The sequence below is a fragment of the Podarcis cretensis genome, assembly GCF_951804945.1.
Source record: "Podarcis cretensis genome assembly, chromosome: 8".
NCBI lineage: Eukaryota > Metazoa > Chordata > Lepidosauria > Squamata > Lacertidae > Podarcis > Podarcis cretensis.
Window position 1 is genome coordinate 62501 of NC_137177.1, and position 122500 is coordinate 185000.

General features: G+C 51.4%; 8 protein-coding genes and 1 pseudogene across 13 annotated transcripts in view; 2 read left to right on the forward strand and 7 right to left on the reverse strand.

The window, feature by feature from the left end:
• Positions 1-6585: 6585 nt before the first annotated feature.
• On the reverse strand, positions 6586-15043 carry LOC307222953 (uncharacterized protein; the record flags this gene model as incomplete). The annotated part of the gene is made up of 5 exons (XM_079988564.1): positions 6586-8669; positions 9860-9986; positions 10305-10387; positions 14215-14296; positions 14870-15043. The coding sequence occupies 5 exons, from the start codon at positions 15041-15043 to the stop codon at positions 7000-7002; spliced, it is 2136 nt and encodes a 711-aa protein (XP_079844690.1). The 3' UTR covers positions 6586-6999.
• Positions 15044-15216: 173 nt separating this feature from the next.
• On the reverse strand, positions 15217-26877 carry LOC307222954 (uncharacterized protein). 2 transcript variants are annotated; one of them, XM_079988566.1, is made up of 3 exons: positions 26760-26877; positions 22269-24969; positions 15217-15328 (listed from the first exon to the last, which is right to left on the reverse strand). In XM_079988566.1, exon 2 carries the CDS (start codon positions 24944-24946, stop codon positions 23960-23962), a length of 987 nt encoding a protein of 328 aa, XP_079844692.1. In that variant the 5' UTR covers positions 24947-24969; positions 26760-26877; the 3' UTR covers positions 15217-15328; positions 22269-23959. The 2 variants fall into 2 exon arrangements, with proteins under 2 accessions (XP_079844692.1, XP_079844691.1); XM_079988565.1 differs by lacking the exon at positions 26760-26877 and having other exon boundaries at positions 22269-25590.
• LOC307222952 (uncharacterized protein) lies at positions 26746-35043 on the reverse strand. Of its 2 annotated transcripts, none has more exons than XM_079988563.1 (6): positions 34794-35043; positions 33206-33700; positions 32174-32255; positions 30422-30504; positions 29947-30073; positions 26746-28341 (listed from the first exon to the last, which is right to left on the reverse strand). In XM_079988563.1, exons 1-6 carry the CDS (start codon positions 34896-34898, stop codon positions 27056-27058), a joined length of 2178 nt encoding a protein of 725 aa, XP_079844689.1. In that variant the 5' UTR covers positions 34899-35043; the 3' UTR covers positions 26746-27055. The 2 variants fall into 2 exon arrangements, with proteins under 2 accessions (XP_079844689.1, XP_079844688.1); XM_079988562.1 differs by having other exon boundaries at positions 26746-28347.
• A 3276-nt stretch (positions 35044-38319) lies between these two features.
• PRX (periaxin) lies at positions 38320-70407 on the reverse strand. Of its 2 annotated transcripts, none has more exons than XM_079989219.1 (6): positions 70266-70407; positions 50281-50336; positions 49018-49110; positions 47726-48032; positions 46529-46722; positions 38320-45349 (listed from the first exon to the last, which is right to left on the reverse strand). In XM_079989219.1, exons 4-6 carry the CDS (start codon positions 47910-47912, stop codon positions 40331-40333), a joined length of 5400 nt encoding a protein of 1799 aa, XP_079845345.1. In that variant the 5' UTR covers positions 47913-48032; positions 49018-49110; positions 50281-50336; positions 70266-70407; the 3' UTR covers positions 38320-40330. The 2 variants fall into 2 exon arrangements, with proteins under 2 accessions (XP_079845345.1, XP_079845344.1); XM_079989218.1 differs by lacking the exon at positions 70266-70407 and adding an exon at positions 51179-51440.
• A 9584-nt stretch (positions 70408-79991) lies between these two features.
• SERTAD1 (SERTA domain containing 1) lies at positions 79992-83922 on the reverse strand. Its single transcript, XM_079988525.1, has 2 exons — positions 83768-83922; positions 79992-81809 (listed from the first exon to the last, which is right to left on the reverse strand). Exon 2 carries the CDS (start codon positions 81803-81805, stop codon positions 81077-81079), a length of 729 nt encoding a protein of 242 aa, XP_079844651.1. The 5' UTR covers positions 81806-81809; positions 83768-83922; the 3' UTR covers positions 79992-81076.
• A 449-nt stretch (positions 83923-84371) lies between these two features.
• LOC307223388 (large ribosomal subunit protein uL22 pseudogene) lies at positions 84372-84907 on the forward strand (annotated as a pseudogene). The gene has a single exon. The product of its transcript is annotated as a large ribosomal subunit protein uL22 pseudogene (transcript).
• A 7813-nt stretch (positions 84908-92720) lies between these two features.
• LOC307221279 (uncharacterized protein) lies at positions 92721-96194 on the reverse strand. Its single transcript, XM_079985705.1, has 2 exons — positions 95525-96194; positions 92721-93898 (listed from the first exon to the last, which is right to left on the reverse strand). The coding sequence occupies exon 2, from the start codon at positions 93889-93891 to the stop codon at positions 92947-92949; it is 945 nt and encodes a 314-aa protein (XP_079841831.1). The 5' UTR covers positions 93892-93898; positions 95525-96194; the 3' UTR covers positions 92721-92946.
• Positions 96195-101255: 5061 nt separating this feature from the next.
• Positions 101256-112423, reverse strand: BLVRB (biliverdin reductase B). The gene is made up of 5 exons (XM_079985849.1): positions 112268-112423; positions 105067-105228; positions 104866-104955; positions 102833-102964; positions 101256-102190 (listed from the first exon to the last, which is right to left on the reverse strand). The coding sequence occupies exons 1-5, from the start codon at positions 112350-112352 to the stop codon at positions 102027-102029; spliced, it is 633 nt and encodes a 210-aa protein (XP_079841975.1). The 5' UTR covers positions 112353-112423; the 3' UTR covers positions 101256-102026.
• Positions 112424-113537: 1114 nt separating this feature from the next.
• SPTBN4 (spectrin beta, non-erythrocytic 4) overlaps positions 113538-122500 on the forward strand; it is a 92122-nt gene continuing 83159 nt past the window's right edge. The window contains exons 1-2 of one of the 2 annotated variants that reach the window (XM_079985255.1): positions 113538-113612; positions 121089-121359. In XM_079985255.1, the coding sequence (XP_079841381.1) occupies positions 121173-121359 (187 nt within the window). In that variant the 5' untranslated portion in view covers positions 113538-113612; positions 121089-121172. Of the gene's footprint in view, positions 113613-121075; positions 121360-122500 lie in introns of those variants that run through there. The other variant, XM_079985256.1, reaches the window with a different exon arrangement.

Genomic DNA, 122500 nt, shown 5'->3' on the forward strand with positions numbered 1-122500 from the left:
GCGTCTTTTCGCTTCCGAGGAACAACTGCTGCATGTGAACCCCAGCAGACCCATGAGGGTGGAGACGGATGCCTCCGACAGAGCCGTGGGGGCAGTCCTGTTGCAGCAAGACCCACAAGGGGACTGGAGGCCGTGTGCTTTCTACTCCAGGAAACTCAGCAAGTCGGAGCAGAACTACACCATCTGGGACAGAGAGTTGCTGGCCATTCATGCAGCCTTCAAGGCGTGGCGGCACTTCCTCATCGGAGCTAAACACACGGTGCAAGTTCGCACGGACCATAAGAAGCTGGAGTACTGGCGCACGGCGCGGTTCCTGAACCAGAGACACATCCGCTGGGCGGAGTTCTTTGCGGATTTCGACTTCAGGATAGAATATATCCCCGGAGACAACAACATCATGGCTGATGCGCTATCCAGGAAGCCACAGTATCTAGAGGAAGCAGCACCGGTAGCGGCCAAACACATTTTCGCACCCAAGGCGTGGGCATGCGCTTCGGCCACCGTAGACCTGGAAGCAATACGGCGCGAGCTGCGAACAGATTCCTTCGCACGATCCAAGATGGAGGAGGTGCGCAGCGGCACGGCGAAGGACGACGAGTTCCAGATACGTGACGGACTGCTCCTCCGCAAGGGGGCCATCTACGTGCCGGGAGATGAACTCCGCGCGACAGTACTGCAACAGCTACACGATGCACTCAGCGCCGGACATTTCGGCAAGGACAAGACGGTGGAATTAGTAGCCAGAGACTTTTGGTGGCCCAAGATGCGGGGAGAAGTCGCGGATTACGTCACGAGGTGCGACACATGCCAAAGGGCCAAGCCAGTACACAGACCGCCGGCGGGACTGTTAGAACCGCTACAGACCCCGTCCGAACCGTGGGAGAGGGTGGCCTTGGACTTTGTCACTGACCTGCCCAGCTCGAGGGGCAAAACAGCAGTACTCGTGGTAGTCGACATGTTCACCAAGATGGCACACTTCATTCCTTGCGCGAAGGTGGCCACAGCGGAACAGACAGCCAAGCTGTTCATAGACCACGTGTTCAAGGTGCATGGCCTGCCACGGTCTATCCTGTCCGACCAGGGGCGCCAGTTCATCTCGAGTTTCTGGCAGAAGCTGATGGGCATCCTGAACGTCAAGGTCAACCTAGCGTCGGCAAGACACCCGCAGACCAACGGACAAGCGGAGAGGGTCAACGCCATCATGCAGCAGTACCTGAGATGCTACGCCAACCAGCAGCCCTCGACCTGGGTGGACTACCTGCCCCTGGCCGAGTTTGCCTACAACAACACACAACACGTGTCCACGGGGGTGACACCGTTTTTCGCCAACAACGGGCGACATCCCAGGACCTTCCCGGGCTTAGAGAAAGAGGGGGAGCCGCAGGGAGCAGAGGCATTGGCAGAGGAGTTACAGGAGGTCCATGAACAGCTCCGTAGGCAGTTAGACCTAACAAAACACGTATACAAGATGCAAGCAGACAAACACAGAAGAGTGGGGGAGGACATACGGGTAGGGGACTGGGTCTGGTTAGCGGCCCAGGCAGTGCCGGCCAGATCCTTAGCTAAGAAGAAGCTAGGACACAAGCAGCTAGGCCCTTACCCAGTCGAGGCACAGATCAACCCAGTGGCCTTCCGTTTGACACTACCGGAGGGTTCCAGAATGCACCCGGTCTTTCATAGATCGGTGCTAACGCCCTACAAGGCACCTCACAGGTTTCAGGAGCCAGAGACAGCTCCCAGTCCACTTAGAGACGCACCCATGACAGGGGGGTCGCCGAGGGCGGAGCCACTCAATGAGGTAATGGAGATTTTGGACTCAAGATGGGGGGAAGAGGGGGTCGAATATCTCATCGCAAGGGAAGGTGCCCCGGCCAGCGCCAACAGCTGGGTGCCGTACTATGCGGTGGAGGAGCACTACCTCAAAGACGAGTTCCACGCACTCTTCCCACACAGGCCCATGCCGGAGGATTATTTTGACGAATATCTTTTCACCCCCACACTCTCAGCGAGTACGTTTCAGGGGTTCTCCTCGGCTGAGGAGACGGCTCCAGAGACTACCTCGCCGGAGGGGTCGATCTCAGACTTGGGTGCGGAACGCTCTTATTGGTGGGACACTCAACCCGAGGAGGAGTGGCGCAGGAGACTGCTCAGAGGGCCCTGACACGCAGACTCCCCAGAGGAAATGGGGGAACAAGGGGGCATGGACAGGTTGGGGGAGGACCCTGGGTTCGAGCACACCGGCAACGAGATGGAAGCGGAGGAGAGCGACGTCGATGTACCCGTCACGGACTGGCAGCATGCCAGGGGGGAAGAACTGTATCCGGCATGCACCCCCACAGCATTGGAGCACCCGGAACCCACGCCAGAAGAGGGGGAGGGGGGAAGGGGGGGCTTCGAGGGGGGGATGGATGTCAGGGGCTCAGCGGGAGCGCAGGGAGGAGAGGAGATGGAGAGCGAGGGGGAGCAATCCGAGGGCAGCGTAGGAGAAGATGACAGCAGCCCGATAGATTCCATGAGCCTCTCCAGCGAATCAGAAGATTCACAGAAGGGGGCGCCGATGGGCAGGGCAAGGGGGGACCCAAGGGGGACACCCCAGAAGCAAGGGGCCAGCGGGGACTCCCAGAGCAGCAGTTGGAAATCAGGACCAGCTTCCCCACCAGAGCGTAGTGGGGGGAGGAGTCCCAGGTATCAGAGCCCACATATGCACCACCAGCGAGAGAAGATGAGTCAGGGTTGGCCACGCCTCCATCGGAGAGCGAGGGAACGGTCAAGAGGAAAGTTGCAGGCTGGGCGCGCGCGCCAAGTTCAAATGTACAGGTGAGCGGCACAGAAGGTAGCCCGGATAGGGAACCAGGTCCTAAAGCCCGCCGGAAGGAGGAGGAAGAATCACCAGGGTCAGCGTCAGAGGAGTCCAGGAAGGATGAAACCTTGGCGGGCAGGAGGGCCCAGAGGAGAAAGGAACTTAGGAAGAGGTGGAGCAAGGCGAGAGTCTTAAACTGGTGTGGAAGGGGAGGAGACTCAGACGGGACTTCGCCGGTCTAAGGTCGAGACGTAGAGCTGCACGCTGCGGCTTTAAAATGGAAACTGAACCTCAATAAAGACTTTTGTACATAACTACAGCCTAGCGTTGGTCCTCTGTGAGCTGGGACCTGGAGGCAGCTCTGACATCTGGAAATTGTGTCGCTAAACCCTTTCTTATTATCTTCCTTATGTAATTGTCTATAGTGTAGCCAACTCTGAAAATGGTCTTTAATTTCCTCATAATCTTTTAATTTGCATTTCCCTTCTTTGTCTTTCAGTAAATCTCTATATGTAGGCCACTTCCCCTTTTTGCCAAGCGGTTTGAGTAATGAAGCTTCAGTTGGTGATAGCCACCAAGGTGTTTTTTGTTCTATTAAATCTTTATACCACTCCCACACCCTCATTAGTGATCTCCTAATTATATGATTGTAGAATCCTTTATGCACTTTCCCTTTCCCATAACATAAATATGCATGCTGACATGCCCCTGACATGCATGCTGTCCAAATCTGTTATCATGACCTTCCAAATCTAATGCTTCTTCCTTTTCCAGTTTTATCCAGTCCCTAATCCACACCAAACATGCAGCCTCTTCTTGAACCAGATTCAGGTAGGTAGCCATGTTGGTCTGACACAGTGTTGTTGTTGTTTAGTCGTTTAGTCGTGTCCGACTCTTCGTGACCCCATGGACCAGAGCACGCCAGGCACTCCTGTCTTCCACTGCCTCCTGCAGATTGGTCAAACTCATGCTGGTAGCTTCGAGAACACTGTCCAACCATCTCGTCCTCTGCCGTCCCCTTCTCCTTGTGCCCTCCATCTTTCCTAACATCAGGGTCTTTTCCAGGTAGTCTTCTCTTCTCATGAGGTGGCCAAAGTCTTAGAGCCTCAGCTTCACGATCTGTCCTTCCAATGAGCACTCAGGGCTGATTTCCTTCAGAATGGATACATTTGATCTTCTTCCAGTCTATGGGACTCTCAAGAGTCTCCTCCAGCACCATAATTCAAAAGAATCAATTCTTAGGCGATCAGCCTTCTTTATGGTCCAGCTCTCACTTCCATACATCACTACTGGGAAAACCATGGCTTTAACTATACGGACCTTTGTTGGCAAGGTGATGTCTCTGCTTTTTAAGATGCTGTCTAGGTTTGCCATTGCCTTTCTCCCAAGGAGCAGGCTTTTAATGTCATGGCTGCTGTCACCATCTGCAGTGATCATGGAGCCCAAGAAAGTAAAATCTCTCACTGCCTCCATTTCTTCCCCTTCTCTTTGCCAGGAGGTGATGGGCCCAGTGGCCATGATTTTCGTTTTTTTGGTGTTGAGCTTCAGACCATATTTTGCGCTCTCCTCTTTCACCCTCATTAAAAGGCTCTTTAATTCCTCCTCACTTTCTGCCATCAATGTTGTGTCATCTGCATATCTGAGGTTGTTGATATTTCTTCCGGCGATCTTAATTCCGGCCTGGGATTCATCCAGCCCAGCCTTTCGCATGATGAATTCTGCATATAAGTTACATAAGCAGGGAGACAATATACAGCCTTGCCGTACTCCTTTCCCAATTTTGAACCAATCAGTTGTTCCATATCCAGTTCTAACTGTAGCTTATTGTCCCACATAGAGATTTCTCAGGAGACAGATGAGGTGATCAGTAGACACAGTAGAAATACATAATAAATAAATAGTCCAGTAGCACCTTAAAGGTAAAGGTAAAAGGACCCCTGACTGTTAGATCTAGTCATGGACGACTCTGGGGTTGTGGCGCTCATCTCGCTTTGCTGGCCAAGGGAGCCGGCATACAGTTTCCAGGTCATGTGGCCAGCATGACTAAGCCGCTTCTGGCGAACCAGAGCAGCGCACGGAAACGCTGTTTACCTTCCCGCCAGAGCGGTACCTATTTAGCTACTTGCACTTCGTGTTTTTGAACTGCAAGGTTGGCAGGAGCAGGGACCGAGCAACAGGAGCTCACCCCTTAGCAGGGATTTGAATCGCCGACCTTCTGACCGCCCACAGCACCACCCGCATTCCTTAGAGACCAACTAAGTTTGCTGTGGGTTAAACCACTGAGCCTAGGACTTGTCGATCAGAAGGTCGGCGGTTTGAATCCCTGCGATAGGGTATGCTGGCTCCCTCGGCCAATAAAGCGAGATGAGTGCCGCAACCTCAGAGTCGGTCACGACTGGACCTAATGGTCAGGGGTCCCTTTACCTTTAAGTTTGTTCTTGGTATGAGCTTTCGTGTGCATGCACACTTCTTCAGATACACTGAAACACAAGTCACCAGACCTTTATATATAGTGAGAGGGTGGGGAGGGGTATTACTCAGAAGGGTGGTGGGAATGGGTGATTGGCTGATAGGTGTGGTAAACCTGTTGACGACTGTTAATGACTGCAATTGGTCTTACAGGAAAAAGTAAGGGATGAGATGGCCAAAATAGCAATTTTTAAAATACTTCTTGAGCCAATTTGTCTGTTAGTAAGAAAGAATCACAAGCCCAGAAAAATGAAATTTGGCTTTGAGAGTCCATTGCTACAGAGGTTGAAATTGGGGCATAGTCCAAGACTGAGATGATTCCTATATTTGTTTTTGTCACTTTACACCAGAGATCTCTGGATATGAAGATATATTCCATATGGGGCATAGATCCATACCTATAGGAGTGAAATGTAAATTCCGTCAGTGGGGTGGCAGAGCCACCACAGGTCGCATAAATAAACACGCAAAAGTTTAATGAAGGCTTCGGGAATCTGGAAGAGGAGCCTTTACTATCAAGAACACGATTTAAACATTCATTCAGCTTTCCTCCTATGATGGTTTGACCTTCTTTAAATCCTCATAAAGTAGAAAGACAACTCTCCAAGAAACTGAAACGACCCATAAAGGGAGCATAAAAGCAGCATATAATTATGTTTTAATATGCGGTATCTGCCTTTTGGGCCCTCTATGGAGTCCTGAATAGTGAATGGGTATTTTTTTTGTAATGAGTATAGCCATGCCCCTTGCTGTGGAAGATCCCAGGGCATAATGTTTTGGCTTTTTTCTCATGGTGTGTCTTTTGTATCAAAATTATATCTGAATGCCTAAAAGCCATGGTTGTAATGTGGAGAGGCTGCTGCAGAAGTCTGTCTTTTCTTTTTCTTTGGGTGGACCATGAGGAGGAGGAGGAGGCCTAAGTTCTACCCCTTGCAGCCAGTTTGGGGATTGCAATTTTAAGTACATGGAGAACATTTCCCTCTTGCTGTGGAAAATATTGGGAGGCAGTAATGTATTTGCCATTGATTTGCACCAACAACTTAAATGGGAAACCCCATTGGGAGGAAGCCCCTGCAGCCTTCAGCACAGAGGTATAACATCTGAATCATTTCTCAATAGTTGCAATAGGGCACTAAATCAAAGTTTTAGTTTGGTAGCCTTCAAAGCAAACAACATTTCTTGGGACGTGTGTGTTTTTAGCTCAAAGCACACCCACTCTGTGTGCCCTTTCAATGTCATGGAGAGTGATGGGGGTGGATTCTATCTTCAAACTGTCAAACCAACTTAAAATAAATGCAATAATATCTCCCCCCCTCCTCTTTTTCCAGAATCCCAGATAGTTTATTTTTTCACCTTTTATTTTTATCCAATTGAGCTGCAAATTTTAAATCAAAACTTCCATTTGAAATTTTAAGATGCTTGCAGTTGTTTCGATGCTTAAGGTGTTGTTAAGTGTGTTTGCTGTTTCCATTACATTAACTATTTGATTAGATAACATCTCACTCTTGCTTTCAAGTGGATGCAAAGCAGCTGCCCAGTCTGTTCCAGAAAGCCCTTCTTATGTATGAATAAACTTGTCTGAGTATTTTTAACTGTCTAAGCTGTTTGGAGTTTTTGCGCCTTTTTGCTGGGAGGCCACAGGCACCATAGTTTCCTCACAAGCTCCCTCCAAGAATACCAAGTAATCAGAAGCTACAGCTTCCTACCAGACAAGCCTACACAAACACTTCTTATAGTTTTCCTCCACTGTGAGTTCTTTGATGGTAAGTAAGGCTGGCTCTCTGACTGAAGCTCTTTCCACACTCTTGGCACTGAAACGGTCTCTCCCCACTGTGAATTCTTTGGTGGGTTGTGAGGTTGGCCTTCTCACGGAAGCTCTTTCCGCACTCTTGGCACTGAAATGGTTTCTCTCCACTATGAATTCTTTGATGGATGGTGAGACATCTGCTTTGATTGAAGCTCTTTCCACATTCCAAACACTGATAGGGTTTCTCCCCTGTATGAATTCTTTGATGGACTGTGAGATTGAAGTTCTGACTGAAGCTCTTTCCGCACTCCAAGCAATGATAAGGTTTCTCCCTTGTATGAAGTTTTTGATGGACCATGAGACTGCCCTTCCTACTAAAACTCTTTCCACATTCTGAGCACAGATGAGGTTTCTCCCCTGTATGAATTTTTGTATGAGAAGTGAGGTGGTCACTTTTATTGAAGCTCTTTCCACATTCCAAGCACTTATAAGGTTTTCCCCCTGAATGAATTCTTTTATGGGAAGTGAGATAGCGGCTGTGACTGAAATTTTTTCCACATTCTAAGCACTGATATGGTTTTCCCCTGGTATGAATAGTTTGATGGGAAGTGAAACTTATTTTCCAAGTGAAGCTCTTTCCACATTCCAAACACTGATATGGTTTTTCTCCTGTATGAATTCTTTGATGCGAAGTGAGATTAGCTCTCTGACTGAAGAGCTTTCCACATTCCAGACACTGATAGGGTTTTTCCCCTGTATGAATTCTTTGATGGGAAGTGAGACTGATGCTGTGACTGAAGCTCTTTCCACATTCCAAGCACTGAAAGGGTTTTCCCCCTGTATGAATTCTTTGATGGAAAGTGAAACTTTTTTTCCAGGTGAAGCTCTTTCCACATTCCAAGCATTTATAGGGTTTCTCCCCTGTATGAAGTGTTTGATGGGCAGTGAGACTTTCTTTCCAGGTGAAGCTCATTCCACATTCCAAACAACAATATGGTTTCTCCCCTGTATGAATTCTTTGATGGGAAGTGAGATGGTTGCTGTGACTGAAGCTCTTTCCACATTCAAAGCACTGATACGGTTTCTCCCCTGTATGGATTCTTTGATGGGAAGTGAAACTCTCTTTTCGACTGAAGCACTTTCCACATTCCAAGCACTGATATGGTTTTTCCCTCATATGAATTTTGTGATGGGAATTGAGATAGGCCCTGTGACCGAAGCTCTTTCCACACTGCAAGCACTGATAGGGTTTCTCCCCTGTATGAATTCTTTGATGGGAAGAGAGATGGTTGCTGTGACTAAAGCTCTTTCCACACTCTTGGCATTGATACGGTTTCCCCCCTGTATGAATTCTTTGATGGAATGTAAAACTTTTTTTCCAGGTGAAGCTCTTTCCACATTCCACACACTTATATGGTTTCTCCCCTGTATGAATTTTTTGATGGGCAGTGAGATGGGCCCTGTGACTGAAGCTCTTTTCACATTCCAAGAACTGATAGCGCTTCTTCTCAAGGGGATTTCTTTGATGGGAAGGGGAATGGGAGCTCTGACTGAAGACCTCTCCACAGTCTGAATCCTGATATGGCTCCTCCACTGTGTGGAATTCTTTGTGGTCTCCCTTGTTTTTCATTTCCAATTCATCACAAGCTGAAACTAGGAGGCAAATGGATTAGAACCTCGGGAAGAAGTGCAGCCCCAAATTACGGAGTGATGCTAGTTAATGCTTATCACAGGGAAAGAACTCAAGGGAATTAGATGTTATAATATTCCTTTTGTTCTGTAAAAATGTCTAGCTTCATATACAAATCAAGTTGAATTTTCTCTCAATTAAATTTTTAAAAGATAACTGTACAGCTTAACTTGGTGTGTGCTTTTATTACTATTTAAATGGTGGCCAATGCAAGAAAGTTCCCGGTTCAAAATTAAGATATATTCAATATGCTAAGTTGTTGATATGCAATAATAAATCTAAACAAATTTTAAGAGCTGGTGAAATATTTGGGAACACTAACACTGGCCTTGTGGTAGGCTATGTAAGAGTAGGGGAATGAAAATGGCAAACATGAACTTCTGTGTGCTGAAAAACACTTTTTGTATGTTCAACAAATGTGTGTAGCAGCTGCCAAATTTAAACTTCTTCAGTGGCTAAAAAATATAATTATGATGTGCATCACTTTAAAGCAATTTGGATGTTTTCATAAATTCTTCACATCACAGCATGCAGCAGAAAGCATATCGGCATTATTATTACTCAAGTGCCCTTACTTAAATGTTACATTACTGCAAGAAGTTACAGGGGACGAGGCAGGGGGCCTTCTTGGTAGGGGCACCCACCCTGTGGAACGCCCCCCAATCGGATGTCAAGGAGATAACTATGAAACTTTTAGAGGACTTCTGAAGGCACCTCTGTATCGGGAATTTTTAAATGTTTGATGTTCAATGCCTGAGATTCAAAAAGCCTGGCTCTTTTCTGGGGTGGAATTTGTTTGGTCCAGTTGTGGAATCTGTGCCATCTCCAATGTCAGTTGACTCTTTGGTCAACCAAAGAGAGACAGAAGCAAGACTGAAGCTACTTCAACACCTCAAATCACTCTGAAGCCTACATTTAAGAAGGCCTGGGCAGTTCAGACAGCCTGATCGTGGTTTTAAACGGCAGAACTGGAGGAAGAATATTCACAGGGAAAACAATCAATAGCCATCCCTCCAAGGTTTGCTGTGGGAGTGTTAACATCCCAGGTGCTGCGGGTGGCGCTGTTGAGCCCCATCGAAATATCAGAGGTTCGTCACATAGAGAGATGTCTTGCATTACAAAACAGATAGGATGAGCCAAAAGGGAGCCTTACTGAGAGAGTCCAAGATCCCACGATTCTCCTCCATGACTTCCTTATGGAGAGCTCTCTGGTCAGGATCCAGCAACGCCCACTCCCCGTCTGTGAAATGGACAGCTACATCTTCAAAGCACACTGGACCCTAACAGAAAAGGAAAAAGGCTGTCCTCTTAGAGAACATTCACTTGGCTCTGTTGTTTTCTACAGCGGTCAGACCCTCTCTGCCTTCCTCATCCCTCTCTCCTGCTGCAGCTTCTGCCTCAGAGTCTGGGCTGCTCTCTGCCACAGACTCCCTCTGCTCCCTCAGCCCTCTTCCCTCTCCAGCTTCAGACACCTCCTCCTCCTCCTCCTCCCAGTCGGCTCCCTCTTCTCTGGCTCCTCCCACCATTCCTCTGCATCCAACTGTGTCCAGCCAGTCTGCATCCAAGCAGTCCTTTCCCACAAGGCTCCTTCCCCCTACCTGATCTGGGTCCACAGCTGCTGCCTCCCCTCCACCACCATGAAAAGATGAAGGAGCAGGTCTTGGTGACATCATTCCGTCACCTGGGAGAGACAAAGGTAAGTGGAAACCGTGAGCGTCTGCTTCTCTCAGAGGTAAAACAGTGCATCTCTAAGTACAGATGGGGCTTCCTCAAAGTCTCCCCTGCTAGCTTCCGGTTCCGCTCTGCCTTAATGGGGCAGCAGGAGATCATTGGCAAAGGAAAAACAAGGATGATTGAGGGTAATTCTCCTTACAGGTTCCCCCAGGGACAGGGCAAACGGGCTTCACTCCCAGTTTGTCTCAGTACCTGGCTCTCACTCCGGCATGAGTTGTGGGAGGCAGGGGGGCGCTGAGTGCGAAAGCCCTTTGCCTGCTGAAAACCCTCCTTCGTAGCCATTAAGGAGCAGAGGTTTTCCTGTCAATTGGAGCTCAGTTTGGACTAATGTACAGATGTTGCTGGAAGTGATGAGATCATAAACTGTGGGACTGAAACAGCTGCAAGGTCTTTAGGGGTTGAATTTGAGAGAAGACTTCATTTGGTGCAAAAGATGGGGGGGAGGGAAGCCTACGGATTCTTTATACAGTGGTGCCCCGCAAGACGAACGCCTCGCAAGACGGAAAACCTGCTAGACGAAAGGGTTTTCCGTTTTGGAGGCGCTTCGCAAAACGAATTTCCCTATGGGCTTGCTTCGCAAGACGAAATGTCTTGCGAGTTCCTGCGTTTCCCCCCCCTTTCCCTAAGCCGCTAATCAGCTGATCCGCTAAAAACCGCTAAACCGCTAATAGCGCTAATCCGCTAAGCTGTCAATGGGCTTGCTTCGCAAGACGAAAAAACCGCTATACGAAGAGCTTCACGGAACGGATTAATTTCGTCTTGCGAGGCACCACTGTATAAAGTTTTCTTCTCTACATTTATGATTTGGCAACCCACCATTGAATGCTAGTTCAAATTATATATGTACAGGTGAGCAGGGATGAAACTGGATTGCAGATATGGAATATAACATCAAATGGAACTTTGTGTGTAAAAAAAGGAAAAAGGGAGGGAAGCTCTATTTTACAAAATGTTTACGATGGAAAATTAGAGCTGACTCTTCCCTATCCTTTATTATTTATGGACTGAACTGAATAATGCTAAAAGGACTTGGAATTTAATTTAATTGGATAACTGTGCTGTCAGGGACTCAGCGGGAGTGCAGGGAGGAGAGGAGATGGAGAGCGAGGGGGAGCAATCCGAGGGCAGCGTAGGAGAGGATGACAGCAGCCCGATAGATTCCGTGAGCCTCTCCAGCGAATCAGAAGATTCACAGAAGGGGGCACCGATGGGCAGGGCAAGGGGGGACCCAAGGGGGACACCCCAGAAACAAGGGGCCAGCGGGGACTCCCAGAGCAGCAGTTGGAAATCGGGACCAGCTTCCCCACCAGAGCGTAGTGGGGGGGAGGAGTCCCAGGTATCAGAGCCCACATATTCACCACCAGCGAGAGAAGATGAGTCAGGGGTGGCCATGCCTCCATCGGAGAGCGAGGGAACGGTCAAGAGGAAAGTTGCAGGCTGGGCGCGCGCGCCAAGTTCAAATGTACAGGCGAGCGGCACAGAAGGTAGCCCGGATAGGGAACCAGGTCCTAAAGCCCGCCGGAAGGAGGGGGAAGAATCATCAGGGTCAGCGTCAGAGGAGTCCAGAAAGGATGAAACCCTAGCGGGCAGGAGGGCCCAGAGGAGAAAGGAACTTAGGAAGAGGTGGAGCAAAGCGAGAGTCTTAAACTGGTGTGGAAGGGGCGGAGACTCAGACGGGACTTCGCTGGTCTAGGGTCGAGACGTAGAGCTGCGCGCTGCGGCTTTAAAATGGAAACTGAACCTCAATAAAGACTTTTGTACATAACTACAGCCTAGCGTTGGTCCTCTGTGAGCTGGGACCTAGAGGCAGCTCTGACATGTGCGTTTATATTCGGCCAGCTAGAGGGATGTAAGCAATCTGCAAGTTGTGAAGGAGCTGATAAAATTCATTACTGAATCATTTGCAGTTTGACAGATCCCTCTCCTTCCCAGGCGGAGAAAAGTGGCAAAAACAGGTTATTTATTGGGACCGTGTGATTTCTGCAGCTGCTGTTAAAGTTGCCAAACAACGAAGCAGGGGGACTGAGTGCAAAAGCCATTTGCCTGCTGAAAACCCTCCTTTGTAGCCATTAAGGAGCAGAGGTTTTCCTGTCAATTGGAGCTCAGTTTGGACTAATGTACAGATGTTGCTGGAAGGGATGAGATCATAAACTGTGGGACTGAAACAGCTGCAAGGTCTTTAGGGGTTGAATTTGACCCTAACCCTAACCCTAACCAACGGAGCGATGGAGAATTTCTGAAACCACAGTGGGATATTAGCTCTGCCCAAGGAATGATGGAGAACAGCTACAACCAGGAAAAGATAGACAGAACATTTTACAAGGACAGGAAAAACATCATGAACAGAAAGATTGCCACACACAGGAAGAATAAGGATATAGCTGGAGTGCCTCACTTGTAGTTTTATATATTATTTAATGTGTCAAAATGAATGGAAATCATTAATATTGCAGTTGTTGTATAAATGATTGTTATCTTGACTGGAGTGTAATTGAAATTAATAAGATTTTGGAATGCAGAAATAAAGAAAATCATCAAACCATCGTGGGGGGGGGCACCTAAATTATATAATTTGGGTTGGTATTAGTAATTGTATTGTAATTTGGCATTGTTATAATGAGGCTATTATAGGACTGTAATTGAAAACTAATAAAAATTACTATTGTGGACACATTATAATGATGGAAGATTGGGAAAGGTTGTGGAAGAAAGGAGTTAAGTTTACTGAATGTATTGTATTCAAAGAAAACATTATGAAAATGATGTATAGATGGTACTTAACCCCGGTAACGCTAGCAAAGATTTACCACACGAATGACAATTTATGTTGGAAATGCAAAGAAAAAGAAGGCACCTTTTATCATATGTGGTGGATGTGTCCCAAGGTGAAAGACTTCTGGGAAAAGATTTATAATGAGTTGAAAAAAATGTTGAAAAATACATTTACTAAGAAACCAGAAGCCTTTCTACTTGGAATAATAGGATTGGAATTGCCCAAAAAAGATGTTAGATTGTTTTTGTATGCCACTACAGCGGCAAGACTGCTATTAGCTAAAAATTGGAAATCTCAAGAAATACCAACAATAGAAGAATGGCAGGTGAAGATGTTGGACTTTTTGGAGCTGGCCGACCTGACTAGAAGAATCCGTGACCAGAAAGAAGAGGCGTATCAAGAAGACCGGAAGAAATTTAAAGAATATTTAGCCAAATATTGTAACATAAGATAATTAGAAGTTACTTGGAAATATCAAATAGGTTTAGATTAAGAATGAATTGTAAAGAATTAAGGATAAGAATATCAATAAAAGAGAGAGGATAGTAAATAGAAGGAGTTAATTTTATTAGAAATATGATTTTGGAGAATTGTTACAAGGTGATACAATGAAATTCAGTTAGGGGAGATTTGAAGTCATTTAACAATGAAAGCTAAATTAGGATAGAAGTAATAAGTGATTTTATTTGTTTTTTATTGTTTTCTTTAGTACTGTAATGTGTTTTCTTTTGTGTGTTTTGTATGTTATTTTTGTTATAAATGTGGAAAATTAATTTGAAAAATTGAAAAATAAAAATTACTATTGTAAAAGTCTCCCCTGCCGAGTACATTTAGACATTTGTACTCATTTCATATATTGGTTGTGCAAAAATACATCTCCCCCCACCCCTGAGCTCTGGACTCCAAGTGTCTTCACCTAAAAGATGCAAAGAACTCACAGATTAGTTTCGAAACCAAGAGAATGTGACAAAACGGGGGAGAAAACACTCCTTCCTCCTTACCCAGAGGCCTCACTCTGGTGTCCAACGGAGTCTTCTCTGCCTCCGAAGAATCAACACCCATTTCTGCAAAAAGATTCTTCCCCTGAAAGAGAAACATGGATTCAAAACAGAGAATGGGGAGAAGGAGTAGAAAAGTTTATTTAGTATTTTTATTAAATCTACTACTTCCTTACATTTGAAGGCCCTCCACTGCCGCAGGGAACCTTGTCAAGGCCCTCATCTGCTGCGGGGAAAGGCAGCACACCCTCTGCCACTGTGAGGAGGTAGGGTGGGACCCTCTGCTCCCATGGGGAGGCCCAGCAAGGCCCTCCACCACGGCAGATATATATCATGATATACTGAGATATCGTGATACTTAACTGCTTGAAAACCAGATATCGCTCATCCCTACCGGGAGGACTCCCAAGGAGAGGGGAGAGGAGGCTGAGGGAACATTCCACAAAGGAGGGTGTTTGAAAAGGGGTGAGGCAGCAGGCACAGGGTGACATAACTGGATTTCTAAGGCTCAAAGAGCATTTCCCCATGCAGAAAGGATGTACTTGATCAAGGGAACCATGGACTCAGAAAAGGTGAAAACCTCTGTACTAGAGCATTTGGGGATATTCTCCCTCCGCTTTGGAGCCCCTTGGGAGTTTCCAGAGGAAGTCTCTCTCACCTGCTGCTCTGCCTGCTTCCTCTCCTCTGCCTGACTTAGGAGGAAACCTTCGGCTAGGGCCACCGCCTGGGAACTGGTCTCCGCTCTGCATTCCCTCACCCAGCTCTCCATCTCTGGAGGAAGGACAGCCAGGAACTGCTCCAAGATCACCAGGTCCAACACCTGAGCTTTCATGTGCCTTTCTGGCTTCAGCCACTGGTGGCAAAAGTGGTAGAGTTGGCTGCAAATCTCTCGGGGTCCTTTGGCCTCCTGTCTGAGTTGCTGGCTCTGCACATCTGAGTAGAGGGTGTTCTCCTCATCCAGGATCTTCTGCAAATAGCTTCCCCAGAATCCACCATTGCTCCCAGTTTTGATGGCAAGGCCTATTCCTGCTTCAGGGCCAGCTGAATATTATCACGTCACCTCTAAGAGATTGGAAGAAACCCCTTGGTCTTTCCTAATGAGAGGTGCTAGAAAATCCTACAAAACAAATGCATTGTTCTGTTATAAAACTGATACACAACCAGGAGAGGAAAAATGTTCCATGGGCAAGCATGGATGAGTCTTGCTAGGAATCACAGCCCGGATTCTTTTGAAAATAATTAGAAGGAATGAAATCAGAATGGTGATTGACAAGTGAAACATTTGTAATAGGTATAATTTGGACCCAGGACGGGGGTGGCACTGTGGGGTAACCCACTGAGTCTCTGGGCTTGGTGGTTCGAATCCCTGCGATGGGGTGAGCTCCCATTGTTTGGTTCCACCTCCTACCAACCTAGCAGTTCGAAAGCACATCAAAGGGTAAGTAGATACATAGGTACCGGTGGGAAGGTAAACGGCGTTTCTGTGTGCTGCTCTGGTTTTGCCAGAAGCGGCTTAGTCATGCTGGCCACATGACCCGGGAAAACTGTCTGCGGACAAAAGTTGGCTCCCTTGGCCAGTAAAACGAGATGAGCGCCACAACCCCAGAGTTGTTCGTGACTGGACCTAACAGCCAGGAGTCCCTTTACCTTTTTAAAAATTTGGACCCAAGGCAATATTCTTCTTCTTCATTGAATTTATATACCGCCCTATACCCTCAGGTCTCAAGGCCGTTTACAGAATAAAATAAAAAAATAAAACAACATCCATAATCAAAATAAAAACAACCAAATAATACCCCCCCAAAAAAAACATTTTAAAAGGGCATAGGTTGCCAATCAAATCAACCAAAGGCCTGGTTAAAAAGGAACTTTTTTGCCTGGCGCCTAAAGGTGTATAATGAAGGCACCAGGAGACCTTCCCCAGGGAGGGTGCTGGGGAGAACATTCCACAGACTGGAAGCCATGGCAGAGAAGGCCCCGTTCTGGTGTTGCCACCCTCTGGATCTCTCAAGGAGAAGGCACATGAAGGAGGGCCTTAGAAGGTGATCTCAGGATCTGGGTAGGATCAAATGGGGAGAGGCAGTCCTTGAGGTATTACAGTCCTGAGCCATTTATAATAATAATAATATAATAATAATTTATTATTTATACCCCGCCCATCTGGCTGGGTTTCCTCAGCCACTCTGGGCGGCTTCCTACAAAACACTAAAATACAAAAATCTATTAAACATTAAAAGCTTCCCTAAACAGGGCTGCTTTATAGGTCAAAACCTGCACTTCGAATTGTGCCTAGAAGCACTGGCAGAGGAAGAGGGGTTTGGGGGGGAGTGCACCACCCCCAGCGGCATGATTCCAGCAGGGTGCCATTGCAGCTGCCCCCCCCCTGCACTGGGTGCCACGCCCCCACAGACGGTGACCACGCCCCCAGGAAGGCGTGCCACGCCCCCAGGATGCACGCACGCCCCGGGACACACACCATGCCTCCAGGACATGCGCCAGCCACGTCCCTGGGACACGTGCCAGCCACGCCCCCGCCTGCCCTCCACCCCACCCCCTGCCAGAGCTGAAGCCCCGCCACTGCCTGGAAGCTAATTGGTAGCCAGTGCAGTTGGACCAGGATTGGTGTTGTCAGAGCTGCCCGAGGTCCCAGCTCACAAAGGACCAACGCCAGTCCGTTGTTATGTACAAAAGTCTATATTGAAACGCAGTTTCGATTTCAAAGCCGCGGCGTGCAGCCCTACATCTTAAACCCTAGACCGCTGAAGCTCCGTCTGAATCTCCTCCCCCCAGACACCAGTTTAAGACTCTAGCCTTGCTCCACCTCTTCCTTTGCTCTTTCCTCCTCTGGGTCCTCCTGTCCGCTGGGGTCTTGCCCTTTCTAGACTCTTCTGACGCTGAGTCCCCTGAGTCTTCCCCCTGCCTCCGGCGGGCTTTAGGACCTGGTTCCCAATCCGGGTTACCTGCTGTGCCGCGCGCCTGTACATTCGAACTTGGCGCGTGCGCCCAGCCGGCAACCTTCCTCCTGACCGTTACACTGCTCCTGTCACTGCTTCCCCCTTCGGAGAGGCTAGCTGGACCTGACCTCCCCTCCGTTCCCTCACTCTGCGATGGAGGCGTGGCCAGCCCTGATTCATCTTCTCTCCCTGCTGGAGGAGAAGCTGGTCCTGATACATGGGACTCTTCCCCCCCACTACGCTCTGGTGGAGGAGCTGGTCCTGATCTCTCGCTGCTGCTTTGGGAGTCCCCGCTGGCCCCTTGCTTCTGGTGTGTCCCCCCTGGGACCCCCCTTGCCCTGGCCGTCGGCGCCCCCCTCTGGGAATCTTCTGATTCTCTGGAGAAGCTCATGGAATCTCTTGGGCCACTCTCATACTCCCCTACGCTGCCCTCAGATTCTTCCCCTTCGCTCTCCATTTCCTCTCTCCCCTGTGCCTCTGCTCCTGAGACCCTGACAGGTGTAATATGCTCAAACCGTCTTGTCCCAGTGAGCAACCTGGCTGCTGAATTCTGCACTAGCTGAAGTTTCCGAACCGCCTTCAGAGGCGGCCGCACATATAACGCATTGCAGTAATCTAACCTTGAGCTTACCAGAGGATTCTCTGTTAGGATTCTTGCGCCGTGTTGCAGTCATGGGATTGTTTTATCACATGACGGTGTATGTTTTCATTCCACATAGTGGGAAGTGATGGAGACAGGATGTTTATATTACTGTGTTCTGTGTTCTGTGTTACTGTAATGTGGGACTATTGTCCTTTGCTCTCTCTCTCTTTGATGTCGGATGAGAAAGAGGAAGGAGCTGACTCAGAATGCTCCCACTGTATATATGTAAATAAACGTAGTTTAGCCAAAAAGTTGTGCTGCTGAGTCTGCCACACGAACTGCCAACACACTGTTGATCCTAAAATGTGCTGATGCCTCTTGGAATCAGTCGCTGTGATGTTCAGGCTGGAGAAAGACTTTGAGTCTCCCAACTGACCAGGAGGGAGAGAACATGCCAGCCAGGCATGTGTCTCTGCCAGGTTCCCACCCGTGCATAGGACGCTCCTGACCCACCCCTAGTTCAGAACAGTCACTCCAAAAGGATACCATGGTCAATGATACCGAAAGCCGCTGAGAGGTCAAGGAGAATTAACAAGACATGTTTCCCTTGTTTCTCTCTCAACAGAGGTCATCCTACAGGGTGATCAAAGCAGTTTATGTGCCAAAACCAGGCGTAAACCGCTGTCAGGGGCTCAGGAGCAGAGGCACAGGGAAGAGAGGAGATGGAGAGCGAAGGGGAAGAATCCGAGGGGAGCGTAGGAGAAGAGGACAGTGGACCGAGGGATTCCATGAGCCTCTCCAGCGAATCGGAAGATTCACAGAAGGGGGCGCCAGTGGCCAGGGGTAGGGGGTTCCCAAGGGGAACGCCCCAGGAGCAAGGGGGCAGCAGGGACTCCCAGAGCACTAGCTGGAAATCAGGACCAGCTTCCCCACCAGAGCAGAGTGGGGGGGGGAAGAGTCCCAAGGATCAGGGCCAGTGCATTCCCCACCAGGGAGAGAAGATAAGGCAGGGCTGACCATGCCTCCATCAGAAAGTCGGACAACGGAGGAGAGGTCAGATCTGGCCAGTGTCCCGGAAGAGGGAAGCAGTGACCGAAGTAGTGTAACGGTTAGGAGAAAGGTCACTGGGCTGGCGCGAGAGGCAAGTTCAAATGTACAGGAGCGCGGGACAGCAGAGAATGAGGATTGGGAACCGGGTCCTAAAGCCCGCCGGAGGGAGGGGGAGGAGCTAAGCGACTCAGCGTCGGAAGAGTCCAGAAAGGGCAATGCCCCAGCGGGCAGGAGGACCCAGAGGAGGAGAGAGCAGCGTAAAAGGTGGAGCAGGGCTAGGATCTTAAACTGGTGTCATAGGGGAGGAGACTCAGACGGGACTTCGCCGATCTAGGGTTTAAGACGTAGGGCTGCACGCTGTGGCTTTGAAATGGAAACTGAACTTCAATAAAGACTTTTGTACATTACTACAGCCTAGCGTTGGTCCTCTGTGAGCTGGGACCTAGAGGCAGCTCTGACAACCGCGACTGAAGTTGATCCAGAAAATCAGTTTCTCCCAAAAGCGCCTGGATCTGGTTTGCAACCACTCACTCCAGAACCTTGCTCAGGAAAGGGAGATTAGCAACTGGCCAGTACTTAGGTTTTCCAAATCCAGGGGAGGTTTATTAAAGTTTGGTTTTACCATTGCCTCCTTCAAACAGACAGAGACCACCCCCTCTCGTAAAGAGGCACTGATCACCTCCCTGGCCCAGCCAAGGTCTAGAGGGTCTAGAGTGCAACCGGTCTCCCTGACTGATCTGAGCACCTTGCTCACATTCTTGAGCCTTACCAGCTGAAACTCATCCAACACAACAGGACTAGACTGTGCTCTGTGCACCCCATGAGATTCATCTGCTGTAACAGCAGAGTCAAGGTCTTGGTGGATGCATGCGATTTTATCCTCAAAATACCTTGCGAACAAGTCACAGGGAGCTACCATTGGTTCTATTACCTCCTTTGAGCTAGCCTGTAAAAGGCCCCATGCAACCCGGAAAACTCTGCCAGACGACATAATGAGGATGCAAAGGAGGCAGCAAAGTATGCCTTCTTTGCTGCCTTCACTGCCACTAGGTAGGCTCGATAATGATCCCTTACTGGTGTTCGGCTGCATTCAGTCAGATCTTTCCTCCACTTCATTCATCTCCCAGCTTGTTTTCTTGCCCTAAGCTCTGGAGTATACCAGGGAGCCAAACAGGCTCCACAAAGTGGGAGAGGGCGCTCAGGGGTGATCATGTCAATAGCCCAAGCCATTCGTGTTCCAGAGGTTGGCCAGGGCTTAGAGAGGGGCACCAGTCAATCCCCCAGAGCCGTTGGGAATCCCACTGGATCCATCAGCCTCCGAGGGCAGACCTTTCTAATAGGTCCCCTGCCTCTGCAGAGGGGAAAAGGTGCTGACAGCCTAAATCTTAACAGGAAGTGATCCAACCATGACAAGGGACTGATGTCAATGTCCCCCACTTTCAAATCATCCTCTTCCTGCCCAGTTGAGAAAACAAGGTCCACTGTGGCCTGCCATGTGCATGGGGCCAGTGACATGTTGGGACAACCCCATGGTTGTCATGGTGACCACGAAGTCGCCCCAGAGCCAGCTGCATCTGCGTGGATGGTGAAGTCTCCCAGAACCAACAGTCTGGGAGACCTAAACACTGCCTCCAAGACCAATTCTGTCAGCTCAGGCAGGGAGACTGCTGGGTAGCAAGGTGGGTGGTAAACCAGCAGAATCCCTAATCTGTCCCGATTGCCCAACATCAGGAACACACACAGTAGACACCCCCCACTGAACAGAGAGCCTGAAGATAGAGAATCTCTATAGACCACAGCAGCTCCCCCTCCCCGACCCTCGAATCTGGCCTGATGCAGCACTGAGTACCCAGGTGGGCACAGCTGGGTGAGACCAACTCTACCCTGTTCACCCTCTAGGTGGAACTGCCCTGGAAGACAACTCAGAATCTGGTCCAAAATGCAGTGGCCAAATAATAAACTGGATTCCTTCTATTTTTAAAATAATGTTTCTATCCCACCTTTTTCTCCAAAGAGCTTCAGGTGGGATTCATGGGTCTATCCCTCCTCATTTAACGCATTTAAATCATACAAGGTGCTCACATGAGGGATTCACATAAGCCCCCAGGTATATGTAGAACCATCTTGCTTTGGAAACACCCCCCGCCCCCTGCCCCCCCGTTCATCAAAAGACCAACACTTTGTATTGTTTCATAGGTAATAGAAGAGGAAAAATGACCATTAATCTAAGGACAACCACAAGGGCTCTTGAATGTTGGCTATGCAATGTTGAATGTTCCAGTGGTTTTCTCAATTACAGCTGGCAGAGAGATTTAAGCTGGATAAAAGCATTTTAAAATAGAACAAAAAGAATTGGCCTCAACCTTTTTTTTAAGCCGCCTAGGTTGGTGACCATCCCTGCTTCCTGTGGGAGGGAGTACCATCGGTTTAACTACGCACTGCGTGATGAAAGGACTTTCTTCTATCTGGCATGACCTGTCCAGCATTTTTATTCGCTTATCCCATAGGCCAAGTATTATTTCTACGTCCAAATGTTGCCATCTGGCTATGACCTCTGTGAATCGCTGTGACCTCCGTTAATGAATGTGACTAACTCCGCAATCTAAATGGGGTTCATTTGCATTCCCATTTTTTCCTAACGCAAAGACGCCTCCCCAAAGGACCTCCTACAAACTCGCCCCCTCCCTGGCTTTGCAGAGAGGAAGGGGCAGAAGATCTGCTCCCTGGCTGGGGCCCCCCTGCATGAGCTGAGCAGCCCCCCATGCACCCTCCCCATCTCCCCGAAGCGCCCCATGGGGAGGAGAGAGGAGACTCACCAGAGCCCAGAAGGCATCGCCCGGCCACCTCTGGCAGAGACAGGAAGGATTTCTGCCCTCTCTAGGAATGCAGCTCAGCTCCTTTAACGCTTGCAAGGCGCAGCTGGCCAGCCTCTCAGGGCCGCATGCATTGCACTCCCCCCGCGATGTCATCTTGGGGGGACCCTCTGAGCTGGCCACCTGGGCTGCTTCCTCCCTTGGCCAGAAACGGGGGGACAGCCTGCCGTGCAAAAGGCTCTGCAAGGAGCAGGAAAGCCCATCCTAGAACCACAGAAGTGGAGCTGGGAGGAACCCCCACGGTCATCTAGCCCAGCCCCTTGCAAGGCAGGCATCTCATCGGAAGCATCCCTGCCAGGTGGGCATCCCGTCACGCCCCCCCCCCCACCACTCACCGGCTCTACCGCCCTTCTAGGTCCGAGGAAGGCGCTCGGCTAGCCAAGCAGGAGGAGAAGCGAGGGGCTCCCGACTCCTCCCCAAACACCTCCCCGCAAATCCCGGAGAAAGGCCAAAGCTGGAAGGACTCCCCTTCCTTGGCACGTGGGAACAGCAAGAGAGCCTGGATCGGGCGAGAGCCTGTCCCTCAGCTGGCAGTGCTAGATTTACTAGAAGCTAAATAATTATTTACTATAATAATAATAATAATTACAGCATTACCTTTCAGGGGGTGTACTGAGAAAGGTGATGAGGACTGATTTTTCAGTCGTTCAGGGGAGTTTCATTTCCGAGGGTGCTGGAGACTTGAAATCAAGCCACAATTCGACTCAGCAGCAAGCTACACCCCCACTGTACCGCATTACTTTTTTATTATTTTACTTTCCACAAAACAAGATTCCACAATTAACATTGAAAATACGTGCCCCCCCCCCCCACTTCATATGTATATCTTTATCCTTTCATCATTATCTCTACTGAGATTCTTAAAATCTTCAAGCTTCTCCCCATTCCCACTTCTGGTTCCTTATATACACCAAATTCTTCTGCATATCCATATCTACTATTAATCCATTATTATATCCTAAATTATCCAAATTTCTGGTAATTGCAAGCGTTTAGTCCAAAGCTGCTAATGTTTCAACTTGTTTAGTGTTCTTTGCACATATACAATAAATGTTTCCCACTCTTTTTTGAATTTCTCATTATCATAGTCTCTGAGCTTTGTTGCTAGTTTCACCATCTCTGCATAGTCCTTAAGTTTGATTTGCCATTCTTCAAAGTTTCTTCCTTCCTTCCAGGCCGCTGTTGTAGCATACATGAATATCTTCTGTTCTTTGGGTAGTTCAGCATCTACTGAACCTATTAAAAAAGCTTTTGGTTTTTAAACAAAGGTCATTTTAAACATTTTTTTCTGTTCATTATAAATCCTTTCCCAGAAATTTTTAATAATTCTCCAACTGAATAAGTGTGCATGCACACAAAATAATATACCCAGAACAAACTTAGTGCTACTGGACAATTTTTTATTTTTTTAAAATGAAACCAGACTTTCAAAAATCCCTCCGATCAAAGTGTGCCTTGCCAAACTCACAAGTATTTCCAGGTACTCACTCCACTTAATGGGTGTTCTCCTGCAGACATCGGGTTTCTTGGATGCAAGGTCATGTTCACAATTATAAATCCAATAAGAAATGAGAATGGGTTTGGGTTGCTTTTAATCCAACTTTCCCATCAGCAAGCTGCTGTCCATTTATATCAAATAAGCTGGTAACTTTTCCACTTACAAACTTTCCCAACGCAGTGGCTATTACCTAGGAGATGGGGACGAACCTCCTTTTTATTTCTCTGTCTGGTGCCGAATTTAGTCGAATACAATCTTTTATAAAATCATCTTTACCTTCCCATCGGCTGTAAGTAGTTTTGGGAAATCTCTGCTTCAGCCTAGAGTGGAGGCTTGTCTCCCATGGAGTTGCACTGCTGACAGGACCACTGGCCTCTGTCACTGCTCCCCACACCCACTCCCTGTGCCTTTCAGCAGAGGAATCGAGGGCAGCTGGAGAAGCTTTTGCGGGCTGCTGGACCCTCCACACCTGGAGAACCCTCTCAGGGTTTTTTGCGCACTCTGCCTTAGTGCTATTCCCTGTTGCTCCATGGGGCTCAAGTGCGTTAGAGCGATCAGACTCGCAGTCTGCAGAAACTCACACTCCGACCGCCATCTGCAGAAACCAGAAGTCTCCCACTGTACAGCATTTTAAATGTTTATGGGAGAAGTGGTGTTGCTGTTTTGTTTTTCTTTTACCTATTTATTCATGCTTTTACCTTGTATTTTATTTTGTGAACCACCCTGAGATTTTGTGATGAGAGGCAGTATGTAAATCTCAAAAATAATAATGCCTCCTAAAATTAAATCTCTACACAAACACTACTAGTTTTCCTCCACCGTGAGTTTTTTGATGGGAAGTGAGGCTGCTCTTATGTCTGAAGCTTTTTCCACACTCTTGGCACTGAAATGGTTTCTCCCCTGTATGAATTATTCGATGGGAAGCGAGATGGTAGCTGTGACTGAAGCTCTTTCCACATTCCAAGCACTGATAGGGTTTCTGCCCTGTATGAATTCTTTGATGGGCAGTGAGACCTTCTTTCCAGGTGAAGCTCTTTCCACATTCCAAGCACTGAAATGGTTTCTCCCCTGTATGAATTCTTTGATGGTAAGTGAAACTGTCCTTTCGACTGAAGCCCTTTCCACATTCCAAGCACTGATAGGGTTTCTCCCCTGTATGAATTCTTTGATGGGAAGTGAGATTTTCTTTCCTAGTGAAGCACTTTCCACATTCTAAACACTGATAGGGTTTCTCCCCTGTATGAATTCTTTGATGGGAAGTGAGATTTTCTTTCCAGGTGAAGCTCTTTCCACAATCCAAGCACTGATAGGGTTTTGCCCCTGTATGAACTCTTTGATGGGAAGTGAGATTGGTCCTCTGACTGAAGCTCTTTCCACATTCCCAACAACGATGTGGTTTCTCCCCTGTATGAATTCTTTGATGGGAAGCTAAAGTCTGTTTCCAGATGAAGCTCTTTCCACACTCCAAGCACTGATAAGGTTTCTCTCCTGTATGATGTGATTTGTGGGAAGCGAGACTGTCCTTTCGACTGAAGCTCTTTCCACATTCCAAACAACAATATGGTTTCTCTCCTGTATGAATTCTTTGATGGGAAGCGAAACTCTTTTTCCAGGTGAAGCTCTTTCCACATTCCAAGCACTGATAGGGCTTCTTCTCAAGGGGATTTCTTTGATGGGAAGAGGAATGGGAGCTCTGACTGAAGCTCTCTCCATAGTCTGAATACTGATATGGCTCCTCCACTGTATGGATTTCATTGTGGTCTCCCTTGTTCTTCATTTCCAATTCATCAATACCTGAAACTAAGAGGCAAATGTATTAGAGGTTTGGGAAGAACATTATGGAGGAATGCTAATTAAGGCTTGTGACAGGGAAAGAACTCAAGGGAGTTAGATGTTATAATGTTCATTTTGTTCTGTAAAAATGTCTAGTTTCATATACAAATCGAGTATTGGCTGTTTTCTCTCACTTAAGTTTTTAAAAGATTAACAAAGCTTAACAGTAACATCAATTTGTTCAAATTTAAATATGGATCTGTACTATGTTCATAAATAAAGTGTTCTTTTATTATTATTTAAATGATGGACAATGAAGGAATGTTCCCTGCCCAAAATTAAGATATATTCAATCTGCTCAATTGTTCAATATGCAGTAATAAAGCTAAACAAATTTTAAGAGCTGGTGAAATATTTGGGAACACTGACACTGGACAGGCATGGTCTTAGTCAGCTGCCTTGTAGTGAGCAATGTAAGAGTAGGGGAACAAAAATGGAAAGCATATGGACTTCTGTGTGCTGAAAAACACTTTGTGTATTGAACTAATGTGTGTAGCAGCTGCCAAATTAAACTTCTTCAGTGGCTAAAAAATATAATTATGATGTGCATCACGTTAAAGCAATTTGGACGTTTTCTTAAATTCTTGACATCACAGCATGCAGCAGAAACTTGTCATATTAGCATTATTATTATTCAAGTGTTCTTACTTAAATGTTACATTACTGCAAGAAGTTACAGGGGACGAGGCAGGGGGCCTTCTCGGTAGGGGCACTCACCCTGTGGAACGCCCTCCCATCAGATGTCAAGGAGATAACTATGAAACTTTTAGAGGACTTCTGAAGGCACCTCTGTATCGGGAATTTTTAAATGTTTGATGTTTTATTATGTTTTTATATTTTTTGGAAGCTGCCCAGAGTGGCTGGGGCATCCCAGGGAGATGGGCAGGGTAAAAATAACAAAATTATCATTATTGTTACTACAGGGTTCACTTTCTGAGATTCAAAAGGCCTGGCTCTCCTCCCTCCTCTCCGTCTCTGAGGCTGGGCTTTCTGTCTCATCTCAAAGACTGCCAAAGCGCCCAAAAAAGCCTCTTGAATTCCACCCAAACCGTCCACATCAATCCTAAGCATCTCCTGTTCTGATTTCCATTTTTTGGTCTCCCTTTCCAGCTTTTTAGATTTTTCCTCCCTTCCTTTCATGTCGACATCAAGTGCTTCTGTTTTCTTTGTCAGTGTCTCTACTTTAGCGGTCAAATTTGTCACCATTTCACTATTTCTATCAATTGGGGCTAATAGCTTCTCCAAATTTTCCTTCATCTCTTTAGTCCGGTATTTTTTTAAGTCAGCAAAAAGTTCCACCAATTCAGATGGGGACCTGTCCCCTGGGTCTTGCTCTGAAGATCTTCTACTCAGGCCTGGCGTTAACTGTTTTTTAACTGCCATAGTCAAAATCTCACTCTCCCTTTTCCAGCAACCCCTTATCAGTTTCTTAAGGCAGCCCTGTTCAGGGAAGTTTTTAATATGTAATGCTGTACTGTTTTTAACACTGATTGGGAGCCGCCCAGAGTGGCTGGGGAAACTCAGCCAGATGGGTGGGGTATAAATAATAAATTATTATTATTATTATTATTATTATTATTATTATTATTATTATTATTATTATCTCAAGGCCACAGAATAACTCTTTCCTAAGAGATCCTGTTTCCTGTATTTTTCCAGCCCTCCCTCTTCCATCCAGCCTGATACCCAGAACACATAAGCTGTTTAACATAAAATCCAATTTCTCAAATTAAGATTCAAATTAACCAAATAATTACTTTAAGAGAGGAACCACAAGAAAGAAAAAAGAAACAATGTGTCCAAGAGGACACAGCAATTTAGATGTCCAGAGAAGAGTGGTTGTGTTGCAGTAATCCAATTCTCTTTAACTGTCTCACAGTAGAAGACATATTTTCCTTCGAAGAGAAGCAAACTTGTCCAAACCTGTCCTGCTATTAGCTTTTTTAGCCAACTCTCAGTCCTTTAAAGAGCTCAAATGGTTTTTTAAAGAACTTTAAAAATGAGACCAGATTTTCAAAAATCCCTCCAATCGCTCTTGGCACTGAAATGGTTTCTACCCTGTGTGAATTCTCTGATGGGAAGTGAGATTGTTGCTTTGACTGAAGCGCTTTCCACATTCCACGCACTGATATGGTTTCTCCCCTGTATGGATTTTTTGATGGGCTGTGAGACTTTCTTTCCTGGTGAAGCTCTTTCCACATTCCAGGCACTGATAGGGGTTTTCCCCTGTATGAATTCTTTGATGGGAAGTGAAACTTATTTTCCAGGTGAAGCTCTTTCCACATTCCAAGCACTGATAGGGTTTCTCCCCTGTATGAATTATTTGATGGGAAGTGAGTTTGGCGCTGTTAATGAATCTCTTTCCACATTCCACACACTGATACGGTTTTTCCCCTGTATGGATTATTTTATGGGAAGCTAAACTCAGTTTCCAGTTGAAGCTCTTTCCACATTCCAAGCACTTAAAGGGTTTCTTCCTTGCATGAACTCTTTGATGGGAAGTGAGACTTTCTTTCCTGGTGAAGCTCTTTCCACATTCCAGGCACTGATAGGGGTTTTCCCCTGTATGAAATCTTTGATGGGAAGTGAAACTTATTTTCCAGGTGAAGCTCTTTCCACATTCCAAGCACTTAAAGGGTTTATCTCCTGTATGAATTCTTTGATGGGAAGTAAGATCTGAGTTCCTCCTGAAGCTCTTTCCACATTCCATGCACTGATATGGTTTCTCCCCTGTATGAATTCTTTGATGGGAAGTGAAACTTATTTTCCAGTTGAAGCTCTTTCCACATTCCAAGCACTGATAGGGTTTCTCCCCTTTATGAATTCTTTGATGGGAAGTGAGATATAATTTCCTGGTGAAGCTCTTTCCACATTCCAAGCACTGATGGGGTTTCTCCCCTGTATGAATTCTTTGATGGGAAGTGAGATTTTCTTTCCTGGTGAAGCTATTTCCACATTCCAAGCACTGAAATGGTTTCTCCCCTTTTCGACTGAAGCTCTTTCCACACACCACGCACTGATAGGGTTTCTCCCCTTTATGAATTCTTTGATGGGAAGTAAGATTTTCTTTCCTGGTGAAGCTATTTCCACATTCCAAGCACTGAAATGGTTTCTCCCCTGTATGAATTTTTTGATGAGAAGTGAGATGGGCCCTGTGACTTAAGCTCTTTACACATTGCAAGCACTGATAGGGCTTCTTCTCAAGCGGATTTCTTTGATGGGAAGAGGAATGGGAGCTCTGACTGAAGCCCTCTCCACAGTCTGAATCCTGATATGGCTCCTCCACTGTGTGAAATTCATTGTGCTCTCCCTTGTTCTTCATTTCCAATTTATCACCACCTGAAACTCAGAGGCAAACGGATTAGAGTCCAGGGAAGAAGTGCAGCTCAAAATCATGGGGCAATGCTCATTAAGGTTTGTGACAGGGAAAGAACTGAAGGGAGTTAGATGTTATAATGTTCATTTTGTTCTGTAAAAATGTCTACTTTCATAAACAAATCAAGTTGAATATTAGATGTTTTCTCTCTCTTAACTATTTTTAGCTTAACTTGGTAACATCTTTTTGTTCAAATTTAAATATGGATCTGTACTATCTTCATGAATAAAATGTACTTTTATTATTATTTAAATGGTGGCCAATGCTGGAAAGTTCCCTGTCCAAAATTAAGATATATTCAATATGCTAAGTTGTTCAATATGCAGTAATTATTTAAAAATATTTTTTATTGGTTTTCTTTTTCTCGTAACAAATATCCACTATCAATAACATTCATTTTCCAGTTTCTCCCCACCCTGTTGACTTCCCTCAGCTTCCATTTCTGGTTTATTACCTCATATATTACATTCTGCTATTTGTATAAAATAATATTTTGTCACATTGTAAAATTTCTTGTTCTCTATCAATAAAGCTGTAAACTGCCAACGAGTTGTTTTGTTTCTGTAGGAATGTTATAAATGGTTCCCATACTTTTTCAAAGTCACTACTGTCCTTTTCACGCAGTTCAATATGCAGTAATAAATCTAAACAAATTTTAAGAGCTGGTGAAATATTTGGGAACACTGACACTGGACAGGCATGGTCTAAGTCTGCTGCTTTGTAGTGAGCAATGTAAGAATAGGGGAACAAAAATGGAAAGCATATGGACTTCTGTGTGCTGAAAAACACTCTTTGTGTATTAAACAAATGTGTGTAGCAGCTGCCAAATTTAAACGTCTTCAGTGGCTAAAAAATATAATTATGATGTGCATCACCTTAAAGCAATTTGGATGTTTTCATAAATTCTTCACATCACAGCATGCAGCAGAAACTTGTCATATCGGCATTATTATTACTCAAGTGCCCTTACTTAAATGTTAATTACTGCAAGAAGTTACAGGGGACGAGGCAGGGGGCCTTCTTCGTAGGGGCACCCACCCTGTGGAACGCCCCCCAATCGGATGTCAAGGAGATAACTATGCAACTTTTAGAGGACTTCTGAAGGCACCTCTGTATCGGGAATTTTTAAATGTTTGATGTTCAATGCCTGAGATTCAAAAAGCCTGGCTCTTTTCTGGGATGGAGTTTGTTTGGTCCAGTTGTGGAATGTGTGCCATCTCCAATGTAGGTCAACTCTTTGGTCAACCAAAGAGAGACACAAAAGCAAGAACAGAAGCAAAAAACTTGACTGAAGCTACTTCAACACCTGAAATCACTCTGAAGCCTACATTTAAGAAGGCCTGGGCAGTTCAGACATCCTGGTCAGGGTTTTAAAAGGCAGAACTGGAGGAAGAATATTAACAGGGAAAACAATCAATAGCCATCCATCCAAGGTTTGCTGTGGGAGTGTTAACATCCCAGGTGCTGTGGGTGGCGCTGTTGAGCCCCATCGAAATATCAGAGGTTCATCACCTAGATATATATATTGAATTACAAAACAGATAGGATGACCGAATAGGGAGCCTTACTGAGAGAGTCCCACATCCCACGATTCTCCTCCATGACCTCCTGATGCAGAGCTCTCTGGTCAGGATCCAGCAACGCCCACTCCTCATCTGTGATATAGACAGCTACATCTTCAAAGCAAACTGTGTCCTAACAGAAAAGGAAAAAGGCTGTCCTCTTAGAGAACATTCATGTGATCCATTACACTTGGCTCTGTTGTTTTCTACAGCGGCCAGACCCCTCTCTGCCTTCCTCATCCCTCTCTCCTGCTGCAGCTTCTGCCTCGGAGTCTGGGCTGCTCTCTGCCACAGACTCCCTCTGCTCCCTGAGCCCTCTTCCCTCTCCAGCTTCAGACACCTCCTCCTCCTCCTCCTCCTCCTCCTCCTCCTCCCAGTCGGCTCCCTCTTCTCTGGCTCCTCCCACCATTCCTCTGCATCCAACTGTGTCCAGCCAGTCTGCATCCAAGCAGTCCTTTCCCACAAGGCTCCTTCCCCCTACCTGATCTGGGTCCACAGCTGCTGCCTCCCCTCCACCACCATGAAAAGATGAAGGAGCAGGTCTTGGTGACATCATTCCGTCACCTGGGAGAGACAAAGGTAAGTGGAAACCGTGAGCGTCTGCTTCTCTCAGAGGTGAAACAGTGCATCTCTAAGTACAGATGGGGCTTCCTCAAAGTCTCCCCTGCTAGCTTCCGGTTCCGCTCTGCCTTAATGGGGCAGCGGGAGATCGTTGGCAAAGGAAAAACAAGGATGACTGAGGGTAATTCTCCTTACAGGTTCCCCCAGGGACAGGGCAAACGGGCTTCACTCCCAGTTTGTTTCAGTACCTGGCTCTCACTCCGGCATGGGTTGTGGGAGGCAGGGAGGCGCTGAGTGCGAAAGCCCTTTGCCTGCTGAAAACCCTCCTTCGTAGCCATTAAGGAGCAGAAGTTTTCCTGTCCATTGGAGCTCAATTTGGACTAATGTACAGATGTTGCTGGAAGGGATGAGATCATAAACTGTGGGACTGAAACAGCTGCAAGGTCTTTAAGGGTTGAATTTGAGAGAAGACTTCATTTGGTGCAAAAGATGGTGGGGGGAGGGGAGCCAATGGCTTCTTTATATCAAGTTTTCTTCTCTACACTAATGAATTGGCCGCCCGCCATTGGATACTAGTTCAAAATATATATGTACAGGTGAGCAGGGATGAAACTGGATTGCAGATATGGAATATAACATCAAATGGAACTTTGTGTGTAAAAAAAGGAAAAAGGGAGGGAAGCTCTATTTTACAAAATGTTTACGATGGAAAATTAGAGCTGACTCTTCCCTATCCTTTATTATTTATGGACTGAACTGAATAATGCTAAAAGGACTTGGAATTTAATTTAATTGGATAACTGTGCGTTTATATTCGGCCAGATAGAGGGATGTAAGCAATCTGCAAGTTGTGAATGAGCTGATAAAATTCATTACTGAATCATTTGCAGTTCGACAGATCCCTCTCCTTCCCAGGCGGAGAAGAAAAGTGGCAAAAACAGGTTATTTACTGGGACCGTGTGATTTTTGCAGCTGCTGTTAAAGTTGCCAAACAACGAAGCACAGGACAGAGCGATGGAGAATTTCTGAAACCACAGTGGGATATTAGCTCTGCCCAAGGAATGATGGAGAACAGCAACAACCAGGAAAAGATAGACAGAACATTTTACAAGGACAGGAAGAAACATCATGAACAGAAAGATTGCCACACACAGGAAGAATAAGGATATAGCTGGAGTGCCTCACTTGTAGTTTTATATATTATTTAATGTGTCAAAATGAATGGAAGTCATTAATATTGCAGTTGTTGTATAAATGATTGTTATCTTGACTGGAGTGTAATTGAAATTAATAAGATTTTGGAATGCAGAAATAAAGAAAATCATCAAACCATCGGTATTAGCGGGGGGCGGGGGGTCCCACCTAAATTATATAACTTGGTATCTGAATGATTGGTATTAGTAATTGTATTGTAAGTTGGCATTGTTATAACGAGGCTATTATAGGACTGTAATTGAAAACTAATAAAAATTACTATTGTAAAAGTCTCCCCTGCTGAATACATTTGGACATTTGTACCCATTTCATATATTGGTTGTGCAAAAACACATCTCCCCCCCCCCCCGAGCTCTGGACTCCAAGTGTCTTCACCCAAAAGATGTAAAGAACTCACAGATAAGTTTCAAAACCAAGAGAATGTGACAAAACGCAGAAAACACTCCTTCCTCCTTACCCAGAGGCCTCACTCTGGTGTCCAACGGAGTCTTCTCTGCCTCAGAAGAATCAAGACCCATTTCTGCAAAAAGATCCTTCCCCTGAAAGAGGAACATGGATTCAAAACAAAGAATGGGGAGAAGGATTAGAAAAGGAATGGCAGAGGCAAGCGCCTTCAGGGGACAGAGGTGAAAGCTGTTTCTTGCTTCTGCTAGACTGGTATCTGGGACTGGCTGCCAGGACCATATAACATTGGTCCTCAAGGATCTTCCCTGGCTCCCAGAATGTTTCCAAGCACAATTCAAAGTGTTGGCGCTGAACTTCAATGCCCTAAATGGCCTCAAATGCCCAGTATACCCACAGGAGCGTCTCCACCCCCTTCGTTCAACCCGGACACTGAGGTCCAGCTCTGAGCGTCTTCTGCTGGTTCCCTCTCTGCAACAAGCAAAGTTACAGGGAACCAGGGAGGACCTTCTTGGTAGTGGTGCCTGCCCTGTGGAATGCCCTCCCATCAGATGTCAAGGCAATAAGCAACTACCTTACTTTTAAAAGACATATGAAAGCAGTCCTGTTTAGGGGTATTTTTAATGTTTAATGCTGTATTGTGTTTTTAATATTTGTTTAGAAGCCACCCAGAGTGGCTAGGGAAACCCAGCCAGATAGGCGGAATATAAATAAATTATCATCATCATCACCATCATCATTATTACAGGGAACAAGGCAGTGGACCTTCTCGACAGTGGCACCCACCCTGTGGAATACTCTCCCATCAAATGATAAGGAGATAAAGAACTGCATAACTTTTAGAAGACATCTGATGTCTTATTATGCTTTTCTATGTGCTTGAAGAAACCCAGCCACATGGGTGTGGTATTAAAATAACAACAACAACAACAACAACAACAACAACAACAACAACAACAACAACAACAATAGCAGTAGCAGTAGCAGTAGATTTCCAAAAAAAGGATGGGCCATTAGTAAATAATTTGGCATACTCTCCCTCCTCTTTGGAGCCCCTTGGAAGTATCCAGAGGAAAGTCTCTCTCACCTGCCGTTCTGCCTGCTTTTTCTCCTCTGTCTGACTCAGGAGGAAACCTTCGGCCAGGGCCACTGCCTGGGAACTGGTCTCCGCTCCACATTCCCTCACCCAGCTCTCCATCTCCGCTGGAAGGACAGCCAGGAACTGCTCCAAGATCACCAGGTCCAACACCTGAGCTTTCATGTGCCTTTCTGGCTTCAGCCACTGGTGGCAAAAATGGTAGAGTTGGCTGCAAACCTCTCGGGGTCCTTTGGCCTCCTGGTAGCAGAACTGCCTGAGCTGCTGGCTCTGCACAGCTGAGTGGAGGGTGTCCTCCTCACCCAGGATCTTCTGCACAGAGTTTTCACAGAATCCCCCACTGCTCCCCGTTTCCATGGCATGGCCTCTTCCTGCTTCAGCATCAGCTGAGTCTTGCTCATCCATCTGTGTTCCCAGGAAGTCTCCAAGAGATTGGAAGGAGCCCCTTGGTCCTCTGCCAAGTTCTAATGCAAGGTGCAACAAATCCTACGAATCAAACACACTATTCTATTATAATATCAAAGCACAGCCAAGAGAAGAAAATTTTCCCTGAGCAAGTGTGGGGAGAGGAGGAGGAGGAAGAAGTCATAACTGTGAATGACAAGTGAGTCATTTGTATCCCAACCCCACTTCATAGTCCAGAGCTTCACCCCAACCCAGCCATATCTGCTTGGGTGGCCTTGGTAAGCAGGAGGGCCCATGTCTAGCTCCAGCCACCGTCCCTTTGGCACAGACAGGATGTGGCCATGGGACTTCCTGCTCTGGATCCAATGGGATGGTTGCAAGTCCCTCTGGGTGGAACTGCCCTGAAAGACGCCTCGGAAACTGGCCCCAAATGCAGCAGTTGGGTTCTCAACTGGATTCCCTCTTTTACTAATGGCATTTCTATCCCACCTTTTCTCCAACAGGCTCCAGGTGGTGTCAGGGACTGGACCGAAGAGGAATGCTGGAGACCCCTTTCCCTCCTCCTGAACCTTCCCGAGAAGAGGAGGACAGTATAGATTTACAACACTGGTTTGCAGAAGGTCATAGTTCAGAGGCTGCAGAGGGGAGAAGCTGGGAAATATTGGGAGAGCAGCACGAGGAAGAAGAAGCAGCAGCACCACCAGGGGAGAGACAGCTGGCAGACTCTGTGTCTTCAGAAAGCATTCCTGACCCTCCTTCTCCCAGGACCAAGCATGCATTGAGAGAACAGGAAGCTCAGAGGCAGAAAGCACACATCAGCCGAGGCAGGGATGATGTAGAAGAGGAGAGACAGGTGGGACTTTACTCAGAACAACGCCATTACTGCAATGGAGAGGCGCTTTCCAAAGTCTCTCTCTGTAAATATTGAATAAAGGACTCAGTAGGAACTCTTCTTGGCTGGCCACTGGGGGAGGGATGGGATTCCCTGAAGCCTGACAGGTGGCATCTACCGCTCCTCATTGAAGACCCACGAAAATCCTTTGGCATACATGTAATTCCTGTTTTAAAATACCTGCATTGGTTGCCAGTTCATTTCTGGGCCTAAGTTCATCAACAGACCAACATTTTATATTATTTAATTGGCAATGGAAGAGGAGAAAGGCCCATGACTCACCCTTAATCTAAGCACAACCGCAAGGGCTTTGCCATGTGGAATGCTCTCTGCTCTCTGCTCACTATGTTCTATCCTGCATTTTTGGTTGTATTCAAACCAATTCATTAACCATCTGCCAAGCAAGATGGCTTCCTCCAAAGTCTTGGGAACCGTAGTTTGTTAAGGATGCTCAGAATTCTTAAGAGACACCATCCAGCTGCCCCACTAGATCCTAAAAAAAATATTGAAAAGCTTTGAAAACACACAATTAATTTAGGTTCTCTCCCCCCCACCCGCCAGCAGATGCTTTGGCTGCCCCCCCCCCCGGAAATCCTGGCTACGCCCATGGCCTCCATCCTCGTCAGCGGGTCCCCTAGCAACTCTCATCACTCAAGGGTGGGGGTTGCCTCTTTCGCGCCCACCCTCCGCTTGCTTCCTTTCCAGGAAGGCCTCTCCTGCCTTGGATTCCTGGGGCATTTAATGACCAGGTCCAGTCAGCATTCCCTAATGCAGAAGCAATTCTGAGAATGTTCATTTGTATGATGAATGCTAATTGCCATGGAGAAAGATCCTTTTCTCAGCTGAAGAGGATAAAAAATGAATTTAGAACAACAAAGTTTCAAGATAAATTATGTTACCTCAGCATCATGTGCACAGAAAATGACAAGCTATGCAGTTTATCGTTTGATGATATCATCAGTGATTTTGCTTTGGCAAAAGCAAGCAAAGTACTGTAATTTAGATCATGTTTGTGTACTGTTTGAATCCACAGTATACAATGAATCATGATAAAATTATACAGCTGAATGAGTATTGGGTAGATGCATTAATATAATTAGTCCTGTTTAATAATTTTTTGATGTACAGGCATATATAGTATCGGTATTGTCAGCTCTGACAGGTATGATTTATGAATGTGATATATTACTAGAAATACTGTCATTTACACTCAGTAAGTGTAACAGGGTACAAAAGTCTGCTGTCCCAATGAACAGTGTGGACTACTATGGTGATACTGCATTGATATTATATAAAAACACATTGTATTAACTACAATTGCATTGTACAGGTTATAACACTTAATTTCATATTAATAAAGCTATTTATAATTATTAGTAGTTTGCCTCATATATTTACACCTCTTATTATTTCATGTTATCACAAGTTTCTAGAGACTTGATTATGAGTCTCTGTAAATTGTGTTTCTGAAGGAACTTTTGTTATTGCCCAATGCCAATGTGTTTGCATTATGAAGAAAAATCATTTTAAGTTAGAGATTAATGATGATTTCACTATTAATATACTTCTTCATTGTATTTCACTATTAATATATTTCTTTATTGTATTTCAGCGCAACAATGACTTTGATAAAATACATATTTTGCTAAGTGCAAATGGCTTGAGATACCTATGAGCTCCGTAAATTACCATCTTGCAGATATTCAGTACAAAAAACAGCGACCACTTGCTGTGGCCCCAGCATAGCTGGGCCGAGAAAGGGCCCCATTACCTTCCTCCGACCTCAATCCGGCCCTGTTTGGGGGCCCCCTGGCTCCTGGGGGAGGGAGTTCCACAGGTTTCCCTGCGCCCCCCCCCCCCGGGCAGCCCCGGACCCCCCCCCCCCTTCTCCCCAAGGCGGAACAGAGAGGAGACCCACCAAAGGCCTGCAGGCGAGGGCGAGGCCGCTCTCCACGAGGAGACCCTCTTGCAGGAAGTGACGTAGAGGGGAGCTGTTCCCGCTTTCATTTCCTGTCCTCTCTAGGAAGCCAACTCGGTGCCACTTAACCCTTGGCGAGCGGGGCGCGGAGGAGCGCCGGGGGTTGCGCAGGCGCAGAGCTGCTCCCTCCCTGGCCCCGGAATGGGTGGGGGGTCCTTGGTGGGGCCTGGGAGGGTGCGGGGCCCCTGGGCCGAGAGGAGGGGCGCCTGGCGGGGAAGAAGCAGGACCCAGAAGCCGGGACTGGGCGCGTGTGCGTGGGAAAGGGGAACCCGTGTCCGGGAGGAGGAGCACTTCTGTCTGCCTGGGGCTCCGGGGCTGGGGAACGGGGAGCCTTCGAGGGGAGGGCTTATGGGGGGGCGAAGGGACCAGATCGGGGGACCCGGGGGTGTCTCTTCTCCGGGGGGGGGCGAGTCCCGCCTGGCTCTCTTGGGGACCCCTGGCCAGCTCTGGTGGGGGCTGCGGGGGTGGGAGGCGGGGGGCTGCAGGGCAGAGAGCCCTGTCCCAGCAAGAGGGGGTCCGCGGGGGCTGAAAGAGCAGCTGGAGGGGGGAGACATGCTTCAGAGACATTGCATACAAATGTATGTATTCCGCTTGCTTGTGTATTCTGTATTGTAGCATATGTTGCTTTGTTCCTATATTTCAGCAATAAATATCATATGTTCTTATCTGTTAGTGAAGTTGCCTTTGAAACAACACAGAAGCAGTCAAAGGGATTTTCCTAGGAAGCATTTGATTCCACCTCTGGTGACATTGTGTGTTCTGAACACACTGACATTCTTATAAGTTTGTGGGTGCCAAATGGCCCCAAATTCCTGGATTCCATAAGTGTTGACATTTGATTTAGAGTTGGGTTGCCAAAACTGGTTGCCAGACCCATGTTTATTAAACTGTGTGTTAGACACTTCCAATCCTCTGGAATCAGCATGTCTTCAAAGCTCATTCAACCAGGCAAGTTTGCCATGAAGTGAGAGGCTGGGGTCATGGGCTGTTCAGAGAACAAAGGGACTCGGTAGGAGAGGCAAAGGTGAGAGGGCCCTCTTCTTCCGCAGCTGAAGCAAGGTGAGCTGCAGAGCTTAGGAGTTATGGGATGGAGAAGCAGCTGGCAGAGCAGGATGTTTGAGGTTTGTTTGAATCCCCCAGCCGCCCCTGATCTCCTTTGCCCCAGACCTGGCCATGTCTGGGTAGTGAGAGGGAGAGAGAAGGGAGACTGCAGAGGGACAGGAGCCAGGGTGGGGCAGTGGTTAGAGTGTCGGACGGGGACCTGGGAGACAAGAGTTCACATCCCCCTTGGGGGGCCAGTAGCTGCCTCTCAGTGTCACCCACCACACAGGGCTGTTGTGGGGATTAAATGGGGAATGGGAGAACCATACATATGGCACCTGGAGCCCCCTGGAGAAAACAGTGGGATGTAACTGCCATGGAATCAGGGACACGGGTGTGGGTTAAACCACAGAGCCTAGGACTTGCTGATCAGAAGGCTGGCCGTTCAAATCCCCACAACGGGGTGAGCTCCCGTTGCTCGGTCCCTGCTCCTGCCAACCTAGCAGTTCGAAAGCACCTCAAAGTGCAAGTAGATGAATAGGTACCGCTCCGGCGGGAAGGTAAACGGCGTTTCCGTGCGCTGCTCTGGTTCGCCAGATATGGCTTAGTCATGCTGGCCACATGACCCGGAAGCTGTATGCCGGCTCCCTCGATCAGTAAAGCGAGATGAGCCGTCCACGACTGGACCTAATGGTCAGGGGTCCCTTTACCTTTACTAAATGCCATGGACAAACTAAGCGTCCGTTGTATATCAAGCAACAGGAAAAGACCACACAAAAAGCAATAACGTTAGTCCACAGATTAATTTTTATTCAAACCCAGAATAGAAAAAAGCAGCAGAAAGTACAGTGTCTCAAAGATACAGCGTAACATCTTTACCTTAAAAAAAGTAATTAAACATAACAATCGGCAAAGAGGCGGTTAAATGGAATTTTTTAGTGGCAAGGAAAAAAAGGAAGCCCATCACAGCAGGCCTGTGTTGTTAAAAGTTAGGAACAGATTTTTGTACATCTCAAGAGCAATAAGAAAGTATTCCTTCCCACCCTTTGCTTGAGAAGCTAAGACACCCCCCGCCACTGCCGTCCTGCCCCTTCCTGGCATGTAAACACCTGAACGAGGTCCCTGCACCCCCCACCCCCTTGCTCACTGACACACATGAAAGTGCCCCCCCTTGGGGGGAACTCAGGAGGTACTTTACATTTGTGGGCCTGGGACGAATTCATGGCTGTTTAAAATAAGGCAGAGGGTCAGTGGGTGGGTGGGTATAAGTCACAATTTAGCCCTTGTTCCTATCTCAGACCCTTTCCAAATTCAAGTAAAGTTGGGGATTGCTGGCGAAACACCCCCCCCCCCCATGAAGGAAATGCTGAGGAGTGGGAGAAGAAAGAGAAAACTCTGGAAGAGTTTGTCTCCAGGGTCCCTTGAGACAGAGTTTCTTCTAACTGAGCAAAGAGGAAGGAAAAGGGGGTCCTGCAAGAAGAAGACGAGGGGAAGACCCCATTTTACAGGGGTGAAGAAGAGGGATTGGGCTCCAGGTCAAGAGAGCACCCTGGATCCTGGCACTGAAAAGAGCCCCCCCCCACTTTGTGCCAAAAGTTAGTTCCAACTTGAAAACCACCTGAAACGCCCCCTAGTCCAGACCTCACAAGGGAACATTTTAGCTGCACTTCCTGCACTGCAGGGGGCGGGCCTAGATGACCCTTGGGGTCCCTTCAACTCGAGGATCTCAGACTCAGAAGAGTCACAGAAACACACAGGCCTGCTATCGGGGGAGGGGGGCTGGCCCAGGAGGCCTTGCCAGGCCGGGGAGCACAGCACAATGGCTTCAGCCGGCCCTCCAGAACCAGCCCCCTCAATGGGCTTTGGACTACAACTCCCAACCGGGCCTGCCAGCAGAAGGCAGGGGGGATGGAAACAGCCGGCCAAAAGGTCTGGCCAGCTCCAGAGGCGACCCAAGGCTGCTCTCCAACGGGGCGCTGCTCCAGGCATCTGAGGTGCCCAGTTCAAGGGAGCTGGCGGGACTAAGAACCGGGGTTCCTGGATTGCAGGGGTTGGACTAGATGAGCCTGGAGTGTCCTCTTCCAGGATTCCTCTTCTGGCTGCCAATGCCATGGCTGGAAATTTCCCATGAAGCTGCCCCCCCCTCTTTCACAAGAGGGGAGGAACTCTTTTTTTCCTGCGTCTTAAACTACCCTTTGACTGGCAACCATCTCCAATCTCCTTGCTGGACACTCCCAACCAAATATGCATTAGATTCTCCTTCCACCTTGTCCCCAATTCTTAAATTAGCTTTATTTCAAAACAGGGTGGGGGGTAGAGATGGCTTAGTCTTCCAAACAACCCTTTATCCATTAGATAGTAGACAAGCTTCCCAGTGTAAGGAGAGGAAAGCAGACCTCCGAGCCCAGCCTGGCCCCCCACCAAATTCTGCCCGCATGCCTTGAGGCCCCAAGATGGGCAGAGGAAGGCCTGGAGGGCAGCTGCTGGCTGGGACTTTGATTGGGGCAGGGTGGGGGCACAGGGAGAGAACCCTCTGAAGACAGGAAGACCGGCCAGGTGGCGGCACTGGGGGATTTATTCACATTGGTTTTTTACAAAAAGAAACCACCACCCCTAGCTGTGAGGAGGGTGGCGCCTTCATGGTAGACTTGCAAAAGCAGGTGGGAAGTCGCCAGTGACTGGGGGGCCTCTGATTGCTTCCCCCACTTCTTTGCCAAGGCTGGCGCCCCCTTGTGGTTAGTGCTAAGCATTACACAGGAAGTGGGGCGGGGTGCAGGAGGGCCCTAGGCAGCTGCCCCACTCACACAGTTGCCTCCCCTGCCTCTCCTCTGCCCTCCAAGACTTGCCCCTCGTGCTCCCCAGAGAAGCCCACTGAGGGCAGCTTGATCCTCAAACTCCCCTCGCCCTGCTCGGAGCCCCCCTCCAGGCCCCCTTGAGCTTTGGGGCTCAGGGCCACCTTGGGAAACCGGGACTTTGGGGACCTCTCCCCCTTGGCGCCCATCTCAGCCGCTTCCAGAGAAGACATCTCCACCCGGGCAGCCGAGGAGACCACGGCCCCAGCAGCCCCCTCCCCAGTGCGCTTCCTGAAGCCCGAGAAGGAGATCTTGGGCGACTTGAACTTGGCCGCCTTGAGGGCCGCCAAGGCTCCCCTGCTGGCCCCCAGGGCTTCGTCCTTGGCCTCCTCTGCCCGCACCAGCTCCAGGTTCAGCTCCAAGTCTGCTCCTGCCATCTTGGGCGGGGAGGAGAGCTCCACCTGCGGCAGGCGGATCTTGCCCAGCTTGGCCCCATTGTGCAGAGAGGCCCCTGCCTGCTCCCCATTGACTTGGGCACCCCCCTCGCCCTTGGAGAAGCCCAGCTTGGGCACCTTCATCTTCAGGGGAGAGCCGTCCTCCAGCTCCCCATTGACTTGGGCACCACCTCCCTTGGCCTTGGGTGAGAGGGAGAGCCCAAAGGTGGGGGGCTTCAGCTTCAGCTTGGCCATCACCCCCTTGCTGCCATCTGCCTCCTCCCCCTCCCCCTCTAGGAGCCCCTCCGCCCCTCTGCCCTTGGCCCTCCCCAGCCCAAACGTGGGCCTCTTGACCTTGGCCTCCCCCTCGTGCCCAGGGGCTCCTCCTTCCCCGCCTTCTGCTCCCCCTTTGGGTAGAGACAGCCCAAACTTCGGGATCTTCACCTTGTACCTCTTCCCTGACTCCGCCTCAGGGGCCTCCCCGCTTCGGGCCCCCCTCAGCTCTTGGGAGCTGCCGTGGCGGAGCTGGGCCCCCTCCACCTGGTACTCTGCATGCGCCTTGAGGCTGGGGGCCGAGAGCTCCACGCCGGGCACGTGGAAGGCCGCTCTCTTCCCCTCCAACTCGCCTCCGCCTGAGCCCCGCCGGCCTGGAGAGGGAGCGCCACCCCCCTGGGGGCCCAGCAGCTCCACAGCTGGCACCTTGATCTGGGGCACCTTCAGCCTAGCCTCGAACCCTCCCACTTCCACATCCAGATCTGGCAGCTTCCCTGCTTCCCGCCAGGCAGCTTCACTCTTCCCCTCCTGGTCCACCGAGAAGCCCACATCTGGCAGGGCAATCTGGGGCATCTTGAAGGAGAAGTCCGCCCCTTCAGGTGGGGGGCAGAGGGGCTGGGTGTCTGCACCCGCTTTGGAGAGGCCCAGGGACGGGAGCTTGATCTTGAACTTGCCCTCCTCGGGGAACCCCCGGGCCTCCACTTCCCCCTTGGCAAGGCCAAAGCCAATGGGCACAGAGGGCATCTTGATCTGGGCAGCTTCCTTGGCCTCAGGGCTCAGCGCCTCTGTGCTGCCTCTCAGTTTGGGGGCCTTCAGCTCAAGCTGTGGGACTCGGGGCAAATCCGCCTCAGCTTCCGCTTCCCTGTCCGAGGTGGAGCCCCCAAATTTGGCCAGCCTGATGACCGGGCCCCCAGCTTTGGCGCGTGTCCCCTTCCCTGCTTCCGAGCCCACATCCAGCTCCACCTCAGGGGCCTTCACTCGGGGGGCAGAGAACTTGGGCAGCCCCACTGAAGGCATCCGGAACTTGGCTTCTGACCCTTCAGGGACCACCTCTCCCCCCTCTGCCGTCAGGGGCAGCTCCGTATCCGACAGGCGGCCCTTGGGCAAGGAGAGGTCCACTCTGGGCAAGCGGATCTTGGTGCCCAGGAGGGAGGTGTCCACCGCCCCTTCCCCATCTTCCTCCCCGAAGCTGAGCCTGCGCCCCCCAAGCAGCTGCACCTCTGCCCCACCCTCCTCCGCTCTCCCAAACCTTGGCAACTCCACCTGCGGCAGTTTGATCTTGGCCTCTGCTGGCAGCATGGGCTCTTCCACCCCGGCTGTGGGTAAACTCACTTCCAGCTCTAGTTTGGGGGTGGAAATGCCAACTCTGGGGATCTTCAGCTCCCCCTCGTATCCGCGGAGGTCGGCCTCCGAGACGTCCACCACCGGCTTCTCCCCTTCACCTCTGCTGCTGGGCATGGAGATCTCCAGAGAGGGCACCTTCACCTTGAGGGGAGGGCTCTCTGCACCCACGGCCAGCCCCACCTCATCCCTGGCCCCGATCCTGGGCAGCTCCACCTGGGGAACCTTCACTTCCAGCTCGGGCAGGGCCTGGAGATGTGCCAGCTTCCCTGGGTCTGCTTCCACCTTGGGGGAGGAGAGCTTCAGCTTGGGCATCTTGGCAAAGGGGCCCCCCTTGGGCTTCTCCCTGGGGCTGCCAGGGGCTTTCTTGGCTTCTGCTTCCATGCCCGCTGTGTCCCTGCGCATGAGGCCGAACGAGGGCATCTTGAACATGGAGCCTTTGGCCTCCTTTTCAGGCCCCTTTGTGCCCAGGTCTCCTGCCAGGGCCTCCCTGCTCCCTCTCAACTTGCCCTCCTGGCTCTCAAATGCCAGGTCCCCTTCCTTGCCTTTGCCCCGGAATTTGGGCAGCGAAAACTTGGGTACTTTCAGCTTGATGTCGGGCACCTCAGTGCCAACCTCGGGCAAGGGGGTGCTGGAAGGCTCTTCACCGGGCCATGCGGGGAGGCCAAGGTCCACGTCCACCGCCGGCACTGTGACATCCACTGCTGGCAGCTCCACCCCCCCGTGAGCCTCAAGGGCTGCAGTTCCCCTTGCCTTGGGTGCCGTCCCTTCCACATCCACTTTCGATTTGGGAAAGGAAATCCCAAACTTTGGCACTTTCAGCTTGGCTTCCATGCCACCCTCCGCCTCAGGTGCTGAGGCCTCTGGGCTGGCCTTCCAGGCTTTGGGGCCAGGGATGCTGAACTTGGGGAGCGTAAATCTGGGCACCTTGAAGCTGGCCTCAGCCTCCAGGGCTTTGCCGCCCTCCAGGGTCACATCTGGGATCTTGACGGACGGGATTTCGACAGAGGGTAGCTTCACTTTGGCCCCCTCCACTTCCAGCAAAGGCTGGCCCTTCACAGCCAGGCTGCTCTCTGCTGCTCCTTCCTCTCCCGGCAGGGCCTTCCCCAGAGAAAGGTCCACTTTGGGGATCTTGGCCACCATCCCGCTGACATCAGGCCCCCCCAAGACCCTCTCCCTTGGCTCTGCCTCTGGCAGGCCCCCCTGGCATGTGGGGACACTGATCTCCACCTCCAAGTCTCTGGTCACGGCCTTGGGCGAGGGCACCCTGAGCTTGACCTCGTGGCCCCGGGGCAGCTGCTCGGAGGCCGCCAGCTCTCTCTCCACCTTTGGCAGATCCAGTTCAAGCCCAACTTTGGGCAAGTCAATGTCCAGTGCAGGCACGGCCGCCGACGGACAGCTCAGGCGAGCGGCAGGAACAGCCACCTCCACCCGCGGCTTCTCCACGGAGATATCCAACTCTGGCCTGGGCATGGGGGCCTTGGGCAGCTGCATGTCCGGCAGCCGCATTGCCGGCAAGGAGAGGTCCACCTTGGGGACACTGACCTTCACGCCGGCCTCACCTTCCAGCCTGGGCACCTGGGCATGCATCTGGGGCAGGGAGTCTGCCTTGGCAGAGAGGTCAAACTTTGGGAGAGACACCTGGGGCACCTGGAACTTGAACCCGGGCCCTTCAGCAACCTCTCCTGACTTCGGCCTCCCGGCGGGGGCTGCCACCTCCACCATGGGCCTGGGAAGCTGCACCTCCCCCACTTTGGGGAGAGCAATGTCCAGAGATGGAACCTTCACCTCGGGGAACACGGCCCCCTCTTTGCTTTCTAGCTTGCGTTCCGTCAAGGAAATCCCGAACCCTGGGAGCTGGATCTTGGGGCCTTTGGCTTTCGCCTTGGGGCTTTCATGCCTCCCCATGCTGAGCTCCACCTGGGGCAGCCTGCCGCCTTCTTCCCCTTTCTCCAGGGGGGCTCTGGAGCCCAGCTTGGGCAGGTTGAGCAAAGGCACCTTGACGGAGACGTCTGGCACCTCTGCTCTGGCCTTCGGAAGCTCCACTTCAGCCTTCCCCTTGGGCAGGGGCATCCCCAGCTCCACCGAGGGGATCCCCACCTCCAGGGAGGGCAGGGCCACCCCCGCCTTCAGCTTCTCCTCCCGCTCTTCCATTTTGCCCAGGGCCACTTCGATAGCCGGGACCTTGACGCTGGGTGCTTTTAGCTCCGCCTCCTCAGCAGAGACCCCAAACTTGGGGGCCCTGATCTTGAAGCCTTCCCCTTTAGGGGTCATCTCTGGGGCGGCTCTCTCCAGCCCAGGGAAGGACAGGTCAACGTCCACCTTGGGGGCTGCCACTTCGGCCACAGGCAGCTTCAGCCCGCCCTGGAGACCCCCTTCTGGGAGCTCCACCCCGCTGACTTTGGGCAAGGCGGCCTCCACCTTGGGCAGTCCAAACTGGGGGGCCTGGACTCTGCTTTTGGGGGACTCTCTGCCGGGCCCAGCTTTGGGCAGTGGCAGGTCGAGCTCCACCTGCGGGGCTTGGAACTCGCCTTCTGCCTTGGCCCCTGCCCTCTTGGCCTTGCCGAAGGGGGCGCTGAAGCGGGAGAGGCCGCCTGCTGCTTTCGCCTCCACCGCAGCCTTGGGCAGGCCCACCTCCAGCCAGCCCCCGGCCCCCTTGGCTCTCGCTGCCGCAGCCTCCTTAACCTTCAGCCTGGGGAACTTTAGCCTGCGCCGCTTGGTCTCCAGGGAGGACAGGCGAGGAGAGATGTCTGGGCTGGGCTCCGAAACGGCCACTTCTCCTGCGCTCTTGGCCTTGCGCAGCTTGGAGAACTTGGGCAGAGAGAACTCCACGTCGACGGGAGCCACGTCCAGCTTGCCACCAGCCAAGTCCCCGCTCCAGGACGCCCCCCCTGACGCCGCCTGCAGGTCCTTGGCCTTTGCAGCCACCGCCTTCTTCTTCTTCTTCTTTTTCTTCAGCGATGTCAGGCTCTGGATGTTCTGGGGAAAGAAGTGCAAGGGCTGCGTGAGTCTTAGCAAGAGGCGCCCAGAGAGAAGGTGTGGGAAAGTGGTGCGTGGAATGGAGAAAGGAGAAACAGGGGCTCTCTCATGGACATCCAGTGATGATTCAGGACAGGGGAAAGAGGTTCCTTCTCCCTGCAGCATAAACTGTGGAACAGGATTATTAACTAGGTAAAGGTAAAGGTACCCCTGCCCGTACGGGCCAGTCTTGACAGACTCTGGGGTTGTGCGCCCATCTCACTTAAGAGGCCAGGGGCCAGCGCTGTCCGGAGACACTTCCGGGTCACGTGGCCAGCGTGACATCGCTGCTCTGGCGAGCCAGAGCCGCACACGGAAACGCCGTTTACCTTCCCGCTGGTAAGCGGTCCCTATTTATCTACTTGCACCCGGAGGTGCTTTCGAACTGCTAGGTTGGCAGGCGCTGGGACCGAGCAGCGGGAGCGCACCCCGCCGCAGGGATTCGAACCGCCGACCTTTCGATCTGCAGGCCCTAGGCGCTGAGGCTTTAACCCACAGTGCCACCTCAAACCCCCAAATTTTGGATCTCCTCCAAACCTGTGCCAAAGTTCTGCAGTGAAAACCCTGCACCCCCAAACTGGATCCCATCCCACATTTTGGGGTACGTAGTTAATGAAGCCCTGTGGAACTCACTCCCAATTGGGATGGCTTTAAAAGAGAACATATGAGGAGATCTAGTCCAGTATCCTGTTCACACAGTGGCCAACCAGAGGCCCATTGTGGAAAAGTGGCAGGCAGGATCTGACCACAAGAGCAACTCCTGTGGCTTTCGGCAACTGGGATTCAAAAACAGGGCAGAGCCATTGTGGCTGTGAGCCACGGACAGCCCTCTCCTCCTCCTCCTCCTCCTCCTCCTCCTCCTCCATGAATTGGCCCATTCCTCTTTGAAAGTAATTTTTTAATTTGCCTCCTATGGATTAGACAAAGTCACGGTGGAGGAGAGGACTAGCAATGGCTACTAGCCAGGATGGCCAAGTGCAGCTTCCCCGTTTGGAGGCAGTGATGCCTCTCAGTACCAGTTCATAGAATATCTATGTCAAACTCTGGGTGCCACCCCAGGCACCCTCTCACCCCTGGAGACAGAGCGGGGTGCACCCTGTCCCTGGGCCAGCGCCACAGAGCAATACTAGGACCACCTACCAGTTTGGCCATCTTGGCTTTGGGGCCCCTCACTTCAAAGGTGGTGGCTCCAGGCTTGCGGGAGACGTCAGTGCTGGGTACGGTCCGTTTCAGGCAAAAGGAGATCTTGTACGGCTCAGCACACTTGAGGATCTGCAAGGCGTCTTCATACTTGATGTTGTCAAAATAGACTCTGGCACTCAGGAGCTGGTCGCCTACAAGGCGGGTGGACAGGGGAAGATGTCGAAGCTGAGCCACAGCCCTGCAATGTTACCCCTCCCGCTGCCCTTCATTCTGCAGGAAGGGGGCAGGCCAGAAAACAGGGCCAAGGCCTGAAACTCCAGAGACGCTGTCCGGGGCAACTTTACAGGAAGACAAACTTTGGCTCTGGAATTATTGACACAACTGGCAAGAGTGCCCCTGCTCACATGCAGAGACCATTCCCGTCCCTGTTCAGCAGCTGCACCCTTAACCCGTACCAAGGCTGAGCCCCGTCCAGCGCTGCCAAGGTCCTGAAGGGGTAGTCCACCAGCAGGGCACAGAGGCACCAGCTGCCTCCTTGCCTCTCCCTCCGTCAGGTCTCCTAGCAGCTGTGCGCAAGGAGAGAAACTCTCTGTAGAAGCTGCCCCCATCTCATAGAGGGCAAGGGAGGGGCTGTGGCAACCCAGTCAGATGGAAGGGGTATAAATGATAAAATTATTATTATGTTGCTTAAGGTGGTGCAGGCGCCCTCGCCAGAGCAGAGAATCATCTCTGTTCTTCAGCCCCCCCACCCTCCCTCCCTTCACTGGCAGTGTGGTGCAGTGGTTAGAGCATTGGACTGGGACCTAGGAATGACCAGTGTTGAGACTCCCTCGCAGACAGAGTTGTTGCTGTGGGCATTAGATGAGGACCAGGATTCAGGAGAGATCAGGGTTCCAGTCTCCCCACTCAGCCATGACGTTTGCTGGCTGAGACCTGGAGGGCCTAACCTACCTTGCAGGGCTGTTGTGAGCATTAAGTGAAGAGGGAAGAACCATGCAGGCCCCCTTGAGCTCCTTGGAGGAAAAAGGTGGGACATCAATGCAACAGAGACTCAATCTCCAGGGAGGTTTGGGAGCAGAAGCCCCAAACGGCCGCTGCTTCCAGCCTGTGCAGGCAACAGTGAGCTAGGAGGGAGCCAGACTCTGGCTTTGCACCAGGCGGCTGCTCTTTCCCTCCACCAACAGGGAGGCTCACCTTCGCGGAGGCTCAGCGCCCGAGCAGCAGGCGAGTCCTTCAGGACGTCCTTGACAAAGAGGCCGCTCTTTCCCCCTCCGGCCACGCTCATCCCGCTGACCCCGGCTTCTGCCTCCGTCTCCACGATGATCTCCAGCAGCTCAGAGGTCTCAATGGTTTTCTCCATGGAGCTCAGCTGCGCCTCCATCTTGGCTGGGGCCAGGGGCTCCCCCCTCTCCTCTTCCTCGGCCTCTTCGGAGCTGCGCTGGCTCTCGCCTTTCCTCTGCAGGACTCTCTTCAGCTCCGCATGCAGCTTCTCTTTCTGGGCCTGGGGGGGAAATGAGAGGGTGTCCACACAGCACACCAGACCAGGGGGGGACCAGTTCGCTGAACTGCCACAGCTTCCTCCCAGGGGCTCCTGCTTCTTTTGGGAAGACGATGGAGCTATTTTGCTAGTGGGAGTTTATTCCTCCCAGCCTCTTTGGAAGAACCATCCACTCACACCCCAACACCACCCAGCAATTCTCCTTTCGCCATCTGACTTAAACGTTGGCGGAGGCTTTGGTGGGAGCCAGGGAGCCAAGGCTCCTAAACTCCCCTCCCCTGCTGGCCAGTCCAGAGCCAGCTTCCCCCTCTCTCCCCTGCCTAATGGTGATCTCAGATAACCTAAGAGCATAAGACGAGCTACTGGATCAGGCCAAGAATCCATCCAGTCCAGCCTGCTCTTTTCACCTAAGAATCCAGATAGACTGCCTCTGGAGCGGGAGGTTCCAGAAGAATATACAAAGAGCCTGGCTGCTGGATCAGGCCAACTGGGGCCCATCTAGACCAGCATCCTGTTCTCCCAGCGGGCAACCAGATGCCCCAGTGGGAAGATCACAAGCAGGATCCGAGCGCAAGAGCCACTCTCTCCTCCTGCAGGTTCGAAACATGGGCATTCAGAAGCATTGCTGCCTCCCACTGTGGAGGGCATGGCATAGCCCTCGTGACTAGGGGGCCTCGATAGCCTTCTCCTCCAGGAATAGGCACAATCTGCCATCAAGGTTGGTGGCCACCACTGCCTCCACCTGTGGAAGGGAGTTCCATAGTTTAACTAGGCACTGCATGGAGATGTAAGAGGCGGCAGAGGCCACACTTTGGAGGGGCAACAGGCTCAGGGACCCGGCGTCACCCAAACTGCCTTCCACCCCACATCTTCAGATGTGTGACCTGCCCTCTCCTCCTTGGGGGGGGCACAGCCCTACCTGCCTCCTCCACCCTCAGAACGTGTCTTCTTGTCTGTCCCCCCCCCCCGCCCCCTCTTCCCGACTTACTGCTCGGTCTGCGTCACCAGCTTCCTCGGGGGGCAGGTGTGGGGGGCTGCCTGCGGGGGGCTGCAGCTGCTCATTCCCTTTGGAGCCGGTTGTCTGGAAGGCAGGAGAGAAGCAGGAGGTGGGGGAGGTGGCTCTGCCAGCTCTCAGGGACCCCAAAGGCCCAGCTGGGAATGGGGTGCAGCCGGGGGGGCTGGCCTCTGTAGTAGACAACGCCAGTGGTAACAGGGGCACAATCGGTCTGGGCTGGGGAGGTGCTGAAGGGACACAGGCGCAACTAGGGAACAGGCTCCCTCGGAAGGTAGTGGACTCTTCTTCGTTGGGTTTTTAAGCAGAGGTCTGGTGGGATTCTGCATTGCAGGGGGTTGGGCTCGATGACCCTTGGGGTGCCCTGCAAACTGCAGTTCTATGATTATAAGCAGATCTGCTGCTTTTACTGCGACAGAGCAACACAGCCACTTCTCGAAATAAACACACCTGAGTTACACTTAGAACCACAGAACTGTTGAGTTGGAAGGGACCCCCAAGAGTCATCTAGCCCAACCCCCTGCAATGCAGGAATCACAACTTAAACACACACAAACGGCTTTGTAAGACACCCACTCCCACCTATAGATCTGCCAGCAGGAGGAGTGGGAAAACAGCAAGAGCCCACCAGGGAGGGTGCTGACCTGCAAAATGTCCAGAGATGATCGCCAGGCCCAGAGAACCAGTGGGAGAACCCTGGGCCTGGGAGGACCGAGTTCAAGTCCTAACCCAGTGATGGGGCAGTGGCTGGAGTGTCGGACTGGGACCTGGGGGACCAGGGTTCAAATCCCCATTGGGCCATGCAGCTCACTGGGTGGCCTTGGGCCGGTCATTGCCTCTTAGCCTATCCTACATCACAGGGTTGTTGTGAGGATTAAATGAGGGGGAGAACTACGTCTGTTGCCTTGAGCTCCTTGGAGAACAAAGTGGGATATAAATGCAGTAGACCGGCAGCCAGGCAGCCAGGTACTGCAGGCAGGTAGATAGACTTGGGGGCAGGGCCATTGATTCACCTGCCACCTATCTGGAAAATGGGCACAGGGTTGTGTCTGCAGTCCAAAGAGCTGCACTGGAAGCGTCATTGGAGAGAGGAGGCCCACCTGCAGGAGTGCAATTCCCAGGCTTCCTTGAAGAGGGTTTCTGGTGGGGCTGACCCAGAATTCAGACAGGGGGGGCACAGCTTGAGGGTGGGGGCTACCATAGTGGAGATGGAGGAGGAGAAGGTGCCCAGGTACTTACAGCTGCTTGCTGCCTTGTCCTGAACACGTGGCTCTCTGGAACCTGGCCCTGTGCAGCTGTGGAGGGGGAAATGTTATTATTTTATTTGTTATTATTTATTATATTTGTATACTGAAGATCACAGGATATTCACAACATAAAAATACAAAATGATAACACAAAATACATAATAAAACAAACACAAACCAATAACCCCATTCCCACAACACGTTTAAAAGGGTATTGGATAATCAGCCAAAGGCTTGGTGCCTAAAGGTGTACAATGAAGGCGCCAAGAGAACCTCCCTGGGGAGAGGACTCCACAGATGGGGAGCCACTGCAGAGAAGGCCCCGTTCTAAGTGTTGCCACCCTCCAGACCTCTCGAGGAGGAGGCACATGAAGGAGGGCCTCAGAAAATGATCTCAGGGTCTGGGTAGGTTCATATGGAAAGGCATTCCTTGAGGTATTGCGGTCCTGAGCCATTTAAGGCTTCATAGGTCCAAACCAGCACTCTGAATTGGGCCGGGAAATTAATCAGTAGCCAGAGCAGTTGGACCAAGATCTGTGTCATATGCTCAAGCCGTCTTGTCCCAGTGAGCAGCCTAGCTGGCAAGTTCTGTGCCAGCTGAAGTTCAGAAACCGCTCTACGTAGAAGGCATTGCAGTAATCCAACCTGGAGGTTACCAAAGCATAGACAGCAGTAGCTAGGCTCTCCCTGTCCAGATGGGGGCACAGCTGGGCCACCAGCCAAAGCCGATGGAAGGCACTCTGGGTCACTGAGGCCACCTGAGCCTCAAGCAACAGCAGAGGATCCAGGACCACCAAGCAGTTTTTATGGAACCTCCAGGTCCAGAGGCAGTCTGTCTAGAGCCCTGGGTCCCTAGGGGTATTTGACCACAGTGAGAACAGGATGCTGACCCAGCAGCCAGGCTCTTCTGAGGTTCTTCTGCCTACCAACCCCACAGGCGTCAGCCTCTGGGATGGAGAGGAAAAAGCCACCTCTGGAGAGGGAGGCATGGCCCCCTAGGCTTCCACAGACGGCCCCCTCCTCCTCTCCCACTGTTCCTTCCTGCTGCCCTCCTTTCCCTGCCCAAGAAGACTCCAGCCGGCACTTGCTCCCTCCCTTGGTGAAATCCCAGGCTGCCACGGAGGGGTGGCATTTCATTCCCACGCCCAGACTCCGAGGACCCACGCCACACTGTTCCCCAAAAGGTCAAGACGCGATGCCGCACATTCCCAGGCCAGAGGACAAAGGGACGCAGCGTCTTGGCCAACCCCTCACGGGCATCGCTAGCATTCCTGGAGCTGTTCCCAAACACCTCCCCCTCCTCAGCAACTGCCCTCTGGAGCACTGGCTGGCATCTCCGTGGAGAAACCCAAGGCAGCAGGAGCCCCAGGGCCGAAAGCAAACTCTGAGCTTCTCCACACTGGCCTTTTGCCCTGTGCTGTCCAGACACAGGTTGCCACTTCAAATCTCCCTCTCTGAATGCTCTTTAAAGCTGAAGTGCTGGGTGGCATGCATATTTGTGGTATGATAAGGTCAAAGCACATAAAGCGTTTAAAAATCATATTGTCAGGAAAGCATTGTTTAATGTTTGGACAAGATATAAGGACTTACTTGAAAATAAAACCCCAAGGTGGTTGTCACCGATGGAAGCGAAGGCTCTGAAAAAGCTCAATATGGAGGCCAAATGGCCGAAATATTGGGAAATTTTGGAACAAGAGGGAGATAAATTGAAATTGCAGAGCTTTGAAAAACTAAAAGACAAAGTGCGAGACTGGCTTCACTATTATCAAATAATGGAGGCATACAAATTGGACAAGAAAATTGGCTTCCAGGTGGAAAAATCAAAATTGGAAACTGAACTGTTAGATCCCAAAACTAAGACTCTGTCGAGAATGTATAACTTGCTGTTGAAATGGAATACTCAGGACGAAATGGTGAAATCTGCTATGATAAAATGGGCACAAGATGTGGGACACAACATTATGCTGGCGGACTAGGAACAGTTATGGACCACAGGTATGAAGTTTACGGCATGTAATGCCTTAAGAGAGAATATTACGAAAATGATATACAGGTGGTACATGACACCAGTCAAGCTCGCAAAAATATATCATTTGCCCAATAATAAATGTTGGAAATGTAAAGAAACTGAAGGTACATTCTTTCACCTTTGGTGGACGTGCCCAAGGATCAAGGCTTTCTGGAAGATGATCTATAATGAAATGAAAAAGGTATTTAAGTATACCTTCCTGAAGAAACCAGAGGCCTTTCTCCTGGGCATGGTGGGCCAATTAGTGTTAAAGAAGGATAGAACTTTTTTCACGTATGCCACAACAGCAGCAAGAATACTCATCGCAAAGTATTGGAAGACACAAGATTTACCCACCCGGGAAGAATGGCAGATGAAGGTGATGGAGTTCATGGAGCTGGCGGAAATGATTGGCAGAATCCGAGACCAGGGAGAAGAGTCGGTAGAAGAAGATTGGAAGAAATTTAAAGACTATTTACAGAAATATTGTAAAATTAAGGAATGTTAGAAGGATGTTGGAATGAAGATATGTGGTTTTAGTAGTAATGTTATAAGGAGTATTTAAAGATGGATTATTAACAGATGAGAATGTAAAGTTATAATATAGTAAGATAAATTAGTAAGATAAAAGTAAAAATGGAAAGGATTTGCTGAAATAACTAATTGAACTAGAATACAAGAAGGGAGGTGTGAGGAGGTCAGGGAAACAAGCAAATGAAAGTTAAGGCATTGAAAGGTTGACTTGTTTTTAATTGTTTTTACTTTTTTGTACTTTGTATTTTTTGTTTTGTTTTTTACTTTTTCTGTTCTTATTCTTGTAACTTTTTTTTGGAAACTTTAATAAATATTATTATATATATAAAAAAAAGCTGAAGTGCAAACCCAACCAATTTGGGTTTCCCACAAACTGACGTTTGCTCTGATTCAGCAGTAAAGAGTGGATTTCCACAGGGGAAACTCCAGAGCACGAACAAGAACATTCAAACATGGAGATTTAAAGGGCAGACCTAGGCCTGGAAAGTTCAAAGAATTGTTAGTGTGAGTAAGTCCCCAGGCAGGTCCTCACACTCACAGCCAGCGTATTAAACGGGGGGGGGGGGGTGCTCTGGATTCACACCCCACAATGTGTGCTTCTGGTTGAAGAAGTGGGACTCGTAAGCATAAGATAAGAATTTGGGTGGCTTTCAAAGAGAATTAAACAAATTCATGGAGGAAAAGTCTATGGAGGTAAAGGTAAAAAGGTAAAGGACCCCTGGACGGTTAAGTCCAGACAAAGGAAACTATGGGGTTGCGGCGCTCATCTCGCTTTCAGGCCGAGGGAGCTGGCGTTTGTCCACAGAGGCTTTCCGAGTCATGTAGCCAACATGACTAAACCGCTTCTGGCACAACAGGACACCCTGACAGAAACCAGAGTGCACGGAAACGACGTTTACCTTCCCACTGCAGCGGTACCTATTGATCTACTTGCACTGGTGTGCTTTCGAACTGCTAGGTTGACAGGAGCTGGGACAGAGCAACAGGAGCTCACCTCATCGTGGGGATTCAAACCACTGACCTTCCGATCAGCAAGCCCAAGAGGCTCAGTGGATGAGACCACAGCGCCACCCAGGATGGAAATTTCAGAAGGGGAGAGGGCTGCTCTGGGGCTCAGACTCCGCTTGCTGGTTTCCACACAAACCTAGTTGGCCACTGTGAGAACAGGCTGCTGGACTAGATGGGCCACTGGCCTGATCCAGCAGGCTCTTCTTCTGTTCTGATGCTTCTTTCACTTCTTCCCACTTCCTTGATTGCTTTGGTGGCCCTTTTCTAAACCTCTTCCAACTCCACAATATCCCCTTTGAGGTGAGCTGACCAGAACTGTTCAGGTGCAAGCAGCAGGTGTTCTGCCGGGGGCCCCCTGGGGCCCCCTCCTTTCCTGCTCTGCTCCCTCCAACCTCTGAATGCAACTCAGTGGAGAGAGATCTGCTCCCACTCCGAGCCCAAGACAAAGAGGGGCCTGTTCAGGTCTCTCTCTCTCTCTCTCTCTCCCACCTCCCTCGCTGCAGCGTCACCAGCCGTGCATCGTGGCAGAGCGTGGGAGAATGCCAGGCATTCTGTAGGATCAGCAAAGCCAGAGTTGTGGCCAGCGAGGGGCAGTGGGGAGAGAGAGGCAGGCCAGGCCTGGGCCAGGAATGCTGCAAAGCAGCCAGGAGACAGGCCCCAGTGTCCCAGAGAGCTCTCCTCCCTGCTCTGGAGCCTGAGCCAGCCTGCAGGGTCAGACTAGATGACTCTGAAGGTCCCCTGCAGGAATGCAGAAAAGGTTTCCTGCAAATGACTGAGGCATTCCAGAAGGCCCACCTCAAAGCCAAAGTGAGGGAAGCCCATTCACACAACTCTTTCAAACCCCACTTGAGGCTACTTCTCAATGGCACTGCCTTCCTTCCTTCCTTCCTTCCTTCCTTATGTGCAAAGCTTGAGTCAAGCTCTCTGCCATTCCTTCTGTCTCTTCCCCCCAAGTCCTTGAGCCCCCCTCCCTGGCCAGCTTCACACATGCAAGCACATCACTTAACTCCCCAATGCTGGCAGAGGAGCACAGGAACCAGCAACTAGAGCCAAGCTCTTTCTGTGAACCTGAAACCAGAGCAAAGTTTCTCACACTCTGGGCCTTTACCCTTTGCCCCATCCCCACCTCCAAAAACACCTGAGCAGGCTGGCTTGTACTTTGGGGCCAAGGTGTGGGACAGAGGGACATTATATTTATTCCATTTAAAGGCCGCCCTTCGTCCACAGAAGCAGAGCCTGCTGGATCAGGCTAATGGCCCGTCTAGTTGAGCATCCTATTCTAACAGTGGCTGAGCAGTTGCCTGTGGGAAATCTCCAAGCAGGATCTGAGTGAGAGAACCACTCTCCCCTCTTGCGGTTTGCAGCAAATGGAATTCAGGAGCATTGCTGCCTCTGGCTGTGGAGGTCAGAGCAGAGCCAGTGATAGTCCTCTCCTGACAACCTTGGAGGTTTCTTAGCAGAGGTTGCATGGCCACCTCTCAGGGATGCTTGAGTTGAGATTCCTGCATTGCAAGAGGCGGTTGGACTAGAGGAACTTTGGGGCCCCTTCCAATTCTACAATTCTATTCCTCAAGGAATTTGTCCAATCCTCTTTTAAGGCCTTCCAGGTTGGAGGCGATCACTGCCTTCTGGGGGAGAGTTTGACAGAGGGAGAAAAATCTCCACTTTCTCCATGCCAGGCATAATTTTGTAAACTGCTATCATGCCACCTCTGACTTGACTTTTCTCTAAATTAAAAAGGCGCAAATGCTGCCTCCATTTCTCATAGGGGAGACATTCCACCCCCTGGAATAGCTGTGTTAATTTATTACCCCCCCCTTCACCCTAAGGTCCCAGAGGTGTCAGCGAAGGCTCAAAGAGTTAGCAGGAGGCCAAGCAGAGGCAGGAGCCAGCCCCTCCCTGAGGAGGGGGTGCTTCTGCCATCCACACAGGGAAGGAAACCCCCCTGCCTCTGGCCCCCCTCCCCCTCCCCAGGACAGAGAGAAGCTCCTTCTTGGAATGCACTTCCTCACTCTGTTATTCAGCACATTTCAGAAACAGAAGGAAGAATATGGGAGCAGGTGCGGGGGGTGGGGGGAGAGAGAACGCAAAAGGCAAAACCAGCAAGATCCACTTGACCATTGAATGGACTGTTGGCCGGTGGTGGACTCTCCTTCCCTGGAGGTTTTGAAGCAGAGGTTGGAAGGCCATCGGTCAGAGTTTTTTAGCCATGGCTCCTACATTGCAGGGCCCTTGGGGGTCCCTTCCAGCAGTTATATGGCAGTAAGCAGAGTTGCACAGAGAATGGGGGGTGGCGGGGGTGGAGGAAGGAAGGGACCCCCAAGGGCCCCTAGGTCAGGGAACAGCGCAGCCCTCACTGCAGGGAGAAGGCAATCATCCAGAAGGGGCAAATGGGGCAGGACCACCCTCAGCATAGGCACCACTTTGCCCCTCCATCACAAGCGTGGCGTAGTGGTTAGAGCATTGGACTAGGACCCGGAAGAGAGCAGGCTGGAAGAAATCCCAGCCCCCATGGCCATGAAGTTCCCTGTGTGTGACCTTGGGGCCAATCACTGCCCCCTCAGCATAGCCTACATTGCAGGGTTGCAGCGGGGATACAGTGAGAAGGGGAGGAACTCTGTCCAGGCCGCCTGGAGCTCCGTGGAGGAAAAGGTGGGATCTAAGTGCAACAAAGAAACAAACAAGGCCAAAGGGCTGTCTGCCCCTACGCTGGCTCATGGGCATCCCATGTGACTCTCCCCCATTCTCCCCCTGTCATCCCTTTCTAAACTGAGCACATGCCCTGAAAGTGCCTGGGCAGCCACAGGTTGAAGAATGTCTGCCCTTTCCTTCTCCGGACCAAGGGGCAGGCCAGGAGAAGGACTCCAGAGGAGGGCAACCAAAATGGTCAAAGGCCTGGAAACGATGCCTTATGAGGAATGGCTAAGGGAGCTGGGCATGTTTAGCCTGGAGAAGAGGAGATTAAGGGGTGATATGATAGCCATGTTCAAATATATAAAAGGATGTCACATAGAGGAGGGAGAAAGGTTGTTTTCTGCTGCTCCAGAGAAGCGGACACGGAGCAATGGCTCCAAACTACAAGAAAGAAGATTCCACCTAAACATTAGGAAGAACTTCCTGACAGTAAGAGCTATTCGACAGTGGGATTTGCTGCCAAGGAGTGTGGTGGAGTCTCCTTCTTTGGAGGTCTTTAAGCAGAGGCTTGACAACCATATGTCAGGAGTGCTCTGATGATGTTTCCTGCTTGGCAGGGGGTTGGACTCGATGGCCCTTGTTGTCTCTTCCAACTCTATGATTCTATGATTCTATGATTCTGGACACAGGTGGAAGGAAGAGCCTCAGTCAGGAGGAGGAGCTACAGCCAAACCATGGTGAAGTGGGGGAGCAGAGGCCCCTTCACCTTGGGAACCAGCAATGCCCAATTTCCTAATCTAGCAGCAGAAAAACTGCTGGAGCAAGAGGTAAACCAGAGGCAACCCCTGGCCCCAACCTCAGCTGTCACAAGAACCAAAGAAGAGCCTGCTGGATCAGGCCAGTCGCCCACCAAGTCCAGCATCCTGTTCTCGGGGGGGGGGGGGGCAGTCAGATGCCTCTTGGAAATGCACAAGCAGGATCCGCGCAACTCTCCCCTCCTGCAGTTCCCAGAGAATGTCAGAAACTCAGATATACGAGCTAGGTGCCCAATGGCTTCATGGACCAAGGCTGCAGTCGCCAAAATCGAATGTCTAGTTGCCATTTGGGGACAAGTCAGCTCTAAAGTCTTTGTTTTGAAATGATGGAGTGAGTGATTCTCAGTTAAACATCCGGCTAGTTCAAATGCTCTGACAACAACCTTGAGCTGAGAACTTCAAAGAAGAAAAGTCCCTTGATCCAGGGGTAGTCTGCATATATATTGGCCGATTCCTTTTTCTTAATGAGGACACAGACCATTCACAGAATATTCTTCCCAACTGTGAGCAGGGCAATGGGAGAAGGCAAGCAACAACAATTCACTATTACGTCGTTCAATGCTCCTGCTCAGGCTGCACAGAAAAAGCATTCTGGTGCCCAAAATTCATTCTGATTGTGCAGATAAAATATAACGGATAGCATTTTGCAGGAGGGGGTATTAGTGGGTGAAAACAATCCAGATCCAATGATCCCCAGATGGTGATGATGTCAGGTGCCATCCTGACAGCGCCCAGGCATCTTCACTTGGTCACAAGTGGCTGATAGCCGGGTGAAAATTGCACCTGGCCTCTGGCTAATTTCAAACACTGTCAGGGACTCAGCGGGAGCGCAGGGAGGGGAGGAGATGGAGAGCGAGGGGGAGCAATCCGAGGGCAGCGTAGGAGAAGATGACAGCAGCCTGAGAGATTCCATGAGCCTCTCCAGCGAATCGGAAGATTCTCAGAAGGGGGCGCCTATGGCCAGGGCAAGGGGGGACCCAAGGGGGACACCCCAGAAGCAAGGGGCCAGCGGGGACTCCCAGAGCAGCAGTTGGAAATCAGGACCAGCTTCCCCACCAGAGCGTAGTGGGGGGGAGGAGTCCCAGGTATCAGAGCCAACATATTCACCACCAGCGAGAGAAGATGAGTCAGGGTTGGCCACGCCTCCATCGGAGAGCGAGGGAACGGTCAAGAGGAAGGTTGCCGGCTGGGCGCGCGCGCCAAGTTCAAATGTACAGGCGAGCGGCACAGCAGGTAGCCCGGATAGGGAACCAGGTCCTAAAGCCCGCCGGAAGGAGGGGGAAGAATCAGGGGGGTCAGCGTCAGAAGAGTCCAGAAAGGATGAAACCCCAGCGGGCAGGAGGGCCCAGAGGAGAAAGGAACTCAGGAAGAGGTGGAGCAAGGCGAGAGTCTTAAACTGGTGTGGAAGGGGCGGAGACTCAGACGGGACTTCGCCGGTCTAGGATTTAAGACGTAGAGCTGCGCGCTGCGGCTTTGAAATGGAAACTAAACCTCAATAAAGACTTTTGTACATAACGACAGCCTGGCGTTGGTCCTCTGTGAGCTGGGACCTAGAGGCAGCTCTGACAAACACGGTTCCCAGCAACTGAAATTCAGCAGCATTGCCTCCTCCAGCTGTGGGGGCAGAGCAGAGCCTTGTGTCTAGCAGCCCTTGAGAGCTCCATCCTCTTTTAAAGCCATCCAAGTTGGGGCCACCACTGTCTCCACTAGGCACTGTGTGAAGAAGGACTTTCTTTTCTCTCTCCTGAAACTGTCCAGCATCCGGCTTCCAATTCTGGGCCTGGATGAGAATTTGGGGCCCTGGTCTGGATGCCCCATTTTCACCAGCTCCAGGCAAAGCCCCTCCTTCCTGGGGGAGAGCAGGTGCCCCTCTATTTTGTAAGGCAAGTGTGTCACTCTGGTCGCCCTGACTTTGGGGCAGGGAAACACAGATCCCACCTGAAACCTGAGGCTGTCAGTAATCCCTGAGAAAAGGGTCTGATAGGAGGAGGCAAAACGTAGTTTTGCTCCTTGGCTGCAAGTGACGCACTTTCAGGCACCATTCCAAGGCTGTATTCCTGGAAAGCCCCTCTGAAGCCCCTCCCGTGGGTCAGCGTTGGGGGCGGAAGGCAGATAACATCTCCACCAAAGGATTTCCTGCAGCAAATCCTGCTTCAGCAGCCGGACCTCAACCAGGCACCCTGCAAATGCCACAAAGGGGCGTGGGGGCTGAACTACTCAGAAGCCCCACCCTCATGGAAACTACAATTCCCAGGACTCTGCAGGCCAAGCCATGGAAGTTCAAGGCCGCTTCCAAGGCCAAAGCAAGAGAGTGTTTCTGCCTAGGAGTTATTCGTGCCTGAAAAGTACGATCTAAAGAGTTCAGGAACATAAGGAAATAAGAACAGCCTCCTGGATCAGGCCAAGGGCTAAGAAGGCGGGCTCGAAGGGTGTGTTTGTGTGTGTGTGTGTGTGTGTGTGTGAGAGAGAGAGAGAGAGAGAGAGAGAGAGAGAGAGAGAGAGAGAGAGAGAGAGAGGAGAGAATACCCCTTTCTAAATTGCACAGTTTTTCTTTCAGGTTTCCCAGTCAAGCCAGTAACAGCAGTGCTACTGCAACATGCACATTGCCAAAGAAGATGGCAAGTGAAAAAATCAGCAGAACCTCCCCTGAACCTCCCACCCAGCCCTCAGATCCTTGCGAAGGAGAAGGGGCCACTTACACTCCCCGTTAGCCCCTTCTTGTCTCAGCACCCCTTTTCTCAACCCCTTCCCTCGTCCCCTCAACCTGCCCTGCTGGATGATCCCCATTGCTGCTGCTGCTGCTCCTTCAGCTGCCTCTGGGCTCCCCGACCCTTTGGGATCTCTTCCAAGGTTACAAAAGAACATCAGAAGAACCTGCTGGATCAGGCCAAGCGTCCTGTTCTCACAGGGGCCAACCAGATGCCTCAAAGGGTTTCAAGCAAAAGAGGTTTCCAGCAGGTGAGATTCAGAAGCATTGCTGCCTCTGACCATCCTGGCTAGGAGTCATCAATAGCCCTCTTCTCTTAATCCTGCAGCCCAGCATGCGGCTCTCATGAGAAGGACAGCTTGCTGGATCTGCTCCCCCCCCCCGTAATAAGATCAGAAGAGCATGCTTAGAACCTGCCTGCACTTGGATCCTGCTTGCAGGTTCCCCGCAGGGCCTGATCCAGCAGCCAGGCTTTTCTTATAGAGGTGGATTTAGGGGGCACAGAGTCATGGGGGTACTGCAACTATTATTTAGGATGGAGAGCAAAAGGTGGGCAGGGAGCACCAAATTTTGTTGCTGCACAGGAGACTGTTGAAATTTGAGACTCCAAGGTCCACCGTGACTTCTTCTGTTCTTATGGACCTCGGGGTGCTTGGGGGTCCGTGTGGACCTCCCAGAGGAACAAGCAGCTCCCCTGACAGGAAGCAACGCCTCTCTGCAGCTCCCGTCCAGAGCTGAGCGGTTGCCCAAACAGCAAACGAGGCCAGGAGAGTCAGCGAGGGGGAAAACAAGGCCGCCACAGTCACCGTCCCTTTGGCTCCAGAGCTCCTGATCCAATTAAGGCAGGAAAGAGCCGCTTGCTCTTCTGGTAGCAGCCTTTAATTGGGAGCAGCTCTGCTTGGAACGAGGCCGGCCCCTGGCCCACGTGGGCCGCATCCTGCTGAGCTCAGGGGCAGGAAGGAGCTCTGGTGAGAGAAAGCTATCATCATCATCACCATGGCTGCTAGACAGACAGACAGACAGACGGCCTGTCCCAGCCCGCAATGGTCTCTGGCCAACAACGCAGGAAGGAAAACGATGGCCAGTGCTCTTGCTCTCTCCTCCGCCCCCAGGTTGGGGGGGAGGGCTGAAACAGCCAAGACCTGAGACTGTCCCTCCTCTGGCTCTAGCAGCTCTCCCTCTCAGGGGGCCGGGTAGCCTCCTTTGGGGCCACCCTTACGGCTGTGACACAGATACCCCAGAGCTGCTTGTTAAGGTTTTGGGCCTGGGAAATGCAATGTCAAGTGTGCCTCTGAGCATGTGCGCAGAGCGCCTTCCCTCCAGTCCCACTGCCAGCCAAAAGGACACCCACATCCCAGGTCGGCCATGGCTTTCAGGAAGGGTGGAGCCCCCAAACCTCTCTTTTTAGCAGATGTGGTGCAGCTGTTTGACGCCACGCCCCAGAAAGGAGATCTGGAGTCACAGGCAACGTGCCCTAAGCATCAAATCAGAAGTCTCCCTGCCAGGGGGAATTTTCTGCTGCTGCAGCAGCAACACTGTCAGCCTCTGAGCCAGAGCTCTTGGCTGAAGGGCAGTCGGAGGAACGGCTGGCTTTTCATCTGCCCTGCAGCCTCACCCGTTGCTGGACCACCATGGTGGAGGCAGAGGGCTAAATGTGGGCTTCCCCTTGGGGAATCTGGTTAGCCACTGGGAGCACGGTGCTGGGCTAATTTTGCCCCCCTTGCGCCTGATCCAGCCGCCGGGCTCTTCTTGTGCTCTTATGGAACCTCCAGCTCCAGAGGCAGTCTATTTAGATTCCCCGGTTCTTAGTGTTTGGCCACTGTGAGAACAGGAAGATGGACTGGATGAACCACTGGCCTCATCCAGGTGTTCCTTATGAGCTCAGGGCAGCTGCCAATTACCCCCACTTTATCCTCACAACCCCCCAATGAGGTAGGCTAGGGAGAAAGGGAGAGAAATGGGCCTAAAGGGTGAGGTGAATGGCTGAGGAAAGATTTGAACTCTGATCTTGCCAGCCAGAGCCCACCACTCTAACCATTAGGGCCAAAGTCCTCACTTCCCCTCCCCCTGGGCACAGCCAGATGCCCCCCAAGGCACACAGGGGCACTGAGAAGGTCTGAAGGCCAAGGGGGGCGGGTTTGCTCCAGGCTTCCTGTCCTGCTAGCTGAGGAAATGAACTGGGTTTCCTTTGAGTCAGGGCTCCGCTGAGGTCTTGCCAGGAACGCAGGAAGTCAGAAACAAAAAGAAGGTGGCACTTGTGCAGGCAGCATCCCACCTTGACCCGCCTGACCCCACCCAGAAGCCTCTTCTTCTTTGGCGATCCCTCGTAATCGAGTAAGATTGTCTTCCATGAACACGGCCTTAACAGTGAGTCCGTGACTGTGGAGGCCAATTCTGGATCCACATGTCCTTCCATGGTGGACACTGGTTTCCAGGCAGGAGTTGAACACGGTGTGATTTGCCAAGCATGCCTTCCTCATAGCACATTTCTCCCTTGCGTCCTGAGTTCGAGTGTCTTCAAAACCCATGACACCTTTGGTCAAGGCTGTTCTCCAACTGGAGCGCTCGCAGGCACCAGTGTTTCTCAGTTGTTGGTGTTTATACTTCTTCTTTTTTAGATTTGCCTTGAGAGAGTCTTTAAACCTCTTTTGTTGACCACCAGCATTACGCTTTCCATTTTAAAGTTTGGAATAGAGTAGTTGCTTTGGAAGACGATCATCAGGCATCCGCACAACATGACCAGTCCAACAAATGTTGAAGAATCATTGCTTTGACACTGGTGATCTTTGCTTCTTCCAGTACACTGGTATTAGTTCACCTGTCTTCCCAAGTGATGTGTAGAATTTTTGGAGACCCTGTTGATGGAATCTTTTGAGAAGTTGGAGACGGGGTTTAAAAGTGGCCCATGTTTCACAAGCATACAGTGAGGTTGGTAGTACAATAGCTTTGTAAACAAGCATTTTTATTTCCCTGTGAATGTCCCGGTCGTCAAACACTCTGCACTTCAGGTGGGAGGAAGCCAAACTCCCAGAGCTCAGGTGATGCTGGATTTTGGCATCAATGTTGGCCCTTGTGGAAAGATAATTGCCCAGGTAGGAGAAGTGATCAACACTTTCCAGTCTTACAGAACTGAATTAGATTTGTGGCACTGCAGAGGGGTTATTTTGTACTTGTTGGTGCAGCACTTTGGTTTTGGGGGTGTTGAGCAATAGACCTAAGCTTTTCATAAGCTTCTGTGACGATATTTAGGATGGTTTGGATGTCATCCTCTGAGTGTGCGCACACTACGTTGTCACCAGCATACTGAAGCTCTATGACGGAAGTTATGGTAACCTTACTCTTTGCTTTCAGCCTGCTCCGATTGAAGAGCTTTCCATCTGTTCAATATACGATTTCTACCCCGGTGGGGAGTTTCCCTTGAACAATGTGTAGGATCATGGCAATGAAAATAATAAATAGGCTTGGGCCAATAATACATCCCTGTTTCACACCTGATCCCACAGTGAATGGTTCACTTTGAGAGCCATTGTTATCTGCAATTTTTGCTGTCATATTATCACATATTATTTGATATTATCATATTATCACATATTTGCTGTCATATTATCATATTATTAGATCAAGGGAAGTAATAGTGCCACTGTATTCCGCTCTGGTCAGACCTCACCTGGAGTATTGTGTCCAGTTCTGGGCACCACAGTTCAAGAAGGACACTGACAAACTGGAACGAGTCCAGAGGAGGCCAACTAAAATGGTCAAAGGCCTGGAAACGATGCCTTATGAGGAACGGCTAAGGGAGCTGGGCATGTTTAGCCTGGAGAAGAGGAGGTTAAGGGGTGATATGATAGCCATGTTCAAATATATAAAAGGATGTCACATAGAGGAGGGAGAAAGGTTGTTTTCTGCTGCTCCAGAGAAGCGGACACGGAGCAGTGGTTCCAAACCACAAGAAAGAAGATTCCACCTAAACATTAGGAAGAACTTCCTGACAGTAAGAGCTGTTCGACAGTGGAATTTGCTGCCCAGGAGTGTGGTGGAGTCTCCTTCTTTGGAGGTCTTTAAGCAGAGGCCCTTGTGGTCTCTTCCAACTCTATGATTCTATGATTCTATGATCACGGAGGAGCTGAAGGATGTTCACAAATTTATCTGGGCCACCAGTTTTCAGAAGGACAGTCCACAGGGTATTACGATTTACAGCGTCGAATGCCTTAGCAGCACCCACACAGCCGTCCTGGGGGCCAGGCTCGAGGGTGGTCCATCTTCAGGCTCTTCAGACTGGGCAGCAGGCACAATTTGGGCTTTGGGGATCCACTAACCTGGCACAAAAGGTGCACCTTTAGAATTCTGAGTCCGGGAGCCTACAGTCCTGGCACGCAAAAATCCCAGCAAACCCAAAAACCTTCATCTCAGCCATATAATCTCTCTGTGTGTGTGTGTGTCTCATTTTGTTACTGCTGCTGTTCCACAGTGAAGAGACAGAGCTCCTTCTGCAAGCCACCCAGAGATCTATCAGATCCACCTTCTAACCCTCCTGCTGCTTTAGGCTACAAATGAAACCTCAAAGGGCTGTTGTGAAGATAAGAATGGGGTTGGCTGGGAGGACCTCATAGGCTCTCTTGAGCGCACTGTAGGAATGTGGGGTTTTAAAGGAGAAAAGTAGCTTAATAAAGCAGTAGCAGGGGTGACCCCAAAATTCACATTACTTTTGGCAGCCTGGCTCACCAGGTGGAGTGGAGGAGCTGCTGGAAACCACAGGAAGGGAGAATTGCTCTTGGGCTCGGATCCTGCTTGTGATCTCCTCATAACAGGCCTCCCATGAGCCACTGTGAGAACAGGATGCTGGATTAATGCCCCCTCCCCGGCCTGATCTAGGAGGAACTTCTTATGCTCTTGTGGAGCCTCCAGGCCCAAAGGCAGTCTAGCAAAGGCCTCCCCACCATGGCAGCAGCAGACTTGACTTGGAGGAGAAGCTGTGCTCTGCTGTCCCAGTGTGGAGGAGAGACAACTGTGCAGGTCAGCGAGGTTGAACCCAGGTCTGGACAGAGGGCAGGAAGAGGAGGACACTCCCCGTCCTCTGCCCCCCTCCAAGGCAATTTGGGGAGAGGGGGAAACAGCAGCTCACACCCCAGGAAATCCTGCTCAAACCCAAACGTCCCGTTGGCAGGGAGAGTTTGCTTCCATCAGAAACAGGAAGCTGGCTTAGGAGGAATTGTGCCTCAGAAAGACCTCAGAAAATGGAAACCTACTGGCCAGGTGGATCCACCCAGGCCAGACATGCTTTCAGAAAAGCTGTCCAGCTAGGAGGGCCAAAGCCCCATCCATTCACTGCAGCTGGCATTCGAGGGTAGGCTGCCTTTGGAACTGGAGGTTCCACGCGGCCATCATGACCACGAGCCACTGACGGACCTCTCCTCCTATGTGGCTTTGTCTAACACCTTTTTTTTTAAAAAAAAAAATCCTCCTGTGGCTCTTGTTGCAGGCAGTTCCGCAGGTCAGCCATGCATTATGTGAAGAAGTTTGGTTGGCATCTGTCTGTCTCAGGAGATAATGGAGTGCACCTTTGTGGGTGAGGTCAAACTTTCCTGTCCCGTCCATTGCCTTCCAGGTGTCAGAGCTCCATAGGGCCCTTGTCTGCCCACCAACTTACACACTGCCCCAACCACACACAGGGAGCAGGTGGGGGACTGCGCTGCCCTGGGATGTGCGTGGAAGGCAGACTTTACTGGCAAGAAGAGCTAAAAGACTAAAAGAGAAAGCCTCCCGCACCTTGGCCACAACACACAGACACAACACACAAGAAGCAAAGGCCTCTCACTGGCCATCTGCCAAGGATGCTTGAGCTGAGATTCCTGCATTGCAAGGGACTGGACTCTGCACTTCCAACTCTGCACTTCCATGATTCTATGAATTGTCGCATCTTAGGAGAGACCTTGGTCACCTGAAGGCCTTAGTCGTCTCTCCCTCACGTGGCCTTGCTGGCTCCCTTGACTGGTCTGGCCCAGGGACAAGGAGAAGGGGAAGGGGGGGGGTCCCGCCTGCCAGCCATTCCTTAGGCTTTTCTGCCATTTTTCTCTCTGCTTTGCATACAAAGAACATAAGAAAGATCAGGCCCAAGGGGTCTCATCTAGTTCTGCATCTTGTTCACACAACAGCCAAATACCCCCAAGAACCCAGGAATCTAGCTAGGCTGCTTCTGGAGCTGCAGGCTCCCTAAGTACAGAGGAAAAACCTGGCTGCTGGATCAGGCCCAAGGGAGGCCATCTAGCCCAGCATCTTCTTCTCACAGAGCCTGACCGGTTGCCCATCATGGGAAATCAGCAGGCAGGACCTGAGCCCCAAAACAACTCTCCCCTCTGTGGTTTCCAGCGCATGGTCTTCAGAAGCATTGCTGTCTCCCACTGTGGAGGGACAACATGGCCTTCCTGGCTTGGCAACAGCCCCCTCATCTTCCTCCTCCTCCTCCTCCTCCTCCTCCATGAATTTGTCCCGTCCTTTTTTAAAGCCATCCAGGTTGATGGCCACCCAGCCTCCTGCAGGAGGGAGTTCCACAGTTAACTCTGCGCTGAGGTCAGACAAGGGCACATACACGGAGCTCCTTCTCCTTTGTTGTCCCATCAACTCACTGCCAGGATGCTAAATTTAATGCTGGGGGGGCCGGGGAAGGAGGAGACCAGGGCTGGGAAGGGAGCTCTCCTTCTGTGCTGTATGCAGGGGAAATGCTCTGCAGCTCCTGGTTTCCAAGAAAATCCCAAAGCACAGACTTAGAAAGACAGAGAGGAACTCCAGATGAAGCAAAGCAGAGCAGAAAACAGCAGCGATTTGGGGAAGGGTCACAGAGCTGGGGGGGGGCCTGCTTTCCATGCAGAAGGCGCTCCCCCCCCCCCAGGTCAGACCTGAGTTTGAAACCCTGGCACGTTGCTGCCAGCCAGTGTAGATAACAGTGGGCTGAATGGACCAAGGCTCCTTCTTATGATGGTGTGGGAAAGAGCTTCACTTTCCATATTTAATTTTCATCTGCTCTCTCTGTTTATATCCACTACATAAAATGAATTTTTTTAAAGTTTAGCAAAAAAGAAAAGGTGAGCCAAGCCAGACTCCGCCAGGGAAGTCCCCACTCCTGTGACCCCCAAGGTGGCTGCACTCCCTGCTCCACATGCAACCCCCCCCCCCAAAGCAGGCCTCTTCTGCAAGGCCTCCATATGGGGACAGGGGCCTGCCCTGCCCGGGACCATCCTGGCATTTCCCAACCCCTTTATTTGTGGGTTGGCACAGGCACTGCAACGTGCAGGAGGAGAGATCTCTGGGCAGCCAGTCCCACTCACTCCCCCCCCCCCATTGGCCCAGGAGGCCTGCCAAGCCAGAAGGAAGACTGCTTCCCCACAAGCTGAGCAGGAAGGCTTAGCTAAACCCCGAGGGGCTGAGCCTGCAGCCGCCCAAACCCAGCCCAGTCTCCTAGGGTGCACAGGCATGCGCTGGGAATCTTAGAATGGTGGTGTTGGAAGTGACTCAAAGGGTCATCCAGTCCACCCCACCCACCCAGCAAGGGTCGTAGCTCAGCCGTGGAGCGTGCAAGTAAGGCTGATAACATACCCTGCCCGAAATCTCAGGGAACAGCTGCCAGTCAGAGTAGCCAATACTGAGTTGCATGGAGCAGCTGTCTGGCTCAGGATAAGTCCCAAACTAGAGCAAGGGCTGCCTGCTCTCCTTTCCTTCCAAAATTTCCCTGGGAAAGAATCACCTGGATGGCTGCAGGAAGCAGCAACCTCAAATAGCCACAAATTCACACAGCCTCCACACCCCAACAAACTGTTTGCATTTGAGACCAGGGCATCTGGACCCACAACCATGGGTCCGTACTGAAACAGCTTCGGTCACCCTGATGGAGGACCTGTGTTGCGAAAGGGGCAGGGAGAGGGAGACCAGCTCAGTGGGGTGGGTATTGGAGGGGCCATATGGCAGCACTTCTGTCTGTCTCCCCAGGGTCGTAGCCAGAGAGTAGCACTGAGTGAGGGGTCCTTGGCCCCCTGGCACCTGTGTCGTGGGGGTACTCTCCTCTCTGAAATCCAGCATCACCTGAGCTCTGCGAGTGCAGCTTTCTCCCAATTGAAGTGCAGAGTGATAGAGGACCGGGACATTTGCAGGGAAACCAAAATGCTTGTTTACAAAGCTATTGTACTACCAATTTTACTGTATGCTTGTGAAACATGGACCACTTCTAAACACCATCTCCAACTCCTCAAAAGATTCCATCAACAGGGTCTCCAAAAAATTCTACAAATCACTTGGGAAGACAGGTGAACTAATACCAGTATACTGGAAGAAGCAAAGATCACCAGTGTCAAAGCAATGATTCTTCAACATCAACTTTGTTGGACTGGTCATGTTGTGCGGATGCCTGATGATCGTCTTCCAAAGCAACTACTCTATTCCAAACTTAAAAATAGAAAGCATAATGCTGGCGGTCAACAAAAGAGGTTGTGTTACTTTTATTGTTGTTAGCCGCTCTGAGCACGGCTTCGGCTGGAGAGGGCGGGATATAAATAAATTATTATTATTATTATTATTATTATTATTATTATTATTATTATTATTATAAGACTGTCTCAAGGTGAATCTTTAAAAATGTAGTATAAACACCAACAATTGGGAAACACTGGCCTGCAAGCGCTCCAGTTGGAGAACAGCCTTGATCAAAGGTGTCACGGACTTTGAAGACACTCGAACTTAGGAAGCAAGGGAGAGACGTGCTAAGAGGAAGGCACGCTTGGCAAATCCACACCGTGATCAACTCTCGCCCAGAAACCAATGTCCCCACTGTGGAAGGACGTGTGGGTCCAGAACTGGCCTCCACAGTCACTTAAGGACTCATTGTTAAAACCGTGTTTATGGAAGACAATCTTACTCAGCTACAAGGAATTGCCAATTCCCTGGGGACTGGTTCAGAAGCTCCTGGTGCAGAATGCTGCAGCCAGATTGCTGACGGGAGCTTCTGGGCAAGGACATTGTTAAAACAGCTGCACTGGCTCCCCATCTCCTACTGAACCAAGTTCAAAGTCCTTCTATTAAGTTACGATGCCCTGAACAATTTAGGCCTAAATTGCTCAGGGACCAATCCTGGCTCCATCACTGAGATCATCTGCAGGAGCGCCATTGGTTATTCCCTGAGTTGGTGAGGAGCATTTGACAACAATGAAAAACTGAGCCTTTCAGCCCAATCCTGTGGAACACTCTGCCACTAGAGATTCAGAAGGCACCTTCGTTTGGATTTTGTAATGCTACTGAAAACAGTTCTATCTCACCAGGCAAACAGGAAAGCAGTTTTCCACAATAGCTAGCTGATCTCTGATTATAACATGTTTATATTGTTTTCTGTACAATGGTTGTAAATTGCTCTGATTTCTTTTTAGGAGTTTTTATTTAAAAAACAACACTAAATGAGCTTCAGTAGGAATCTAAGAGCCAGGCTTCAAATGGAGGTGAAAGCACACCCAGACCCCTCTCCATCCTTTCAAGGGGAGAGCAGAGAGCACCCCAATTATGGGGAGGATCAGACCAGGCCAAGCAACTCCCTGCCCCATCACAGGACAAGCTCCCCACTGCCGGAAGGACCCTCTCTGGGCTGTACTAGCCAGCCAGCCAAACTACTGTACCTCCTAGTCGGGCCGGCCAAGCCAGCGCCCCTATCTCTGACCGGTCCTTGCTGGGGGCCTTTGAGGGGCTCTGCCCTCTTGCCCAAGGAGAGCAACTGCTGCTTTAGAGAAGACCCTTCCTCCCCCCCCCCCCCCAGATCGCTGGGCAAACAAAAAGGCACTGCCTGAAACCAATCCTGCGCAAGACCAGCGTGTGGGGGGGGGGAGGACAGGACACGGAGCGGTACCCCCCAAGAGGTGACAGACCTCCTGCTCAGAGGGTACTAAGTCCCGGCCTGGGGGGGGGGGACGAAAAGTGTCCCTGCAGCTTGAGATGATTTAGAGAGGCGGGAGCGGAATAAGAGAAGGCTAGAAAGGGGCAGAGCAGGCGCAACACCCAGGATAGCCCCACCAAGAGAGTGGCTTCCGAGGGGTGAGATGTTAGGAACAGCAGCCCCGCCATCGCAGCCCCACCCCGGCCTCCCCGGACGTCCAGCCAGGCTCCTGGGGCTGCCGGTTCGAATCCCGCGCCGGGGCTGAGCCTGGAGGAAGCGGGGGCTCCGGGGCGCCCGCTTGGCGGAGAGGCTTCCCCACGAGAACGAAGGCGCGGCGGCGGCTGCTGCTGCTGCTGCTGCTGCTTACCCGCTCCGGCTCCGCTCCGGCTCCCGCTCCGGCTCCCGCTCCGGCGCTGCGCTCGCCTGGGCCGGTCTGGGCGGGCGCGGGCCGGGGCGCTGCCGGGCAGCAGGAAGGGGGCGGCTCCGGCCGGCCCTCCAGCCCGTGGGCGCCCAGCTGGGCCGCGGCCGGGCGGGAGGAGGGTCAAGGCAGTCCCGGCCCCGCCCGGGGAGGGGCCGCCGCCGCCGCCACCGCCCCCGAGAGCGCGGCCAGGCGGAGGGGCCGTCGCGGCGCTCTGCACGCGCTCAGAGGCGCCCTCTCCACGCGCCAGCCAGGAGCGGAGGCTCCAGAGGCAGGACAGAGGCAGCGGCGGGACGGGGGCGGCTGCAAACGGAACGACGGGCCGGGTCCCGGTTGCTCTTTGAAGGCGCTTTGCCCCCACCCACCGTGGAGAAATATGAAGGGGGCGCCCCTCCCCCCGAGTGGGCGGCTTCTCAGCGTGGAAGGTTCCCCCGCTTCGCCCTCTCATTTGCCCGTCTCCACGTGCGGCCGAGGGGTGCCTGAGCATGTGCAGAGAGCCCGCCCCCTTCCAACAGCCCTTTGGGGCTGGGCTCTGCCGGAGAGCGAGCCCTGCAGCAGGAGCCCATCCCCTCGCCCTTCAGGATGCCCCAAACCCCCTCCTCAAGCCCTGGGAGCAGCAGGGGGTTGCTCCCCCATTTGGCATGGCGACTGGAGGTGCCTTATGCCATGCCAGATAACACCCATCACTGACTGGCAGCAGCTGTCCAGGAGACCTCTCCAGCCAGCCCTTCGGAAACTGAACTCGGGACCTCCTAGGAGCCAGTCAGGCGCCCTGCCCTTGGGATCACCCTTTCCTGAGACCAGGAAGGAGGGTTGTTTCCAGCAGATTTTCCTCCCCCCACCCCCACCTGACAAGGAAGTTAAAGCTGTGATCGACACAGAAGAGTTGTTATAGCAGATAAGAAAAGAGGGACCGGGAGGGAGAAGGAAAAATGGAAAGTCTTGTAAGTTACAGTTCTTACTAGAACCAGCTGAGCTGGAAATAGTTTATGCAGCATAACCTGTTTTAACTGCTTTTAATTCTGAATTTTAAACTGCTGTAACCCACCCTGAGAGCTACTGGTGAAGAGCTGGTAATAAATGAAATAAATTATTATTATTTCAGCCCCACCCCATATACATTTCCTACAACAGCCACTTTGCAGGCTCCAAAAACTCCCAGCTCCTTTGTGGGTCAAGACACCTCCTTCATGTAAGTTGAATAGGAGTGGCTGGGGAAACCCAGCCAGATGGCTGGAGTATAAAGAATAAACTATTATTATTATTATTATTATTATTATTATTATTATATAGGAGACACCAAAATCCACCCCACCCAACACACACAAAGAGCCCCTCGCCTTCCTTTCAGGCCAGTTGTTGCCTCTGAGCCCAGCCTGAAGGAGGCATTCAGGGGCAGCAGGCAGGGGCAACTCCAGGGGAGCAGCCCCCCACTTTCCCTTCTCCCAAGTCTGCTACCTTCCCCCCCCCCCCCCCCCGCAATTCCACCTTACCATAACTGGCTGCTAGGGACCAGGAGACCCCAAACACCCGAGCAAAGCACTCGCACATCTCTGCCCTGCTCTCCAGATCCCCAAGCTTTGTCCCACAGGGAAGCACCCACAGCTCTGGGGCGGGGGGCAATGCCGTGCAGAGCTGCCAAGCACAGTGAAATGCCGCCCAGCCCCCCCAACACACACCGAGGCATGCAAAGGGAGCCAGCCAGCAGGATTAGCGCAAGGCCACCATCAGCAGTTTGGGCAGCATCTGAAAAGCATCCCCGCATTGTTGGACTCAGTGGACACCCGGCACAGACAAAAGGGAAGCCCCCCATGTCCCGTCTGCCCCTGGACGGGCCGCTCGGATGGGAGGGCAGTGAGCCAGAGGAAGCTGTCCGAGCGCCGGCCTCTTTGTCCCCTGCAAAGTCCAGCAGTTTTAGACCTCCCTGAGACCCAGACTCCTGGGCCACACAGTGGAACAACAGTCCAGTCCCAGAGGTTTGGGCAAGTTATTTATTTGATTTAGAAATGTAGACATTGCTTGACTGTAAGAAGAAACCTCAAAGAGCTTTGCAAAGAGACAAGAACATCAGGAGAGCCTGCTGGGTGATGGGCTCTCCTTCCTTGGAGGTTCTGAAGCAGATCTTGACAGATGCTTTGGCTGAGATTTCTGCATTGCAGGGGGCTGGACTAGATGCCCCCCCGGGACGCCTTCCAGTTCTACAATTCCATGATTCTGTGGACCAGGCCAGTGTTCTCACAGTGGCCAACCAGATACCCCGAATGGAGGCGTGTGCCTTTGGGGGTGAAGTCAAACCAGTGGAGAGTTGTGGCGCTTGCTGTGACTGTAGAGACCGGTAGGGGAGAGATGCTTTGTTGCAGCTGGGGCAGAGGAAGGCACCCGGTTCTGTTGCTGCAGATGCACCATGACCTTTCTTCTCTCTGCGCTCCTCCCAGCGTCATTCCTCCTCTGCTCACTGCTGTGGATACACGACCTGATTACTCCATGAATTTTTCTAAAAGCAAATTAACTTCTAATACTTTAAAAATTCAGAGATCACAAACATGCATCAGAAACTGAACTTTTGGTATTCAGTAAAGGAGAGAGTCTGTGTGGTGTTTAAAAAATGTAGTATAAACAGCAACAATTGGGAAACACTGGCCTGCGAGTGCTCCAATTGAAGAACAGCCTTGACCAAAGGTGTCCTGGGCTTTGAAGACGCTCGAACTCAGGACACAAGGGAGAAACGTGCTAAGAGGAAGCCACGCTTGGCAAACCCTCGCCGGGATCAACTCCCGCCCGGAAACCAATGTCCCCACTGTGGAAGGACGTGTGGATCCAGAATTGGCCTCCACAGTCACTTACGGACTCACTGTTAAAACCGTGTTTATGGAAGACAATCTTACTCAGCTATGAGGGATTGCCAAAGAAGAAGAAGAAGAAGAAGAAGAAGAAGAAGAAGAAGAAGAAGAAGAAGAAGAGTATGTCAGATGAGGTCCTGGGAGACCCGGCGTTAAATCCCCACTCAGCCATGAAGCTCACTGGGTGACCTTCGGCCAGTTGCTCACTCTTAGCCTGACCTACCTCGCAGGGGTGTTGTGAGGATAAAATGGGGAGGGGGAAATAATGTATGCTGTCCTTGGAGGAAAAGTGGGATATAAATGCAACATTTCATTCATTCACTCATGGAGGAAGGAGAAGGCTGCAGTGACGCTCCACTACCAGTTGCTGGCAATCCCAGGGGGGCAGGATTCTGCTTGTGGGCTTCTTCCCACTGGGGGGCTGCTGTGAGAAGAGGATGGTGGACTCCAGGGGCCCCCGGCCTGATCCAGCAGCCTCTGTTTCTGTTCTTGTGTAGCATTTTACAGCCCATCTCAATTGCCAGAAATGGACATTGGCAGAACTATGGACTAGCCACAGTGCAAGATTGGATTATTTGGAAAGGGGGGGCCACCGTACGCTAGGCACAGAATCTCTGTGACGCCAAGGGTCATCTAGGCCTTGCAATGCAGGAATCCCAGCTAGTCAGCAAGGGAATTCTGGAAACTGGCAGCAACCACAGAAAAAGATGCAAGCTGGAAGGAGGGGTTGGGCGTTCTGTGGAATGCAGGCCACCTTGCACCCCACGGGCTGGGCCTGTCCTCCCCACAGCAGTGATTTCTCCAGCACAAGGCACCCCCTGGACAGCTCCAGGACTTGGAGGGGGCTGAGTCTGTGTCCGCAGTTGGGAGCAGAGCGCAGGAAGAGGCCCCCGGACTCTCTGGGCCAAGGGTGAAAAGGGTGAAAAGTAAGCCTGTTCCCAAGATAGCACAGGGAGCCAGAGCTATATTTGAGCCCTGTTTGGACTAAGACTCTGGCGCTCCTTGCATCCGCCCGCCCCCCTTTCATGGCAGCAGGTCAAGCACCAGGAGGATCCAGAATAAACACCGGACGTCCTCATCAGAGAGGGGACTTCCTTGAGGTGACGGGGAGAGCCAGGGGCCACACCCACCCGCCCCGCAGGAGAACGCAAGAGGATCCTGCTGGATCAGGCTGATGGCCCTTCCAGTCCAGCCTCCTCTTCTCCCAGGGGCCAACCAGAAGCCTCTTTGGGAATGCAGCAAGCAGGATCCGAGCCTCCCCCGGTCTCCAGCCACTAGGATGCAGAAGCATGACAGAGCCAGTGCTTTTTTCCTAGATAAAGAGGCGTCAGTACTCAACATAAAGCCCTCAATGGCCCTCTCCTCCTCCTCCTCCTCCATGAATTTGTTTCATCCTCTTTTAAAGCCATTTGCCACGGCCTCCTCAGGCATTCATGTATATCCATTTGCGAGGGCATCCCAGGCGCTCTCAATGCTGGGAAGCAGCAGCAGTCATGGCTTTGTGGGGTAACTTTGACTCTCCCAACATGTCGCAGCAGAAAATAGTAACTGTCTTGCAACCTTCTCTCTTCTGGTCCCAAAAGGCCTAAATCCCGCCTGCCTCATCCTGGCAACAACCCCCAAGCACATGGGTGAAAGTTTTGATCCATTTACTCTGCTTGCGATGGACTGTCCTACACAGTTTCAGAAACCCAAGAGGCATTTGGTTCTTTCTGTTAGGAGTGTGCATGCACACAAAAGCTCATACCAATAACAAACTTAGTTGGTCTCGCAGGTGCTACTGGAAGGAATTTTTTTATTTTGTTTTAACTACGGTAGACCAGACACAGCTACCTACCTATATCTAGGAAAAGCATGACCGTCTCCCACAACGGGTGGTTATTAGCAGTGCTGGATTTATGTATAAGCTAAACAAGTTATAGCTTAGGGCCCCACTCTCTTGGGGGCCCCCAAAAAAATTAAGGAAAAAAACCTGGATGTATGTTTCCAAAATATATGATAAAAAACAAATAAAATAAAACCTACATCCAGCAACAGTGTTTTGTGTTGTGTAGATGCCTATGGTGTAAGTCATGGGCCCTGCCTGCTTGTCTGCCCCCTAAAATATCACTATCACTATTAATATACTTCAAGCCCCATGTTGGATAATAATAATAATAATAATAATAATTTTATTATTTATACCCCATCCATCTGGCTGGGCCTCCCCAGCCACTCTGGGCAGCTTCCAACGGATCATTGAAAACACAATAGAACATCAAACATTCAAATTTCCCTCAAGGCTGCCTTCAGATTCCTGCCCTGCAGGAGTTGGGCCAGCTCAGCAACCACTATGACGTGTGTTGGAGAGAGATGGATCATGTCCCCTTGCAGAGCCCTTTGAAGAGCTAAGAGCCTGCAGGATCAGGCCCCTGGCTGGCCCAGCTAGTCCCGCCTCCTGCTCTCACAGTGGCCAACCAGATGCCTCCCTGGGAAACCAGCGAGCTGGACCAGCTCTCAGCTGCTGCAATTCCAAGCAGGGCTGCCTCCGACTCCTGTGGAGTGAGTTCCGGGGTTTAACTCTGCACCGCATGAAGAAGGACTTTCTTTTATGGGCCCTGAAGATGTGAAGGAAGCGATGCTCCTTCTCAGGGCTTTTTTTTCCTGGGGGGGGGGGCGGGGGGGACGCAGACCCCTAAACATTTTGTGAATCTTTGTATTTTTGTCCAAAGTATTTATGTTTCCCGATTTGAACTATAAAATGGCGGTGTGGGTTTTTTTTAGTCAAAATGAGAGTACCCCTAAACATTTTAATTTTTTTTAGAAAAAAAGCCCTGCTCCTTCTAGTCCAGCTCGAGCGCAGGCGGCCAGGGAGGGCTCAGCCCTGACCCAGTACTGCCCTCTGGTGGCTGTTCCACAAACGCCGTTCCGGAGCTTGGCACCCCACCCCTCCGGTCTCTGCCTCTCTCTCTGGCTGCCCTTCTGTTATTACTCCTCCATTCCTCTACTCCCGAGGAGCTGTGGAAGAAACAGGGGCCCCTCTTGCTCCTGGAAGAGGCTCTGAGCTTTAAACAGGTCCATAGCACTGCCCTAGGAAAGCGTTTGCACGACCCACGAAAGAAGACCATCGGAATAATGCTACTGTAGAAACAAACTGATTTATTCAAAATCCAGTTAAACCTATTTACTTTAATTAATTCCACCAAACGAATTGTCTTGATCTGGTGATGCCATCTTTGCAAAGTATGAGAGGCTGGGCAGAGAGGGCTCCGTTTTTGTTTACAAATTGCTTTTATTTTTTATGTATGTCATTTTAAATTGTGATTGATATGAATGCTGTATTCTTAGTTTTAGATTTTAAAATTTATGTGGAATTTGTTTTCCATTTGGTTGTGTACTTTTTGGTGTGCTTTATTTATTGTTTGTGACTTTTGTTATGTTGGTAATTATGTAAATATTGGCAGGTTGTAAGCCGCCTTGAGCATTCTTTTAACTATGAAAAGGCGGCGTACAAATAAAATGATGAATGATGAATGAATGTACACCTCCAGCTCCCCCTCTGCCCCCCTTGCCTCTTAGCACCCCCCCAGGGAATCCCACCGCCCCCCAAGAGCCACTACCACTCACTTTGAGAACGCCTCCTATAGCACATTCATCTTTCAGGTGCCCCAAGGAGGGGGCGGGATGGAGCAGCAGGGGCACTGGAAAGGGGGTCTGGAAAGTTGGGCAGCCGCTGAGCCCGCTCTGCCAGGTGTATGAAGGCGCCTTCCTTTTCCTTGTTTCCAGGTCCCGCCTCCATCCCGACGCTCTGCCTGCCTGCCTGCCCCCAAACCAGCGGGCGATTAAGGCAGGCGGAATCTAGGGCAATGGGGCAGGACCCATGGGGTGGGGGGGCAGATGCCAAGGGACATGAGTCAGGCCAGCAGAGTCGACGCATCATTTCCTCCCTCCGCTTCCTGCTCAGCCCCAGACTTCAAAACACCTGCCCCAGGTACAGTGCTGAAGTCTCCACCTGCCAGACAATCTCGAAAGGACGGGGAGCCTCATCTTCACAAACAGGCAGCCCTGTTTAGGGAAGCTTTTAAAATTTGATAAATTATTGTATTTAATATTCTGTTGGAAGCCGCCCAGAGTGGCTGGGGTATAAATAATAAATTATTAGTATTATTACCCCTTGAGAAGTGGACACTCCCCGCCCGCCCGCCCCCCACACGCCAGGGCTCACCTGACTCCGTGCTAAAACCCCTTGCTCAGCACAGCAGTTATGGTCCCCTCCAACCCCCACCACGTCCTCTTTCAGTCCACAGAACTGGGAAGGGCAAAGAGGCTTCCTCGTTCCCTGGTCTCCCTCTCCCAGCGCCAGCGGGATGCGAAAGTGAGACCACCTTCAGCTGAAGCCCCATATATTGGGAGACCCCCCCCCCAGAGGCGCAGAGGATAAGTGCATGGTTAGAAAGCAAAGTCTGGAGCAGAAGGAGAATTTCCCTTTCTTTGCACACCGCAGGAGTCCCTCCCTCCCTGGGGGAACCCACCAAACCCATTGGAGGACTTCAGAAACTCCCTTATCCCCTGGCTTTTGATGGCTGATCATAATGGTTCTTAATTGCTGTGGTATTGTTTCCAGCTATGGAAGGAGGAGCCCTCATGGAGGAGAGCACTATCAGTGGTTACATGGCCATGCGCTGCCTCCTTGGTCAGAGGAGGCACTTCTGAACCCCAGTGGCTAGAGTCAGGAGAGCTGCTCTAGTGTTTGAATCCTGATTGCAAGTTTCCCATCATGGGAGTCTGGTCGGCCACTGTGAAAACAGGATGCTGGACTAGGTGGACCACTGACCTGATACCCCACCCATCTGGCTGGGTTTCCCCAGCTACTTTGGGCAGTTCCTAACAGAATAAAAACAGAATAAAACGTCAAACATTAAAAACTTCTCTAAACAGGGCTGCCTTCAGATGTTTTCTTATGGAACCTCCAGGCCCAGAGACAGTCTATCTGGATTCTTAGTAGTATTGAGCTGCCGAGAACAGCATGTGAGACTGGTGGTTTATGAAAGCCACCGGGGGGGGGGGATGCAATTTTGAATACAGGATAGGAATGATTAAAGAAAGAGTATGGCGTAATGGTCAGAGTGCCAGAGTAGCAGAACCTGGGAGACAAGGGTTTGAATCTCACTGGGTGACCTTGGGCCAGGTGCTGTGTCTCAGCCAAAGCTACCTCCCAGGGCTGTTCTGGGGGTTAAATGAGGAGGGGGAAAGCCACGTGTCCCCCCTTAAGTCCCTTGGAGAAAAAAGTGGGATAGAAATGCAACAGACACAATGATACACAAAACATAAAATGCTGACTGTGAATTCCAGCTGCCTGCATTACACCAGCCCAGGCAAAAGTGAAGAGTGCCCAGCAGGCTTGTGCTTGGCCCCATAAGGAGATTCCCTGGATGCAGAGAGCACAAGGAGGGGCTTCTCTGGGCTGAATCACGCATTTCCCCCTCACCTTGATGAGCAGACGGCGGTGGTTGTCTAACGAACCAGGACTTCCGTGCTCAACGTGGTCTCTGCCTGCTTGCAAGGCACTTTCTGTTGTGCCCAGATACAAATCAACGGTGTTGTGTGTGTTGCCTACAAATGGGCCAGGCATGTGCCCAGCCTTTGAATGGCCCCTTCCCCAAAACCGCTCAGGGCTCTTTTGGAAAAAGACATTTAGTATGATGGGAGAAGGAGCTAAAGTTTTCTTTACCCAACTTTTGCCTCACCCCCCATGCCAACTGAACAGAGCCTCCACATACAGGGGTGATATACCTGCAAGTGCCAGTTACAGATAGGTAGCCGTGTTGGTCTGCCATAGTCAAAACAAAATAAAAAAATTCCTTCCAGTAGCACCTTAAAGACCAACTAAGTTAGTTCATGGTATGGTGTATCTGAAGAAGCGTGCATGCACACGAAAGCTCATACCAAGAACTAACTTAGTTGGTCTTTAAGGTGCTACTGGAAGGAATTTTTTTATTTTGTTCTGCAAGTGCCAGACGTTGTGGGCAAATGCTGTGTTTGTAGCCTTGGTTGAGCGGGGGCTTCCTGGCGGCAGCTGGCTGGCAATGGTGCAAAAGACATATTTGGGGGGGGGGTGGCACTGAGCTTGGTCTGACCCAGCAGGGATTTTCTGACATTATTAAATTTAAATCAGTGTCAATGTGGTTTGAAATATGCCACCTACCTGCATCCTTCCACTGTGGTTTCCCGTCTGCTAGTTGCACCCTCCCCTTCAACCAGTGGCTTTTAGGCAATAGATCCAGTCTGAAAGATCCCTTTCTGGGAACTTTCGAGAATCACATGATAGTCAAGTGATTCTGGAGCAAACTTCCAATCAGCTGTTCCATCCCCCCTCCTCAAAGGATATCCCACAAGGAACACACACCCTCCCAATTTTCTTGCCAGACCACGAATGAAGGCAACCCCTTGGGATCTTCACTGCTCAGATATAGCACCTCTGCCCCTGAGCCAGGAAGGAGACAGCAAGCTGCGATTCATGCATTGCAGGGGCTTGGACTAGATGACCCTCGGACCCCTGCCAGCTGCACCATGGAAGACGGAGCCAGCTTGTTTTCTGCTGCCCCAGAGGGCGGACAGGAACCAACGGCTTCCAATTGCAATACAGGAGATTCCAGCTGAACCCTAGGAAGACCTTTCTGGAGGCCTCCCTTGGAAGGCACTGGCCTTTCCTTCATAGGAGTCTTTAAAGCAGAGGCTGGAGGACCACTGGTCAGGGACTGCAGGGGGTTAGACTGGATGACCCCCAGGGGTCCCTTCCTTCTATGGCTCTACCTCTTCAGGTCCCCCAAGTGAAACGCACACACACAGAGAAAGATAAATTTGGTCATTTAAAAAGTGATATGACACGTAAACAGTACATGGGATTGCCAAGCTCAAGTCCTCGGCACTCAGACAATAAATTACCCTCCCAGACTCACAACCGTTTGCCGCTGAGGGCAGCTCTCAATACACCAGACATCTGTGTGTGCCTGGTCCTGCCTTTCTTGCCCTTGCCACCCAGAGGAGTCAGCCGAGGGTGGAGGAGGAAATGGAGAAGGCGGGGCCAGCTCAGCAAACAGGCCCTTCAGGACGACCGAGACTCAGGTGCTGCTTCTTTGCAAACAAGTCAGTCAACACCTCAGTCAAAATCTGGCCCATTGGGGGGGGGTGTTGGGGGGAAGCCCCCCACAAATGGAAAATCCCACCCCCCCTGCCCCTGGGAAGCAGGAGAGACATTCCTGCCTTTAAAAGCTGTTGCAGAACCTTGTCGTATCAGATACAGTGGGACATCGGTTTCCGAACTTAATCCGTTCCGAAAGTCCGTTCTTAAACCAAAACCATTCTTAAATCGAGGCGCGCTTTCCCTAACGAGGCCTCCTGCCGCCGGTGCCCTTCCACTGTTCGGATTCCGTTCTTAGACCAAGGTAAAGTTCGCAATCCGGGACACTACTTCCAGTTTTGTGGAGTTTGTAAACCAAATCGTTCGTAAACAGGACTGTTCTTAAACCAAGGTACCACTGTAATCTGTTTGAGCCTCTCGGAGGTGCCCAGATTCTCACGGAAAGTCGGACTCTGACTTCCAGGAATGTCAAGGGGGCTGCAGAGCCCCTTCCTTTGTGGGATTATCTCATACAGGAAGCTGAGGAAACAGCTTCTCGGAAGATGTAAATGGGGCCGTTTTGCATCATCACGCAAGGCTCTGGCTATTTCAATGCAGTCAGCAGAGACGTACTGAAATTAACCGACAGTCGCTCTACTTGGAGAAAAACCCTTGAGCTGAATACAACCTGATGCTAACTGCAACTCCCCCATTTCCCTCCGTTGCCCACTTGCGACCCACCCACCAGAGGTGCCTCCACCCCAAGGTGAAACTCGGCTCCTACAGGAACGTCCACTCCCCCCCTTCCCCCCCTGCCCAGGTCACAGCTCCTGAGCCTCCACCAGCATGTCCATGAGATAATCGAGGTCCGCCAAGCCTGGCCGCTCGTCCTCCGAGCTGGGAAAGGCCTCCTTGAAGCTGGGGAGACTGGTGGGCGACCACAGCTCACAGTCATACATGGAGGTGTCAATGTCTTCAAAGATGCCCTCCAGGCCGTCCTCCAGGAGGTAGGTGCTGGGGCCCAGGGTGTCCAGCGGGGCGGAGGAGCACGGCTGCGAAGTCCGTTCCGGCTCCGAGCAGAGCGGGGCCCCCTCAGGTTGGGCGGCGGAGGGGTGCACGGCATCCCCAAACCCTTCCAGGCCGCTGAGGTCCTCCAAGATGGTAGAGAAGACCGAGAGGTCCATGCTGGAGAGGAGCAGCTCTTCCGCATGGGGGGCGAGAGAAGGCGGTGGCGGAGGCAGCCTCCTGCCAGGGTCCTGGAGGGCACAGGGCAGGGCGCCCCCAGAGCTCTCCCTGCAGGCGGAGCTGCCAGCGGGGGCCGCAGGAGGGTCCGGCTGCTGGAAGAGGGCCCCCGCGGCTGGCTGCATCTCGTCCTGGATGCGCCGCAGGGTGTTTGCCACGAGCACCAGGTGCCGCAGGTTGGGCTCAACGTGCTGGAGGCTCTGGTGCAGCTTGGAGACGGAGAGGCTGAAGAGGGAGCTGGTGGGGGCCGCGGAGGGGGCGCCCTCGTCCCCCTCGATCCGCTTCCGCTTTGTGCCCTTGGCCAGCATCTTTCTGGGGAAGGGAAGAGAAGAGGGGGTCAGGGGACTCTGTAGGTGAATACGCAAGGCCCAAGCAGCTCAAGGCAGCAGCTGGCACAGTCACCCCAGGGTGGCGGCAGCGGCGGCGGCAGCAGCAGCAGCAGCAGCCCCTCCCCTTGAAACCCTGCCGACCTCGGGAGGGAGGCCCTGTCCCTTCCGGTGCAAAGCTTCCCCCCCCCCCCCACACACACACCAGGCAAAAACTGGAGCAGGAGGAGCCTCGCTAGAGAGGCGCCCAGACTCTAGGTCAGTGGTTCCCAATTTTGTTTGGAGAGGGGTCCTGCCCCATTGGTTTCATAAACCCACCCCCAGTGCCCCCTACCCTGTCAGAAGCAGGACCCAGAAGAGAGGTTTGCACCAAGGAAGACAATAAATAACACAATAGAAGTCAAAGCAGTAACAATCAATTCCACGTCTATTTAGCATCAGCCTTTCTCAAGTTTGGGTCCCCAGCTGTTGCTGGACTACAACTCCCATCATTCCTAGCTATCAGGATCCATGGTCAGGGATGATTGGAGTTGTAGCCAAAAAACAGCTTGAGAAAGGCGGGTATAATGGATTCAGCAAAACTGGTGAACTGGGTCCAGCGATGCAAGAGTCCGTTACCCCTCCAGTGCCCCCCGCCACCCTCTTGCCTCTTAACTCCCCCCCCCCCGCTAAATCCCACCCGCAGGGGCCACTTTAAGAGCTTTCTCTAGATCAGCCTTTTCTAGCCCTGCCTTCCTGGTCTCTGGACTACAACTCCCATCAGCCCCACCAGCCCAGCAGCATGACAGAAGGGCTGATGGGTAGGGAAAGTATCTGGAGGATCCCAGGGCTCTGGGGAGAGTCCTGCATACCCGATATTCCAACTGTAGTCCATATTACTGCATTTTTTACAGGGCTGGTTTTTGGAAAACGTCATTTATTGTTTACGTATCTGTACCAATCTATAATTTTTAAAAATAAAAAGTCTGTGTGAGATGCTTCAAGAGGCCTGAAAAGCGGGGCTTAAATTAGGAAATGAAATAATTAAACACACACACACACACACACACACACACGCCCCAGCTGTGAGGCTATTTGGAAGCTGGTTGTTGATTTTGCCTCCCCCCCCCTCCAAAACAACAGCAGTGCAACACTATTTTTGGTTTCGGTGTGAAAATATCCAAGGCTCTGATCCAAAGAAGCGCCGCGCCCCGCCCCCTTCGCAGTTTATGGGGTGGATCCGATGCTAGCCCTACTCAGAGGAGACCCACTGACGTTTAATGAACACGGCCAAGTGAGGTCCGTTAACGTCAACGGGGCTACTCTGGAGTAAAGCTTACATACGACGCCCATTAAGAAGAAAGGTCTCTGAGTGAAGCTGTGAGCCGGGCAGGATCTCCAGCATGCGAGGAGGGTCGGATCCTTCCCCGCAGTTGCGGTGGGGGCGGGGTTGGCGGGGGGATCCTCCTCCCGCGGCCGGGATGGATGGGGGTCGCGGTGCCCAGGCCCCACCCGGCAGGGCTTCCGTTCTGGATCCGGCCGCTCTGCACGCTGCGCTCCGCCCAGCTGGGCTCCGGGATCCAGCTGCCCCGGAGGAGGGCGAGATCCGGAGCCCCTTCCCCCCGCTCTTGGGGATCGATCGGCTAAGAAGATCCCTCCTCCCAAGTAATCGCCCCCCCCCCAATTCTCTGGGGCGGGATCGGGCAAGTCTCGCCCGGCCCGGATCCCCGGCCCCCGCATTTTGGGAAGCCCCCGCGGGTGTCCGTCCGGGCGGGGGCGCGCGCAGCTTCCTCCCCGTCGCGGCAGCGGAGAGTGACTCATGGCGAGGCGGCGGCGGCGGCAGCCGGGCTGAGTCCCCGGGCGGGCGGGCGGGTGGGCGAGCGGGCGGCGCAGTCCCAGGATCCAGGCGGCATCCTCCGGCCCGGCGGCCCCCCGAGGGACCCCCCAGACCCCCGATTTACATACCCGGCTCTTCAGGGGCCAATCAGCGGGGTCTGGAACGCGGCGCGCAGCCAATCAGGCGCCGGCATGCTTCCCCTCCGCGCTCCGGGCTGGAATCCCGCCGCCGTCGCCGGGGGGGGAAGGAGACATTCGCCCTGCGGAGGCGGAGGGGGAGGCGCCGGCGCTGGCCAATGGCGGAGCACGCCAGGCCGCCTCATCTGCATACAAGGGGGCGGTGCCGGGACGACTCATCGTTGCGGGGAAGGAAGGGGGCGGGGCGGGATGGAACAAACAAGCCGGAGTCCCCGCCCCCCTGCGCTGATTGGCTGCGGCGCGGAGGAGCCGCTCCGCAGTCGCTCCGGACGCGAGGCGTCCAGACGAGCGCGGAGAGGAAGGGGCGGGAAGAAGCTTTTGAAACGGCAACCGAAATGTCCCCGCCTCATTTTTTCCTTAAAAGATAAAGCTATAAAATTATCACTTTGTAGACCCATATGAAGGATCTTGTTTTACAGTCAAGCCGTGAATAAATTTTATGAACTAAATATTTCCAATTAAAAAATAGCGCCTCCCCCCCCCCAGCCTTTTCCCCGGCGGCAGCTGTGGCTGTAAAGGAAAACCCCGCAAAATCATGCAAGTCAAAGGGGTCCAAACACGTGAGGCTGCCCAGGCTACCAGGGCGTGCAAGTACTTGAAGGATGTGACCCTCACAAAGCAGTGCGTTCCCTTCCGTCGTTACACTGGTGGCGTGGGCAGGTGTGCCGGGCCAAGCAGTGGGGCTGGACACGGGGGCGTGGGCCAAAAAAGAGTGCTGAGCTCCTCCTGCACATGCTTAAAAGAGCAATGCTGAACTCAAGGGTCTGGGAGCAGACTCTCCTGTAACTGAGCACATTCAGGTCAACAAAGCTCCCAAAATGCGCAGGCCAAGCTACAGGGCTCCTGGTCGCATTAACCCCACATTGAGATGATCCTCGCAGAGAAGGAGCAAATTGTCCCTAAGCCAGAAGAGGAAGTTGCTCTAAAGAAGAAGAAACTGAAGAAGCAGAAACTGATGGCTCAGGAATAAACATCTATTCAGTTCACAAAGAAAAAACAATTTTTAAGTTTAATAATAAAAATAGTGCCCCCAAACCAAGAATGAATTGGAACGCAAAGCAAAGTGAGGAGTTAGGGAAAGAAGCGCCAACTGTGCCCCGAAATCCCTTAAAAGCTCTAAACTGCAACTAAAAGCAACCCTGAACACACCTGGAAGAAACTCTGCACATGCCTCGAGGCACCCTAAAGGAAACCCAGACTGCGGAGCAGCGCCAAGACGCCAAGCCAAGGACACCTCTTGTCCTTGAACAAATCCAACCTTCTCTTCGATACGATATCTTTCTTGTCATTGTCCCTTGCGGAACAATGAAGCAGGGAGCCCCCAAGGTCCTCCAGACAGCCCTGCATCTGTGGCTCCACCTCCCATCAGCTCCTTAGGACCTACTGAAGATCAAGCGACCCAAAAGGGTTTGGTTATGACCTTTTTGTGGGTTTGAAAGAGCTCCGGGCGATACCGGCTGCCCACTTCCTTTTTAGTCTGGGGAGCTGGACTAGATGACTCTTGGGGGACCCCTTCCAACTCTACAATTCTGTGGCTGGGGCCAAGATCTGCCATGGGGTTTTCCAGCTGAGAAGGGGTGCCGCAGACTGAACTCCCACCTCCCAAACTTTCTAGCCCATTCCACCGTTTGCAGCAAAGAAGTAGCAGCCAGCTAAGAGGAAAGGAGCCCCCTTCAAAAGCCAAACATTGGGGGGGGGGGGAGAGCTTTTGTCACAGGGCTTTATAAAAACACACAGGCAGAGTTCCTGACATGATTAATGTCCATGTCACATTCTGCTAAACAAAAGTAAACAAGCAAATGTGACCTGAAGCATCTAAATCAGTGATTCCCAATTAACTAATTACTATTGTTTAGTCATGGGACGCAGGTGGCGCTGTGGGTTAAAGCCTCAGCGCCTAGGGCTTGCCGATCGAAAGGTCGGTGGTTCGAATCCCTGCGGCGGGGTGCGCTCCCGCTGCTCGGTCCCAGCGCCTGCCAACCTAGCAGTTCGAAAGCACCTCTGGGTGCAAGTAGATAAATAGGGACCGCTTACCAGCGGGAAGGTAAACGGCGTTTCCGTGTGCGGCTCTGGCTCTGGCTCTGGCCAGAGCAGCGATGTCACGCTGGCCACGTGACCCGGAAGTGTCTCCGGACAGCGCTGGCCCCTGGCCTCTTAAGTGAGATGGGCGCACAACCCCAGAGTCTGTCAAGACTGGCCCGTACGGGCAGGGGTACCTTTACCTTTACCTTTATTGTTTAGTCGTTTAGTCGTGTCCGCCTCTTGGTGACCCCCTGGACCAGAGCACGCCAGGCACTCTTGTCTTCCACTGCCTTCCGCAGTTTGGTCAAACTCATGCTGGTCGCTTTGAGAACACTGTCCAACCATTCCTTGCCATGGCAAAGGGGCTTGAATAACTCAGAGAAGCTATGAGCCATGCCGTGCAGGGCCACCAAAGATGGACAGGTCATAGTGGAGAGTTTTGACCAAACGTGATCCACCTGGAGCAGGAACCAGCAAGCCACTCCAGTATCCCTGCCAAGAAAACTCCATGGACAAAGACTAATTACTGAGGACCCCCTATTTTGCAAAAGCCAAGCAACAGACCCTCTACTTTTCAAAAATTTGATAACTCTATGGTAGTTACTTCTGCAAAGCAATGTGGGGCAGCCCTAATAAGCAAAGAATTTTAGGTAGGTACTAAAAAACAGACTAGGGCTGAGCGATATCTGGCTTTCAACATTGTGATATATCAGCAGCTAAACATCACAATGTTCCGATATATTACAATATCTGAAGTTAGAGACCAGGCGTGGGGCTGAAGGAAGCAGGAGCCGGGGAGATCAGGCAGGTGGGCGGAGGAGGAGAGAAAACGGAGTCACCTCCATGGTTTGGGAGGGGACGGGGGCCATCAAGCCACCTTCAGGGGGGCAGCCAGCAAAGATGCATGTCCTCTGGGGCTGCTGCTGCTGCTGCTGCTTTCCTGCTGACTAAGAAAAGCTGCTCTGCCTCCGTTCCTTGAAGGGAAGGCGGATGACAGTTAGTTGGGGGGGGGAGGCAAGGGATGGGGCCATGGACCCCCCTGGGTGCATTCTGCAGACCCCCAGGGGTGCCCGGACCCTTAATGGGGAACCACTGATCTAAATCATCCTCTCCTAACCTGTTTTCCCTCTCCCCCCCCAGCTTTGTTGGGCTACTTGCAGTCCCAGCTAGCATAAGTCATACAATGCTGAGACAGACAGACAGTGGGAGGCTGTACAGTGATACCTCCGTTCTCAAACTTAATCCGTTCCGGAAGTTTGTTCCAAAACCAAGGCGTGCTTTCCCATAGAAAGTAATGCAAAACGGATTAATCCCTTCCAGACTTCTAAAAACAACCCCTAAAACAGCAATTTAACATTAATTTTCCTCTCTAACGAGACCATAGATCCATAAAATGAAAGCAATAATCAATGTACTGTACTATAAAATAAAGAAGACGGTATTGTAGATGATGAAAATTTTTTAAAAAAATTCTTCCTTGCTCTGATGATAGCCATTGTTTGGAGGGGGGACTTTTATCCATTTCCACAGTCACACAATCAATCAATCAGCTGAACTGGGTTCCACACAGTCACAAAAGCAAATTAACCAAAAAAGCCTCAAAAACAAAATAGCAAAATAAATAGCAAAACCAAAAGCGCCAGATGCAGTGGTATCTTGGTTCTCAAGCTTAATCCGTTCCGGAAGTCTGTCTGACTTCCGAAATGTTCAAAAACCAAGGCGCGGCTTCTGATTGGTGCAGGCGCCTGGAAACAATAGCCAACAGCCGCATCGGACGTTTGGCTTTTGAAAAACGTTCGAAAACCAGAACACTTGCTTCTGGGTTTTGGGTGTTTGGGAACCAAGGCGTTTGAGAACCAAGTACCACTGTAGTCCAAATAATCCTGGAGGGCACCAGTTTGAAGAAGGCTGTTCTGAAAAATACACAAATAGGACTCTACGACAGATTGGAAACAGTGCTTTTGATACATTCTGTGGCGGATCCTTCAATGCCAAGAGAAGAAGAAGAGGAGGAGTTTGGATTTGATATCCCGCCTTTCACTCCCTTTAAGGAGTCTCAAAGCGGCTAACATTCTCCTTTCCCTTCCTCCCCCACAACAAACACTCTGTGAGGTGAGTGGGGCTGAGAGACTTCAGAGAAGTGTGACTGGCCCAAGGTCACCCAGCAGCTGCAGGTGGAGGAGCGGAGACGCAAACCCGGTTCCCCAGATGATGGTGAGGGGGCAGAAATAATTTATTTTGTGTTCATCAACGTGGCTTCTGTTCTGCCCCCTCTCCCTCTCACTTGGGACGTTCAGGAGCCGGCAATTTCTTCTCCTCTTGTTGCAGAGCTCTCAGGCTGGCCAGGAAGCTTTGGCAACACCCAGAGGATCACGAGCGGAAAAAAGCACGTGACGTAAAGGCAAGTTAAGAAATGAAACTGAATGGTTTGCTTGCCTAGGATCCAGGAAATGTCCTGGCAGCCAGCCAGCCTGCCTGCCTGCAAAAGCCCTTTTACCCACAAAACGTGCATGTGGCGGTTGGGTGACACCTCCAGAGTGAAAGGGGCATTCTGCAAGTGCTCAGAGGTACTGCTGTTGCTGCACATAATTCAGGGCTTGGCTGGCGGAGTCTGAGACCCCTTCTGTTCTCATTGAGCCTAGTTGATTTCATGGAATAAATGGAAAGTGTCGCTGTTAAGAAAGCCTGGTATATTGCAGCTGCCAGAGAAAACTCAGGTCCTCACCTTGAGCGGAGGCAGGAATTTCAGTCTCTCAAGACACAAGCTGCATTAATGTCAGCTACCTTCACCTCCTGTCAACCCAGCAGTTCAAAAGCATTCCACTGCAAGTAGATAAATAGGTACCGCTCCGACGGGAAGGTAAATGGCGTTTCCGTGCACTGCTCTGGTGTCAGTGTTCTGTTGTGCCAGAAGCGGCTTAGTCATGCTGGTCACATGACCCGGAAAAACTGTTTGCAGAGCGGACAAATGCCGGCTCCCTTGGCCTGTAAAGCAAGATGAACGCCACAACCCCAGAGTCGTTCGCGACTGGACTTAACTGTCAGGGGTACACAGCCCCTGTTTCTGTCCATAGCTGTCAACTTACAGATTTGAAAATAAGGGACCAGCAGCCTTGAAAATAAGGGACCAGCAGCCAAAATAAGGGACCTGCAGCCTCACCTGTTCCAGGCACTCCAGTCTTCCTGTCCTCCTGCAGTCTGGTCAAACTCATGCTGGTAGCTTCGAGAACACTGTCCAACCAACTTTGTAACCAGAGGTTCAACTGAATAGAATTTGAATCACATGCACCACAAGGCCTATGCAGCCTCAACTTAAGATGGCTCCCCGGCCTAGCTTTGCACTGCAAAGTTTGCAGCATCACGTGCAACAAAATGGCGTCCAGCATTCAAAAAACCTCTCAGCTTGCATTAACTAGCCACACACAAGGCTTGCAAGCTCCACCCCCAGTCGTTGGAGCCTCCCTCCTCCCTGGCCGGCAGGGAGGGAGGGAGAGGAGCTGCTTCCTTTGGAATTTAAGGGACATCATTTAAGGGACATCCACGAATAAGGGACAGCTGCGAGACATGGGGCTGGAATAAGGGACTGTCCCTTCAAATAAGGGACACTTGACAGCTATGTTTCTGTCCTCAGGTGTTTCCTCCCCCTCCAGCCTGTCCCACAGAAAAATGATGGAGTTAACAAGAAATCAATCAACAGACAAAGTTAAAAAAAGAATGGGAATGTTTTAATAATTACTTAACAAAACAAGGTTTCAATAATAAGACTTGGCTATGTCTTGAATAATTTCACAGGTAGTAAAATATTTTCCTCTTCATTCCAAGATGAGGATAAACAATTAAATACAGGGCAAAAAATAGGAATACTCGAACTGAAACTATAATGAGGTAGAAGGAAGTCAACAACATAATAAATTGAAAAGGGATTCAATCCAAATCGAAGGTTATAATGTACAAAAAACACTATTATTGGTTTGAATTATATTAAGTATTACTTTACAATACATAGGTATTTTCATTGTCTAAGTTGTCATTTTGACAGTTTTTTCTTTCTTTTTTCTTAGATATTGTATAACTACAAGAATATATAAATCTTAGATTTGTAAATTTCATTATATATAAGTCAAGATCTATATCAGTCTAAGAATAATCATTGTAAGATTGTTTTATTTTATTTTTTATGTATGCCTTTTTTGTTTCTTTGCTTTTATGTATGTTTTTGCGAATGAAAAAATAAATTTAAAAAAACAACCACTGTCCCACAGAAGGAGAGCTCTGCTCCTGCCCCACAGCCTGCGGGGTTTCTGAAAGATGAAGCCTCCAACCCCCAACTCTGAATCCCATCTGCTGGAAATGGCAGGAGGGGAGAGTCCCCACTGCTCCTCCACTTCCCATCATGGGCCTCTGGGAAAAGGGGATGCTGGACTTTGGCCTGAGCCAGCAGACTCCTCCCAGGTTCCTGTGCTGACTGGCTTTGGGCGAAGGTGCAGGGCAAGGTCCCGGAGGTGCTCAGTGGCAGCAAACACTCTGAGCTGCAGGCCAAGGCAGGCTCTCCTTGCCACACCCCCCCCCTTCCTTGGCTGGAGGCGCTTTTGGGGAGGAGGAAAGCAGCTGCTCTGCAGAAAGCCTTCTGCCACCCAGCCGCTCAAGGTCTCTCTCAAGGACTCCAGGAAAGAGAGCCACAACAAGATTACTGGGGGGAAAGCAATTTATTTGCAGACAAAAACAGGAACTTTCAAAAATGTTACTTGCATAGACCTTGGCTCTGGTGCCAGAACCTCTTTCAGTGCTAAAACATGCCAGGGACCACGAGGGTGAATGACGTCGAGTCTGGAGCTAGAGGAGATTTCTGGAGCCTGTATGCAGAATATCTCTCTCTTCCTGGCACATTCAGGGCACGAATTTAGGCACTAGGATAATCCAGAGGTGCCTTGTATTATACATATTGCACTTAAGAGAATTTCATATCACATTTTCCAAAGAACTAAGAGTATAAAGTCTTCTGGCACCATAGAAGTGAATGCATTTTAAAGCACTTTTGGCCCTCCAGATGTTGCTAAACCACCTCTTCCATCAACCCTAGCAAGCACAATGACTAGGGATTATGGGAGTTGTAGTCCTGCAATATCTAAAGCAGGCTTCTTCAATCACGGCCCTCCAGATGTTTTTGGCCTACAACTCCCATGATCCCTAGCTAGCAGGACCAGTGGTCAGGGATGATGGGAACTGTAGTCTCAAAACATCTGGAGGGCCAAGGCAGAGGAAGCCTGGTCTAGAGGGCCTACAGCTGATGCCAGAATGTGTTTGTCCTTAAGGCTGCTCCTCGTATTCACAGCTGGGGATGGGAGGAGAGGCATCTCACCCTGGAAGTTGCCCAGGAGCACACACCCCAGTCCTTTGCCCTCCCCTTTAACATATCAGGCAATAATTTATTACATTTATAAATAACTTGTTACAGACATCAACACTGACCTGAGAGCTTAACTTTTTTGGTTAGGTTTTAAAGAAGGAATGCAATATTGTGATATCTGCACTGCAGCGGGGTTGGGCTAGATGACCCTCGGGGTCCCTTCCAACCCGACAATTCTGTGATTCTATCAAAGCAACACTACTTGTCTTCTTCAAGTATTCATCGAAGGCAGGTATTCAGAAGTCTAGAAGGGACATTTGCAGCCTGATGTTGCCAGTTCACGTTGGGGCTCCCAATCCATGAGAGATTTTAATTTGCATCATGCTCATTGGAACAGGACTAGCAAGCCAAAGCTGTCCACTCACGGGCACCATCAGAGGGTGGCAAATGGTCCAAATGTCTGCCAAGGCAGGAATGAGGAATGTGGCCAAGAAGTTTCTTTCTGGGCTGGCCAGAGAAATGCAGAGATTCACAGGTCACTGATGCTCCCCAAATTCAAGATCCCAGGAAGAATGGCTCTGGCGAGAGGCTCTGCAACAGAGGAGCACCTGCCTTGGCACATCAGCAGTACATTTCCAGGGCAGATGACCACAATGCGCATGTGTTTGGGGAACCACCAAGCAGGTCTGGCCAATGTCAGAAAAAGGCGGCGGCGGCGGCAGCAGCCCCATTGCTGGGATGGAGAGCCAGCTTGAAGAGGTAGTCAAGATGCAATTCCAGGGCTGCTTCAGCCAACTGGCCACATGCTTGGAAGAGGTAGCAAAGGAGTCCCCGTCCCCCGAACTGAGCCGGCAAAAGGCAAGGCTGGCAAAGGATGCCCACCAGGGGTGGCAGCAGCAACTTTGCTTCAGGGAAAATGGGCTTGAATACAGAAAGAGAGTTGGACTCCAACTCCCATCAGCCACAGCTAGCACAGCTAATGGTCAGGGAATGCTGGGAGTTGGAGTCCAACAACATCTGGAGGGCCTGAGGTTCCCAGTCCCTGAACTAGGGAGAAGCCGCCCAGCCCACCTGAGCCACCACTTGCCCTGCTCCCTCCCGGCTACTGAGAGTCAACCTGCCAGGGCTCTGACAGTGTGGGGTGGAGGCAGGAGGCCAGGGCATCAACCCAGGAGAGGGGGCTGGCGATTTTGGGGGTTTGGCGGTGCCCATGAGGCAGGAGCCAGAGATGGGCAGGTCAGACGTGTCAGAGGAAGAGGCTGTTAAGGCGAGGGATGGGCTCAACGGATCCCCACCATCCCCCACCCCGTGGCCTCCTAGAACCAGGAGGGGCTTGAAGAGCAAGAACGCCTTCCATGTAGGAGACGCTTCCGGTTGTGCGCACGGTTGCTGCTACCACCTGGCAGGGCTCAGACCTGGGGGGTTGCTGAAAGGGCACACTTTTGTCCATAAAGAGTTAACTCTCAGGCCTGGGGTGCTGAGGACATTCCCAGAGCCAATGACACACATTTCCACTACTCTAATAGACAGGATTTATTGCACTTGCAGCAAATGAGAGTTTAGTCACTTGTTTGCACCCTTTCAAGTAGAATGAAAAATGCCGGTATTGCAAGGTTTAAAGCTAGTTGATTTAGTCCTGCAAAACCCACGGTCCCTTTTCTTTGGCAAATCATGGTCAATTGACCTGTAAACTTTGATGACGGCAGAACCTTGAAATCCAAGGGATCCGGAGTGCAGCATTTCAGGAGCGCAGAAGGAGCTCCACATAATGGTCGAGGCTCCCCATCCTGCTGCTTGCATCCTGACCGGGAAGAGGGGGTGCTTCAGCCTGGGGGGCATTCTCAGCGGCAGCCTGGCCTGCCATGCCGATAACTGTGGGCTGCCCGTTGCTTGGCGAACCCCACAGGACGCTCTCAAACTCTGACATGTCGATGTCTGCCAAGAAGTCCTCTGCAGGGACGTCGCTCGTGTAGCTGGAGGCCAAGACCTCAAAGCTGTCAAACAAGGGGTCGTGGGGCTGCTCCTCAGGGGAGAGGGTACCCCAGGCACCAGCCTCCTGCCCTGGGCTGGCAGCTGCACTTCCAGAGGGCCAGGGGGAATCGGTTCTGGGGCCAGCCAGGGACAGGCAGGGGCCATTGCCACCTTCCTGTTGCTGCAGACTCTCCCAAAAATACAGGACTTCACCAGCAGTGCAGAGGAAGGAATCCAGGAGTGGGTCAGGCAGGCTGTCTTCACTGGCCACCTGTCCTGCATCTTGGCAAGGGCTGGAGAAGGCAGGCAGTGCCCACATGCTGATGCCCATGTCAGCTGCCCTCGCCTGGCCATTGCCCACGGCACTCAGAGGCTCTTCTGCTGGCTGCATTGGCAGAGACACTGCACCTTCGCTCTCTGCTGGGGGACCCTGGCTTGTCTCTTGCCAAGGTGGGGCACCCTGGGGTGCTGCCAGCCCGAGGCCCGTTTCCTGGCTCCCTCGGCCGGGGTCTTGGAGGTGCAGGATGGTGTTCTTGAGGAGGACGCTCTTGTGCAAGTCTCGCACGTAGGGCGTGATCAGCGTGGCGTATTTCCCCTGTGCCGCACGCAGGAAAGAGCAGCGCTTGTGGTCTGGGATGCGGCAGCAGCGGCGCTGGCTCCTGGCAGAAGCCCCGTCTTGCTCGAGGCGCTGGCATCTCAAGCTGCTGGGAGCCATTGTCTCCCTGGAGAGAGGGAGGAAGAAGGCGGCACAGGTCAGGATGGAGCCAAGCAAGGTCAGGGCTCAGGAGACGGGGAGGCCAACCACACTGGCCACAGCACGGAGGTGGCGACTCTGGGCCAAGTGGTGGATCTCGTAGCCAGAGAGGGCCCTAAGCAGAAGGGGTGGCTCTCCCAGCACTGCTACCAGCCACAATGGAGGCAGCAATGCTTCTGAAGGCCAGCTGCTGGAAACTGCAGGAAGGCAGAACTGCTCTCATGCTCGGATCCGGCCTGCCAGTTTCCCAGAAAAGGCACCTGGTTGGCCACTGTGAGAACAGGATGCTGGGCTAGATGGGCCCTCCAGGCCCAGAGGCAGTCTATCTAGATGCCCAGGCTGTGAGAATGGGGTCCTGGGCTAGATGGCTGATCCAACAATCATGTTCTTTTCTTGTTCTCACAGTGGCCCCCCAGATGCCCAATGGAAAGCAGCCCATAAGCAGACCATAAGTGCAACAGTGACCCCCCCCCTTTGGATTTCCCCCAGCAAGTGGCACTCAAGAGGCATTTACGGCCTCCAGCAGTGGAGGGTATTGGCACACAGCCATCCTGGCTAGTAGCCCTCAGAAGCCCCCTCCTCCATGAGTTTGTCCAATCCTCTTTGAAAGCCATCTGAGTTGATGGCCATCCCTGCCTCCTGTGGCAGGGAGTTCCAAAGTTTAATTCTGGGCTATGTGAAGAAGCCCTTGCTTTTATCTGTCCTGAATCCTCCAACATTCAGCTTCACTGGAGGTCAACAAATTTCAACTTTTTACTGCAGTCCCCATTTTCTCCACAATCTTGCACCTTCCTGCCCCCACCAAGGAAGCTGGAGGCACAGACCAGGAGAGCCCAGTGTTCACCCCTCGCGTGCGGCTGGCACAGTGTTGAATGGATGTGATCCCTGGACGGGAAGGGTGTTTTCTTCTTCTTCTTTTTTTTAGGCTTAGGGGTCTGGTTTCTTATTTGGGGCTCAGACTGAGTGGAGACCTTGCCCTCAGTTTCTTGGCGAAACTCCTGTTTTTGTGACTAGGCAGGTCCCAAAAGGAGCAGAGGTTTCGAAGTGGTGTCTGGATGGTTTGCTCCGGTTCCTAAAGGAGCCCTGGACTCAAAAAGGGGGCCAATTCCTGCAGGCCTAAACTGTGCCCCCCCCCATTGCCAGGGTTCCCTCTCCATTGCAAAGTTGCTCCCTGGAGAATGCCCCTCCCCTGCCCGCTCCCGAGCCTCTGGCCATGACTCACCCCCGAGCCATTCAAGCGCCCAGGCCGGAGTTTTCGCCACCTCCCCCCTCCGCGGCCAGGAAATGGACGCGCAAACTCCAGATAGCAGGATGGGTGCAGAGCGCGCAAAGGACCCGCTGTTCTCCCTGCAGAGGGAAAATTGGGGAGCGGGAGGGGAGGGGGGCTGGCTGGGGAAACAAGTCAGCGAGCCTCACCGCGGACTAGAGAACTACCCCGGATTAAGTCCTGGAAAAACCACGGGCGCACTCCGGGGCTGCGAGGCGAGCCCTTTCGGGGGTCTCCTCGCCAAGGTCATCTTGCCCCGGAGTCAGCGAGCCAAAGGTTGCAGATCCCCCCGCTCTTTGCACAGGAGGAGAAGAAGGGGCTGCTCACCTGGCCGGGGCCGCCGAGAGGAGCCTTTGCGGAGCTGCGGGAGCGCCAATAGAAAACGCGGCACGTTTCTGGCTTCTGATCCCCGGAGATCGGCGTTCCCAGCAGCGGCGGGGGCCAGCTCCGCGCCCATTGGTGGGCTGGTCGGGAAGCAGACTCTCTCATTGGCCGGGGAGAGACCCTCACCTGGCAAGGTTCAGGTGCCGCCCCTTGCGCTCCAGCGGCGCTGCTTCGCTTTGGCCACCAGGTGGCACCGCAGCCTCCCTCCTAGGTCTCAAGTCCAGCGCCTACGCCACCCGGACGCCTGGGTTCTTTGGAGCCCTGTGAGCAGTGCCGGATTTACGTATAAGCTAAAGAAGCTCTAGCTTAGGGCCCCATTTTCTTGGGGACCCCAAAAAAATTGAAAGGGAGAAAAAAAACCTGGATGTACATTTCCAAAATAGAAGATAAAAACAAATAAAATAAAACCTACATACATCAACCTGTTTTGTGTTGTGTAGGCTCCTAGGATGTAAGTCATGGGCCCCGCCTGCTCGCCTGTTCCCTAAAATATCACTGCTTTGCTCCTTTCTATATACAGGGTGCCTACATTCTGCATGGACTGGTTGCAGGGCAACATGGGCAAATGGCTTGAGATACCCATGAGGTCCATCAATTACCATCTAGCATATATTCAACAGGGACGCAGGTGGCGCTGTGGGTTAAAGCCTCAGCGCCTAGGACTTGCCGATCGAAAGGTCGGCGGTTCGAATCCCTGCGGCGGGGTGCGCTCCCGCTGCTCGGTCCCAGCGCCTGCCAACCTAGCAGTTCGAAAGCACCTCCGGGTGCAAGTAGATAAATAGGGACCGCTTACCAGCGGGAAGGTAAACGGCGTTTCCGTGTGCGGCTCTGGCTCGCCAGAGCAGCGATGTCACGCTGGCCACGTGACCCGGAAGTGTCTCCGGACAGCGCTGGCCCCTGGCCTCTTAAGTGAGATGGGCGCACAACCCCAGAGTCTGTCAAGACTGGCCCGTACGGGCAGGGGTACCTTTACCTTTACCTTTATATATTCAACACCAAAACCAGCAACTTTGTCATTGGCAAAGGACAGCTGGGACATATAAAGGGCCCCATTCCCTTCAGTAGCTTAGGGCCTCAGCAAATCTAAATCGGGCCCTGCCTGTGAGGTCAGGGGGAATCTAGCAGCAGGGAGTTCCACAATTTTAATAGGCTGCTTGGAATTCCAGAGGGGCCGTGCGATAGGAATGACCATAATAAAAAGGGGAGACATCTTACCACAGTGCAAATTAAATTAAATCTCGACCATGAGAGGCGAATTGCAGTTGATCAAAAAGTCTGTGCATTTGGGGTTGAATAAAGACAATGGCCAAAACACGTACAGTGGTACCTCAGGTTAAGTACTTAATTCATTCTGGAGGTCCGTTCTTAACCTGAAACTGTTCTTAACCTGAAGCACCACTTTAGCTAATGGGGCCTCCTGCTGCTGCCGCACCGCCGGAGCTCAAATTCTGTTCTCATCCTGAAGCAAAGTTATTAACCCGAGGTACTATTACTGGGTTAGTGGAGTCTGTAAGGGCCCAAGGAGAAGGGGACGACAGAGGACGAGATGGTTGGACAGTGTTCTCGAAGCTACAAACATGAGTCTGACCAAACTGCGGGAGGCAGTGGAAGACAGGAGTGCCTGGCGTGCTCTGGTCCAGGGGGTCACAAAGAGTTGGACACGACTAAACGACTAAACAACAACACTATTTCTGGGTTAGCGGAGTCTGTAACCTGAAGCGTATGTAACCTGAAGCATATGTAACCCGAGGTACCACCGTATTTATCTTTTTTTTCTTTCTTTTTTTCAATATAATATTTATTACTTTTAAAAAGAAAAAAGACAGAAGAGAAAAAACAAAAGAGAAAAAGAAAGGAAAAAAAGACAATACAATATATAAACAATACAAAACACAACCTAAACACATTAAACTAAACACATTAAACTAAACTAAACCAAACCCACTCCCTTACCCTAACCCTAAATAAAACAAAACAAAAACTATTTAAAAAAAAATACATCCCCCCTTTTCGATACTCTTTCTTTCATTCCCTTGTTTCCTCGACCTCCTCTCACCTCCCTTTTTGTATTCCACTTCTACTAGTTATTTCAGCAAATCCTTTCCATCTTTCTCTATTCTCTATCATATTATAAATAACATATTTTTTAAACCTTATTTTAACATTAAAACTAAAATACCTATATATGCTTAGCTCCTTATAACATTTCTGCTAAATCCATAAAATATCAATCCACCATTTTTCTATCACTCATTAATTTTGCGATATTTCTATATATAAACTTTAAATTTTCCAATCTTCTTCCATCAACTCCTCTCCCTGGTTTCGGATTCTGCCAGTCCTTTCCGTCAATTCCATATAGTCCATCAACCTGGAGATCTTATGTCCGAGGCTCTTAACTCTTTTCCAGGTCCCTTCTGCAGATCTTCTTCATATTCTTTAATGCTAGAGAGCAAATCTCGAGAGAACTCCATCCTAACAATACTTTTATTCCTTCTGGACAGTTCAGCCAAATTTCCATAGTTGAAGCTAGGGTCTATACAGTGTTTCAGGACGTATTTCAAGATTCCTCCAAATCCAAAGGCCCCCAAAACTTCAATCTCCTTCAAATCCAAGTCCATGTCCCAAAAGTCAATTAATCCCTGGATAGAGGGATCTTTCCAACTTTCCTTCTTCAGTCCAAGCCGGGATCCAATCCTCAAAATCTGGCTTTTTCTAGATTCAATCATAAAAGGCCTCAATTTATAGTCCTCAATTTGCTTCTGTAAAACTAAGGATCCCGCTTGTGTTATTTTAGGTTCAAAAACAACGACTTTCTCCTTTTCCTCCACCATTTGTTCTGCCAAAGTAGGTTCCTGTGCCAGTTCCTGAATTATTTCTGTGTTGGTGCTCGCTTTTTGTCTCAAATTAGTCACTTTCTGTTCCAAATTATCAATTTTAAAAGTCATGTCATCCGTCTTTTTATGAAGCTCTTCCAGCAAATACTTTATCTTACATAATGCAGTCACAATAACTTCTCCTATCAACATTTTGAATGGTCCAAGGTCAATCTCTGGTTCTCAGAATCCTTATCTTGCAGCTGGAAACCTCCCAGTTACACTCCTATAACAATTTCAAAGGCTCCCTCTAGAGGGAAACAGTCTCCACTTGTATCAGTTCTTTCAAGCACAACTCAAGCAATAAACATAGTTTCGATTTTCAGTTACTTTTTCCTCCATTTTAAATGCAGAAGAGGACAATGGAAACAGTATCTTACTCTTATTTTAGCTAGCTGTCAAATCCGTTCTGTCAATAAACTTTCCCCAAACGTCATCTGGCAGCCCGTTCCCAGGTTCGGAGCTGTGGTAATTTGATTTTCCCCTCACTCCTGCAGGCTTACTAAGTTCAAAATTTCCCCCCTCTTCACCTGCTTCCAAGGAGGGTTTTGTATTTTTAACCTATGGAGATTTAATCCTTTGTCAAAAGCTTTCAAAGACTTTAGCTTGTAACGTCTTTGCTTCAGTCTATTTACAAAAGCGGAAGGCGGACTTCCTGTTTATGACCTTCCCGCTTTGGCGCCAAATTAAGGTATTTAAAGATCCAATTTTCCGTTCTACTCACGGGTAGTTGTTTAAAATCCAATTATCCACAGGAAAAAGTCAGCGCTCTCCAGCAACAGCAATGCTGCTTCACTCCGTGAAAGAAGCAGTCAATTCAAAGCACCGCGCCACTCACCCCACGTCACTCCGGATCCCCAAAACAGGGTTTCCCCGCGAGTAGGGGAGGCGCAAAAGGTGCTAGCCGAATCCCAGGTTCACAAGCTTCTCCCGCTTGTGATTTCAACGGGTCTCCGCCTTCGCCGTGGCGGTCAGACCCTGTTTTTCACGGAGTAAGTTCCTCCCGATCGGAGGAGCTCAGCCATTGCCGGAGGCACCAACTGTATTTAAACCCAACCTGCACACTTTCCCCCTTACACCTCTGTGTACTGCAGCAGGTTGGACCCTTCAGCTCTACAGTTGATTCTAGGCACCTGCTGGCAGAAACCAGCCCTTTCATGCATCGGATAAAGTGTCTCCTAGCTCAGGGACTCAGTTTAGCCTTCCCAGGTCTTCAGCCCAAACCCGTAAGAGGAAGGGATGCGGGCACAGCTAGGCTGTCCTTTCTTGGTCCTTGTGACAGCAGAGCATGAAAGTGCCAGGTGTAGAGATAGAGAGGAGAGGAAGGGAGGACAATGGCTGGGTCTAAATCACTCACCCCGCGGCCCAGGCAGGAAAGAAGGAAGTCTCCCTCCCCCCCCCTAAGCCCCAGTACTGGGACCTCAGGTGCCCCTGTGTGTACTTAGCACGTGGATCCAGTCGAAAGGCAGGGGATCCTCCGGGGCGGGCAGCCCACCCACCTCCCCGCCCCAGACTCTGCCCACCCCTCCTCTGGGTAATGGCCAAGAGACATGCTTGACCAGGAAGAAGAGGGTCAGATGGGGAGGAAGAATGGTAGGATTCTTGAGCTGGAAGAAACCCAAAGGGGCATCTAGCCCAGCTCCCTGCAATGCTAAGTTCATTCTCCCAAATACGTTCTACAGTGGCACCTTGGTTCTCAAACTTAATCCATTCTAGAAGTCCGTTCTAAAAACAAAGCGTTCCAAAACGCTTGGAACTGGGGGCGGCCACCAAGACCACATAACACCGGTCTTGAAAGACCTACATTGGCTCCCAGTACGTTTCTGAGCACAATTCAAAGTGCTGGTGTTGACCTTTAAAGCCCTAAACAGCCTCAAAGGCCCAGTATACCTGAAGGAGAGTCTCCGCCCCCATCGTTCTGCCCAGACGCTGAGGTCCAGCGCCAAGGGCCTTCTGGCGGTTCCCTCATTGCGAGAAGCAAAGCTACAGGGAACCAGGCAGAGGGCCTTCTTGGTAGTGGCGCCCGCCCTGTGGAACGCCCTCCCATCAGATGTCAAAGCGATAAATAACTACCTGACATTCAGAAGACATCTTAAGGCAGCCCTGTTCAGGGAAGTTTTTAATCTGTGATATTTTAGTGTATTTTTGGTTTCTATGGAAGCCGCCCAGAGTGGCTGGGGAAACCCAGCCAGAGGTGCGGGGTACAAATTATAAATTATTATTATTATTTATTATTATAAAACCAAGTCGTGCTTTCCCATAGAAAGTCATGCAAAACAGATTAATCTGTTCCAGACTTCTAAAAACCACCCTTAAAACAGAAATTTAACATGAATTTTACCATCTAACAAGACCATTGATCCACAAAATGAAAGCAATAAACAATGTACTGCAGTCACACAATCAATCAATCAGTCAATCAATCAATCAGTAGCTGACCTGGGTTCCACACAGTCACAAAAACAAAACAAAAAGAGCAGCAAATACAAAAACACAAAATAAATAGCAAAAACAGAGAGACCTCAGCATAACACTCAAGTCGGAAGCATAACACTCAAAATGGAGCACGTTTGGCTTCCAAAAAAAGTTCGCAAACCGGAACACTTACTTCCAAGTTTGCAGTGTTTGGGTTCCAAGTTGTTTGAGAACTAAGGTGTTTGAGAACCAAGGGACCCCTGTAGTTGCTGACAACTGCAGTAGGGAGAGCTGCCCTTGTGCCCCTGCGATGGGCATGGGGCCGGCCAGAGTTGCATCCAGACAACTCTCAAGTGGTGACATCAGGACCCGAAGGATTGAAATAGGTCAAAATATACTTTTTATTTGATTAACTTTTGTTAACAAGTATGTAAGCTTTCCCGTTACACAGAACTCTTCAGCAAGGAAGAGGGAAGGAGGTTCCACAGCCATAGAGAGAGAGCAAGTTTACCCATTAACATTAATGCAAATATTTTATGATTTAGCCACTCCCATTCTAGACCGCTCTGTAATGGCTAGTAATCTTACCATTTAATACATCTATCAATCCCTTTTCAGCTAAATAATGTCTTACAATACAAAAATCTCACTCCCTTCCGATGGGTCCCGGCCACTCAGGCTGCTATTCTGCCCAATAGTTCTGTGTACACCTGAAGCTGACACATTCCTGACCCCAATAAGAGACTTCTTGGACCAAGCAAGCAGTGCCTCATTCCCCAGGGACCCCCTCGCCTTGCTCCCTTCTCTTGGGATGTGGTGGGGAGAACACAGCGGCTTAAATCACTGCACAAGGACACTGGCGGGGGGAAAGCAGGACAAGCACAGCCGCTGTTGAACACAGGAAAACACAGGCATGCAGCAACACCAGTCAAGGTGCCTTTGTGGCACGGAGGGCACTGGGTGGGCAGCTCACCCCCCCATGGCTCATGTTAAGGGGAGAAAGGCACTCATTATAGCACACGAGGCAGAGAGGGGCAGATAGAGGGGGCGGCATCAGCGATGGAGAATTTCCCTTTTGTCAATGGGACGAGGCTTCATCATTGACCTCCGGAGAGACAGAGAGAGGCCGAGAGGGCGCTGGTGGCCGGCCGGCCTCATTCCTTGGGGTAGTGCCTGGAGAGGTAGACGTTCTTCCCGTCGTACTCGGAGGTGGCCAGGCACTTGAGGAAGAAATGTCCAAGGTCGTGCTTGGAGATGACTCTGGAGCCGCTGGACGTGTCCACGGTCACGGTGTAGTCGCCGGTGAGCGGCTGGTCACCTGGAGGAGGAGGAGGAGGAGGAAGAGAGCCCAGGTGAGCTGGCCCAGGGAATGGAGCCTGTGAGGGATCTCTCCTAAAAGACCCAACAGCTGAGGCAGAAATCCCCCCCCCCCAACACAAATTCTCCCTCCCCTCCTGCGCCTTCCTAGCTTCTTTGATGAATAAAAACAGGCGTGTAGTTTAAACGGTAATGGTGTTTGGGATTTCATCCATGTCCTGTGCTGCCATGGTTTTCAGGGTTTCCCTAGTTTTTAAAAACATTTGGGGATCAAGCTTCCTTGGTTGGGAACACAGAACCAGGGTGGTGAAGCGGTTAGAGTGCGGACCAGGACCTGGGAGAGGAGGGTTCAACTCCCCCCCCCCCCGGCCGTGAACAGAGCTCACTGGTTGACCCTGGGGGCCAGTGGCTGCATCTCTCAGCTGAGCCTGCCTCGCAGGGTTGTTGGGGGGATTGTGAGATGCAAACCACCTGGAGCTCCTTGGAGGGAAAAGGGTGGGATAGAAATGGAAGAAAGAAAATAAATGCCAGTGAGCAGAGGTGTGTCTTAGACAGACACCCGCCCACGCCAAGGAGGAAGATCTGCTCTCCCCCCACTGCAGAGCCATCCCTCCGACCCCCTCCCCACAGCCCAGAGACGCACCCGCGATATGGGGGGGCATGACGTAGACGCAGTCCAGCCCCGACTCCTTGAGGATCTGCTGCATCCGGATGTGGTCCTCGGTCACTGGGCGCAGCTTGGCAGGCACCTTGTCCAGGTCCCACATCAGGAAGGCTGCAAGCAAGGCCAGAAAAGGAGAGTGGAGAGCTGGGCGGCAGGATCAGACCCTGCAGCAGGCGCCCCACCCAGCTCTCTCCCAGGGTGGGGGCAGAGGCCAAGGGGGCTCCCCACCCCACACCCCCGGTCAAGGAAGGCTCAAGAGCTGCGGGGCAGAGACCTGATCTTGGGCACCTAAGTCCAAGCCCCACCTGGGCCAGAGTCCTCTGCCAAATGTGAAGAAGGGCAGAGGTGTGATGGTAAGAATTTGTAAGAGGCTTTGAAAATCTAAGTAATACTCTATGCTTTGGGAATCTTTATGGGGATCTTAAGAGACCCTAACCCAGCCGTTCCCAAACTGCAACATTGGTCTTGGTGAAGATTTTTCTGCCTCTTGCAGTGTTTGTAATGAGCTGTGCTAGATGCTGGTTAACTGTCTGTCTACAGACCACCTGGCCACTGTTAGGGAGCCCCAACCTTCAACACAGTCACCACATCATATTTTAATGTATTGCGACTAAACTGCTGGCCCTGCCTCCTGCCCCTTGCACCCCCATTCCCACTTCAGCTCTCACTGAAGAGTTGCAAGTTGCTGGCAACGGCGCCTCGCTCTAACTATTAGGCACACTTGGCTCATCTCGTCTCTATGGCCCACTAGATCCAAGTGTCACAGGAAGACCATGCCAAGCTGCCTTTGGGCATTTCCGCTGCAATGCTCCAGGGTCCAAGCGGAGAAAGGCGCCCCGAGATCTCCTCCTTATGCAGGCGTTGCGTTCCAGGCCCCCCCCCCATAAGCACCATGCACCTGCGTGGGGAGCCTCATCAGAGTGTGGGACGAGGGTGATTTAAGAGGTATCAGAAATACCTTTGCCTCCAGAGCACCGGAAAGGGCAAAGAGCAGCGCATCTGAGCCCACGGCAAGCCAGCTTCCCACCCAACAGCTGCTGAGTGAGGCAGTGAGACAGCAGCATCCCAGGGGCCATTTCGGAGCCCATTATTTCTTTTTTCTTTTAAACCTTTATTTCTGGACTTTGGGCTCACTGACGGCCTCTTTCCAGCTCTCTCCCACCATTTGATTTGATCAATTTCCTGTGCGGTCACATGCAAAAGTGGGAGGGGGTGGTTGCCTGTATTTTAAAATTTGGTTTTATAAATATTGCTTTAATTCCTTTTTAACAATTGCCTTTTATGCATGCTTAACTTCCTGTATCTCCTCTCTGTTGTTTTAATTTGCATAAACCACTAATCCAGGAAAAAGCCAGGAGATAAATAAACATCCTATTGGTATTTGTAATATTTTGGGCCCCATCTCCAACTCCTCAAAAGATTCCATCAACGGTGTCTCCAAAAAATTTTACACATCACTTGGGAAGACAGGCAAACTAATACCAGTGTACTGGAAGAAGCAAAGATCACCAGTGTTGAAGCAATGATACTTCAACATCAACTTTGTTGGACTGGTCTTGTTGTGCGGATGCCTGATGATCGTCTTCCAAAGCAACTCCTCTATTCCAAACTTAAGAATGGAAAGCGTAATGCTGGTGGTCAACAAAAGAGGTTCAAAGACTCTCTCAAGGCAAATCTTTAAAAATGTAGTATTAACACCGACAATTGGGAAACACTGGTGCCTGTGAGCGCTCCAGTTGGAGAACAGCCTTGACCAAAGGTGTCCTGGGCTTTAAAGACACTCGAACTCAGGACGCAAGGGAGAAACGTGCTAAGAGGAAGGCATGCTTGGCAAACCTTCACTGGGATCAACTCCCGCCCGGAAACCAATATCCCCACTGTGGAAGGATGTGGGGATCCAGAATTGGCCTCCACAGTCACTTACGGACTCACTGTTAAGAGCATGTTCATGGAAGACAACCTTACTCAGCTTACTCTACACAGAGAGAACAGCCCTGCCTGGAGCAGCTGACCTGAGAGACAAACCACGACTTTGCGGATGCCGTGGGATTTCATGGCCGCCACAATGTTCCGGGTGCCTTCAGACATCATGGTGGTAGGACCTGGCGGGAGGGAGAGAGAAGGAGGAGAAAGATCAGCCAAGGGTCGCGGGAGGGGGCAGGGCCGGCGGGGGGAGGGAGGGAGGGAGGGAGGGAGGGGGTAGCTTTGCCTACTGAGGTCATTGCGGGTGCCCAGGATGACAATCACGGCGTCCTGCCCCTTCACGGCTCGGTCGACGTCCGCCGGGTTCAAGACGTCCCCCACCACCACCTGCGCCGGGTGGGGCTCCGGCGGCAGCCGGACCGGGTCCCGCACCAGCACCGTCACATGGTAGCCTGGAAAGAGAGGCAGGATGAGGCCTGGGGGTCGGAGGCAGCCAGGACGTCGCCAGGAGAAGCCCAGGACTCCCGGCCTCCACTGTCAAGCTCTGGATGGGCAGCGGGAAGGAGGAACAGAAGGAAAGTCGTAGAATCAGAGAACTGCAGAGTCGGAGGAGACCCTGCGGAGCGACCAGTCCAGGCATGTCCAACTCTCTAGAGACTGTCATCTACTTTCAGTATAATAAAACTGGCAGTGATCTACCCATCGCCAAGGTTTTTGTGGGGAGTTGCTGAGCTTTTTTTGGGAAGGATTGGCAAACCCTGTTCAGCTTTTGAGGGAGGTTCATAAAATCGCTCATGCCCAACCGCCCTCCCCGATTCCCCCACTCTGACCCCGCCCCTGGGAATACAAGCTTTCTCAGCTGCAGCGGTGATATGACATAGGACAGTGATCCATCAGGAGAACCCAGGTGATCACTTTTTTAATTGCCGCAATCGACCTGGAACACACCCACAATCTACCTGTCAATTGCGGTCAACCAGCTGAACACGTCTGGGCTACTCTAATCCCCTGCTAAGCAGGAATATGCAGCAGCTCTCCCATACAAGGATCGAACCAGCAACCTTGGTCTTATCAGCACCACACTCAGTCCAAGGGGAGAGACTTCACCAGGCAAGGCCTTCTTCCACTTGCCTTGTCCCCCCTCCAGTCTCTGCTTCTCAATTTGTATTGCATTATTTTATGCACTGCAACTTGCCATTGTTTTTACTGATTATAGTTTAGAAATTCAGATAGGCAGCCGTGTTGGTCTGACGCAGTAGAAATATATATAAAAAATAATAAAATGTCCAGTAGCACCTTAGGTACCTGAAGAAGTGTGTGTGCGCACAAAAGCTCATATGAAGAACAAACTTAGTTGGTCTCTAAGGTGCTACTGGACAATTTTTTAGTTTAGAAATTATTTATTGTAACTGTTAAGAGTGAATTTCTGTTTAATTTTTATATGCTTATATACTAGCTTCTATACTATTCTAATGGATTGTTGAATATTACTTTTTTATATAAGTTGCTTAAAGTTATGTTTTATTATTGCATTTTTGTATTTGATTAGCTGGTTATAAGGTGTACATTCTTTGTTTCTGAAGTTTGTAAACCACCTTGGGTATTGTAAAATAGAAAGTCGGTATACAAATTAAAAGTGAAATGAAATGAAATCCAGTTCTGCAGAATCAGGCCAGTGCCCCCTCCCCCAGTCCTGCCTCCTGTTCTCACAGGGGGGGGGCAGGTGCCTCTGGAGCACCTGCAAGCAGGGCCGGGTTTAGGTTTGATGTGGCCCTCAGTTCCTGAAGGCAATGGAGCCCTTGATATGTCCAGCTGTCCTTTGTCAACAACAAATCGTCACTTTTGTGTGTGTTGAATACCATATTTTTTGCACCATAGGACGCACTTTTTCCCTCCTAAAAAGAAAGGGAAAATGTGTGTGCATCCTATGGAGCGAATGCAGGGGGGAGGCAGGCGGGGAAAGCCCCCAAGAGCCGCACACAAGCTCCGTGCGCTCTTGCAGGCTTTTCCACATGAGGGAGAAGGGACTGACTGGCCGCATCAGTCCCTTCTCCCACCTCCCAGAAAAGCCAGGACGGGGCTAAAGGGGAAGCCCCCAAACAGCGAGAGGGATCCATCCTGCTTGCTGCCTTGGCTTCTTCCATAGCTGCGCACAACCCCTCTGGCAAGGAGAGGCTGCACGGGGCTATGGATTCTTTAGCCCTGCGCAGCGTCTCCCGGCAAGGAGAGGCTGCACGGGGCTAAAGGGGAAGCCAAAACAGCGAGCGGGATCCATCCCGCTAGCTGCCTTGGCTTCTTCCATAGCTGTGCGCAACCCCTCCGGCAAGGAGAGGTTGCGCAGGGCTAAAGAGGAAGCCAAAACAGCGAGCGGGATCCATCCTGCTCGCTGCCTTGGCTTGTGCCACAGCCGCGCGCAACCCCTCCGGCAGGGAGAGGTTGTGCGCAGCCTGTACGCTGCTCTTTGGGGCTGGGGGGGAAAAGATTTTTTTTCCTTGATTTCCCCCCCCCCCTAAAAACTGGGTGCGCCCTATGGTACTAAAAATACTGTATATGCTATATGGTAATTGATGGACCTCATAGATATCTCAAGCCATTTGCCTATGTTGCCCTGCAACCAGTCCATGCAGAATGTGGGCACCCTATATATAGAAAGGAGCAAACCAGGGATATTTGAGGGAGCAGAGTAGCAGGCGGGGCCCATGACTTGCACCCTAGGAGCCGACACAACACACAGTTGCTGTTTGTAGGTTTTATTTGATTTGTTTTTTTAACTTATATTTTGGAAATCTACATCCAGCCCCCCCTCCTTAAATTTCTTGGGGGCTCCCAAGAGAGTGGGGCCCTAAGCTAGAGCTTGTTTAGCTTATATGCAAATCTGGCACTGCAAGATTTGAGCACCAGAGCCCTCTCTCCTTCCAGCAGCTGGGACTGAGCAGCACTGCAGCCTCCCTCTCTGGCAGGGAGCCCTGGCAAGGCAGCCTCCTCCACCTCTGCCTGCCCTCAGCTGATCCAGAGGCGATTCTCCTCTTTCTCCCTCTCATCTCCCTTTTTCTGCCTTCCAGGGACAGACTCTGCTTCTGAACTGCTCAGGCAGGAAGTTGCTCCGTCCAGGGGTGCAGCGTGGTTGGTTCTGCCCCCCCAACAAAAATCCTGGCTATGCGCATGCCCCCAATGGCCATGTTGGCAAGCCGAGCTCCCTGTACATGGCCTGGCAGGCAGTTCAGGGTGGCCCCATTTTGCTCCCATGGGGATGGGGTCACTCTGGCAGCAAGGGGTGGGCTGGTGCCTCCCCTGCCCTGCACACACACGCCCCCCCTGCTCGGCACCAGCCCCCCCACCCCAGGCACCAGAAACTGACGCTATGCCACTAGGTCCCTCCTCCATTTCGTTCCTTGTCCACTTTTCTTTTAAACGCCCCCAGGAGAGACTGAGCTATATCCTCTTTGAATCAGCAGAAGCATTTTCTCTGCCCCTCCCCTGCACTGCTCCTTTCGCCTTTTGGCACCTGGTGGCCCCCGTAGTCACACTAAAAGCAGGAAGGCAGCAGCCGGGGATTTAAACAGACAGTCAGAAAGAACCACAAGCCCCAACCTTTAAGCTATTCGCTCCTCAAATCCCTTCTTGCTTAGCTAGAAAACCTCTGGTTGGGAATTGGTCCATAGATTGTAAAACAAAAACAAATATTGCACCTATGCATCTAGTTTTAATATTGCTTGTGCTATTTTTAAAGTAGTATGTCCTTATTGCTCTGCTTGGTCCTACTTCCTTGACTTTGCTATTTAACCATGCTGGCATCTTCCCCCAGGCTTCCTTCGCCCCTTCGCACAATGCTCTTCAGACAGGTTTTCCCACTTGCATTTTTGCCCCTCTTTCCACACACCACCTCTCAACTTTCTTTCAGCTAATCCTCTTATTTATTATCTGAGAATTATCTCCTTTCGTAAGGCTGAATTCAACAGCGGTGTCACATCTCAGCTGGGCTCCCTTGAGTATTCAGTCGGGAGTCCCTGCCTTGCCTCTCCCTGGTCCCCAGGACTATTGATTGCAAAGAGCCATTGTTATTGGTGTGTCAGCATTTTGGAAAGCAGCCGAGGGCAAAGGCCGAATCCTGTGGCCTGTGCTGCGCCAGGCCAAAGAGGAAGGCCGGGGCCCTTGCCCCAGGGTGACCCCACAGGCTGTGCTGGTGGGGCAGAGCTTCCAAGGGGAAGTGGGAAAGGGAACAGGAAGGAGGGAGGTGAGGGAGGCAGGACGGGATCTGAACCAACGGAAGAACTTTCCGAGGGCTGGATGGCCCTCCGTCAAGGAATCCTGCACTTCTGGGGGTTGGACTGGATGATACTTGAGGTCCCTTTCAATGGCACCATGAGGGTAAGCAAGAGGATAAAGGGTTTGGAAAGTGGTGCTGGGGGATGAGTGTTCAGGCCTCTGGGCCCTCACTTGTGGGGTGCCTCAGGGTTCCGTTCCCCCCCCCAATGCTTTTTAATATCTATATGAAGCCACTGGGAGAGATCACCAGGGGGTTTGGGCTGGGTGTTCATCAGTATGCAGATGACACCCATTTCTACCTCTCTTTTAAATCAGAACCAGTGAAGGCGGTGAAGGTCCTGTGTGAGTGTCTGGAGGCGGTTGGAGGATGGATGGCGGCTAACAGATTGAGGTTGAATCCTGACAAGACAGAAGTACTGTTTTGGGGGGACAGGGGGCGGGCCGGTGTGGGGGACTCCCTGGTCCTGAATGGGGCAACTGTGTCCCTGAAGGACCAGGTGTGCAGCCTGGGAGTCATTTTGGACTCACAGCTGTCCATGGAGGCACAGATCAATTCTGTGTCCAGGGTGGCTGTCTACCAGCTCCATCTGGTACGCAGGCTAAGACCCTCCCTGCCCGCAGACTGTCTCGCCAGAGTGGTGCGTGCTCTAGTTATCTCCCGCTTGGACTACTGCAATGCGCTCTACGTGGGGCTACCTTTGAAGGTGACCCGGAAACTGCAATTAATCCAGAATGTGGCAGCTAGACTGGTGACTGGGAGCGGCCGCTGGGACAACATAACACCGGTCCTGAAAGATCTACATTGGCTCCCAGTACGTTTCTGAGCACAATTCAAAGTGTTGGTGCTGACCTTTAAAGCCCTAAAAGGCCTTGGTCCAGTATACCTGAAGGAGCATTTCCACCCCCATCGTTCAGCCCGGACACTGAGGTCCAGCTCCGAGGGCCTTCTGGTGGTTCCCTCATTGCGAGAATGAGGTTACAGTGGTACCTCGCAAGACAAATGCCTCGCTAGACGAAAAACACGCAAGACGAAAGGGTTTTTCGTTTCTTGAGTTGCTTTGCAAGACGAATTTCCCTATGGGCTTGCTTCGCAAGACAAAAATGTCTTGCGGGTTTGCTTCCTTTTTCTTAAAGCCGTTAATACCCAGGAAATCCGTGCTCCGCAAGACGAAAAAATCGCAAGACGAAGCAACTCGCGGAACGAATTAATTTTGTCTTGCGAGGCACCACTGTACAGGGAACCAGACAGAGGGCCTTCTTGGTGGTGGTGCCCGCCCAGTGGAACACCCTCCCTTCAGATGTAAAGGAAACAAGCAGCTATCCTATCTTTAAAAGACATCTGAAGGCAGCCCTGTTTAGGGAAGTTTTTAATACTTAATGCTGTATTGTTTTAGCACTTGATTGGGAGCCGCCCAGAGTGGCTGGGGAAACTCAGCCAGATGAGCGGGGTATAAATAATAAATTATTATTATTATTATTATTATTATTATTATTATTAGGAAACTAAGTCCTATTTGTGAGGAATAGTTGAGGGCTTGGGGATGGAGAGGAGCTTGTTTTCTCCAGCACTGGAGGGGAGGAGCGAAACCATTGACTCAAATGACAGGCAGGAAGATTCCAACCCAACATCAGGAAGAACTTTCTGACAGGAAATACTGTCAGCAGAAGAGACTCCCGGCAGAAGTTGTGGGCTCTCCTTCCTTGGAGGTTTTTAAGCAGAGGTTGGGTGGCCACATGTCACTGAGATTCCTGCACTGGACGGGGTTGGGCTAGATGACCCTGGGGCCCCTTCCGACTCTACCATTCTATGATTCTTGGGCCACCTGATCACCCTAAGCATTACCTTCTCGGAGATGCGTTCCTCCCCAAAATAGTTCCCACAAATGTGGCAACCCAGGCTGGCCAGAGGAGCTTCCCCCGGCTGTCCTGGCATGAGTGTTGGCACTGCGGCAGCTGGGCCTCTTGGCACCCACCCAGAGGATGAGAGTGAGACCTGCCTGAGGGTTTCTGTCAGGAGAATCTCAGGTGGAGCAAGAGCCGATCAAGTCTGGGCAAGGTCTCTCCACCCACCCACCCACCTGCTGCTGCTGTTTGGGCTGTTGTTGAGCCGCAAAGGGAGCTTCGGCAGAACCCCAAGTTCTTTTGGGTCCTTTTGGGCTGTGCGGCCCCTGAAGGCCAAAAGGAGCAAAACAGTGGCGGTGGCCCAGTTGGTCAGCCCAGGTGGCCAAAGGAAGGGACTTAAGCTGGACACTCTCCTGGCCCAGGACACAAGGCCTTCCCCTCCCGCTCAGCTCTGCAGGGTTGTCGTTGCTGCACAAAGGAGCTCAGCCTTGCCTGGACACAAAAGTTCGCCCACAAAGGCCCAGGCTCCTCTTGCGGCAGGGGCCGAATCTGCTCCTCCTCCCGGCCCTCCAGTAACACCAACAGCAGCAACCGTCTCCTGGCCACTTCTGATAACAACCCCACCTCTTTATCTCTCAGTGCACAAGGTGGGAGGGAACAGCTGGCTGGTTAAGCGGGCAGGGAGAGAAAAGAATTCTATTAAGAATACTGGGAAGCAGAGTGGCCTAGCGGTTAGTGTGTTAGAGGAGGACCTGGGAGATACCAGAGTTCAACTCCCTCCCACCTCCTGCTCCACTGGCATCCAGCCCCTGCCTCTCTCAGCCTTCGTCTACCTCACAGGCTTGTTGTGGGGATTAGATGAGGGCTGGGAGAATCCTGCACACCACACTGAGCTCCTTGGAGGAGTAAGCGGGGACATAAATGCAGCAAGGAAAGGATTAGACCCTGGGGTCTTTCTCCCAGTTGCGGGACCACGGAGGCACCTTGCCTTGCTTATTCCTGCACTGAAATGGGTCCAAGCCACCCAGCGGGTGCGCAAGGGGCAGCGACGGCCTCGCATCTCAGCCAGGAGCGAGCTTCTCTCTCTCTCTCTCTCTGACAAAGCCTTCCCTGCCGGGCTCTCGCCAGGAGGACGAAAGCGGCGCAGCAATTGGGAAATTATTAACAACAGGTTGGGGAGTTCGGAGGAGCCCCCGGCCAGGAAAGCCGCCCCGGCGCGAGGGGGCTGCAGCTGCGCTCCGAGCAGCGGGGGCCGTGGGCGGCAGGGTCCCCCACGGGCGCCCCGAGGGGCGGCAGCCGGGCCACGTCGCCAGGCGGGGGGGGGGCTGTGCAGGGACGCGGTTCCCTCTCTCCGCCGCCCTCCCCCCGCCTCCCGCCTCTCACCAGCCTCGACGGCTTGCGCCAGGGTGGCCAGGCCGGTCATGCCGGTGGCGCCGAAGATGGCGATCCTTTTGCAGGCTGCGGCCATGCCGGACTCCTTCCCTTCTCCGCCCGCCAGCGGCCAGCCCTTCCGCCCGGAGCTCCGCCCGGGAAGGCAGGACGGGAGAGGCCGGGGGCGGCGCGTCGCTCGCTCACGCGCTCAGCCGGGGCTCCCTCGACGGGCGCCACGGGAGGAAAAGGGGGCTCCCTCAAACAAGCCCCCGGCGCTGCTCCTGTGCCTTCAGACGGCTTTCATAAGGAATGCCCAGCAAGGCGGAGAAGCCCTCCTCCCTCTCCGGCGCGCACGAGCCGGAGCGCAAAGCACAGGAGCGCAGCTGGAGGGCGGAGGTTGGCGACCCTCTCCTGGCCCCCCAAATGCGGGGGTGAGGGGGGAGCGGGAGCCCCCGCGAGGGCTGCTGGGAGATCCGGCCCACCATGCAAAGCGAGCCTGGCGCCGGTGGGTGGGGCGCCTGTCGCCAGCTTGCGGGTTCCGCGCTCGTGTGAAGCGTGCCAGGCGGGGCTGGGCGCCGGCCTCTCGGCGGCGGGCGCGCCCTCCTCCGCTGTCCCCTGCTCGCCAAAGGGCCTCCCGGGCTCCCTGGTCGTAAACCACTCCGACAAAGACCCCCAGCAGCCGCCCCCTCCCATCGACGACCCTCCGGTACCTGCCTCTCCGCCAGCGCCGGGGCGAAGCAGCCCTGGACGAGGAGCATCCCCGGCGGAATCAGACACTCCGCCCTCCCCGCCGGCCCTCTCTCCATCCAAGACCCCCTTCTCCCCCCCCCCACTCCGGGAGGAGGGGCCGCGATGCGCGCCGGTGCCCGGCTGGAGGGAGCGGGAGCCGCTCGGCCGGCGAGCCGAAGGACGAGCCCAAGGTGACCGCTCGCCCGGGCGCGCCCTCCTCCTCGCCACCGCCGCCGCCCCTGGAGCCCCCAGCCCGGCGCGCCCTCCTTTGTGCCTTGCTCCTCCCGGGGCCGCGCGCGTCCCGCCAGCATCCTCGGCTCCGCGCCCGCGTGCGCGCCCGTCTCCCTGCCTGCCTGCCTGCCTGCCTGCCTGCCTTCCTGGAAAGCGCTCCGGGCAGCGGCGGGGCGAGGCGGGCGGGCGGGCGGGCGCGGGACCGGGACGGAGCGGAGCCCCGGGATTGGCTGCTGCGGCGGCAGGGGATGATGCTGCGGGGCTGCGCCGGGGGCCTCCGTCGCCGCCGGCCTCCGCTCGCCTCCCGCAGCCACTGAGCAGCGTCGCCGCCACCTCCGGGAACCGGGCGGGGCGAGGCCGTGGGACGCTTCTCCGCGCCGTCGGGGCACCTGGGGAGGTAAGTCGCGGGGGGTCCTGGTCATGCAAAGCGCTTCCATGCCAAGGGGATCCAGAAAAGGAGTTAGACACCCGACCCCGTCATCCCAAAATCGCTCTGTTTCGGTGGCTGGGGGGGGGGGGGTCTGGTCCTACGTTTGGGGCTGGAAAGGGTCTTGCTTAGGGAGCTGTCCATGGTGCGATGGTTTTGGTCTGCCCCAGGGAGGGCAGGGGCTGCAGGCTCTCCCCCCCCCATCCCACTCCCCAGTTTTCTGCTCCCGGCAGCGGAGGAGAGCCCCCCCCCCGCTGGACCAGCGCGTGCTTGGGGGCATATCCTCGCTCCTCGGAAAGGCACCTGGGTCCCCCAAAAGCTGTGGCCAGGAATGGTCAGCGGATGCCTCTCCATCCCTGCCCGGCAGAAGGGCAAGGCCGGAGGAGAAGGGCCTGCTCAGTCCTCTCCACCCCAGCAGGATCGGGGCCCAGCAGCACCTGCAGTCCTCGGGTCAGTGCCCAAAGATGGGGCCGGGATGGAGGCGTCTGCAGCGCTGCGGAAGGCAGGGGAGACAAGCTGTCCTTCCCTCTTGCCCCCCTTCTCTGTGGCTCTGCCCGCACTTTCTAGGGATTGTTCATGTGCCCCCCATCCTCCAAGAAGCCCAAGCCCCACTGGGGGGCTCCTCTGCTGCGATCCTGGGGGGCTCCCCAAGGGTCGTGCAAGGGGATCCTGGGCCAGCCCTCCCTCTTGGGCCCAAACAATTCTGAGACTTCAGCGTTTTAAAAAGATGAGCTTTAAGTTCCTGAAAAGAGCAGGGCTAAGAAGCTGGGCTTTCTATTATTCCGGAACTATGTGGGGTTTTTAAATAGCTAAATGGGTGAGCAGGCTGCCTCCTACCCGCCAATTTCCCACAGGGATCTGGTTGGCCACTGTGAGTACAGGATCCGGGAGTAATGGGCCTGATCCAGCAGGCAGGCTCTTCTCCTCATGGGCGGAGCCAGGATTTTTGTTGGGGGGCAGAACCAACATGATTGGTCAGTCAGTTTAAGTATTTCTATTGTTTTATTTGATGGGGAGAGCTGCCTCCCACTTGGCTATGCCAATACTTTCCCTGTTCTTACAATTATTTACTTGCATCAACTGTTTGGTTAGATAAGTTATTAACTGAAGTCAGCACCATTAGATCTGGACTTTGGTCAACCTGGGGAGGGGGGCCTCCAGATTCTTTGGACTACAATTCCCATCAGCCTCAGCCAGTGCAGGCCCTGCATGATGGGAGTTGTAGTCCAAAGCATATTGGGTCTGCTTGAAGACAGGCCAGGCCATTTCCCCTTCACCCAAGATGCCTGGAGCTGTTACAATTGGCTTTTCAATCAGCAATTGTAGTTTGTGTGTGTGTACAATACAATACAATACAATACAATACAATACAATACAATACAATATAGTATAATTTTTTTGGGGGGACAGCTTAATGTACAATCAAGCAGTATATAATGTAATGCACAATCAAACAGTACTGTATAGAAATTTTGCTAATTAATTGGCAGTATGACTGGGAGTCCTGGGACAAATTATGATTCTTTATGACTTTAGACCAGCTTCAGACTGTAGTGAAGGCCTCTCTCTGCCCTGCTCCTCACTTGCCAGGAGGGATCCCATTTCCTTCTCCTCCTGCCTCTGGATCCCAGTTGCTGGAAACTGTGGGAGGGGAGAGGGATCATGTGCTTGGATCTTGCTTGCAGGCTTCTGGCGGCCGCTGTGAGAAGAGGTTGCTGGACTAGGTGGGCCCCTGGGCAGTCATCACGGTTGCCTTTGCGGCTTCCCTTATGTCAGGCACAGTATTCATTCCAGGTGTGGTCTGGCTAAGGCAGAAGAGAGTGGGGCTCTGGCTTCCCTTCATCAGGACCCTCTACTTTTGTTGAGGCAGCCTAGAATAGCGCTAGCCTTTTTTCGCTGCTGCATCACACTGTTGACTAATAATAATAATAACAATAATAATATTTTATTATTTATACCCCGGCCATTTGGCTGGGTTTCCCCAGCTGCTCTGGGCGGCTTCCAACAAAGTATTAAAATACAGTGGTCTGTTAAACATTAAAAGCTTCCCTAAAGAGGGCTGCCTTCAGATGTCTTCTAAAAGTCTGGTAGTTGTTCTTCTCTTTGACAATTGGTGGGAGGGCGTTCCATAGGGTGGGTGCCACTACTGAGAAGGCCCTTAGAGCTGGACCTCAGTGTCTGGGCAGAACGATGGGGGTGGAGACGCTGCTTCAGGTATCCTGGACCGAGGCCGTTTAGGGCTTTAAAGGTCAGCACCAACACTTTGTGTTGTGCTCAGAAATGTACTGGGAACCAGTGTAGATCTTTCAAGACCGGTGTTATGTGGTCTCGGTGGCCACTCCCAGTCACCAGTCTAGCTGCCGCATTCTGGATTAGTTGTAGTTTCTGGGTCACCTTCAAAGGTAGCCCTACGTAGAGCATGTGGCAGTACTCCAAGCAGGAGATAACCAGAGCATGCACCACTCTGGCAAGACAGTCTGTGGCCAGATAGGGTCTCAGCCTGCATACAAGATGGAGCTGGTAAACAGCTGTCCTGTACACAGAATTGACCTGTGCCTCCATGGACAGCTGTGAGTCCAAAATGACTCCCAGGCTGTGCACCTGGTCCTTCAGGGGCAGTTACACCGTTCAGGACCAGGGAGTCCTCCACACCTGCCCTCCTCCTGTTCCCCCAAAATAGTACTTCTGTCTTGTCAGGATTCAACCTCAATCTGTTAGCCACCATCCATCCTCCAGCCGCCTCCAGGCACTCACACAGGACCTTCACCGCCTTCATTGATTCTGATTTGAAAGAGAGGTAGAGCTAGATATCATCTGCATACTGATGAACACCCAGCCCAAACCTCCTGATGATCTCTCCCAGTGGCTTCATGTAGATATTGAAAAGCATGGGGGAGAGGACAGAACCCTGAGGAATCCCACAAGTGAGAGCCCAGGGATCTGAACACTCATCCCCCCCCACCACTTTCTGGACACGGCCCAGGAGGAAAGAGCGGAACCACTATATAACAGTTCCCCCAGCTCCCCGCCCCTCTAGATGGTCCAGAAGGATGTTGTGCTTGTGGTCCACCAAGACCCAGAGATCCTTTCCACATGTCCTGCTAGTAAGTCTGGTGTCCCCCATCCTATATTGGTGCATCTGGTTCTTCCTGCCTGACTGCAGAACCTGACATTTGTCCCTATGGAAATTAATTTTGTTAGCTTGTACTCAGTTCTCCAATCTGTTTCAATGGGTTTCTTTTTTTAAAAAAATATTGCTTTTCCAGATTTATAACAAAAAGAATAACACTGCATAACAAACAACTAAAGAAAACACATTGCAATACAACAAAGAAAAACATAAAACAATTATTACTTCTATTACCTAATTTAACTTTCATTGTTAACTGACTTCCTCAAATCCCCCCAACTGAATTTCATTATATCACCTTGTAACAGTTCTCCAAGATCTTATTTCTAATAAAATTAACTCCTTTTATTTACTGTCTTCTTCTCTTTTATTAATTCTAGTCCTTAGTGTTTTACAACCCATTATTATTATAATCTTAAGCCTATTTGTAACTTCCAAGTGACTCCAGTTCTACAATCTGTTAAGGTCATTTTGAATTCTGATTCTGTCTTCCTCTTCATTAGCTACCCCTCCCAGTTTGGCGTCATCTGCAGATTTGATGGGCATCCCCTCAATTCCGTCATCCAAGTCATTTATAAAGGTGTTGAACAACAACAGGCCCAGGACAGAACCCTGCAGCCCTCACTGGCCTCTTTCCCCCAGGATGATGAGGAACCATTCTGGAGTCCTCTTTGGGTTCAGTCAGTCAACCAGCTACAAAGTCACCTAACAGTTGCCTCATTCAACCCACATTTTACCAGCTTCCTCACGAAAATATCATGGGAGACTTTGTCAAAAGTCTTACTGAAATCAAGATACACTATGTCCACAGCATTTCCCTGGTCCACCAAGTTTGTAATTCCATCCAAAAAATAATAATGAGATTCGTCTGGCATGACTTATTTTTGAGAAACCCATGATGAGTTTTAGTAATCACAGCATCCATTTCTAAACGCTCACAGACCAATCGTTGTATTATCTGTTCTCGGACCTTCCCTGGTATTGATGTCAAGCTCACTGGTCAGTAGTTACCTGGGTTTTCCTTGCCCCCCCTTTTTGAAGATGGGGACAACTTTTGCCCGCCTCTCGTCTGTGGGGACTGCACCTATTCTCCAAGAATTCTCAAAGATCACAGACAAAGGCTCTGAAATTCCATCCACAAGCTCCTTTAGTACGCTTGAATGCAGATCATCAGGCCCCGGAGTCTTGAATTCATTGGGGTCACGAAGAGTCGGACATGACTAAATGACTAAACAACAACAAACAAGTATCTAGGTGCTCCCTTACTATCTATTTTCCTGTCTTGGGCTGCAGCTCCCTCCTTACAACATTTATTCTGTCATGCCCAGGTTGGGTATCGCTTTCTTTTTGGATGGAGACAGAGGCAAAGTAGGTGTTGAGCAGTTCTACCCTTTCTCTGTCATCCAAGAGCATTTCTCAGTCTTCCCCACAGAGAGGACCTCCCACTTGCCAGTTCTTCCTCTTACTTCGGACCTAGTGAAGAAACCTTTACAGTGGTAAACCGCGTCACGTCGGTTTGAGCGTCTGCGCATGCGCACGCGGTGAAACCCTCTCCGTTACTTCCGGGTTTCCGCAGAGCGCAACCCGAAAATATTCATCCCGAAGCGTATTTACCCCAAGGTATGACTGTACAGTATTATTATTTTATACCTCCCTTGCAAGCCTGGGCTCATTCTGAGCTTCGGCCAGCCTGACCTTCTCCCTGCTGCTTGTGAATATTCCTCCTTTGTGATTTCCCTTTTCTTCCATTTCTTATACTGTACAGGCCCTTCTTAACTCTCAGCTCATCTGTAAGCTGCTTATGCAGCCACACCAGTTTCCTTGGACGCCTCCCGCTTTTCTTTCTTCCTTTTCTTCCTTTGGATTCCTGAGTGCCCCCCATGAAATATCCCCCAGTCTTCTCTTCTGGGGTTCCCCTGCACACACCGCCTTGGCTCCTGGCCAGTGATGCAGAATGTCCAGCCTCCTCCCTCAACTTCTCTGGCTGGGAGCCTAAAGGGGATGGGCAAATCCAGACCCCGCCTTGCCAGGAGGGCGAGGGAGGAAGCAGGCCTTCTGAGCCCCAAGCAAGGGAGCAGGAAGGGGGTTCCCTGCAGACAGCATCCCATGTTAAAGGACCAGCCCTGCAGAACCCTTGGGAAATAGTAACGGGCGACCATCCACTTTCTGGGACAAAAGCCCCCCCCCCATTTCATTTCTTCTATTTCTATGCTGGTTTTCATTCAAACAAATCCCAAAGCGACTTACAAATAACTAGAACATAGCATCACAGCTATTGCGTGCGTCATATTATATGATTAACAAAATCATCCATAAAACCAGGGCTTTTTTTCAGCCAAAACCCTGTTCCGGCACCTCTTCTGCCGTTGCCGTTCTAAGAGAACAAGGGAGGTGTTCATGGTGAGTTCTGGTTCCTCTTTTTCTAGAAAAAATAGTCCTGCATAAAACATGTTAATGGGAAAATCCGAGGGCTCCCTTGGACGAAAACAAAGACACCAACCAGGATAACTTGGAGCAAAACAGCAGCCTGTAGGCTTGGCCTTTATGGAACTGTTGCAACAGGGGTGTGCAAGGCCTTATAAAGACTTTTGAAATTGCCACCCTGTAGATCGAGACGCAGGTGGCGCTGTGGGTAAAAGCCTCAGCGCCTAGGGCTTACCGATCGAAAGGTCGGCGGTTCGAATCCCTGTGGCGGGGTGTGCTCCCGTCGTTCGGTCCCAGCGCCTGCCAACCTAGCAGTTCGAAAGCACCCTCGGGTGCAAGTAGATAAATAGGGACCGCTTACTAGCGGGAAGGTAAACGGCGTTTCCGTGTGCGGCTCTGGCTCTGGCTCTGGCCAGAGCAGCGATGTCACGCTGGCCACGTGACCCGGAAGTGTCTCCGGACAGCGCTGGCCCCTGGCCTCTTAAGTGAGATGGGCGCACAACCCCAGAGTCTGTCAAGACTGGCCCGTACGGGCAGGGGTACCTTTACCTTTACCTTTAGATCGAGACGCAGGTGGCGCTGTGGGTTAAAGCCTCAGCGCCTAGGGCTTGCCGATCGAAAGGTCGCGGTTCGAATCCCTGCGGCGGGGTGCGCTCCTGCTGCTCGGTCCCAGCGCCTGCCAACCTAGCAGTTCGAAAGCACCTCCGGGTGCAAGTAGATAAATAGGGACCGCTTACCAGCGGGAAGGTAAACGGCGTTTCCGTGTGCGGCTCTGGCTCGCCAGAGCAGCGATGTCACGCTGGCCACGTGACCCGGAAGTGTCTCCGGACAGCGCTGGCCCCTGGCCTCTTAAGTGAGATGGGCGCACAACCCCAGAGTCTGTCAAGACTGGCCCGTACGGGCAGGGGTACCTTTACCTTTACCTTAGATCGAGACCAGCCCCAGAAACCTCATACATACATCTCAGAAGGGGTGTAACCTAAGACCACCCCTCAGATACATCACACCTACATCACAGAAAAGGCGGTCTAAAACAGAAATTTGAATATTGTTTTTCTCCTGTTGTTGTTTATCTCCTGTCTGGCAGGTTACTTAATTGGATTACCTGGGGAGCCTGGCCAGTCTTTTGTAATGATAAATACTTAGTTCCTGGCCCAGGTCACAGGCTCACACCCTATTCAAACACAGACATACCCTTAAGACAGGATTTGTGAAGGAAAAGACAGTGGGGAGGCTTTTCCATTTTGACCTTGCAGAGAAAACATTTGCTCAGTTTAGGAATCAAAATGGTTCCAGGTTGGCCTCCCTGTGCTGATCTAGTATGTGCTTGGTTGGTACACTTATGAACATTACCATATATCTAAGACCATAAAATTCCTATCACAAACATAATCAATAAAAGAGTATCAACAAAATAACAACTAAAAGTTAAGTAAAATCCTATTATGTTCACGTACTCCTCTCTCTTAAAACTCTTCCACCCGCTTCAGTTTCTCCAGTTCATTAAAATACGCCCACCCAGGTGCCAAGGAGGAAATACCTACAGCAGGCAGAGGCAAACTCAGCCCTCCAGATGTTTGGGGACTACAATTCCCAGCGTCCCTGACCACAGGTCCTGCTAGCTAGGGCTCATGGGAGTTGTAGGCCAGAAACATCTGGAGGGCTGAGTGTGCCTCTGCCTGACCTACAGCAGCAGAGCAATACTTTAACTTATTAGTTAAAAAGCAGGATTTACGTCTCATGAGGTGCTGGGAGGAGCTGCTTTGTACAGAGTTAGGCCCGTGAGGCTCCATCTGGCTCCCTGTTGCTTACACTGACTGTCCTCTCCTTGACTCTCAAACTCTGCCTTTGCATTGCGTCCTCTCAGCTGCTCTCCTGTGCCATCTCCCCAGGAGGGCTGGCTGGGGCTCCAGGTGCCCATGAGGTCCTTCTGCCCAGATCCCTGAAGGAGCCTTCCTCCTGGCGCCAGGGGCAAGATGGCAAACGTCACGCCAGCCAAGCTGGACAACCTGGAGGCTCAGCAGCAGCAGCAGCAGCAACAGCAGCAGAACAACAACAAGACCCGGTGGGAGAGCACTGAGCACCCCCCCCAGCACCGGCCCTGGGATGAGGCCACTGCCACAGCCAAGCTCTTTGAGTGCTCGCGGATCAAGGCCTTGGCCGGTACGTCTCGCGTGGCTCTTGCCGGCCTGCAAGGATATAAAGGGCTGGACAAGGGGAGGCTGAATTGCAGGCGGCAGGCACAGCATGGGTGAGCTAGGCTGGGCTTTCAGATGCCCAGCGTGGGAAGGGACCCCAGTGGACAGCTAGTCCAACCCCTGCAATGCACAGGGATGTGGTCTGACCCCCCCCCCCCCCCCCGATCCCACAGGATTGCTCAGTAAGAGACGGAGGCCCAGCTGCAGGGAGCAGGGAGGCCAGCTTTGTGGGAGTCAGGGCTACTAAAAAACTGCTTAGGCCCCCACCCTCTCAGCTCCCTAAACTCATCGCCAGCGACCACTTCCCTGCCCTACAAAGCACATTACTCAGAGTAGCACCTCACACAACCCGTGGTGAAATTCAAAATGGGAGCAATTAATTGCACATTAATTCCAAATCCAATCAAGGCTGCGTAATTAATTCCGCAAGATGCGTTCCCAATCTAGTGTGCCAATGGTGCTGGCAGCTGAATCTGACTTTGGTACTGACTTTGCTTGGGGGGCAGCAGGCCAGCTTGCCTGGGGGGTGAAGGGAGAGCAGAATCCTCTTGGCGATTCCTCCAGCACCAAGGGTCTCCCTGTCCCTCCTGTCTCCCCGGTAGCCTCTGAATAGTGAGGGGCTCCTGCCCCCCCTGCCTGGCCTTACTCTGCCAACCCTGAGCCCCTCTGGCACCCAGGAGCCCCCCCCCCTGCTTTGAAAATTGCTTGTGGGGCTCATTTCAAAGAGCTATTTTGAAATTAAAGCCGAGTCAGCTTAAAGCTCGCTTTGCTAGTGGCGCTGGAGGTTGGGGTTCGGAATCGGCCCCTCATGGGAGACAGCCCCTTGCCGGGGGTTGGGCTAGATGACCGCTTGGGTCCCTTCCAAGTTCTTCTTATTTTTATTTTCTTTATTTACACATTTAAAATTATACAAATCAAACACATTTTTCTGTTATAAAAGAAAAGAAGGGGGGAAATAGAAAAAAATAGAAGAAAAAATAGAAAATAAAGTTAAATGAAAAATCTTAATCAAGACATACAGTTTTTTAAGAAATACTCATTTCTAGAAAATCTCATTTCTAAAAATTCCTGCCTCTGTTCTTGTTCTACGAAAGACCATTCTCTTA

Excerpts from the sequence above, each read along its gene's own strand:
- LOC307222954 (XM_079988566.1), bottom strand. The coding sequence starts at position 24,946 with ATGAAGAACAAGGGAGACCACAATGAAATCCATACAGTGGAGGAGCCA.
- LOC307222952 (XM_079988562.1), bottom strand. The coding sequence starts at position 34,898 with ATGAATTGGTTTGAATACAACCAAAAATGCAGGATAGAACATAGTGAG. Across the intron at positions 32,256-33,205 it reads AAAAGCAGGCAGAACGGCAG|GGGAAGGATCTTTTTGCAGA; the intron begins GTGAGAGAGACT and ends TTCCTCTTTCAG. Across the intron at positions 30,505-32,173 it reads CACCAGAGTGAGGCCTCTGG|GTGACGGAATGATGTCACCA; the intron begins GTAAGGAGGAAG and ends TGTCTCTCCCAG.
- PRX (XM_079989218.1), bottom strand. The coding sequence starts at position 51,425 with ATGAAATGCCACCCCTCCGTGGCAGCCTGGGATTTCACCAAGGGAGGG. Across the intron at positions 50,337-51,178 it reads CAGAAGAGCCTGGCTGCTGG|CTGCACAGGGCCAGGTTCCA; the intron begins GTCAGCATCCTG and ends CCCCCTCCACAG. Across the intron at positions 49,111-50,280 it reads GGACAAGGCAGCAAGCAGCT|ACAACCGGCTCCAAAGGGAA; the intron begins GTAAGTACCTGG and ends CCTGCCTTCCAG.
- SERTAD1 (XM_079988525.1), bottom strand. The coding sequence starts at position 81,805 with ATGCTGGCCAAGGGCACAAAGCGGAAGCGGATCGAGGGGGACGAGGGC.
- LOC307221279 (XM_079985705.1), bottom strand. The coding sequence starts at position 93,891 with ATGGCTCCCAGCAGCTTGAGATGCCAGCGCCTCGAGCAAGACGGGGCT.
- BLVRB (XM_079985849.1), bottom strand. The coding sequence starts at position 112,352 with ATGGCCGCAGCCTGCAAAAGGATCGCCATCTTCGGCGCCACCGGCATG. Across the intron at positions 102,965-104,865 it reads AGTCGTGGTTTGTCTCTCAG|CCTTCCTGATGTGGGACCTG; the intron begins GTCAGCTGCTCC and ends CCTTGCTTGCAG. Across the intron at positions 102,191-102,832 it reads CATGCCCCCCCATATCGCGG|GTGACCAGCCGCTCACCGGC; the intron begins GTGCGTCTCTGG and ends CTCCTCCTCCAG.